Source organism: Chenopodium quinoa, unplaced genomic scaffold (genome assembly GCF_001683475.1).
Source record: "Chenopodium quinoa cultivar QQ74 unplaced genomic scaffold, ASM168347v1, whole genome shotgun sequence".
NCBI lineage: Eukaryota > Viridiplantae > Streptophyta > Magnoliopsida > Caryophyllales > Amaranthaceae > Chenopodium > Chenopodium quinoa.
The window spans coordinates 212,189-351,106 of NW_018744137.1; the positions used below are offsets into that span (position 1 = coordinate 212,189).

General features: G+C 35.2%; 19 protein-coding genes and 1 pseudogene across 27 annotated transcripts; 9 read left to right on the forward strand and 11 right to left on the reverse strand.

Moving 5' to 3' along the window:
- Positions 1-2,680: 2,680 nt before the first annotated feature.
- Positions 2,681-7,100, reverse strand: LOC110692917 (protein TRANSPARENT TESTA GLABRA 1-like). The gene is made up of 2 exons (XM_021869994.1): positions 5,794-7,100; positions 2,681-3,109 (listed from the first exon to the last, which is right to left on the reverse strand). Exon 1 carries the CDS (start codon positions 6,818-6,820, stop codon positions 5,795-5,797), a length of 1,026 nt encoding a protein of 341 aa, XP_021725686.1. The 5' UTR covers positions 6,821-7,100; the 3' UTR covers positions 2,681-3,109; position 5,794.
- A 9,651-nt stretch (positions 7,101-16,751) lies between these two features.
- LOC110692918 (protein DOWNY MILDEW RESISTANCE 6) lies at positions 16,752-25,136 on the forward strand. Of its 2 annotated transcripts, none has more exons than XM_021869995.1 (4): positions 16,752-17,168; positions 17,281-17,528; positions 23,659-23,983; positions 24,653-25,136. In XM_021869995.1, exons 1-4 carry the CDS (start codon positions 16,971-16,973, stop codon positions 24,905-24,907), a joined length of 1,026 nt encoding a protein of 341 aa, XP_021725687.1. In that variant the 5' UTR covers positions 16,752-16,970; the 3' UTR covers positions 24,908-25,136. The 2 variants fall into 2 exon arrangements, with proteins under 2 accessions (XP_021725687.1, XP_021725688.1); XM_021869996.1 differs by having other exon boundaries at positions 16,756-17,168; positions 24,659-25,135.
- A 547-nt stretch (positions 25,137-25,683) lies between these two features.
- LOC110692920 lies at positions 25,684-28,996 on the reverse strand (annotated as a pseudogene).
- Positions 28,997-30,774: 1,778 nt separating this feature from the next.
- LOC110692919 (caffeic acid 3-O-methyltransferase-like) lies at positions 30,775-33,403 on the reverse strand. The gene is made up of 4 exons (XM_021869997.1): positions 32,662-33,403; positions 31,863-32,173; positions 31,664-31,728; positions 30,775-31,545 (listed from the first exon to the last, which is right to left on the reverse strand). The coding sequence occupies exons 1-4, from the start codon at positions 33,069-33,071 to the stop codon at positions 31,240-31,242; spliced, it is 1,092 nt and encodes a 363-aa protein (XP_021725689.1). The 5' UTR covers positions 33,072-33,403; the 3' UTR covers positions 30,775-31,239.
- A 941-nt stretch (positions 33,404-34,344) lies between these two features.
- LOC110692921 (caffeic acid 3-O-methyltransferase-like) lies at positions 34,345-37,747 on the reverse strand. The gene is made up of 4 exons (XM_021869998.1): positions 37,232-37,747; positions 35,262-35,572; positions 34,985-35,049; positions 34,345-34,851 (listed from the first exon to the last, which is right to left on the reverse strand). Exons 1-4 carry the CDS (start codon positions 37,639-37,641, stop codon positions 34,546-34,548), a joined length of 1,092 nt encoding a protein of 363 aa, XP_021725690.1. The 5' UTR covers positions 37,642-37,747; the 3' UTR covers positions 34,345-34,545.
- Positions 37,748-38,887: 1,140 nt separating this feature from the next.
- Positions 38,888-41,143, forward strand: LOC110693115. Its single transcript, XM_021870239.1, has 3 exons — positions 38,888-40,434; positions 40,548-40,634; positions 40,708-41,143. The coding sequence occupies exons 1-3, from the start codon at positions 40,189-40,191 to the stop codon at positions 40,834-40,836; spliced, it is 462 nt and encodes a 153-aa protein (XP_021725931.1). The 5' UTR covers positions 38,888-40,188; the 3' UTR covers positions 40,837-41,143.
- Positions 41,144-41,712: 569 nt separating this feature from the next.
- LOC110692922 lies at positions 41,713-45,419 on the forward strand. 4 transcript variants are annotated; one of them, XM_021870001.1, is made up of 5 exons: positions 41,713-42,862; positions 43,172-43,258; positions 43,386-44,668; positions 44,852-44,971; positions 45,091-45,419. In XM_021870001.1, exons 1-3 carry the CDS (start codon positions 42,089-42,091, stop codon positions 43,572-43,574), a joined length of 1,050 nt encoding a protein of 349 aa, XP_021725693.1. In that variant the 5' UTR covers positions 41,713-42,088; the 3' UTR covers positions 43,575-44,668; positions 44,852-44,971; positions 45,091-45,419. The 4 variants fall into 4 exon arrangements, with proteins under 4 accessions (XP_021725693.1, XP_021725691.1, XP_021725692.1 ...); XM_021870002.1 differs by having other exon boundaries at positions 41,715-42,862; positions 43,386-43,536; positions 43,973-44,971; XM_021869999.1 differs by having other exon boundaries at positions 43,386-44,971.
- Positions 45,420-46,147: 728 nt separating this feature from the next.
- On the forward strand, positions 46,148-47,374 carry LOC110693116. The gene is made up of 2 exons (XM_021870240.1): positions 46,148-47,035; positions 47,294-47,374. Exon 1 carries the CDS (start codon positions 46,260-46,262, stop codon positions 46,959-46,961), a length of 702 nt encoding a protein of 233 aa, XP_021725932.1. The 5' UTR covers positions 46,148-46,259; the 3' UTR covers positions 46,962-47,035; positions 47,294-47,374.
- Positions 47,375-52,436: 5,062 nt separating this feature from the next.
- LOC110693088 lies at positions 52,437-54,255 on the forward strand. Its single transcript, XM_021870214.1, has 2 exons — positions 52,437-52,682; positions 54,100-54,255. The coding sequence occupies exons 1-2, from the start codon at positions 52,437-52,439 to the stop codon at positions 54,253-54,255; spliced, it is 402 nt and encodes a 133-aa protein (XP_021725906.1).
- A 2,787-nt stretch (positions 54,256-57,042) lies between these two features.
- Positions 57,043-60,180, forward strand: LOC110693117 (vesicle-associated protein 3-1-like). Its single transcript, XM_021870241.1, has 6 exons — positions 57,043-58,757; positions 58,904-58,971; positions 59,083-59,170; positions 59,368-59,483; positions 59,612-59,698; positions 59,823-60,180. The coding sequence occupies exons 1-6, from the start codon at positions 58,673-58,675 to the stop codon at positions 59,967-59,969; spliced, it is 591 nt and encodes a 196-aa protein (XP_021725933.1). The 5' UTR covers positions 57,043-58,672; the 3' UTR covers positions 59,970-60,180.
- Positions 60,181-61,292: 1,112 nt separating this feature from the next.
- Positions 61,293-63,271, forward strand: LOC110692925 (nascent polypeptide-associated complex subunit alpha-like protein 2). Its single transcript, XM_021870005.1, has 4 exons — positions 61,293-61,503; positions 61,600-61,699; positions 62,524-62,642; positions 62,728-63,271. Exons 1-4 carry the CDS (start codon positions 61,447-61,449, stop codon positions 63,070-63,072), a joined length of 621 nt encoding a protein of 206 aa, XP_021725697.1. The 5' UTR covers positions 61,293-61,446; the 3' UTR covers positions 63,073-63,271.
- A 117-nt stretch (positions 63,272-63,388) lies between these two features.
- On the reverse strand, positions 63,389-65,384 carry LOC110692924 (peroxidase 5-like). The gene is made up of 4 exons (XM_021870003.1): positions 64,932-65,384; positions 64,662-64,853; positions 64,422-64,587; positions 63,389-63,921 (listed from the first exon to the last, which is right to left on the reverse strand). Exons 1-4 carry the CDS (start codon positions 65,157-65,159, stop codon positions 63,542-63,544), a joined length of 966 nt encoding a protein of 321 aa, XP_021725695.1. The 5' UTR covers positions 65,160-65,384; the 3' UTR covers positions 63,389-63,541.
- Positions 65,385-67,142: 1,758 nt separating this feature from the next.
- LOC110692927 (peroxidase 5-like) lies at positions 67,143-69,288 on the reverse strand. Its single transcript, XM_021870007.1, has 4 exons — positions 68,985-69,288; positions 68,702-68,893; positions 68,434-68,599; positions 67,143-67,761 (listed from the first exon to the last, which is right to left on the reverse strand). The coding sequence occupies exons 1-4, from the start codon at positions 69,210-69,212 to the stop codon at positions 67,352-67,354; spliced, it is 996 nt and encodes a 331-aa protein (XP_021725699.1). The 5' UTR covers positions 69,213-69,288; the 3' UTR covers positions 67,143-67,351.
- A 2,195-nt stretch (positions 69,289-71,483) lies between these two features.
- Positions 71,484-73,389, reverse strand: LOC110692926 (peroxidase 5-like). The gene is made up of 4 exons (XM_021870006.1): positions 73,159-73,389; positions 72,509-72,700; positions 72,186-72,351; positions 71,484-72,067 (listed from the first exon to the last, which is right to left on the reverse strand). The coding sequence occupies exons 1-4, from the start codon at positions 73,387-73,389 to the stop codon at positions 71,658-71,660; spliced, it is 999 nt and encodes a 332-aa protein (XP_021725698.1). The 3' UTR covers positions 71,484-71,657.
- Positions 73,390-74,576: 1,187 nt separating this feature from the next.
- LOC110693118 (peroxidase 5-like) lies at positions 74,577-76,361 on the reverse strand. Its single transcript, XM_021870242.1, has 4 exons — positions 75,884-76,361; positions 75,571-75,762; positions 75,295-75,457; positions 74,577-75,162 (listed from the first exon to the last, which is right to left on the reverse strand). Exons 1-4 carry the CDS (start codon positions 76,088-76,090, stop codon positions 74,744-74,746), a joined length of 981 nt encoding a protein of 326 aa, XP_021725934.1. The 5' UTR covers positions 76,091-76,361; the 3' UTR covers positions 74,577-74,743.
- A 756-nt stretch (positions 76,362-77,117) lies between these two features.
- Positions 77,118-78,903, reverse strand: LOC110693119 (peroxidase 5-like). The gene is made up of 4 exons (XM_021870243.1): positions 78,649-78,903; positions 78,339-78,527; positions 78,066-78,228; positions 77,118-77,735 (listed from the first exon to the last, which is right to left on the reverse strand). The coding sequence occupies exons 1-4, from the start codon at positions 78,901-78,903 to the stop codon at positions 77,317-77,319; spliced, it is 1,026 nt and encodes a 341-aa protein (XP_021725935.1). The 3' UTR covers positions 77,118-77,316.
- Positions 78,904-80,309: 1,406 nt separating this feature from the next.
- Positions 80,310-86,706, reverse strand: LOC110692928. 2 transcript variants are annotated; one of them, XM_021870009.1, is made up of 6 exons: positions 86,424-86,706; positions 85,015-85,891; positions 82,202-83,736; positions 81,901-82,020; positions 81,640-81,811; positions 80,310-81,524 (listed from the first exon to the last, which is right to left on the reverse strand). In XM_021870009.1, exons 2-6 carry the CDS (start codon positions 85,832-85,834, stop codon positions 80,563-80,565), a joined length of 3,609 nt encoding a protein of 1,202 aa, XP_021725701.1. In that variant the 5' UTR covers positions 85,835-85,891; positions 86,424-86,706; the 3' UTR covers positions 80,310-80,562. The 2 variants fall into 2 exon arrangements, with proteins under 2 accessions (XP_021725701.1, XP_021725700.1); XM_021870008.1 differs by having other exon boundaries at positions 85,015-85,895.
- A 2,192-nt stretch (positions 86,707-88,898) lies between these two features.
- Positions 88,899-92,934, forward strand: LOC110692929 (ABC transporter F family member 4-like). Its single transcript, XM_021870010.1, has 2 exons — positions 88,899-89,055; positions 90,449-92,934. The coding sequence occupies exon 2, from the start codon at positions 90,460-90,462 to the stop codon at positions 92,605-92,607; it is 2,148 nt and encodes a 715-aa protein (XP_021725702.1). The 5' UTR covers positions 88,899-89,055; positions 90,449-90,459; the 3' UTR covers positions 92,608-92,934.
- A 6,827-nt stretch (positions 92,935-99,761) lies between these two features.
- On the forward strand, positions 99,762-115,138 carry LOC110692930 (protein FAM135B-like). 4 transcript variants are annotated; one of them, XM_021870012.1, is made up of 16 exons: positions 99,764-100,267; positions 101,561-101,766; positions 101,952-102,037; positions 104,239-104,393; positions 106,517-106,581; positions 106,718-106,912; positions 107,003-107,057; positions 107,784-108,023; positions 108,302-108,435; positions 109,223-109,415; positions 109,575-109,634; positions 109,720-109,950; positions 110,998-111,256; positions 111,340-111,545; positions 113,664-113,714; positions 114,361-115,138. In XM_021870012.1, the coding sequence occupies exons 2-16, from the start codon at positions 101,600-101,602 to the stop codon at positions 114,649-114,651; spliced, it is 2,388 nt and encodes a 795-aa protein (XP_021725704.1). In that variant the 5' UTR covers positions 99,764-100,267; positions 101,561-101,599; the 3' UTR covers positions 114,652-115,138. The 4 variants fall into 4 exon arrangements, with proteins under 4 accessions (XP_021725706.1, XP_021725704.1, XP_021725705.1 ...); XM_021870013.1 differs by having other exon boundaries at positions 101,639-101,766; XM_021870011.1 differs by having other exon boundaries at positions 99,765-100,267; positions 101,557-101,766.
- A 165-nt stretch (positions 115,139-115,303) lies between these two features.
- LOC110692932 (protein SODIUM POTASSIUM ROOT DEFECTIVE 1-like) lies at positions 115,304-116,921 on the reverse strand. The gene is made up of 2 exons (XM_021870015.1): positions 116,690-116,921; positions 115,304-116,224 (listed from the first exon to the last, which is right to left on the reverse strand). Exons 1-2 carry the CDS (start codon positions 116,811-116,813, stop codon positions 115,962-115,964), a joined length of 387 nt encoding a protein of 128 aa, XP_021725707.1. The 5' UTR covers positions 116,814-116,921; the 3' UTR covers positions 115,304-115,961.
- Positions 116,922-138,918: the final 21,997 nt, after the last annotated feature.

Sequence of the window (138,918 nt, forward strand, 5' to 3'; positions counted from 1 at the left end):
TCCGTCTATTGTGCATATGATGATCAAATCCCACTATTCAAAAAGCAGTTCTTTCTTAGTTTCTTACACTTTTTTCTTTTGATCTACTTACTTCAACTTTCAAAAAAATATCTCATGGAGAATTTTTTTTAATTACATATCTACAGCATGGTAGTACAAAAGAAACCCATAATTTGGTATATTAACACAGAGTTTCTCCTGTATGATACTATGATCATGTTTGGTGTGACTTGTTTTAAATTGATATAAAAATTAAGCATTAATTACTTAATGCTCCCAAGTCCCAAATACAATGGATTCACAACTACCCTTCTACTTCCAGGGAATAACCTGGATTTGAAAGCACCAAATATAAGTAACTTAGAACATTCTGAATAATATTCCTTTTAAAAATAAAAAAATAAACAAATCTGGGACCACACAAGAAGATATAAAAACCAAACCTATCAAAACACAACAGGGTTAAACTGAAACATCAACAAAAAGTTTAATTTTAGTTAAACCGAAGCATCATCAAAACATACTTATGGATTTTTTGCTTCCAAGTATCCATGAAGCAGATTTATATTATAATTGTAAATATAATTTAATTCAAGAAATTAGATGAGATTTGAAGTTATTCTTGCAGTAATATGTTCAGCTGAGCTTTAGATTAGGATGAACCTCCATGATCAATCCTTAGATTAGTTTGCGCTAGATCTCTTCTTAAAATTACTCTTTTTTTTTTTTCAATTTAATGATAAAAAATAAAAAATAAATAAAGTAAAAAGGAAAAGATTGGAAACTTTTTCATAATAACCTAGTACCCCTAAAGCAGAACATTTGCAAAGTGATCCTCTTTAAGATGCCAAGGCAAATCTCACCCTCAAAAAAGTAGAGAACAAGTTGGGATATCTTCCATCCCTAACCTTCAGCCAAGGCATAGGGGTAACAACAAGCCAAGATTAAATTTGGGGTTGCTCGGGTTGACTTAATACAATTACATCTAAGATTTAGCCAAATTTCAAGCAATTTCAAACTCCAAAATTTCAAGTTCCAAAATGATAACCCAAGTAGATAATTTGGTTTATTATAAGGAGTAACGTTCATAATACCAGCTAAGTTGATTTAGCCATTGCTACTCCTAGCATAAATATGAGAAGTTGAATGTGAAGGTCTTCATGTATGAATGGTTGAAGGCCAATTACATAGAGATCAGAGATGTACAGCTTTGCTTCTGAAAGTAAGAAGCATTTGATTACTTAACAAGCTTTCTGAATTTCAGTACTAGAACAATTTTAGCAGCCGAGTGTAATAGACTAGCCTGGGAAAGGGGTATTCTTGGTAATAAAAAATTACTCTGTTCTTCTTAGCTTGGAGATGAAGAAAGCAAGTTGGCTACAAGTCAAAGTGGGAAAGAAAGTGAGAAGTCTATGAAAAGAGAGATCAATTAAAGAGGAAATTGAGTAACATAAACAAGCAAATATCAAGAATTTTACTTTTGTTATCAATTTATCATGGGAGGTGTTGTGGGTGCGGATATGATGCGTTGATGTGGACTGTGTCACAATTATCATGATGCGAATTTGATTTTTAAGTTTTAAATTGAATTTTAGAGTAGAATGCTATTAAAAATGTTAAGAGTAGATTAGTAAAGAATTAAGTCACTAGTTAGGGACATAGGATAACTTTCACTATTTTTGTGAACAAAGTAACCTTTGAGTGATTTCCTAAAAAAATAACCTTTAAGTGAAACATTGGATGTAAGTATGAAACAGTCATTGCGGGATGATTTGGGGTTTTCAAGTTTGTTTTGAACGAGATTTCGGGTTTTTGAAGCACCCCCTTGTTGGTACAGACAATTTCAGTTCGTTTGATTGAATATCCTTCACAATACAGCTCAACTGAAACAATGTGGACTTTTTGTTACACCAAAGTAACAAATACAAGAATTGACAAAAAAAAAAAAAAAAAAAAAAGGTAACAAATACAAGAAATACTAACAAAGAACGAGAACACATAGATTTACGTGGTTCACTAACGATGTATAAACGGTATCCAAGGGCAAGCGAAATCACAAAACAGGAATTAAAACGCAAGGAATACAGTACTCCTAAAACATAATCACCCCCAAAAAAATAGAAAATCATAGCCCAATCTAACCATAAGAGGAAAACAAATTCAAGGCATAATTAACCGTAGTTGAATTTTGGCTGAAGTCAATGAATAAGGTAGCGAGTTGTGACTGTAACTAATCTCATACTAACAAATTAAGAAACTATGGTCCAGCCACTCAAAAGACTGAAATTGTAAACCCTTGATGTTTGAATAGCATCAAATCAAAATCTACCGTCGAAACCCCCAAATTATCTTCTTCCTCATTTCTACATCTCTGAATTTCCCAACTATAACACCGAGGTTGCTGATTTCCCTCTGAACAATAATTTTTTCTAGTTATCCCCCAAATTATCTTCTTCCTCATTTCTACATCTCTGAATTTCCCAACTATAACACCGAGGTTGCTGTTTTCCCTTTGAACAATCATTTTTTCTGGTTATCCATAACTAAATCCTATCTAAAGACTAAAGATGGAATACACTAACTGGATATCCTTGTATATCCAGATAATCAAATCCAAGCGCATAGTAGCAGCCTGCCGATTATCCACAAAAATCTTAAAAAGAAAAAATAGCTTCCAACATGTTAAATTTTGCTCCCTTGATAATACATTTAAAACAACCGTCAAGTTCTAGTACAAATTTAATTCTGGCAGCCAAAGTTGCCACTGCCCCGAGGGCAAATAATAAATACAAAAAAAATGCAAAATTATTACTCTGTATATATTTCTTCAAAACTACAGCTTATTTAAATAACAGCAATTCTACATCCTAATCTAATCACACAGCATCCAGTCTGTGAAACAGCATTCACGTTATCCACAAAAATCTTATAACAGCAATTTTGCTTCCAAGAAATATACGCGAAGTCAGGAACAAACTAACCCAGCAAAAGAGAGTTTCAGCACTTGTCACAGCAATTGAAAGTTTGTGAACACTGAACAGCTACAATAGAAAAGCAATTCCCAGTGAAGTTTTTAGCTATACAAAGTTGTAGGCTTGAGCACAAAATTCTGCAAAAAAGAACATAATCCATTAATACTGGCAACAGTCCGACATCATTTTAACCACAATGGAGAACAGAAGCTAACAGCGACATTAATACTAAGCCAAAAAGTAAAAATAATAATAATTTTAAAAAAAATATATATATAGCACCAAACTCGAAAAAACATCTAATCTCTCAGCAACACAAAAGGTGTAGCAGCATTTTGACTCTTCAAATTCTCGTAGCCAACTCAATGTTGTGACAATTGCACGAGAATCAAAGATGCAGGTGTAATTATGCAGCCTCAACTCAGGAATGCAATTGAAGCAAATTAGACATCATTTTACATTTCTAGTATTCTAGTTTCTGGTTATCACATATGCAGCTTTAAAAGTAGGTTATGATGCCGTCGACCTCAGATAATGGTCACTTATATCACCCCTTTGAAATGTAGCAGCCAATATCAAAAATAAAAAATTGTTCCAAAAATGTGATAATAAATTACTCGAAGTCAAAAGCTTAAAAAGTAGCCATAATCATTGTATTGTATAATCAAATATCCCCAGAAGCAACATCTAGTTTCTTTTCAATCATAGTACAAACTTGTCCACCAATGGGGATGTATCCACAATCAATAGCCTTCTTCTCAATAATATGTAAGCATGGACTAGCTAGGAAAAATGCCAGTTGCTATTGAAAAAGGAAATTTAACTAAAAAAAGATTTGCAACTCTTAGCTATACACAGGTATATTGAGGAAATTGTGCCCACCAGCCTTGACTTTTGTTTTTCCCCCCTTGCAAAACCGATCTATGTTATGTTAAACTCATAAGATCACTTTAGTCCACGTGGAAATTGCTCCTGACTGCTTACTACCAAGCTAATGTGGGATTATTTCCAATGCAGGTGAAGGCCATCAAAGAAATTAAGCCTTTCAAGACATTTTGCCTCCTTCCAGCTTTTGACACACAATGAAGGATCTCTTGATGATCCATGATTACAAAGTTAAATCAAGCCTCTGAAACCAAACTCTTTCTTCCCTCTTAATTTATATCTATATCTTAAAATAAAACTTGAAATATGAATGAAATGATTTTATCAAGCGACTATCAAAGTAGCATTGTTATATCGGTCTGAATGTTGAGCATTTGAGAAGGACCAAATTAGGAAGATGTGATTAGCACAGATGTGTATGTTGAGATAGAACAGTGGGAACACCCTAAAGGATAAAATTAGAGATGAACATCTGAGCAAGAAAGATGGAGTTGCGGACATAAAGGATAAAATAAGGGGAAACAGGTTGTGTTGGTTTGGGCATGTCAGGCAGAGACCAGAAAGCGCACCAGTAAGGAAAGTAAAGGGTTAGGATCAAGGGGATCTCAAAAGAGAAAAGGAAGGGAAGACCAAAGGTGACTTGGATGAAAGGAGTTAAGGACACATAGAAAGTGAGTTTGGGGGAGCATAATGGAATGGAAGGAAGGATCATGGTAATCTAAGAGAGTATTTTTCATGTAAACCCCCACCTTTGGGATTAAGGTTGCGGTTTTGTTGTTAGAATTCTTTTCCTGTTTTTCAAAGTAAATACACAGAAACCATTTACCTTAGAATGGGAAAGTGCTTTCTAAGCATTTATAATGTGAGGCTTTACTAAAATTTTACTTATCCAAAACATTCACCAGATACCTAGAAGGCTATAATAAAGATGGTCTGAAGTTTTTCACTTGGGCTCATCACAAATGGATAATGGCTTAACCTTTTTTTTTTTTTTTTTTTTTGTTAGCAACAAGTAGCTCACTATATAAGTTATTTTTCACTGAAACTTAAGAGGGACAACATGAAAATATGAATTTGGAGTCTGACCTGCAATAAGAAATCTTGCTAGATTTTTAGCGCTTGTAGTGCATTAGTTGGTGTATATAAAGACCCAAACCCCACTATTAAGTCTTTCACGCTGCTTTCTACTCCATCTTCTACTTCACTCTCTTCTATAGTTCTATTCCATCTACTTATCTTACTTCTACATCTCCTCCTCTTTCTCTCTCCTCTACTATATCTCCTCCTCTTTATAATTTTTTTGCGCACACATGGAGCCTGAAACTATATGAACTTATGGAGTTACAGGATCTATTATTTTTTAAAAAGGTAATCAAGCCTTGAAGGAACACTTATAGAGTGTCTTCAATTGATGGTTATCAAGAGTTCATACATAAATCAACAATAAAATCTTCATCGATGAATTTAAGTGCGCAGCATGTACTCTACATTTCTCACCGTGTTCCTCAGCCTAAATTCGACAAATCAATTACTAGTATACCATCTATAACTAATAATTAGCATCTCCAGTTGAAGTATACAAAGAATCTCAAAAGACCCCAATTCTCTCCTTACTATATATCTTTATTAAAAAAAATGTATATGGCCAATTGGCCATCAAATCTTAGCTTGTCCTACACTGCTTCATTTTTCTTCATCAATGACTCATCCAACCTAATATCTATCTAATCACCCCTGCATTACCCTATATGATAACATAATTGTTATACAACAACAATTGAACAAAATTCCACACAAATACCAAGCTTACTCACAAAGCAAAATCAGATGAAAACAGTGCAAAAGTGTCAAGCAAAGATAACAAAGCTACAAAGCAAAAGCACATACAGTACAAAGCAAATACAAATATAACCAGAATAAAGCGATCCAAACACACCTCAAACTCTCAGCAGCTGCAACTTATTCGAGAAAGCGATACTAATCCACTCCGGCTGAGCAGCAGACCACTGCAACTGGTTTATTTCCGAGCCAGCATTGTACATTGACAAAGGATCAATCCCATTGGGGGCAGCAACGGTGGGAAGCTCCCATATAAGCGCCTGAGCATCATCACCAACAGAGCATATATGCCTGCCACTATGAGGCGCCCACGCCACAGCATTAACACTAGCCTGGTGCCTCTCGAATTCTGCCACCGGCATCGTAGGAGACCGTATATCCAATATCACAACCTTATTACTATCCATCAAAGTGGTGGCCATATACCTCAAATCCTGCTTATTCCAAGCTAGCCTTAACAACGGAGTATCCGGCTCCGGGGACTCGTAAACAATCGTAGAATGTTCCTTATCTCTCAAATCAAAAATCCTAACACTTCCATCAGCCGAAACCGATGCAAAAACTCCAGCTTCTCCCCAAGCAATGTCGTAAACCTCCTTATCATGAGCAATCAACTGAGTTTCAACCACACATTTCTCAATATCCCAAATCGTACAAGTTGTATCAATACTAGAAGTTCCAATTCGTTGAGGAACGACGTCGTTCCAATCAAACGACGTCAATGGCGCACAGAAATCGCTCGATTTCGAGTTATTGAGGTTAGACACCAACTCAATTGAATCATTCTTGAACGAATACAACCTGAGAAAATCGGCCGACGATGCCAGAATCGGCGGTGATGAAGCTGAAGGTTGAAACATCAATTTTGTCGGAGGATAAGGATGAGGAAATGAGAGATTTGGGGATAGGGTTAGGGTTAGGGTTTCTTCATCGAAGGTTAAGATATCGATGCGATTGTTGTATTCTTCGATGAAACTTCCGACGGCAATGATTTGGTCGGAGCTCCGGCGAGAAATTCCGGCGGAGGAGAGAGAAAACGACATGGCGTAAAGCGGGTAAGGTGAATCGTACGTTACGAGGGTGTTGTTAGGAAGGAGGTGAGATTCTTGAGTTAAATTCTCCATTTTTTGGGGAAAATTGAATTAGGGATTTGATAATTTTAGGGTTTGTGATCTTGTTCAGGAGAATTGGGGATTTTTAGAGGTTGAAGAAGGAGACTGGTAATTCTAGCGCCGGTCAACGGAGAGAGTTGTTGAGTTTTGACTTTTTGGAGGGAAGGATTACCTACTAGTCAACGGCCTACTTTTTTCTCAGTATTTGCTATTGGGCTTCATAATGGGCCTAGCCCAATTAAAAGAAAAAATAAGGCCTCTAACTCACGAGTCATAGTTTTTTTTTTTTTTTTTTTTTTTTTTTTTCTCTTCTTGGTGTTTAGAAAGCCACAAGGACGGGGTGAGAATCGATACCAAAATCTCTTGGAACTGGAAAAAAAACTTTAACCACTTGAGTTATCCCTCACTCTCATATAATAGTCTCATATAATAGTCTGTTAAGTGTAACTAGTCTTAGTGATTAGGAGCTAGAGTAGTTGCTACTAGCCAATATGAGCTTTGGAAGAGTACTAGATATTGACTCGGGCAATACACCATGCAGTTGTGATCCTACTTTTGATAGTTTTAAAGCTACAGTAGTTACATGACTTGCTAGTTGATAGCCAATATGAGCATTGGAAGAGCACTAGATAATGACTCAAGCGCCATATAGTTGTGATCCATACTTTTGTGACAAATAGTGATGACATGAAAAGTTTATTAGTCACTTGATATGTGTTTTGCATATTAAATGGTGATTCTCCTCTATTATATTTGTTTATTTCCTTTTTTGTAATAATATGAAGGTGATTTGAGAATTTTATTCATCAAACTTGTATCCTTTATTGAAAAAAAAAAAACTCATAGATGTGTAAGGTTGTTGGGAGGAGGATCACAGGGTATATACGACCATTACTATTTAAACCTTTGTTAATAATAAGTAAGTTATTGTCAATAGATTTCGAACAATTAAATTGAGAGGTAGTTTGAACAACTAAATACTCCAAAGTAATATAAAGAGATGAATAGACAATTGACTATTACAGAGTAAAAACTAATTCGACATAGGTGGCATTGTTTCAAGCTAAGCGTTAAAAAATATTGGCGTTTGAAAGTGGCGAGAAGCATTTGACAAATTTTGCATACATTTTAATATTCCCTCCGTCCCTTAATACAATGCTTCTTTTGAGCATTTATTCCTCACATAATAAAGAGAAAGAGGCATTGTATTAAGAGACGGAGGGAATAATTATGTATATCTTTTTATATTATACTTCGTATTAATATTTATCCGTCTTTTTTTGTCAAACTCCATAAACACTATCAACTTATATTGACAACTAATCCCTCTACTCACTACTAATTAGCAATTACTTGTTATTCGACCGCTAAAAGTTAAATTGGTACTAGGGGTACTACTAGTTTTGCCAAATAGGGTCTTATACATGGGTGATCAACATCTAAAGAGGGAAGTGAATGTCGGAATCCGAAATAATTTACTAAATTAGTTGTCTTCTTAGATTTTGTTATTGGTGATTTTCTACAAAGTAGATCCAATTCAATGCACAATAAGAAGTATGTAGGGCACTCTTCTAAATGGAAACAATTACAATGTAAAAGAATTGAAGAGATGTTACATTAATGGCTAATTTTTGTCTTTTTTAAAAAAAAAATTGTCTTTTTTAAAAAAAAATCGTAAGGACCAAAAAAATAAAGGATGATGACTTTTCTACTGACTTAGATGCTGGCAACAATATTTGAGAGGCATATAAAATTCGAAAAGTGAGATATGTAACATCATCTGAGCAATTCGCATTTTTCATGAATGATATGTTTATAAAATGATCAATATCTACTAGTATTTCGGGAGTTTGATTAGTTTGAATTGGTCAGGAAGTAAAGCGATGGTACTTGCATTTAGAATTATTGTTTTCACTAGTTATTTTATAGTCAATACCAACTTATTATAACTTTTTATTTTAAAGGAAGTCGAATTTTACTTAAATGGAACGTGAATCAAAGTGTTACCAATCATGGTCAAATCAAAACCACTTAAATTAAACTTGGACATCTTTTTAATCAAATCTTCTACTATCTATAACAAGCCTTGAAATTCCATAGCTAAAAGCCACCATTTTTCATTCTTATCTTCTTTTTATATATATACAATCCATATTTCACACGCAAATCGATCAATTCCAACACTACAACACATCATCTAGTTGGTTTTTTTTGCTAAATTACTATCATTAGTACTTTATGTCTATATGCATAATACATATATATCGATCAAAGTCATCAAACACAAAATGGACATTTCACCAAAAATCTAGAAGAAAAAAGACAACACGATATTTTGGCTATTTGATCATATTTCATCATCAACAGTTATTACCAATTAGATATAAATACAAGTATACAACATTTCGTGTCAATAAGAAGCATGAAAATTGCATGTACCGTTTTTTCCAACCCTAAACCCAAGCTCACGCCATTAAAACATGATAGATGTCGTTATACGTTGACTGACTTTATATTTTGTACACTTCAAATAAACTGGGTCATTTTTTTTATCCCTTTGTTTTTTTTTTTCTAGATATTTTCTCACATTTATGTCATAAGTTAGACCTTTACCCCAAGGATACGTTTGGATATATATAATAATGATTACACCAATATGAAAATAGTTTTTTTTTGGTAGGACATTTTTTTTATTTATTCATTTTTTTATTTTATTTTTTTTGAAAGAAGGACAAATTTGTTTATAATATGGAACAAATATGCATTTCATGAAACTCCTTTTTTTTGAAAAAAAAAAAAGAAAATGTACTATAGATCTCGAAATAGACATTTTATTGGGTTGTAATTAAAAGATTCTCATGTTATTGTGGCCGGTGCCCGACCAAGTAGAAATTCATGTGCACTTTGTCTTCATGAAATTTGTCTTCATGAAAGATATATATACTAATACTAACGTTACATTTACTTAATTAAGCAACTATTCTATGAAGATCTCCACGTTTAAAAATGTAACACATTTTTTTTTTTTTTTGAAAGCTAACACAATACTTTACTAATCAAATAATTAATTGAAATTTTTTGGAAGAATGAAATTTATATGACAATACTGTTGGAAATTATAATGCTTTGTTATTATATAATCATTGATTGGTCGATCGAGCTCATTAATGGTAACAATGTTTCTAGTTGTGACTTTTAAAAGTTAGAGTTGTGTTATATATATATATATATATATATATATATATATATATATATATATATATATATATATATATATATATATATATAGAACTGACATCATACATCGGAAACAAAGCAATAGGGATGAATTTAGTAAGCGATATGATAGAGAAGGTTAGGATATGGGTGGTTGTAACTTGTGAGAGTAATATATGTGATCAATAAAAGAGTAGTAGTTGTATGTACATGCTTAGTTGCTTACGTGATTTCTCTATTTATCCTTGTACATTACAAGAAATACTTATCAAAAAAGGAGGTGATTAGAGTTTCGTGTACTCCGTAAGTGTCAGGGTTGAATTTAGTATGGTAAAAACATATCCAATGGATGACCCAAAAATATTGGTCATGTACTATTATATAATTTCTCTTTCTTTCCACTCATCTATTATCAAGTCACATGACCAACAATAACCAAAGACTCCCAGTGGTTGTCCAAATAACTTTGGTCATGATAGGAAATAGTAAATAATAGTTTCTCTCTCTTTCCCATTTCCTTCCAATAGTATGAAGCCACTTGTCAATTATTATATTCATGACCAAAGTCTTATATCTTGGTCATTTCAATGACCTGGTCATCCCCTTCTCTCCTCCCTAAAGTCCTTTCTCTCTCCTCATGACTTAGATCATTGGTCATCCAATGGCCTATCTCTAAGGGATGATAGAGAAGGTTAGGACATGGCATATGGGTGGTTAATTGTAACTTGTGAGAGTAATATATGTGGTCAATAAAAGTGTGGTTGTCGTAAGTATATGCTTAATTGTGTTACGTGATTTATCTATTTATCCTTGTACATTATACGAAATTCATATAAAAAAAAAGGAGGTGATTAGAGTTTCGTGTCACGTACTCTGTAAGTGTCAGGCCGAATGAATTTAGTAAGGGATGATAGAGAATGTTAGGATATGGGTGGTTAATTGTAACTTGTGAGAGTAATATATGTGGTCAATAAAAGAGTGGTTGTCGTAAGTATATGCTTAGTTACTTTCGTGATTTCTCTACTTATCCTTTTGTACATTATAAGAAATACTTATAAAAAAGGAGGTGATTAGAGTTTCGTGTCACGCACTCCGTAAGTGTCAACTACTCGATTGTCAAGTACATGGTGTCAACATAAGAAATTGAGAACCCTATTATGGGGTGATGACTTATACAAAGCCTTTAAATTGTTCATTAATGGAATCAAATTTCTTTATTCCTATCTTAAATTATATTTATAATAAGATGGGGAGAGTGAGGGCAGCTCAGGTGGTTACAATTTCCCTTCCGATTCCGGAAATTGGAATCGATTCTCATCACTCGCCCTTATGGCTCTCTAATCACCAGAAAAAAAAGGTGTCGATTGAACATTTGAACTATTGACCATGTCTAATTTGAAAATTTTACTAACAATAGTTTTTCTTTAGTGGGATAAGAGATTTATCCACATCCATAACACCCATAGCAAACAATAGACTTCTCTTATCTCAGTCTTTTCTCTTTATCTAGTCAAAATAAATATCAATTAGGTATATTGATCTTATTATTTTGACTTAGCTCGTGCATGGTAAGATTAATTTAGATAAGGGTTATTTAATAATGTTTCTTCAAAGGGTTTGGATGTCAAATTTTTCGTCTTGTATTTCGTCTCTTTTGATTTCTGATTCCCCCATGAATGAAATTTAGTTTCCCCGGTGGGATTTGTTTTTTAAAAAATAATGTTCCTCCAAGATCAATTCATCATCAAAATAAAGTTTAACAAGTTCCGATTATTTCGGATGAAAATAGAAAAGTTCAAATAAGTTTAGATGATAAAAATGCGCACCATTAATGTTTAATCTCATCAAATCATCTTTTTCAAACTTCACTAATTTATTCTTCAAATTGTAATGTTGTAACGATATATTATGAGTTTGCCTAAAAAAAGATATATTATGTGAGGTTGTTATATACACCGGATGTACCGTACACCCATAGTTTTTGTTCTCATTTTGATGATTGTTTTTCATTTAATCATCAAATAAAAAGCAAAATTTAACCTTATGTTAATTCGGTCTACAATACATCCGACTATATATGTAACTAATTCAAATATATTTCGTATTATGCATTGTATGGCTCACAGAATTAGTTTTTTTCAAGCAAAAATATAATAATGAAATGGATAAGAAAACTCTTGTACAACTTAAGAGGAAAAAGACTTTTAAAGAAAAAGAGAAAAAAAAGACTCGACTCAAAATCATATGAAGTGGTTGAAAGATTCAAAAAGAATGAGAAAAAGAGGGAACAACTTTAAATGGGCCGACAGTTAAATTAGTACCACAAAGGCACAAATTGATTGTGCTAGCAGGCCGACCCTTGTTTACCCCGACTTGTGGGTTAGTGCAGTGTGTGTTTTGCGGCTATCAACCAAACGTTTTTGTGGTGCAACAATGTTTGAAAGTGGTTTGTTAGGGCCACAACTCACAAGACATGTTCAATGTTCTAAAATTAAATTGGATTGAAAATGTGACATTTTAAAATTTGTGATAGGAAGATTAGATAGATCAAATCAAATCAAATTGAAATGGATCGATTTTAATTTCATCCCGTGTATCGATTTTTTAACATTCAGGTGTGTGTGAGATATATAAGTGGTAAAACATGTAATGGTTGTATTATTGCAAACAATGAAATATTAAATACATATTTTTTTTTAGCATTAGGCCGTGTATATTATCCCGTTCAATCCAATAATTTGAGTTTGTTTGACATCATTTTTTGTTTTCAATTTTCTGTTTATTTTTTAAAATAAGATAAAGGTGTTTCCACTTTTTTATAATCTGTTTCAAAATTATCATGATTTTAATAAGTTTGACTAATTTTTTATTCATTACTTCCTCCGTTTCTATTAAGTTGACACGTTTCTTTATTCACGTTTGCCAATGCACAACTTCAACTATTCATATATTTAATTACCGATAAGTAAATAATTATGAAAAGTTGATATTTTGAAAATATAAATCGTGACAAATCTAACAATATCTCACATGACTATATTTTTCATTATATATAAAGCACAAAACACGGTCAAAAGAGTGTGTATGAATAGTGCTAAAGTCAAAACGTGTCAACTAAAAAAAACGGAGGTAGTATATGATATCATATGATTTTGAAAAACAAAAAACAGAAAATACAACGATGTCAAACGAATCCTTATTTGAACAAATGTTTTAATTAGTGGAACTTTATGCCAAATAGTTATGCATTTCTGATTTTTTTAGTTCAATTACTTACAGATTGTCTGGATAAAGAAAAGGGAAGGAAAAGAAGGGGCGGGGGGAGAAGAGGAGAGGAGGGGAGGGAAAGGGAGGGGAGGGAAAAAGGATGAGTTCTCCTTCCAAATCTATCAATTGTTGGAGGGATCAATTTTCTACAATTTAATCCTTCCATTTCTCTCCCCTCCAATTCCCTCCCCTCCAATTCTCTCCCTTCCTCGTTTGCCATCCAAATAAAAGATACTCCATCTCTCCATTTCTCTTCCCTTCCTTTCCCTCCATTTCCTTCAATCCAAACACAAATTTAATTTCGACATTTGTTTTACATCGTTTGCTTTTTATATTGGGTTCAAAATGTATGGAATGTTACCATTACAAACATAAATTGTGCGAAAAAATGTCAAAAATAAAAATAAAAATGATAGACTAACCGTCAGATCCAAATCGAACCACACGTACTGTCCTCAATCCACCAAAATTTAGGAATTTGGTCTTCCTATAAGATTCGTTGGTCCGATATTAATCTTGTGCATAACGCTATTATACCTTGAATACAAACTAAAATACATTTAGGGCCTGTTCTCTTACGTTGAAATTCAGTTTAGTTTAGTTCAGTTCAGCTGAGTTCAGTTCAGTTCAGTTCAGCTCAGCTCCTAATTTTCTTCTCTTATAAAATATTCATTTCAGTTCAGTTCAGCTCAATTCAGTCAATGAGAACATACCCTTGGTGTTCTGAACTTGATTTACTATTTGTATAAAAAAAAAAGAAAAAAAAAACTTGATTTACTAAAAAAAGGGCAGACATTTATAATGGGAACTGGTCTTTACACAACACAAGAAGTTTGAATATAGTAGGAGAGTAGGATGAATTATATGAACTTCAATTGGAAAAAAAAAAGGAGCTGAGAAAAATGGAGTTTATATGTACTTGTATACAAATACTTTTCTAAGTGTATCCAATCCTTAATTGTCATACTACTAATTAGGAGGTTAAATTTTTTTATGTGATATTACAACATTACCCTTACTTTTTTTTTTCTAAACACCCTAATTAAACTACTAATCTTATTAACTTAAACCCTAACATTGATTTAATCACCTCCCATCTAAATTCATCATCACCTTCATTGACCACCACCAGCACCACCATCACCTTCATTTGCAACAACCACCACCACCACCGATCGCTACTATCGCCGGAAATCACCGCCGTTTTCTTCTTCCTTGTCGAGGCCTTCGTTTTCTCTATCTTCTTTTTCTAGATCTGACTTTTTCTGGGTTCGTTGTGTGTTTGGTGAATCGATGGTGGTGCTTGGTGGGTCGAATTTCTGGGTTCGAATTTCAGGATGTGGTGGTGCTGGGTTTGAATTTTGTGGGTTCGGAATTCTGGAGGATTATGGGTTGTGGGTTTCGGGGTGGGTGGTGGTAGGTTGTAGTGGGTTTGAATTTCTAGGATTGTGGTTGTGGGTTTTGGGGTGGGTGGTGGTGGGTTGTAGTGGGTTCGACGGTTGTGGGTCTGGCTTCGTGGGTAATGGGTTTCGGGTGGGTGGTGGTGGGTTGTAGTGGGTTCGGTGATTGTGGGTCTGGGTTCGTGGTGGTGGGTTTCGGGGTTATGGGTCTGGGTTCGTGGGATTTGGGTTTCGGGGTGGGTGGTGCTGGGTTGTAGTGGGTTCGGCGGCTTCGCGAAGGGTTCTGGGATCGTTGGTGGTGGTGGTGCTGGGGTCGTTGGTGGTGCGCTGGGTGTGGTGGTGTTTTCGTGGTTGTGGTTTTGCTAGGTGGTGGTGTTGCTAAGTGGTGGTGGTTTCGTGGTTGTGGTGCTTGGTGTTTAGTTTTTGTTTTTTTTTTTCATTGATTGGATTAATACTAAGCACATCCCTTATATTCCAATAATTACACTTAAGAAATTTTGCCTAGGAGTCCGCAAACTCCCTATTTGTTGCGAGTAAAAAGTTACGGAGGGAGTATTTAAATCCCTTGGCCATTTTGAATGGCACTTACCTAGTTACCTTCATGCATGAATCATGATTCTGATATGACTCTAAATCTCTGCTTGTTTCTACGTTTTCCTTTTTTTTTTTTCTTTTTTTAAAAAAACGTTAGACATGAGTGTTCTAAATCAGAAACCGCTAAGATACAAGACTTATTTTTGTTAGCTTTTCATATCCTAAACAAAAGTGATACAAATAGAGGCACATGAGTATAATAAACATAAAACAATGATTCAAAAGCTATTTACATAACTAAGGGTCTGTTTTCTTCAAATTATTTTCAATTCAGTTCAGCTCTAATAAGTTCATTTTTGTTTAACTCAACTTAGCTCAGCTCAGCTCAGCTCAGTCAATCAGAACAAGCCCTAATTTAAAGAAAAAAGTTATAAAAGTACATTTATCTAGGGGGACTTATATACTGTACACTAGCTTTAAACAAAACCTTTTGCAACTTTCAAGCATACTTTCTCAATAATGATATGCTTCTAAATTTACTCAATTCACAAAATATACAATCTCTGCTTTTAATTTTAGTAAGTAAATACACTCTCTCTTCCCAAAGTATAAGGCTAATTTCCAATATTATGGTTCAAATTTAAAATGCTGACAAAAAAAATAAAATATGCAAAATACATAGTTATGTGAAATATTATTAGATTTGCCTTAAGATGTAGTTTTATGTTGAGCTTATGAGCAAACCTACATGTGAGTCGAAGTGTTATTCCATATTAATTAAGTGTAAAAAATAAAAGAGAGTATTAAAATGTGTATCCCACATTGAAAAAAAAAAAAAGAGAGAGAGAAAATTGTGTCCCATTATATATGGCTAAGGTGCTACTCTCTCATTGGCATAAGATTTGAGATGAAACCTCCTTGAACTTGTGAGATAGATTATCTCTTTTTGGTAACGAGTCCAAATACATTTTATTTGAAGGAATGGACCCTAATTTCAGGCTGCCACCTTACTGAATTGTTAATACGGAGTATTATGTTCACAAAATTATATATTCCCTTTTTTAGAATAGGTTTTTTTTTTAATTATTTTGAGCTTTTATCTATTTTGGAACCTGTCAATGAGGTTATTTGCACTTGCTAATCTACAATCCTATTAACATGGTATCAAAACTCAGATTGAAATGAGTTGTAATATAGACCAATATAGACTACTCATATGAGAGTGAGGGATAATTCAAGTGGTTAGAGCTTCCCTCCCGATTCCAAGAGATCTTGGAATCGATTCTCACCCCGCCCTCGTGACTCTCTAAACACCAAAAAAAAAAAATATAGACTACTCACATGCAAGAGAGAGTATTAAGTCCAAGAGCAAACTCATGATGCTTTTTAACCAACATGAAAATAAGTGTTTAATCTAAAAAAAAAAAAAAAAAAAGTAGAACATACTTGTTCAACCCTTTTTTTGACGTAAATCTTAATGATTGTTGATGGAAGACTTAAGTCAACTTTTATAATTTTACTTTTATTTTACAAGAAATAAAATACTCTATTATCGCCTATAAATTCGTTTATAAGAGAGTGAGATGCCTCACTTCTTCACTACTGGTAGCATTCTCCCCCCAACACCTTCCTTCTTCCTCGAAGCTACTTAAGGGCCCACAATCTCTTTCGCTTTTGTTCACTTTTCACTTTTTTTTTAAAAAAAATAAAATTATTTTACATTTTTTATAAAGCCTAATTCAAAAATGGCACATAAAATCCTATCCACCGGAATTCCTCACAAAAACCTCCCCGATAACTATGTCCGACCCGAATCACAAAGACCCAACTTATCCCAAGTCTCCGAATGTGAGGACGTACCCGTTATCGACTTGGGTTCTAAGGATCTTTCACAAATCCTCGAACAAGTCTCGTATGCTTGTAAGTATTACGGGTTTTTTCAGGTAAGGTTACGTACATCTAAACCTCTTTTTCTATACCACAACTTCACGTATGCATGTACTCTATATGACAAGTCTAATATTGATGCCGAATTTGATTTTATTGATTGGGTAGGTAATCAATCATGGGGTGTCTAAGGAATTTGCTGAGGAGATGCAAAAGGTGGCTAAAGATTTCTTTAATTTGCCAGTTGAGGAAAAACTCAAGTTATATAGTGATGATCCAACAAAAACAATGAGATTGTCAACAAGTTTTAATGTTAAAAAAGAGGAAGTTCATAATTGGAGGGACTATCTTAGGCTCCATTGTTGGCCTCTTGAGCAATATGCGCCCGAGTGGCCTTCTAACCCTCCATCATTCAAGTAAGTACCAACTTCTATTTAATTTCTCACTTAATAAACAAGTTATAATACAAGTTTTTTTTTTGTTCTACGACGAGGAATAAGAATACTGATGTTGACGAAATTTGAAATAAGCTATCAAGACTACATATATTTAATTCGTATCCCGTGTCACTTATTTATGTATTACACATCAACCTCGTAATCTCAATCCGCTTATTCATTTTCTAATCTGTAACTGCTAACTGACACATACTGATTATTTTATATTACCCCGTAGAATATTCAGGATACTTTAGAACCTATAAATAATTGTTATAATTATTAACTGTATTTCTATGGTCTAGTATTTTTAAGCATGTTTTAATGAGATATGTAGTACTCGTATTTTTTTTGGCATTTGCCACATGGGTAGGTTTGTCTTTTAATTCCATAAGAAATAAAAAAATTGTCTTTTAAATGATGTCAATGAGATATTCTTGCCACGCACCTAATATGCGTTAATCAAATAATGCTTTGCATAATTAATTAGTTTTCGGTGATAAAATATACTAGCGGTACGTAGAGTATGACAAAGAGATCCAATATCTACGTCAATCGTCATGTTAGTGAGAAAGCATTACGTTTACATTTTGTTCTTTCTTTTAAAATAACATAGATTATGAATAAAATATTGACCAAATTGATCTTTTAAAGACAAACGCCATTATGAAATAAAGGCAACATAACTCTACTACTTCAACTTCGTCTTCTCTTTGTTTTTCTTACCTTAAATTTTTCATCTTGCAAACAACTTTAAACAGAAATTAGAACTAGCTTAAGCATTTAAAATTGTATTCTTTGACAAGTGTTCCTTTATCCCCTCAATAAACATTGAAAATGGCTTCAAATAACAAATAAAAATAAATAAATAAATAAAAATTAAACATTGAAATTTCTATGCAGATGCTACTACAATCTCACAATTTTATAAAAAATCGAAGTAATGTTGTTAACCTATTTGTAGTTTTAATTCTAATACTCTATGTAATGTAAGGGTCTGTTCTGTTCAGCTTAATTTCAGTTCAACTCAGTTTAGCTCCAATCAATTCAATCCAGTTCACTTTTTTATTTTCTTCTCTCATAAACAATTCATTTCAGCTTCAATCAATTCAGTTGTTTTTCAGTTCATAGAAACAGACCCTTAGAAATATATCTTTATTTATGTTCGCTCTACCATAATGTCTGTTTACCGTGGTTATATGTAGGAATTACGAATGTGGAAAAGTAGTTCGATTAGTAAGGGCTGGATGTGGCCAGTGCCCAACCCATGTGATATTTTTTTGCAAGATAGTAGACAGCCTTTCAAAATTGTTAAGAGTCATAAGCAAGCCCTTACTAATTCACAAGAATAGGCCAAAAGTTCATAAGAAATTGGGAAAAATTAAATGTCTATTTTGCAGCTTTTAAAATTATTACTGTGACTCTTGTGAACTACACTAGTTGCGTAGAAGTTCTCATTCTAGCTTGTCATCATATTTTGTTCTTTATCAAAATCAGGAAAAATGTTAAAATTGTACGTTTTTAATATTGTGGAGTAAAAATGACAATTTTTTTTTTTTAAATTTTTTTTTGTTTGTGGTGTTTAGAAAACCACAAAAATGGGGGTGACCATCAATTATAGAATCAAAAGAGAAACTCTAACCACTTGAGTCATAGCATAGTATACTTATATATATATGCTTGTATTTTAGATGCAAATAACAATCTTTTCCTCAAAAAGTTATAACAAACATAATTTTTTAATTTTTTTAGTGAGTTCATTCATATAATAAAGATAATAAAGATGTACTATTAATTTTTGTGTCAAACTCAAAATAATCATCTTATGAGGTATGATTTTATTAATTGGTTGTTAAACTTACAAGCTAGATTTTATGTTTAAGATAGTCACTTTAACATACAAATATACAATACTCCGTAATACATAGGCTAGCCTTAGAGAATAAACTCTGAGAAAACTATCATAAGTCCCACCAATGCCAAAATTAGATTATAGAGTGATTAGTTTAACATATTTCTAACAACTACCAAATCAAACATTACTAGATGATTATTTTAATTTGATGAAACAGATATGTTTATACTTAAATCTTAAATCACACATCCACCTGTAAAACGCACACAATTAAACATACTATATAATATAAAGTAATCGTTAATAATTATTTACATATAATTGCTCCCAATATCATATAATATCTTACCTACTTCAAAGTTTCATTGTTTTAATTCATAATCAAGATCAAATACATTAAAGACGGAGCAATTGGTGGGATTATTATATAAATTCATTTAATCGGTTCAATCATACTTTTAGTTGCATAGTAAGTCTAAAATTTCGGTTGCCAGTACACATGTCTTGCCCCCCACCTACTCGAAAAACATAATATACCTAGATCTATTTCTAGCCGTTGATCTTAATTTTCAGATCGAATCTATATGATAAGTATCTAACCAATTAATTGTAATCGATGACATAACCTCTATACGTATGCTTACATAACACCTCATGACGCAATATATATGACGTAACCTCTTAAATAATACTCACAAATTACTAATCACTTTAATTTTCAACATTATTTATGCCAACTCTACGTACTCCAACATCTCGAGGTTAGTAATTAGTACGGAGTAATAGAAGTACTAGTTATAAATTTATAATTAACTATAAAGTGTGTAGTTAAAAATTTGACTTAAATTAAGCTATGAACATGATTAATTAATCAAACCTTCTAATGCACTTTATTTTTCAAATTTGATGGTTGAAAAGTTGTAAACCTTACTAGATGGTTAAGACTTTTCTTTGATACTTAAAAGGCTTTTTTTAATCTTTATTTTCAACCATATGATCTCATTTTACAATAAATATGCAATCAAGGCTTCACTATATTGTCCTTTCCCTCATGAACATATTTGGTGGTGATAATTTTAGGTGTCTTATAACCTTTCACAAGCATAGTATTCACATGTTTATTTAAATGCATGTGAATATGCAAATAAGAATTTTTTTACTAGAGGACCACATACCAAGGTTTACTGATAAAGCGCACTCCTGACACACTATTTAACCTGACACGAATCATTATCTCATCAGTTTATTAATGTTCAATAAAAATATGCAGGTCCCACAATATATGTATAGAAGTACTCTGTATAATTTTAAAGCTTTAAGGCAATTAAAATTGTCATTTAATTCTTTTGTCAATTTTATACACCGTCTTCTAGAATGCAAAACTACATCTAGAATGTGGGGCAAAAGTCGTATTATGCATGAACTTGCATGAGCTTTAAGTTAGTTGGACATTATTGAAAGAATTATACTTTGATAGTAAGATGCATTGGTTAAAAGGAGAATGCGAGAAACGTCAAACCCCTGCTAGTTGTTGGAAGATTCAACAAAGGAATGTCTTTATCCGATAAGATTTGCCGGTTGATTTTTTACACTCTATAGATAAGACTAAGAGATAAGAGTCATCCCCTCCTACTTCAATGGTTGATAATTGACATAGTAGAGTAAAAGATGTTGGTCTCGTGTGTGACCGGTCACATCGTGTGACCACTTATTAAACAACAAACTAATTCATATAAATTGATCAAGTAACCCTGTAATACTAACCAAGTAACCCCTATAACACTAATCGAGTAACCCTATAGTACTGACGAAGTAATCCCTTTAACACTGATCAAGTAAACCCTATTGCACTAACGAAGTAAACCCTGTCACACGGTGTGACTAGCCACATATAAGATTTTGTGAAAGAACAAAAATAATATCACTCAATAACTATTTGAACATAATAAAAAATATATATTCATAAAATTATCAATGTATATCATTAGTTCTTCACAAAGTTTTATATGTGGCTAACTATACCGTACCGTCGGAGATTCGAGGTTACTTAATTATGGGTTACTTGGTCAATGTATACCATTAGTTCTTCGCAAAGAAACTAAAAATATACGTACTTGTATGTAAATTAGGAAAATGCTATGCATAATCCTTAAAGCTACATATAAGCGTTAAATTTACATTAGAAAATCCTAACAAGTTAGAAAATCATAAAAATTAAATAGTAATTACACTGATTCACACATGTTTTTGTCATGAATTTCTAATTTTATACAATTTTATAAAGTATATTTAATGATATAACCCTTAAGATTACATATAGCATTAACCCGTAAATACTTTATTTATGGCATTAAATTTCTAACTCCAAAGAGCTCTCTGTAATGTCACTACAAAAAAAAACAGAAGAAAAGTTAAATTTTGGGAAACCTTTATCCCTAGAACTAGAAGGACAAGATTGGATATTTGTGAGATTTGACTAGGTCCTTTTTCGTTGTGGGCCACAAGGCACTGATGTCAAAATAAACTTATGTGGCCCATTAAACGTGGTTTATTATCTACTCCACGTCTCCACTACATCTTTTAGAAGTACACACTACTACTATCTACAGTAAACCCAAGTTATATTGCTTACTTCCGGGTCAGATATGCTTGTGAGAGGCTCCAATTCGATAGAGTCTTCTACTTACTTAAAAAAAAAGTATTCCCCCCGTCCCTTAATAAAATGCCTATTTCTCTTTATTATGTGAGGAACAAATGCTCAAAAAAGACATTATATTAAGGGACGGAGAGAATAGTATATTGCGTACTGTTCCGTATAAGGCCATTGTTATTTGTTAGTCGACAAATTGTGTCGGCCTATTTTCCATATGCATGAACGCATGATTAATTCATCTACTCATATAGTGATATAGTCATATGTGATATGTCTATGCGTCTGGCCTTTAAATCTATATCTATGGTCCACTAATCAATTTTGATTAATTATTAAAGCTTTACATCTAACTTTTGTAATGCTCGACTATATTAAAAAAAAGATAAAAATAAAATAAAATTATATGATGATACGTTTTGTAATGTTTTATTACTCCGTATGTTAATAGCATTTAGATTTAGGTGATAAATTCAATAAATAGTACACGTGGTATGATATGATTATCGGTTGTTATTTTACTCGGTAACTAAAATTGATACGATTATAGATAAGAAAATACTCACACTTTTATTAAAGGGTTGTTCTGATTTATTGAATTGATGAATTGAATTGTTATGAGAGAAAAAATAATTAGAGAACTGAACTAAAATGAACTTAAGTGAACTGAACTGAAATTCAGTTGAAGAGAACAAGTCCTAAGTGTGCCATTTGCACTTTACCCTTGTGAAATATACGGGATACCAAAATGTTACTTGAAATCAATCAACCAATTGGTCATATTGGCATTAAGAAAAAACCCCACGGGTTTATGTCATTTTGAAAATGTATAGTTGGTAATTTTTGGGTATAAAAAGCTTAAAATTTTCAAGCCATTCATATATACAGTGAAGAATAAAGCAAAGTTTGGTGGAGTTGGTGGGGAACTCATTATGTAATTTTGAGGTCATGAGTTCGAGCCTCACCAATTATACAATGCCCAGCTGACTAAACCTGTGAGAGATAACAGTTCTGTAAGACTCTTCATCTTACTTTTAAAAAAAAAAATATACGGAGTAAAGCACCAATAAATGTGTCCATTTCAACGCAAAGACTCAGTCTTCACATACGGAGTACTAATCATGAATTCATGATAGTCCCACATCTAGCTAGTACTGTGGTGGCTTGGATTCTAATAGGAATAAGAGGCTGTGAGGTTGTGTAGTGTCTACCACTAGTATAGTTTCCGGTTGTTAATGAGACCAGGTCTTTTCTTTGTTTGCAGATTTGATGTTTACACCAAGTTCATCCAAACAAATTATTTTAATGAACTTGTTTCTTACTCCATACATAACATGGTTGCGTGGAAGCTGCTCTTCTACTCGAATTTACTGACCAATTGAGTTGACAAAGACGCTTGAACAATGTCCGGTTGTTCTACTACATAACTAATAGTGGCATAATTAATTAATTTAAGAATGTTGGAAAAAAGTTGTCACGTTTTGATAGAGATCGTGGTTTAAGATTTAATTTTTACTTATATACGCACCTCACTATTAAATGTACAACTTGGTACGGAGTATGTTTTTACGTGCAAATTCTCACTTTGTGTAAAATTTTGGCAGGGAAATAGTAAGCAAGTACATAAAAGAAGTTCGAGAACTAGGATTCAGAATACAGGAACTAATATCAGAGAGCTTAGGATTGGAGAAGGATTACATAAAGAATGTCCTAGGAGATCAAGGACAACACATGGCTCTTAACTATTACCCCGAGTGTCCGGAGCCGGAGTTGACGTACGGGTTGCCGGGTCATACGGATCCGAATGCCCTTACCATCCTTCTACAAGACTTGCAAGTATCTGGCCTACAAATCTTCAAGGATGGTAAATGGGTTGCTGTCAAACCTCAACCTGACGCATTTGTCATTAACATTGGTGATCAATTGCAGGTAATTTAATTTACATACACTTATTGATACACATAAAAATATACTAGTACTATTAGAAAACGTGACAAAAAAATAAAAAATAATAAAAAATCTTAATGATTATTATTTTGATTTGATCAATTATTTTCTACGGAGTACGTTGCAACATGTGATAAAGTTTGAACGGTGCCTAGTAATTCAAGCTGACATGAATCATGGTATGCTAGTTGATTTTCTGAACTATGACTAGTTGATATGACTAGTACCGTTTATAAACCACATGTAACAACTATAAAAAGTGAAGAATAATTGATCTTATATTCACGAGCTGTAGACAATTTTGTAGTACGGACAATTGATCATATAGTACATCCATGTGTTTCAAAATACGGAGTAATCGTGTTTCAGCCGTTTCTATCTACTACCTTCATTAATTATTATGTGCATGAGAAAAGAGTAAAAATAAATATAATAGTTCGTGTTATAAGTTTAGTAGTAGTCGTGTACTTGACGGGTTCAAGTTATAAGAATCTGCCGAATCTATTTTATGAGTACACATATTGGGCCTTCAGGTAACCAGGCCCAACCAATAAGTACAAGATAATATAAGGGCTGGACCCTTTCTTTTTTGCTTGAATTGTGTATATACATATATATATAGACTACATAATTTGATTAATAAGGGACTAGTTTCAGGCATTGAGTAACGGTATATACAAGAGTGTATGGCACAGAGCAGTTGTGAACACAGATAAGCCAAGATTATCAGTAGCTTCATTCCTCTGCCCTTCCAATGATGCATTGATCAGCGCGCCACCACCTCTCACCGCCAACGGATCACCAGCCATGTACCGGGACTTCACATATCCTGAGTACTACAAGACTTTCTGGAGTAGGAACTTAGACCAAGAGCATTGTTTGGAGCTTTTTAAGAACCAAACCTAGCTAATTTATGTACTATGTACTATGTTATATGTATCATCCAGAGTTAGGTTGAAGCATATCTTTGTATGTCTTGAGTGTTCTCTGTATTGTTCTCAGTAAACTTTTTTTTTTTACTGTCGCTTAATTATGTTTAATTTGGTTTGTGAAAATTGTAACGAAGCTAGTAGTAGCTAGACAAATAATATATGTTCAATAAAATTTGGATTAGTTATTCTACATATAAATCTATACAATTAAAAAAAAACTCTGTGTACATTCTTAATATCATCCATGGTAAGATTAAACTAAAGTATTTAAGGTAAATTAGTAAAAGTAGTTTACATGTTTACCAAAAAAAAAAAAAAAAAAAAGGCTAAAAAAGGCTTAGTTGAAAACAAATGATCAATCATAATCTTGAGTGCACATTTGAGAAACTAGCTCTATTGGAAATTAATGGAGTTATATTGACATTGGTAATAATTTTACAATAGCAAATAAATACGATAGCTTTTTTTTTATAAGACAATAAATACGTAGTATGATAGCTTATGTGCACTTAAATGTATACGATGATGAAATACTTCACGCGAATGACTAGATTGTCATCTCTACCTCTGATCACGTCAAATAGAGTTAAGGACATGTTCTCTTCAGCTTATTTTCAGTTCAGTTTAGTTTAGCTCCAATAAGTTCATTTCAGTTTAGCTCCAAACAGTTCAATTCAGTAAATCAGAATAGATTCTTAATAACCAAGTTAAGGAAAAGGCACAGTACATAATTTTAACAGTGAAGAGAAAACCTGAATGCCAACACATATAATTGTTTGATTGGCCAACCTAGCCTTATTATTCTTAATGGTGATTGTATTCTAGTTACATGAAGTTAGCCTAGCTAGTTTTTCTTGAACAACTCCACGACCTTAGCATTGTAGGCAGAGCATACAACTTGGAAGCCTTGAAACCCGGCTGCCAACGCTAACGCCTCGAACTCCTTCTCAGTCCTTTCTTTGCCCCCAGTTGTAGCCATCATGACCATATCGAGTTGAAGGATTGAATTGGCTTCTACGCTAGTCGTGGTTTCTTGTGGATCTAGATGAACGCCTTCGCAAATTATAACCTTGCCGTGGTCCTCCGGAAGGGCATCGTAGCAATTCTTCAGGATCATAATGCATGCCTCATCTTTAAAACAATGACAAATCCACTACAAATAAACTCTTTATTAGCTCACCAAACTAACGGTAAGTTGGAGTAATACATGTACATTAGATTTGTACATGAATTTGCACTGTGTTTAGATAATTACTGTTTCCTCTGTTTCATATTATTTTTCCCACTTTAACTAATTTTGTCTATGTAAAAGTGAGAAGAACAATGTGAATCGAAGAAAGTACTATTATATCATGGAAAATCATCTTTAGTATCACCACTTAATGTTCGACGACAAATCTGATGAAAGCCTCACACAGATATGTGGTTCTAAATAAGTAAATATAATTGATTTGGCACAAGTTAAATTCAGAATTAAAGGTTCAAAGGTTATATATCATACCTTTAGGAATATGGCGTCGCCTTTGGGGATGTTGCCAAATATGTTTCCTCCAACATGTTTCACACCTAAGTATATATTAGAGGAAGGAATTATTCACTCCTGATCAAGTCCAATATGGCCGGAAATGGAAATCTTTAGCTATTGATTTAAGACATATTCTAACAACAGCCATTATGTACGAATTACAATACATAAACAAATGCACACTAACATAATAATTTGGTTGACAACATAAATTAGAAATACTTGTATGATGTAATTATGCAACTTCAATTCATTCATAGGCTAGAAGTACACTTTTTCATACGAGTTATACTTTTTGTCTTCTCATACTTTTATCGGTCAAACATGTGTCTTTACACATAATATCTACTTTTCGTAGAAAAATCAATTGAGTATAGAAAGAAGATGGAGTATAATTACCAGGATATGATGGAGCATTAGCGACAACAGGAGGTTGATCAAAGTTGATGCCCTTAATATTAGGGTATTGAGAAAGGATCATAGAGAGGGTAGCTCCATTACCACCACCAACATCAACCAACGTAGAAATACCCTCAAATCCTTTATAAGTCCTCAAGATTTTGCGCATGATAAGGATAGAGTGGCTTGCCATTCCTTCATGAAACTCCTCACGACGCTCCGCCTTCTCCCCAAAATACTCGTAATAGCTCATCCCATGAGCTTTGCTGAATGGTTCTACGCCTTCAACCACCGCATCCTTTAAGAACAGCCTACATACAACACACACAAAAAAAAAAAAAAAAAAAAAAAAAAAAAAAGAAAAAAGCGAAGAATCAATTAATCAACTTTAGGGTGGTTTAACATCAAAAGTATACAGCATACGAAGTATGTCATTTGTTTACAAACAAGTTTAACATACATACGTACTACCCTGTCAATAATAGAGTAGTGTGTCTATGTATTAGCGTATACACAACTATATATCAATCAGATTTTAGAAATTAAACTCGAAAGTTGGAAAACAAGAAAGCAATTTTTTGTGGGAAAGGAAATCAGAAAAAAAAAACGAGATGAAGTAAACCAAGATCCAACAATTCGCTAGAAATAAGAATGTTAGGGTTTAGAATTTTTTTTAGAGTGTTATTGGCTCTGATACCATGTCAATAATAGAGAGATTAGAGAGAATAGAATAGTGTGTCTATGTATTAGCGTATACACAAGTACATGTATATACAACCTATGAGGTTAGGGCTCGAAACATAACAACGACCCATTAGCTATACATATTATATGGCCTAACATACTCCTCTAGATATTTATTACTCGTATATAATACTTTCTCTCATCTTTAATTCTTTTTAATTCTATGTTGGACAATAATACACGTGATTTAGGGACATTAATAGGTTTCAACAGCTTGGAGCATTTTCTGGTATCATATGATACATTAATGGCAAATTGACAATGAATGTTGGCGTCGTTTTATACAATAAGAGTTATTTTTGTTGCTAGAGGTGACATCAAATTGTGAAACATAGCAGAAATTAGGCAGTCAACATTAATGGACTTTTCAATGATAATTAAATAATGATGCCCATTTCCCAAGCAATTTATGCAGAATTAGCATCAATGAAATTAAAATGCGTGCCTTATATACTTAAACTCTTATTTTATTCAGATAGTAAATATAAATCTCGTTTCTACTACTCGTACTTCTTTTTAATCCCTCCATATCATATAATGGATTAATCAATTTGCCAACATATACTATAAAATGTAAAATATCTTTAATTACGTATAAGTAAAAATTATAAAAAATTAATTAGTTAAAAAATAGACTTTTGAGACAAATCTAACCGAGCTCACATGACTATATATTTTTCTTACACTGCATAATCACAAAGATACCTCAAAGTAAGTTATGTGAATTGAATAATGCATAAATTAAAATAAAATAAATGTCCCCCAAAAAGGAAGGAAATATGTTCTTTTGATTAAGCTAACATTTAAAAAAGCTACAACAAAAATGTGAGTGGTTTTGTTTTTGTTTTTTTTTTTAATTTTTTTTTATTTAAGTTTAGTAAACATAAGTAGGTTTAGCACACATAATAAATAAATCTTGTTGAAAAATACTTGTACTTCATAATAAGTTTACTTACGAGCTCTCGATCATAGCCTTGTACATAGAAACTTTAGGAGCCAATGAAATGCCATCCTCATCAGGAGTCAAGAATTTGCAAGCAGGTGCAAGTCCATAACGCCTTTGGCCTGTACCATCAGGGAGGGTCACAAAAGTGGCAGTGAGCACAGATTGGCCTACTAACAAGTCGAGCATGCGGCCGAGGGCAGCAGCCGTTGCCCCCGGGTTCACGGTAGGCAGCTTGGCTGCTATCTCGGCTGCTGTTAAAGGTGCATTAGGCCCACTTTTTGTATGACCTCAAAAACTTTGAGATCTTTTACAGCTTTGAATACACCAAAGGTGATACTTGCAGTAACTAGGGACGCAGCTAAGCAAAATCCTTCGGTTTCTTCTGCTGCTCCCAAGTTCCAATATGGGTTGGTTATTGGCTCCACATTGTTGTTTGTGTTTGAGGCCATTTGTTTTTTACTTTTTCAATTTAGAATTAGGAGCTTAGAGTTATAAATGTAATATGGTTTTTATACTCTATCACTTGCGTATCATAGATGAAACCTTTATAATGGTCGATGCACAAATATTTTGTAAATTTATTAAATGAAACATATGTATTGAAATGAATCCATCCATATAAATATAATAAAAGTGGAGGTATGTAGACAGGGTACTCGGTGTGTGACAGTGGCGGATCCAGGAATTGTACCTAGGGGGTTCGAATTTTATCAAACACCCAATGTCCGAATGCACGGATATAAATCGGGTATTCAAGTATAAAATAAAGTGTTTAAATAAATACCAATACACAAGTACACAACACTACAATAATTAAAAAAAATTGATGATTTTTTACATTTATTCCAAAAATGCTCCAAACTTTTTAGGTGGTCACAGACTACAATAATTAAAAATAAATAAAATTCAGGAGTACTAAACTGCCCAATTAAAGTTAACAATATAACAAAACAACAAACAAAAACTCACAAATAGCATATTCAGTATTAAATTAACATTATACAATTGAAAAACAATATATAATTGACAATAATTCAATTCATTAATCAAACAACTACAACAAATAACAAATTTACACTTAAAAGAAAAAGATTAAAATTGAGAAATTCGAAGAGCTATGCTGCCATGGCGGATTTTCGATTAAAAAAAAAAACAAAGAAAACAGGGAAGATGAAAATTGAGAAATTCGAAGAAAATTTCGAGCAATTAAGACATGGGTCTTCTTTCAGAAATCAATGAAAACACAGATTATTTTAGGAGAGAGAAAAGAAAGAGAAACTGAGGAGTAGGATAAAAAAAAGGAGAAAATTGAAAAGAAAAAAAAAAAACTTAGAATGCATCTAATGTCTATACTAAGTCTCGAACACAAGACCTTTTGTCCAAAACTAACTACTCTATCCAACTGAGCTGCGCGGTTAACGTGTTGTATGATTGTTTTGAATATTATTTATATAGTGTTTCTGTTAGTTTTTTTTAAAACCCCATTTTTTCCCGGATCTAACGGGGTTCAGTTGAACCCCCGCTAGATCCGCCACTGGTGTGTGAGGAGTGAAGAAGACTAAGGAAAGATATATACTACGTAATAAAGAAAGTGATGCTCTTAAAAATAAAGGGCGATATAAGAAAGTGACATTTCGTGCCTTCTCTCTCAATCTCCTCATCTTAAATTTCGTGCCTTGCTCCCCTGTAGCTCAAATATGGCGATCTTGATGAAGACAACCCTTGTACGGTTGTACCTTATCTTTTGGGTCTGGGTTGATAGATCACAATTCTGCATCCTTGGAATAAATGTTTATTGACAAATCACGTCATTGTTATTATATTACGAGGATATTTTGTATCATTATGACTTTTTGAGTATTATTTTTATTGTTTTTGGGTAACCAATAATAAGATGTACTCTTTTTTTTTTTTTGAATAGTAATAAGATGTGCTCTTTATAACAATTTTTTCTTGAAATTTTCATCATACACCATGGTGTACTATGCTCATGGTACACCCTCTTAGAATACAAGAGTTATATAAACGCAGAAAGAACACATCGTGTGCAAATACAAAGTACACGAGTAAGAAAAAATGATTATTTCCTTGATTTAAGGTATTAATTTGTTATTTATATTCCTTGATTTATGAAATTGATTTATTATTTATACTCTATATTACTTTTGGAATATAGAATATCATTTATTTGTTAAGAGAGAGAAATGGAGTTTTTATAGAGAGAGAAGCCATGATAAATTTTGGATTTCGAAGTGATTTAATGTTATTACGGAGTTGATTGTCCCATGATTCTTTTAATTGAAAGGTGTAATTGACGAATTTGTTGTTGAAGAGAAACATTTTTCAATTTTTTTAATCTATTTTTCTGTTTTGGTAATATTTTCAAAGGTTGAAGATGATGTTCTTCTGATGAATGTTCTTTTATCATTTTTTTAAACGGAATCTTAGAAGTAGGTTTTTTTTTTTTTTTCCTTTTCTATTTTTATGGAAAGAGAACTATATTAAACATATATATCACTCAACTCAAACATCTTACAAGTATTTCTTGAAACAAACTTTACAAACCAAAATTTATAACAATCAAAGTGAACGAAATTTCAAACAATATATAGTATTTCTTAGTAACCTCAACCAATAAATGTGACAATGTAGTTTAATTATCATAATGACCATGTAATAATAAGACCGTGACCTAAATTGTCTTGAGCAACTCAATGATCTGAACATTATAGGCTGAGCAAATAACTTGGAAGCCTTGAAATCCAGCAGCAAACGCTAACTCCTTGAACTCATTCTCAGTCCTTTCTTTCCCTCCAGGCAAAACCATCATCACTATGTCGAATTGAACGACGGAATTGGCAGCTATGTCGTTCGATGCTTCATCTGGATTAGGAAGGATGTATTCGCAAACAATAACCTTGCCATGGTTTGGAAGGGCATTGTAACAATTCTTTAGGATCTTCATACATGCTTCGTCACCAAAACAATGCAATATCCACTGAAAATTAAACAAACTCAATTAAACTTTTGATCAATAAGGTTATTGATAGACTATATAATACATGTTAATTTAAAGGACCAACCCAACTAAAAACTTGACGACTTTTGTAACGTACCTTGAGAAAGATGGCATCACCTTTGGGAATATCCACAAACATATCTCCTCCAACGTGTTTCACATCTGTTTGAAATCAAGCATTAATATATATAAATATATAATAGGATTAAGGCTTTGATTGATTGATTGTCGAACTGTATGTACAGAGCAACACGAAAGTAGTGGTTAATCATTGTAATTACGTAGTAAAAATTTACCAGGATTAGATAATGCATCTGCTATGACATGAGGTTGATCGAAGTTAATCCCTTTGATAGATGGATACCGCGAAAGGATCATGTTGAGTGTAGCTCCATTACCCCCACCAACATCGACCAACGATGATAGACCCTCGAAACCCTTGTATGTCCTTATAATTTTGCGCATAACAAGGGTTGAATGATCAGACATTGCCTTATGGAACCCTGCGCGATACTCGGGGTTTTTGCCAATGTACTCATACATACTCATTCCATGCGCCTTTGTGAATGGCTCTTCTCCTTCAAGAATTGCATCTTTTAAGGATAGGCTGCAAAGTTAAAAAATTACACAATTATTATTAAATGCATATTACAAAGTTTTTTTTTTTTTTTTTTTTTTTTTTTTTTTTGGTAAGCTAGTAGAAGGGTTGTACCCGCCTATCAGGTCGGAATTTTTTATAGGTCAACCCAACTTGAATTAGCGTGCTAGGTTATTTAACAGTGTTTTTTTTATTTTTTTATTTTTTTTTTGGGGGGGGGGGGGTGGTTTCTCTAGTGAAGTTTAATCGATATGCAAACTTTCTCGCTAGCAAGGCTTGGTGACATGACTCTTGACCAGGATTTTTATTGAACATTTTGTTTCTATAAAAATTCCTTAAAACTTTTTAAAATTACAATTTCTATGGTTAAGACTCGAGAGTAAGGTGAAACGAATGAGCTATCTATTCTACTACTATGTAGTACGATCGACAAGCTTTCGAGGCATGGCTAGGAGATCGAGTAGGAGTAATCAAAACACATAAAATTAACAACTTACCAGCTCGTTTTCAAAGCTTTATATAGCAACGTATTTGTAAAAGGACTCAAAGAAACACCATCCTCATTCGACGTAAAAAATTTACAAACAGGTGCAAGACCATACCGTCTCTCTACCCTCCCATTCGGGAGGGTAATAGGAGAGACGGTAATGATGGAGTGACTAACCAAGTAGTCAAGCAAGCGACCAAGGTTAACCGCTGCAACCTCAGGGTCCTTGGCAGGCAACTTAGCCACAATCTCAGCCGCTGATAGGTGTGCTCGAGGACCACACTTCTTGATGGTCTCGAACACATCAAGGTCATTCACGACTTTTAATACCTCAAACTTAACATTATCACCAAGTAAAGAAAAGGCAACAAATGATGCTTCTTCCTCTTCTTTTTCACTAAGATCCCAATAAGTGTTCATTTTTGTGAACTTTTGTATGTTTTAGGAAAGAAGTATGATGCAGTATTCTAACAGGTTATAGTGTAAAATAAAAAAGAGTATGTAAAATGTATGATGCAAAATTGTAACAGATTATGTAGCCATATATATTGATTTAATGCGGCGCTTTTTTATTTGACTTCTTCAAAGCAAAATTTTCCAGAGGAGAAAATTTGGAAATTGTTTTTTTTTTTTTGGAAAATTTGGAAATTGAATGTCAAAAAAGCCATATTTGATTGACTTGTGACTTTGTGAGCTACTCTAAGCTTATCTTCAAGTGATATAAGTACAGATATTATTTGGTCCGAGTTCTAGAATTAGGACTTCTAAAAGAGGACATATTAGTCCTACAAGGTGTACAGTATACTAAGATAATTGACTGACTTTTGAGTTTTGAGGTTGGAGTTATTTATGAAATAACGATTGATTACATTTCTATCTCTTAAAAGTATTCCATTTGACTTTTATTGTCTATAAAACAAATTTAAAACAATTTACTTGTAGTTTCAGTTTTTTTATGCCTCTTCGTCATTGTATAATTATTGATACTCCACAATTTGGTCTTTAAAAATACAATGGTCAGTCTTTTAAGAATGGAAGGAGTACGTCTCAAACGATACGTTTGTCACATAAAACATAAATTTTGCGAATTTAACCTATTAAAGCATGTAATTTGTACTCCTTTCGTCTCCGAAAGAACGACTCATTTGGGTTGATTTTGTGAGATGGCACAAAGATCTTGGGATCTACTATGCATAATAATAGGCCCTAATAATATGGGTCATTCTTTTAGAGACGGAGGGAGTATTAAATTTCAAGACAATATGAAATGGGCATGGGCTACGACCCTAACAAGGAGGAGGCGAGTTCGGTCCACAAACAAGGCTTAGAAGATTCCATACTAAAACCAATTGACAATAGTAGGACTTACTCCTCTACCTTATAAAGTGAAACCATCTCTCCTCTTTCTCCAATATTGGACACTCACAAGTGAACTATATTGGGTTTAATTTCAACAATTTGTGGTGATCAACCTTCTTGTATACTTGTTGATTGATCACTTGACTTGTTGTTTACATGACGTTTCCCATAATAACTAAACTTTTCTTTGTAATTGCATTGTGTAATGAGATGAATGCAAGATATTTTTTTTCCTAAACAATCATAATCTTATTTTCAATTAAGTAATTTTATTTTAAGCCACAAATGATAATATATAATTGATGTACAAGTATTGACTATTAAAACTTTTTAGTTGAAATTCGGTAAAAAGATTGATCATTTTATTACTTATATAGGGAAGCACCTTTGATGAGGTGACCACATGATTATAACTCACAAGTATACAACATCTTATAAAAATCATAACCCCATACACAAAATCAGACCCATAAAATTCTTAGTATGCATGTAATTAAGCTGAATTAAAATCCAATGTGCTTGATTGATTGATTAATTAAGCTGCCTTTTTCAAAAATTCCATGACCTTAGTGTCATAAGCAGAGCAAGCCACTCTAAATCCTTCAAATCCTGCTCCTTTAGCCAACGATTCAAACTCTTGTTCGGTCCTTTCTTTCCCACCCGGGTTGTGTGCCAACATGATCGCGTCAACATGGAAGACTGTCCTAGCCGCGTGGCTAGTTTCTGGTGCCACTGGGAGGATGTACTCACAGACAATCACCTTGCCATGGTCTGGCAAGGAAGCATAGCAATTCTTCAAGAACTTTAGGCAATGCTCGTCGCTCCAATCGTGGCAAATCCACTACAAATCAAGGAATTAAATCTCACAAGCTATTAAAACTAATGGTCTTACTATTGAAAAAATTATAGCTACTATTACTTGTACTATACACTAATTAGCAAACAATGTTAATTTAAATTAAGTAGAAATCTACCTTCATGAACATAGCATCTCCTTTTGGTACACTTGCGAACATGTCTCCTCCAACGTGCTCCACTCCTAAATATTGTACAAATGTTATTGTGATTCATATATAGAATATACTACCTCCGTTAACATTTACTTGCAACTTTGGGGTATTATTTGAGAGACATAAAATATTCCAAAGTTACAGGTAAATGTTAACGGAGGTAGTAGATACAATTATATAAAAAGTTGATAGTTTTGATGCTCTTAGTAGTAGGGTGTATAGAGAGAATGTTGTTTAGTACCGTTATATGTGGGTGCATCTTCGATAACATGAGGCAAATCGAAGTTGATACCCTTAATAGTAGAGTGTTTAGAGAGGATCATGTTAAGAGTAGCACCAGTGCCACCTCCAACATCAACCAAGGTTGAGAGACCCTCGAAACCTTTGTAAGTATCGAGGATTCGTTTCATAGTAATGGTAGAGTGGTTCGACATTCCATTGTTGAAGACTTTGTTGAATCTAGGATCTGTTCCATGGTAGTCAAATGCTGTCATTCCATAAGCTTTGTTAAATGGAATGCCACCATCAAGAACTGCATCCTTTAGGTGGTACCTAAAAACAAAAGGAAATGAGATTCAGATTTATGTTCTAAAAGAAATTTGATAAATTTGGATGTTGCACAAATAAATTTTTGAGTACACATTATTTTTGGTCCATACTATTGGGCTTTGTGAGATGTGTCCAGGTTTCTTAGATCAACCCACTTACTATTTTTTTTTTTTTTTTTAATCTCACAACATTTAGTTTTATTCATATATACAAAAAAAGGTTTTTTTTTAATAAAAAAATGATAAATTTGTAAACTCTGTCTCTATTTGTTTCCCCATATTCTATATATGGATGTCCCTTAAAGGTTGCTCTATTTTCTTCCCCGCCATCAACCTCACCTGCAAACACTCATAAAACTGTAAAGGACAACGATACCTCAATCCACTTGCAAACTTTGATTCAATTGTTAATAAAATATATTTTGCCTATGGAGCAAACAAATAGAGACAAAGGGAGTATTAGATAAATTGTAATACATCCTTCTGTATAACTATGAAACTATTTAAGTTCTATGTAATGAAATAAGCATAGATAAAATAATTCATTGTGTCACACAAATTATTTGAATCAAACCGAACAATAGAGATACTTAAGTTATTGTGTGTGAACAAGCAACAATTTGAGTGGCAACCTTGATCGATTGCCCATCCACCTAATACTGGTCCCATTTTTAATCCACATTATCTCGCATTATACTTTTGACTTATGACTCATATTTTAATTATCATCTTCCTAATCTTTTGCACTTTAAAGTTCGCTTCATATTTTTCAGTAGCACCCATTTTGTCAAAGTCAAACTTTGTATTATAATTCCTAATTCAACTTTTCCAAATTCATACCAACCTCCCTAGAAAAATTTATCACATGAGGAATAATTAATAAATTATTGATACAAAAAAGAAAAGAATTATATGGTGAAAAGGTATATTTAATTGAAAGAAAAGAGGAATATTTAAAATAAATTCTTAGAATTTAAAGGTATTTCAATAATTTAAAATATTAATGTGTCGTCTATATTCCTTTTAATTGAAAGTTAGATAGATACTATCAATCTATCACTATTATGTAGAGAGCATCCTAAATCCCTTTTATATAAGATGAAAGTAACTAAACCTTGTACTACACTAAGAACTAGATAGTATATGTTATTAATTCTTTAATGTCACAAAAACATGAAGCTAGTGAGTTTAGAATTGCTATCTATAATTGTGTTGAAGCAATACTAACAAATTTCAAACTACTTAATTTATTTTAATCCTTTTATAGAGCTAAAAATCAAGTTAGTTAAAATGAGTTGTCACATTATCTCAATTCTTATTTTCGAACATTCACCATAATTTCAATAAAAACAAAAAAGTTATACATTAAAATAATCGCGGTCTTCTCATCCTGTATTAGTTAATTAGGTCGGTTTGAATTCATAATTATAATCTAAATCTATTTAAGAAAATGCAATTTCTTGTTCAAAGTTCTAACAAAGAAATCGTGAAAGTTATTACATGAGAGAATATTAAGAATCGGTACCAAGTATATTTCGTTTGTGACAAAAAAATTTCACTCGAGCTGATATAGACACAAAACTAAGTGTCCTCAATTTGGAAATATTAAGGTTGTTTTTTTCTTAAAAAAAATATATGATTGGTTGGAGTAAAAGGAAATTACCAACTTTCCATGAGAACCTTATCTTGGTTCATAAGAGACAGAGTACCCAAAGTGACACCATCTTCATTCTTGGTCAAGAATTGGCAAACCGGGGCAAGCCCATATAGCCTTTCAACCCGTCCATCGGGCCGGGTTTGAAGGGTGTAAGATAGGATTGAATAGCTAGCTAGAAGCCTGAGCATCCTATCCAACATGTTGACAGCATCCGGGTTCTTAGAAGGTAATTGGGCCGTAATCTCGGCCGGTGAAAGATGGGCACCCGGCCCGGCCCGTTTGATGATCTCAAGTACATCAAGCTCAATCACTGCCTTAAGAACCATGGGCGGGACCGACCCGCTTGTGACCGTCATGGCGAATGAGCACGCCTCGTCTTCCCCCATTTGGGTGTTTTGTGTTGAGGTTGATCCCATTTTTTGGTCTTGGTTTGTGAGGATATATAAAAATTAAACAAAAACAGAGGGAAAAAAACAGGGGAAAACAGGGGAAATGAGAGGGTAGTGAAGTGAGAAGTGGGGAGAGGGGTGTATTGTGTATATATTGGGTGATCAAGTCTCACCCACCAACAACCACTACTACAAAGTTGGTTATGCTCAAAGCACAATTGGTTACTTTTTGTAGTGTGGGGGCCAATATTGAGTAGTTTATCTTTCTTGCCAAACATATGAGTTTGTATAATATTGTCTAGCTTATTTGAGATAGATAGTTATGATTATGATGGTGAAAATGATGATTTCTTCCCACTTCAATTACCTCTAGAAAGTAGGAACTCATCAATTTATGTCATAATTTGCAAAAGATTCAACTTCCTTAGCACTTACCCATATTCAAATCTATAAATAAACCATTATGGAATGGATAATTTCATAAATGTTTTTTACTCTAGATTTTTTTTCAAAGTTAATTTTCAAGATGAAACAAATAATAATAATAATAATAATTAATTTTATTATTATTATTATTTTTAAGAAAATAATAAAAAAATTATGCTTTACAAAATCTAGATGACTTATTTCAATACCGTGCCTAATGCGCTTTGAAACGGAAATATGCTCATTATTTATGTGGCAATATTGAACGTGTTGTGATTTTGCGAATTGTCACACTAAAGCAAAAATGATCATATTATATAAATATGATGGGTTTGATTTTGTAATTGTATTGTCTAACCTTAATTCTTGAAATTTTAAATTAATTGGAGCGCATAATTATGAATTTATGATATATATGTGTTTCTATATGATGTTACGAATTGGATTAAACATAGGACCATGCATGAAGTACATCAAAAAAAAAAAAGTTGTAACTGAAGAATCCAAGTTTGGAGTAAATGTTACCCTTGATCGTTTGTCACTGAAAAATAAGTTGGGCATATATTTGAATAGTGTATCTGTGACTCGGCAACTCCCTCACCAACCCTTCACCAACTCCTGTGGGACTAAAGGAATGTAGAAAGGAAAACAAAATCATACTACTACTTTGTATTGATTTTCGTCTCAATCATTACTGTTGATATTTTAATTTTTTCTATAGTTTGATTACTTGAAGTGTGAAACTATTGATGAGCTTTTGTTTCAAAGACCTTTTTCTACCAATGTTTGGTAAATGAAACTGGATGGAATTCTCTTGTGCATAGCAAATTTTTGTTTCTAGGCATCACGTTGTTTATACTCCCTTTGTCTGTTTATGAGTACTTTTCAATTATTTTTCTTACTCCAATTTTTTTTATAATTAATTTTTGAAAATATTAAAGTATATGGGTAATGATACATGCAACTCTTAGGGTTACATATAAGCATAAAAATGCATTTTCTTAAATGTTACTAATATTTGAACATTTACTACAAATCACGCATTGATTGATGTAATTAATGTTTAATAATTTTTTATTAGTAGCTATTTAGGGCGATGTTTATAAATTTTTATTTATTTATTTTTATTATTACTACGTACATACAGAGTATTTTTCAATTATTATGGCATGACACATTTTGCTTGTGAAAAGTTTCACTAGTATCTTATCTTCTCAATTATACGATAGGCAAGAGCTTATATGGCATAATTTTTCTTAGTTGGTAGGATTTTGACTTATTTGACATTTTGACCTTTCCTTGAATTTTGGCTTGGCATTTTACTCTTGATTGACTACGTATGGAGTAATAGTAAATTCAATAACTGTACAATTTGAAGCGACTTTGTAACTAATTGACCTACCATTAAAAGATCAAGTTTTGTGCTTAATAAGCTAAGATATCGATGTACCAATCATATTGAGTTCATTGTAGCATATGAGCCTAACCCATGGAAGAGAGAAACTGCCATCATTTTTGTCTGTTTTGTGGATCACTATTGAAATCATGGTTAATGTGTAATAATTAACAAAAAAGGAAAGTACTAAAACCAAACATAGTAGAGGAGATAGTAAGTTTTGATTATTTGACCAACCATTTGAAGTACGTAGTATTAAAAATTTTCCAAGGGACAAACCAAAACCGTAATTGAAACAAATATCAACATAAAGAATATACTCATATAGTGATTAATTAAAGTTTTTCTCCCGATTTCAAGAAATTCTAATATCAATTTACCCATCTTTATGACTCTTAAAAAAAATAAATAAAAAAAAATAAAAATTGACCGAAAAAGTCAAATTTTAACTCGCACTATTCTTATGTAAACCCAAAAAATAAAAAATACAAATTTTGTTAAAAGGGCCTAAAATATGATGATCCATCAACCTTGTTTACTGACCCACGTCCAAGGCTCAAGCCCATCAATCAAATTTTGTAAGGAACACTCACAAACTCACTCCAACGGTCATATTTCATGTTCCCAATACCACGATTTCAAGAACCATCTTCAGATTCTTCACCAACTCATCAATTACATCACTCCGCTCCCTCAAATCTCAAAACTCAAAAATCCATCAAAATTCTATTTTTAAACTTAAATAATCTAAAATGGGTGTTAAAAAATTGAACAATTCAATCGAATTATCGCCATCTTTAGAAGATGATTCCCCAATTAGAGCAGTTTTCTGCCTGAAAAACAAAACAATTGATATGAAAAAGATTGAAGAACTTGAAGATTGCTTCATTTTGGATTTTGATCCTTCTGAACCTGCAGATTTTTCCACACTTTCTCTCTCTAAAAGTTCAGATCTTTGCGACGATAAAGATTTCTCCGTTCTTGCTGAAAATGGCCAGGTATTTTCCAATTCCATTTTATTTTTCTTCAAATTCTTAGTCATTTTCGTTAAATTAACAAGAAATTATGAAATATATTTGATTTAAATTAATGTAAATCAATTCAATTTCAGGTGGCTTGTAGAGATTTCCCACATCCAAGACATCTCTGTGTTAAATTCCCATTTGAGAAAACACCCCATGAATCACATTGCAAAATGGTATAATTTTTTTTCCCAAAAAATTTGATAATTTTGGGGGTTTTTAATTTGATTAATTTGAATATTTTGACAGTGTTATTGCTATGTATGTGAAATGGCGGCGCCTTGCAAAGAATGGACAAAAGGGTTGAAGCATTGTGATGCAACTAATGATGATGATGAAATCTGGAAGTTGCTAAAGGCTAAAAAAACCGAAGCTTAAAACCCCTAATTAATGGAGAATGCTACTAGTTAAATTTTTGGCTACTTTTTGTAAAGTTGAAAGATTTCAAGTCAAATTCATGCTTAGAATTGGCTTATGGTAGTGACTAGTAGCAATTAGAGTTGCATTTTGTTATAACTTAAAAGGATATGCAACTCTTAGTTGTAATGTTTTGCTAAGAAGTGTAGATATAAAGTTATGTTATGGTAATGGTAAATGATTATTTGTCACAAAGTATGAGATTTTGGTTCAATTTTCTACATTTTCTCTTCTTTATTTATTTATTATTTTTTTACTCTACCCCTAACCACAGTATTAAAAAAAAAAAAAAATTGATCTTTTATCTAAAATTGTTGGTGAAATGTTTTATCAGCTTAAAGCTTCTGCCTTATCCAACACTATACATAAATAATGAACACAAACTTTTAAATAAAACGGATGTTCAGTAAATTACTGAACATCCGTTATAAAATGACAATAAAATGTACAAAAGTTACACTAAAACGCACAAAAGTTATCGTGACATATATAAGAGTTATTTATGCTTTATTGATAAATTTGACAAAAGTGACACTAAATTTGACAAAAGTGACACTAAATTTGACAAAAGTGACACTAAATGTGACAAAAGTGTACCCGATGTACAGTAAATTACTGAAAACCGGGTGTATACAAAAGTTTTCCAATAATGAAAACTAAACTATTTTAGATCAAGGAAATAAATAACGGTACTTAAGTGATATTAATAAAAAGTCTACACCCGTTGACATTTACTCATGGTAAAATTTTAACCGATGGCTAAGCTTGTGTGGATGAACGAAAGAAAAACTAAATTATACGGAGTACATAAATTGATCTTTACTCAAAGGTTTTGTACTTGACATATCAAAACTTGGCTATATTAAAGGGTTAATTAGTGATTAAATGAAAATTTGTTAAAGGAGTCTAATTGGACTTCTAAAAATCAAATATTACAATAAAAAAATATAATAATGTAGACAAAATCCGATTTGATTGCGATGCACATGAGGCTGTATAGAAGTTACTCAGAGGTTAATTTCTCAAAATTCTCGCTACTTCAACATAAGTACATAACCATTACTCTATTTCTTTTCTATAAAAGCATTAATCATCACTCTTCTCTTCTACAGTTCTACACTTCTACTAGTCACTTGTTCACTTTACCCTTCTTGAGGCTTCTTCCATTAAAAAAAAAAACAAAAAAGCAACTTTCCCTTCTCTCTGTTCATCAATGGCGGACGACAACGATAAGAAGACGAAGACATACACAGGAACAATGAAGCGTATCGACAAACAAGGCAAAGGGTACATAGTTCCAGACATGGAGGTCATTGCTTCTCCATCTTCTCTCTCCTCGAACACCATCAAAGAAGGCGACCGAGTAAAATTCAGCATCAAATTTAGTGAATCAAACCCTCAATTTGAAGCAATTGACATTGTCCCAATAAAAACCCAGTGTTTCAAATGCAGAAAATTCGATCATACCACTAAAGAATGTCGTAAAGGGTTTCAAATTTCTAGGGTTAGATGTTATCGATGTGGGTTAATTGGGCATTTTGCTAGGAATTGTGATAAGAAGAGTTCTTCTCCTGGGTCCTCTAATGGCGGACTAGGGAGTAGAAGTTTGTCAGTGGAGTCCACTTCGAGTTCAGTGGTTTGTGTGAAGAAGAGAGAGGATGTGAAGAAGGTTGAAGAGGTTGAGGATTGCTTTATATTGGAGTTTGATCCTAATGAAGACAGCAATGGCCGAGGCGGGGCCGATACCGAAAGGAAGAAGAAGGAGAAGGAGAAGAAGAAGGAGAAGATGAAGGAGAAGAAGAAGGAGGATTGTGAGGTAATAAGGTCAATTGTATGTGTGAAGAATGCAGAAGATGTGAAGAAGGTTGAGGAAGTTGAGGATTGTTTTATATTGGAATTTGATCCTAATGAACCTCTTAACTTTTCTAACTTGTCTTTATCTGATAACAACTCTGAAGATGTGTCTATTTTGGCGGCAAAAGGGCAGGTATAATTGTGTTTTCTAATATGATCATTGTGATTATTGGTTATTATAATGTGTTTTTTGTAGCTAAATAGAAATGCTTTGTTTAATCTTTAGTAATATATGCATAATCTTGTAAAATGATCATGTTTGTTCTTTAAATATTCATATTATGATGTTGATTTGAGAATTAGCTTCCTCAATTTTAATTTATAACAGTAACATACTATCATAGGAATGATGAAATGATTGCTGTCTTTGTTTAGGATTATGGGTATGTTTAATTAAAGATTACCATTATAATTATGATGGTGAATGTAATTTGTTGGACAGGTGGCTTGTAAGGATTATCCACATCCAAGGCACCTGTGTGCCTCATACCCTATTAAGACAACTCTTCATGAGAATCATTGCAAAATGGTATCCTTCTGATTTTGGGCTTCATGTGCCTTATTTGTTAGTTATCGGTGGTTTAATTCAAATCCAGGTTTAGACGTTTAGTGTTAAAGGAATGCATAATCATTATGTGTTATCTTGTTAATTGCAGTGCTATTGCTATATATGTGAAGAACCTGCACCTTGCGATGTGTGGACTGGTACAAGCGTCAACCCTTTCTTCAGGCACTGTGCCGCTAAAACAACTGACTCTCCATTATGGGATAAATTAAAGGAGCAACGGAAGAAGCAGACTATGAAAGGTAAAACATCAAATAGAGACGAAACTGCTAGTGAATAACTTTTCTTATGTACCTTTTTTACAGTCAAACTCAGATGCTGAGTACCACATTGTTATAATGGTAATCTTTAATTTTGTTACATAAAAAATGATGTGCAATCACTATATTAATCAGCTTGCTTTTGCATAATTTGCTGATATGAGCTCTCCAATGCATATAGTTTGGTTAAAGGAGTTGTAATATACTTAGCCTGCTTTATATTGAGAAGCACATTTTAAATTAAGAGTACTCTGTCTCGTACATATGACTTAAAGTAATTGTCAAAGGTTTTCTTTCACATTCCAGTCCAGTGCACATGAATACCCGTTTTGTTTTTTTTAGCTAAAATGTTTACATAAAAGCAATAGTTTTTGTTGGTTAATTCAATTGCATTGCTACTGTTATATGTGTGATATAGCCTCGCCTCGTGGAAAAGACTGAAGGATTTAGAATCCTGGATCAAGCCATTGTTCTACTCATAAATTTCAAGTCTGGAGGACACATAGGGACCAAGAAGAGGCTGAAGTGCTGAACAAGGGGTGTATATATTACAGCAAGGGCTACATAGAAAGGTCATGAGTACAAGGGGTATGTATTATATCAAGGGCTTGTGAGAGGGGATTAAACCCTGACAAACTTCATAAGAATCGGTGGCTACAATATCATTGGGTATTTGACAGCAGTAAATGTGAAGAACAGGGCATTCTTTGGACATTGTTTCTACCAAAGGGGTAAGCCGGGTAACTGTGGTTTGGAAAACTGGTGGTTGATAATCTTGGTATAGTTAACACGCCAATTTTGAGTTATATACTGGAAATTTGTCTGTGCTAAGGGCAGGGCCGCAGGGGTGGGATATCTTTGGATGTGGTTTTGTACTTTATGGTGGCAATGTGACATTTAGAAGAGCCTGAAGGATGGGGCCCTTGTGAGTTGCTGTTGTGAGCCATTATGAGTAGATGCCTCAAAGGCCCTCAATAGATTTTGTGAAGGTAGATGTGAAAACGGCATAAATTGTTGATCTTTCATCCTGGTGTTGATCCCTACTATCCTTTCAAAATATTGGAGCTTTTCATTACTGAAAGTACCTTGTACGTATATCATCAAGATCTGCCAGGTAAATTTGTCATTGAACTCCTTTGAACCCAAAAAATCAACATAAAGCAATAACATGAAGTTTATTACTGGTGGATAGTTTTAGGCATCAGTTTCCGTAGGGCTTATCAACAGATCTATTGCTTCATCTTTGGAGTTAGAATTGAGTGGAGGCATAGCTTGACAAGCTGTGTTTCAATTGCAGTTCTGTTTGCTACGTCCATGACATACACACGGAAGCAGTTGTCGGGTGTAAAAATTGATGAATATGAACCTATTTATTGATAGAGAAACTAGGAGGAAACTCAAGCATAGAAGCAGAAAGGTAAAATAAGAATATATGATGCTGTTTAACAACCAACTATAATTCAGAAAGTTTCAAACTTTCTGTTGCAAATTGCTGCAATTTGGATGTTACTGATTTGAGTCTGCTCATTATTGCAGATAAGCCACTTTTTGCTGCTATGCCCAAATTTTTGTAAAGCTCTATTCTTGATCAATTTATCCCAGGGAAGAACCGAAGATCTGGGTTGATACAAATTTTTTTATATCAATATGTTCACTGTAATTAGTACTCTATAGATGCCAACTGAATGTTGCATTCTGTTTTAAGATTATTTGTCTTAGCAAGGTGTCTGTGCCTTTTGGATCGTGGCATTGACTTGTTTAGTTATGGGTTAATCAACATGATATCCAATTGTCAATTTATTATTAAGATCATATCTGTACTGTAAAGTTGGTCAATTATAATGGTAAATTTTGAATTTTTTTCATCATTGTTGTTGATTCCTATTTCAATGATTTGAGTAAATTAAGCAAATCCAAGTAATTTTTATCATATCCTCTTGTAAAATCTTCTAGTTAGGATCTTGAGGGTAGGTAATCTTATCATAGCTTGCTTAACTCTACGTCTCCTTGGTTGGTAATCTTATCATAGCATGGTCTAATGATAACTTACCAGGACCGAGGTTCGTACCTTTGAGGTTGGGGTTTAATCCGTAGTATGGACACTTTGAGAGGGTATGGATTTTCCTTGTTCTCCCCTCCCTTCTCTTTTCTCAATGTGTCTAGTCAATAAATTAATCTAGATTAAAGCTCCTTACATTATTGCCTTGACTCTACTATGTGCATTGTGTAATGCTTTATTCTACCTTCTTGCTTCTACTTATCCTAATTTTTGTAAAACAATATTACCTACTTCCTCTGTCCCTTCCCTCATAGTTTGCAGAGTACCCAAAAAAACTCTCATATACTTCCTTTTATTTTTTCAAATAGTTGCAACACTTTTTTTTTTTCACGCTGTCAATACATGTTTTGAATCGTTAATATTTTTGATTACCAATATATAAAAATCATAAATTTTAGATTTTAAAATTGTACAAATCGAGACGAATCTAACAAGATTACATATGACTATTTTTTATTTTTTATATATAAGTCATCAAAATCCGTAAAAGTGAAACACGTGAATAATTTAGATGGATTTTTACTTATTTTAAAAATAAAATTAAATATCCAAAACCCAAATTATTCTGTTAAATCGTCTTTTAGTGTCAAGTTTACTTCACTACTCTTAAAAATTCTCGTGTTAAAACCTTCAAACATCTTCAACAATGGCGGCCAATAACTATGGAACCAAAAACTCAGAAACTCGAAAGCTAACCGGGAAAATAAAGTGGATCGATTCACAGGGCATCGGCTGCATACTTCCTGACAACCCCTTCTTCCCAGAAGTATACATCAGCCCTCTTTCTCTCTCCTCAAACACCATCAAAGAAGGAGACCGCGTCAAACTCAACACTATTTTCAACGGCTCTAACCCCCCACATTCTCTGGAAGCCATTAATGTCGTCTCAATTCAGGGTAACTGCAGTTTCTGCAAAAAATTTGGTCATAATTCCAGTAATTGTCCAGAAACTAAGATTTCTGGGGTTATGTGTTTTCGTTGCGGAGTATTTGGTCATTATTCTAGGAATTGTGATCAGAAATATAATGGTTGGCTCCCTATTCGGATCCACAGAAAAAATAGTAGGCCCCACAATAGGGTTTTCAGTAATGGTGGTGGTGGGGTCAACAATGGTGGTAGTGGGGTCAACAATGGTGGAGTGTGGCCGAGTTTGAGTTCAGTGGTTAGTGTGAAGAAGGAAGATGTGAAGAAGGTTGAGGAGATAGAAGATTGCTTTATTCTGGAATTTGATCCTACTATTGGTAATGATGATGATGATGAGGTTAAAAGTATGGTATGTGTAAAGAAAGGAGATGATTTGAAGAAGTTGAGGATTGTTTTATATTGGAATATGATCCTTCTGAATTAGATAGATTTTCTAATTTGTCTATTTCTGAGAAATCTGATGTAGATGATGTTTTGATTTTGGCTGAAAAGGGGAAGGTATATACTATGTTTCAATGTCTTTTTTGGCTATTATTATATGGTTTCAATTTTAATAATGGGCATGTTTTGTTTGCTAATATGATCATATATATTAATGTGTTGTTATCTATGGCCTTGTTCGCTTCACTTGATATTTACTGAATTGGAATTATTTTTTCGGATTGAAAAAGATTTCCATTGATTTACTAATGATTAGGTTGAAATTGATTTTAGTGTCTTGATGATAGTGATGGTTGATTTATTATTAATGGGCAGGTGGCTTGTAGGGATTACCCACATCCAAGACATCTTTGTGCCACCCATCCTTTTAAGGAGGGTCCACATGATCTTCATTGCAAAATGGTAATTGTTTTATTGCCATGCTAAAGAATGTTAGATGTTTGTTCAGTTTTGAGATTATGTTGAAGTGTTAATGGAATGATGGGTAGTTATTGATGAATTTTTGGTTCAATTTGCAGTGCTATTGCTACATTTGTGATATACCTGCTCCTTGCAAGAGATGGGGTGAAAGTAGTAAATGTCCTGGTGTGAGACATTGTGATGCTACTGATGAATCTGCTCTTTGGAGGTTACATAAAACTCTGGAGAATAAAGCTTCAAGGGGTGGGTAGGTAAAATGGCGACGACTAACCATGCAGGAAGGTAGTGATTAAATGATCAATTTTGTATCATAATATGGGCTTGTTTTATGATCAGATTAAATCTGTCAAGTTTCAGGAAGTAATAAGTCAATAAATAGATTTGTACTTTTTAGGGGGGTTTATGAGTTAAAGTTAATTTTTGTATATTGGATTTATATGAGGTTTGTGGACTCAGTTCAGTTGGAAATCTAAAATCTGTTGCTCAACTTTTGCCTCAACTCTGATCTCTATAAAGTCTACTAATCGTCCCATTTAATATGAAGAAATTCCTGTCCGTCTGTAAATGTAAAGAACCTCAGGTTACTTGATTGCAGTAATTTAAAGAACAATGCAGTGGAATGCAATCTATGCTCGAAAAAAAAACAGGTCTTTGATCTTTTGAATCTAGCAACAGTTTTTGACCGAATTTGCATGGTTTGATGCCTTCGACCTCTATGATGATTATGAGGCATGATGAGTTATTTCAGTCTTTGTGCAGGTTGCTAATACGGATGGTTCACCTAAGTTCACAGAACTTGTGAGACTTGTTTGACTACAGTCTACAGGTGCAGAAGTACTGATACATTTAACAAGGAGTGGCTGGACTGCAGGACACGCGAATTCTTACAATGCTACTCTGGAGCTAAGTGATCTGGAGGAAGCTTGAGAATTAGAAGTAGAGAGGTAAAATATTTTTACTTTAGGAACAATGAATGTGTCATGTGTGTAAGATGTTCTTTTGATGACACCCGTATGATTAATTGAGTTTGTTTAGAAAATCATAGCTTTACAAGAGGGTGAATTTGCCTTGCATCTGAACAAATTGTTTCCCTTCTGCTTGGTTAGTTTGGTGTGTGACAATCAACTGAGAAAGTATGAAATTCTGAAGATTTTGTAAGTGATGGAATTGTGGATACTGCCAAGTTGAAGTTGCAGAAATCTGTGTAGATTTTCACCATTCCTTTATCTGTACAATATTGGCCATTACCCCCCTTGTTGAAAATGCATCATATTCAAACAAGCTGCATATAACCAGGATGGGAACGATTTTATAGGCTATCACCTTTATCGTCGGTACTCAATCCTTTAATAATTTAATTTATGCCATGAAGGAACTCTGTTTTCTTTAGTTTCCATTATCATTGATAAGATTGAGAAAAAGCTTTGTTTCACATGTGAACTTGAATCATTGTGAGTTCAGTAGAAGGACCATTATAGGAGCCATTATTTGAAGCCTGGAAATTACAGGGCTTAATGGTGGAAGTTTTTACAAAAAGGTTTCTTTCCTGTTTCCAGTTATTTAGGGGGTCTAAGTCTGTTGTCTGTGCTTGAACACGTTCATTGAGGGCATACGAGTTTGCTTCAAAGTTTTGGCTATAACAAATGTGTGTACATGGAGGTGAATGTGTGTGGTGTGTCACTTGCAGATTTAGACGGGACAAACAAGTTGTTTAGGTTGTATTTGGTTTGGGTGTATTGTACCGAGAATGTTTACCGAGACGGGACAAACAAGTTCTCTTTACACGGACTATACCATCCTCTCTCAAATACCTTATATGAAGATACTCCATACCTAGTTGTTAGGGGATAAATCAATTAGTCATACATAATACCAAACTAAGTGAGTATCAAGTATCAAATTATAGGTCTTTTATTCTCTAAATCCTATCATACTTATCATTGTAGGTTAAAAAGAAAATAGGTTTATAACTTTATATCCAATAATTTTTTTTTCTTTAAATATATAAAAAATATAAAGGTACACTAAAATACATAATCAACTTTTTATTAAATTTACTACCTTATAAAATTAACAAAAACATAATTAAAGATTTTATTCTCAAAGTTTCATAGTGATAAGCATTAAAAAAAAAAAAAAAAAAAAACCGAGATGATAACGCACAAGAAAAAAAAATAGTGTATCATAGGATTTATATGTTAAGAAATGAAATGGAAGCAAAAATAGAGCAAATTACTAGAAGGGCATAAAAGACAGAAAAATAAAACAATTTCTTAATTGTAAAATAGTTTGGCGCTTAAATTTTTTTAGCAAACAACATTTCTCCCGCCTTGTATTAATTAAAACGGAGTATATTCTTCCCTAGTACGGTTTTGTTCATCAGTTGGTTATTATTATTTTTTTTTTGAAGGAAAATCAGTTGGTTATTTCTCTCTTCAACAAAATGGCTCAAATATCATCTCAACCGTATGTCACTCCAACACAACTTCAACCATCCTCCATCCGCTGCTACGGCTGCCATCGGATCTTGGCCGTAATACCCCATTTGATGATTTTCCGTTGCCCGGCGTGTCGGTTGCAGCACCGGTTACTTCCACCTCAGGGCCCGTTACCGAGTAGCACGTCCCTTGAGGAAAGGCCAAGTGAATTGCAGGTGAGCTGTGCTAATTGCATGGCAATACTTGTTCCTCATTCTATTGACTTCATATTTTACAAGGTTTTCTCCTTTTCCTTTTTTTTGAAGCAAAAAAAAAAAAAAAAAAAAAAAAGTGCTTGAAAAAAAATGGCAAGTTACCCCTAAATTTTATAAGGTTTATATTCACCCGAGTGTAAGGTGTGTCCAAGTTTTTTTTTTTTTAAATAAATAAATGAGTAAAAATGGAAAAAGTATACTTTAGATACACCTGGGTGTATAGTGTACGACTGTACGGTCGTACGGAGTATATAAGAATGTCTCCCGAACTTTCCCTTTATAAGGTTAGAGTTAGAGAATAACTTACCCCTAGACAATTTTTGTTGGTAGTGATATTACTTCTCAATAATTATTTACCTTAATTATAAATACAATTTTGGAAAATTTTCAGGTAATATTTATTATATCAGAATGTCTTAATATTTTCATTTAAGTACTCCGTAATATTTTTTATTTGTGGTTGTCTAGAGGTTTGCTCATAAAATGTGCTATAGTGGGATGGAGACTGAAGCTGATGATGTAAAGCCTCCAAAACTAGAGCTCACTCCTAAAACATCAATAGTTTCATTGAAGGACAATAAACGCTTAAAAGAGATTGAGGAGGTTGAAGATTGCTTTATCCTTGATTTTAATCCTTATGAATCAGAGTTTTCGTCGCTTTCAACGCTGCTTGTTGATGATGAGGATGATCTCACCTTTGCAGGCGAACAAGGCGAGGTACTTCTTCCATTCTTATATGTGTAGATTGCTCTAACACACACCCCTTCATTCCTTCCATAGTTATTATAAACTTTAGATACTAACATGTTATATATTACTCCGTACTTGTCAATTTTAGATACCAATACATTATTTAACGTTTAGTGTCTTTAAAACTCGATATTGTTAAATATTAGTGCATTTGCTAGTAGATTGTTGATTTGAAGGTGATTTATGAATAATTGGTTGTGATTATGTATGTGTAGGTTGCGTGTAGGGACTATCCACATCCAAGGCATCTTTGTGTTACACATTCATTTAACGACACTCCTCACTACATTCATTGCAAAATGGTAATAATCTTTTGTTTCCTTCGTATAGTTTGAATCTATGTTGCTTGGACACGTGTATCTGTATCCATGCCTAACACAGCTATGTGCCAAGTGTCACACTTAGTTGTTATACGATTATACGAATCTCTCTCCTGATTCTTGTAAATATTAAAGAGGCAAATGTCTTATTATTCATATTATAATGCCAAGGATCCAATACGAGTAGTTGAGGTAAAATGAATATATATTGGACTATGATTGAACACTTGAATTTGCCGCAACTAGTTATCTAGTTATGTATTAACCTCTGTGTTATGGTCATAGCATTTTGTTGTGAATTTATGCTTGTGGTTTGATTATTGCAGTGCTATTGCTATGTTTGTGATGTACCAGCACCGTGCGAGCAATGGACTAAACAATCAACCTATTTCAGGCATTGTGAGGCCATTCCTGATAATAAGATTTGGACCGATCTTAGGATTTCGAAAAGGAGAAAAATCTATGCAAGTTTTGATGAATGTTTCTTGCAAGATACAAGTATATGTCATGAGGCCAATGAGTAGTTACTAATAACTCGCTACAATCAAACCAATTGAACTTGTAAATCCTACAATGTTAGTGCCCTAATGCTTTATTCCCCTGCATAGGATTAGAGGTGAAAAGTCAAAGCTTTTGTAACTATTATAGTTTATAAATTTCTTTTTTTGCTTATGATTTTATGAGAATGGTATTGGGTAAGTAAGTTGTGGTACTTTCACTTGATTTACTCCCTCAGTCTCCTTTATTTGTTTCATTTGATCAGATTAATTTTAATTTTGTGCTCCCTCCGTTTTTTTTTACATTCTTAATTGTAAAATTACACGAGAATTAAGGAGCTTGGAATAAAACAAAGTACAATGGGAATTACAAGACATTAATCGATGTATTTGAGTAAAACAAAAATAAGAATAATATATAATGCTGCACATGTCATCAATTCTTTGAAAAAAAAAAACCAATTATACTTTTTGGTGGAAAAAAAAGGATCAATCATATTCATCTAAATTGATGCACATGAAAGTAGGAATGTAAAAAAGGGGACGGAGGAGTATTATTTTTGTAAGCCAAAGTGAAGAAAGTAAAATAAGGTCAGGAGTATTTAAAATGACCCTTATCAAATGTATCATGCAATTAGAGAGAGAGTTAGAGGTATTATTAGTTTTTTATTCTCCCAAAAATGTTATGCATGCATTTAGATGTATTATTATTAATTAGAGTACTTAGTATTTACTGCTCTTTATGATCTTCTTGTACCTCCTCATTTTCTTTTAAAAAAATGGAAAATGGAAGGGTGAAGAATGCAACAGCTCCAACATCTCCGGATAAAGAACAACCACCTATCATACGATCAGTAATTTCTCTGAAGAATAAAAAGCGCATAAGAGAAATCGAAATGGTTGAAGACTGCTTCATCTTAGATTTTGATCCTTATGAATCATCATCGAAGCCTACTTCCCCTTCTCAGTTTGTCGATCAAGATGATGATGCTCCTGATTTTAAAGTAATTGCTCAACGTGGCAAGGTACTTCAACTTACCATTGTTATTATGCATCGTCGTTCATTTGAAAACTATTATCAGACTTATAAGGTTGCGTATATCTAGCCCTCTTAGACACCTAATTGAGTTCCTGGCCTCATTGACATTAAAATGATGTAAAAGTTGCAATATTGCTCTAACATGATCGTACATGAATAACATGATCATTTGGTACCAGTGCGCACAAAATCCATTCTCAAAGACACCCCATAAGACCCATTGCAAGCTGGTACATTTTCGCTTTTTAGATTATATACTCCTGTTAATCAAATAATTTATAATTTCCTCTTGACATGGGCAAGTTTGTATAATTAGATTTTACTAATCTGTGGTTTATACACACGGGTGTACAATGCTCATCATACACCCGGATAAATAAAAAAAAGGCGGAAAAAATATCCTGTGTTTCATAAAGAACATACATGTATTTGACAAAGAACATGGTTGTATTTGACAAAAACATGCATTACCAAAGAACATAAATATATAATAAAAAGAACGAGATAAAAGCTTGATAAAATTTTCTGAAAAATTACACATTATTAACGGGAAAAATTTAGAAGTGATAAATAATCGAGTAGGGCCGGGCCATATCATAATTTCTCGTGCTCAAACCCGTAGAAAAGTAGCGGGTTTTCGGGCTTTTTTCGAACCCGGATCGAGTTTTAACTAAAAATGCATTTTTAGGTTTGTCCAAACCCACCCTATTTCGGGCCGGATCGGGTCGGGATGTGAGTCATGCCAATGTTGATCACCTCTTAAAAAATCCTTACCAAAGATATCATTTCCCCAAAAAATAGTTTTCTATCTCTCCAAAAAAAAATTCAACTTCCCATAATAATTTAGTTTTTTTTACTCTAACATTATTTTCAATTAAAAATAATTTAAGATTTCAATATCAAATTTCAAAATACCAAATGTTAAAAAGAACATAATTTATATTGTAAAGTACATATAGTTAATACCTAAATAACACACTAATCAAACTCAAAGAATGTGCGATAATAAAAGTAATTTAAATATGACATGATAATAAAAAATAGAATTTGGGCGTCACTACGACCTTAAAGAACATACACGTCAAATTCAAAGAACATACTTTGTATTATTAAACCCAAAAAAAAATATGTTTATCAACATATGTTAAATAACATAAGTTATAATGTAAAGAACATATAATTTTACTCAAAGAACACACTGATCACACTCAAATAACATATTAAAGGTATGTTCTTTATCAAACACTATATGTTCTTTCCGCTTTTTTTGTTTACCCGGGTGCACCATGAGCATGGTGCACCCGGGTGTATTATCTAATTTTCAGATTTTACTTCATGAGACCATGACAAATGCCCATTGTTCGAATTGTAAGTGACTAATGGTCGATTATACATTGTTGCAGTGTCACTGTTATGTTTGTGATGTAGCTGCTCCTTGTGCTGAATGGTCCGACCACTGCGATGCAGATCATGTGCCTTATAGCGATTGGTGGTATCTTCGGAGAAAAAAGAGGGGGCAAGACTATGAGTCCGACTCAGACTCGGACTATTTCGAATGAACAAAAGCTAACTCATTGTAACTAATTTCATGATTTGATCTTTGAACAAGCTGTAGGAGAATGTGTAAAAAAAAAAAAACCTGTTGGCTAAACCTTTGCTCATTTGAATTGATGTTTTTATTTAAACTTTAGCTAATTTTGTTTTAATAACATGTTATTCAATTTGAATATGTCAATTATTTATTCAAAACAGAGATTAGAGTCAATTGAAAATTCAAGTCGTCTTTTATATTGGATCGTTATGTTTGTGTCAATGATGTCCTAGTCTAATACAAAGTAATACACAAGCTAATGTCAACAAAAACGCCAATATATCATTTTGGCCAAGTATCCACAACAAAGAAGAGTGTAATCACATAAAAATTCAATCAATATTACGATGTACATATCAAACTTGTATGTGGTCAGATTCTCTTTCAACCTGAGTATAATTTGGCCTATTACAATCACAATTAGCACTCCATACTTTGTGTATATACTACGTAGTTTAATGTGGTCTAAAGTTATGACTTATGACTATTATGAATGTTTTGGAAAAGCATTACTCTTAACCTAGGAAAACGATGTTAACTTAAAACTTTAAAAGGCCTCTAGGCTCTAGTTTGTTTCTGAATTTGCTTTACATTTTCATATCCTTGTACTATGGCAACCTTTATTTTGCAGCTACTGGCATTTGTTCCCTTCGGTATAAGCAAGGTTTATCTTGATACTGTAATACAAGGAGAATGTTGAATTGTGATAATACCATATTTAATTTGATGAGAAAATTGCAAGGAAAGGATGGGGTTAATTATGTTAAGATACTCGAGATTAGTTCTAACAGATTGATCAGGTAATATAAAGGATCCTAATCAACTGATACAGTGATACACAGATCAAAAACACTACTAGATCATAAGCAACAGACCAAAAAGAGAGTTTCATCTGATCGAAATCACAAAGCTAGTCCAGCATAGATCTTCAAATCATCTTCGCAGTCAGGGTTTCCTTCATAATACTCAGGATGGCTCTCAACCATTTTAGCCACATCCTTAAACATTGCAGTAAGAGGGTGAGAAGGGAAGTCATAAACTTGCTTATGAGGTTTGATTTGAGACAGTGTTGCCATTGCTGTTGCACCTGATTCCTCTAGATGAGATGTAGTGTTTTTGACATTGATGAACCAATCTTGGTTAAAACACTTCTCAACCTCCTTAAGGATTTTCCAAACCCGATGCTCATTATCAGGAGAAGTTGCATCAGGAAGAAGATGATACTTCCCAGTTGCTGTAACCTTGTCAAAATCTTGCCAGAACCCATCATGGTATTGGAATTCCAATCGAACTTGAAGAAATCGCAACCCTTTTGCCCATGAAAGTTTCAGGCCTTCAATGAGAGTAAGCATTGGCAAAACCGAGGGATCAAGGGTGCCAATAACACTGTGAATGTGCCTTGAGAATCCAGCAACCCATTCTCCATTACTATCACAAATCAATCCACCAGCAAAACCATTAATTAGTTCAGGCTGATCAGGAGGATATTGCATAAAGCTAACAGTCAATATGTGACGAGCCTGCACTCGAAAAGCACCAAACATATGTTTAAGCAATTAAATCCACTGGAACATCTCTTAATCAAAAGTATGACATAAAATGAAATTACAAACCATAGTCATATTAGTAGCAGAATCTCTCTTCCTGCATTCTCTTTCTGATCTCCAGAGTTCAACTTCTTGGGTAGCATGACAATGCCCATTGCGAGTCTTAGTCCAGTGTTTGCAAGGGGCAACTTCTTCACAAACATAACAATAGCACTGCATAGCAGTCAAATCGAAGAGAGGTTTGAGTACTAAGCTAGCAAATGTTTGTAATTTACTAATTCATACTTCCTCTCCAAAGTTAACCAAAAGAACAATAGAAAAACAAAGAACAGAATTGAACAATATACAAAGTAACAATTTACAAGAGGCCAAGGATAAATGAAAAAAACAAGAACCTACACTAAGAAACAGCTAGCATAATACAGAATCCGGTTTATTCACCATTTCATTTCAAAGTTCAATGATCAAAACTCGAGTAGTCTGATGCACTTGTAAAACCCAAATCCTACAAAGCTTATAGCAAAAAAATATTCCTCAATGATGCAAATGTTTTAATAAGCAAAGCAATCCCTCATAAACCATAATAAGGCCCAATTTTGAGGGATTGTTTATCAACTGTGCATTTTTTATACAGCAGCAAACTAAGGGTTTCCCAGTTTATTTCCTTGGTACATGACTAACAATCAAAAGATGATAAGATTTGTGATGATTATTTGTCAATGGTGATTAAAATTTTAACAATTGTGGGTGCATATTATTTCAAATTAAATTTTATCAAGATTACAGACTTACAGTAGAAATATGTACATTTAAATCACACTTTTGTAGACTACATATCTTTCAAATATGAATTGTTACTACTCATTTTAAAGTTCAAACCCAAAAATGTTGTGAAAACTAATTTTCATAAAATTAAACCCACAATACAATCTTGGTGGAAATAACAAAGATCAAAACCCTAGTCACTACAAATGTAAGACAAAAAAATCAACCCCAAATACAAAGAGCTAATTAAAGCATTAAGTATGTAAATTAGTATAGTTTAGCATAAGAAACAAGTATTAATGAAGAATTTAATAAGGAATAAAAGAGGTAAAATTTAAAACCTTAATGCAGTGAAGATGATGAGAAGTAAGGGTAAAGGGACCAATTGGATGTGATTATAGTCATTATACCCAATGTTTTTATGCAAAAGAAGGAACACATTGAAAGATAATAAGTAAATAACCTTCCATAATAGATTATTTTTGTCTAGTCTCACTTGAATACATTATTTTTGTCTACTCTCATCTTGCCTTATGTCTTGACATGGCCTAATCCTGGCCTCGGGGTTTTGATGTCGTTGTTGTACAATTTCCTAGTTTTATTAGCTTTTCCATTGCTTATGTTATTCTTGCTGAAGTTGTTTACATGATCAAGTTCTCTTCTTTATGTAAGGCAAATTTGATTGACTTCATTGTATTGTGGTATATGTGATGGTTGAATTGCAGTGCTACTGCTATGTTTGTGATATACCTGCCCCATGCAAGCACTGGTCGGTTCACTGCAGTGCTACACCCCAAAATCCGCATTGGAAATCATTACGCAGGCTCAATCACTCCTCAAAGCGAAGAGTGCTGCGCGCCTAAGCTAGAAATCCCTTAGCTTGTACTACATTTCCCAGTGTAGGAGGAATGAATGTTGTTTTTTGAAACCTTGTGGAGCAGTCTGGGACTCTGAGTTGAAAAAATGGTGTATGAAGTAAAATTAACTTGGCCTTAAAGACACATCTAGCTGCCTGTTTTGATGACTTGTGAATAGTTTATGTATGTAAGCGATGTGTTGATATCTCTGATGCTACTACTTATAAGTAATCCAGCCCCCTCAGGTGACCTTGTGAATTGTCGTCGTAATTATTTGCATTTGGTACTAACCATCTCAGCAGGAGACTTTGTCATCAACCCACTTGATAGGAAACTCTGCTCTGAAATGCACCATCTGAGAGTAGAATGGTTCTAAACTCTGTTCTGAATCCACTTGGGGTTCAATGCAGATTCTGGAATTTGAATATTGAAGGCATTTGTCAATTAATAGCCAAGATTATGCTATCTTTCTTTTATTAGGAATATACTGGTATAATATCACTTTAATCTACCAAATCATAATAGACCTAAATGGTTCACACTGGACCTTTTATAACTTGCTTAATGCTGTATTTGTTAAAAACATACGAAGTACAAGTTACGAAAGTAGTCACTTGGAAAATACAAGTACAAACAATAAAACTGAAAAAATTCAGACCAAACCAAGGTAGACATGAATATCCGGAGTAGATTAAAACACGTTTCAGGTGGAGAGAGCATAGGATAAGAGCATGTGTAGATGGTGTAGCCGTGTAGTGGTTGTTATTTATGTTGCGGAGTGGAGATTTTGTGATTCATTGCACAAAGTTAATCGATTCATGTACCTTTAAGTCTATAAGCAGTTTATTGTAATAAACCATTCATGCTGTGTTTAGGTTAATTATTCTAGAGAAACTTGATAAATTATGAGATCTATTTTGAACGTTTTCTAACTGTTTGACCACTTGTTTTCCACCCAAAACTCCCACAAACACAAAGAAGAAAGAATGTGAAAAGGATAACATTACTCTACTTTACTACTCCTTGCAATATAGGAATTTGTAACGATTTTTGAGCCTTTTCATATCATTGATTAGTCAAAGTCATTTAACAAACTTCAGTTACAGTTTTTCATGCTAATCCTTTTTTGATAATATAACAATGTATCGAGTCATTTGATGAGTCTCCTTATAATTTCAGTCTTGCAGGAAAATATTTTATCAGGAAAACACAGAGGATGCAGCGACAAATGTCAGGAAAACAGGTCCCTTCTATTCTAGCTATTGCCCCGGCTGAGCTTGAGTTCCCTAGTTGTAACACTTGTAAGTGCTGGGTTATCATGTTTTTGTGTTAACTTTGATTATTTCTCTGTACTCCTGTAGTCGTGCACTCGTGCATCTTTAAGGTATTCAAACTCGGCTTTTCCTGTTAACCTCTTTGTTGTTTTCCTATGAACTTACATATGCAGCTGAATTGGGGAAGATCTCTCGTTCTATGCATCTGACCAACAAAACAGACAACCTGATTGTATTCAAGGTAGTTTTATAAGTTGATGTTATAGGAATTACAGATTTACAGTATTATTTATGTTTAGAAATAAGTCCTGGTCAATTGATTAAGAGATATTTTCTGTATTTGTGGAGCAAGATCAAAGCAACGCCAACAAATTCTGTCAAGTATTCTGCACTCCCCCTAGTCGGGTATGTGCTTCCTAAAGCAACACGTGACGTCGCAGGTTTGTTTATTCCTCTATTGTGAAGCGAATTGTACTGTATCATCAGAACTTTTTGCATCAGAATTGTATAATATATAGGGAGTTATGTATATGTATTTCTGGTGTACGTTGTAGATCTTGTATATGAATATATACTTGTACTTCATATTACAGTAATTTAAAGAAATTAATTATTTGTGATTTCCTATTACATGTAGTTTGGATGCGAACCCCAATAGAAGCACCACTCAGTTTGCAGCACAGGGACGAAATCATAGTTCAGAGTGCTCGTGTGCCTAAGAGCATCACTGCAAGTGACTTAACTACTGAGTTGGTATGACTTAACTACACGAGCACTCTGAACTACTGACTTTACATATATAGTTGTGAACATTTCCTACAAAGTTTGTATGTTTGGTTAATTGGTTTTCTGTACTAATTTCCTTTTTAAACAATTGGCAGGTGGCTTGTAGGGATTATCCACATCCAAGGCACCTCTGTGTCGTCCACCCTTTTAACAAAACTCGCCACGAAACTCACTGCAATATGGTACTCTTTGCTAATGTTATCTGTCTCTTATTGCTAAAATCATTACCTCTTTGTCAGATGGTAGACAATTGTATCTTTGATTAAGCATTGGATATGTCTGATTGGCTTCTTGGTATAATTGCAGTGCTATTGCTGTGTTTGTGATAGCCCAGCACCTTGCAAGAAATGGGCCAAAAAGTCTTCAAATATTGCTGCGAAGCATTGTGATGCTACTGGTAACAAGGTTTACGAAGGACGTGTAAACCGTATATGGCATTATGGCGTCCAGTGAGTGATTGGATGCTTAGGATCTGAAGATTGAAGATTGGTTTTTGTATGCTCGAAGACACTAACAAGATTAAGCAAGGAAGATGTATGGAATGTTGTTCTAACAAAGGAGCTAGGAAGACTATTAAGTAATTTTAGGGTCCAACTCTGTTTCACAAAAGCTTTGAGGATTTTGGTGGTAGGAAAAAAAAAAAAAAAAAATCAATTTTATATTTCTACTTGGATACAATATGTTAGCATGGTTTAAATTCAAAATAAACTTGACCCAATTTCATGGAACCCGATCCAAACATCCGAATTGACACCACTATTCATTTCCTTATCTTACTTTTTTATTCAAGAAAAATGGACTTGTTTCAACTATATGCAAATTTTGTGATGATTCAACACTAGCTTTTATATCAAAAAAAAAAAAAAAAAAGGTGATGACTTAGGCTTTGTTCTATTCACCTTAAAGAAATAATATTAGGTAAAAATAATTTTAGTTCAGTAAAAATAAGTTCAGTTCAGTGAAATTCAGTTTTCATAAAGAAGAATTTTAATTGAAAATTAGTAAAAATAATTTCAGTTCAGCAAAAATAATTTCAGTTTAGTAAAATTAATTTAATTTCTATAAAAATAATTTAAGTTTAGCAAAAATAATTTCAGTTCAGTAAAAATAATTTCAGTTCAGCAAAATTAAGGTGAACAGAACAAGGCCTTACCCGTAACATTGGTTTCAATTATAAAGCTTTAAATGCATGTGATGCATGCTTTACCTTTCGAAAAACATATAGTATTTTGTATAACAATTCATATTAATATATTATAATAATATAAAGTATTCCATTCGTCCCTTATTACTTTCCACATTTTTTTATAGAGTTCGAAAAATATTTCCCATTTCCATTTATAGCTATAATTATACTCTCAAATAAAAATATATAAACCATTTTAGTTGTAATTTGAATTTGAACAACCCTTATCTTAAGTTATTTTTTCCGAACTAAACTTATCTAAACTTATTAAACTTAAAATAAGTGAAAATAAGGCGAATAAAACAATCTTGTAAAGTCATGACTAAAACTCAGATCAGAAAAAATAAGTTCAAATAATTAAGAAAATCACATATTATTATCAATCTAAGAAGATCCTACTTCAAATATTTTTCCATATACATTATCATATATTTAAGGTCAATGTATTGTCAAATATGATATTCAAATCAAATCAAATCAAATAAGCTCTTGTAAGCAAAAATAAAATGAACTAAACTAAACAAACCCTAACAATTGACTACTTTATAAGGCTAAAAGCCCAACAATTGAAATAGACATAAAATACCCAATTACCCAGACGTCTTTTTCTGTCACAAACCAAGTTTATCTTCATTCTTCAAAACCCCATTATTAAAACTAAAAAACCAAAAAAGCTCACTCCTTCCCTCTGCCACTCATCATCTTCTACCAGAGGAGAGAGAAAATCACACATACCCCACCACCATGACTGTTCCAGTTGTTGAAGAAGAACAAATCCCTATTCCCGTTAAAGAAGAAGAGGTATATTTCATTCTCAATTACCAATTTTCTGGGGTTTTTGGGTTTAATCTTATTGGGTATTGATTCTATTTGCATTTATTTATCTGAATTTTGCAGAAAGATGAAGTAATTGTTGAAGATGTTAAGGAGGATGAACATGAGGATGACGATGAAGATGATGACGACGATGATGAGGAGGATGATGAAACTACCTTAAGTAATTTTCTTTTTTGTTCTTTATCTTTTATAAATTTTATGTCTTTCGATTTTAAATTTTGTTTTTGTTTGTTCAATATTCTTTTTTAGGGTTTATGGCTCTTATTTTTTCGTAAAGTTTCTTATTTGGTTCATATTTGATGTTATATGTGACGCTGAACTTTTTGTGTGTTATTTCAAACATTTGTGTTTAATTGGGTTGTGTTTTTTGTTGGAAGGGGTTATTTATAATAGGATAAGGGTTATTGAATTGAAATTCTGATGAAATTTGAACGTGAAAATTGCAAAATTGTGTTATCTTGAGTGATAAGCTAGGAATTTTAATTTGTTAGAATGTTTGATTTTTTTGGGTATGGGATTGAGTGAAATTGAAGATATGTGTTGGACTGGAACTTGGGATTTTGTTCGATTTTTGCGGTTTTGGTGACCTTTATGTTTATTTGTTTTTTGCTGTGTGGTGTATGAAGAATTGGGAAGCTTGGTGGTTTAGGATTTCTGAATTTTGGATAGAAATTGGACCTGATATCTTGAAATTCTTGTAGCTTGATTGGTTAGCTGTTAGGATTATTGTTGTGCATTTTGCTTGATTGTTGTTCACTTGTTCGTGTACGTTTTGTTGTATAAGCTTGAGCAACATTTGTTGTATCAGTTAGGCTGGGAATCTGGGTTTTATTTGTTTGATTATATTGAATAGCTCTTACTTTATGTTATATACTGATGTGAATGATTTGTTTCTATTTCTATGGTTGAGGGTTGATGGGTTTTACGTGCTCTTAATGCTTGAGTGCTAATTATTTTATCCTGTGCTTTGTTGTATCCATTTAGCCTCAGCTGAGGGTATCAAGCAGAGCAGGAGTGAGAAGAAGAGTCGTAAAGCAATGTTGAAACTAGGATTGAAACCTATCCCAGGTGTAACCCGGGTCACCATAAAGAAAGCCAAAAATGTAAGAATTTTTCCTTATGAAACGTTATTGATAACAGGTGTTTTTGAACATATAAGGGTCTGACATTAGTGTGTTGGGATTGCAGATATTGTTTTTCATTTCAAAGCCTGACGTGTTCAAGAGCCCTTACTCTGAAACCTATGTCATATTTGGTGAGGCCAAGATCGAAGACTTTAGCTCTCAGCTGCAAACTCAAGCTGCCCAACAGTTCAGACTCCCTGATATGTCATCAATGATGGCCAACTCAGAAGCTTCTGCTGCCACTGCTGCTGCCCAAGAAGAGGAAGAAGAGATCGATGAAACAGGGGTAGAGCCTCGAGACATTGAGTTGGTTATGACTCAAGCTGGGGTTTCGAAGGGCAAGGCTGTCAATGCACTCAAGGCTCATGATGGTGACATCGTTGGTGCTATCATGGAGCTTACTGCTTAGGTCGGGCAATCTTACCTGCTCATTGATTCCACTCCTCGGGAGTTTAATTGCCCATTCTAGCTTTATTATTCTTCTTTGGGCCCTAAACATTCTAGTGATGAGGTTATGCATTTTTGAACTGCTGCCAATTCTATTTATTTTGGATTTGCCTTTTGATAATATAATGGTTTTGTTGCCTCAAATTTGCAGTGGCTTTCTATTTATTTGATTGTGGTTTATACAATCTTTAGATGTTTTACTTGTTGATTGACCAGTTTTTCAAGGTGTAACCTTATATTTGGAACAAGAAATATGAACAAGTGAATAACACTTTAAATTGACGGATTTGGATTAATGTGTCCACATTTTATTGAGTAATTGCTAAACCGTATAATTTACTGATACTATCAAACCAGTAAGTTTCCTGATTACAAAGAATAAAAATATAAAATAATCTTTTCTAATTAATTACCCTACAGTTTGTCCGGATTTAACCAGACATGCCAATAAGAACATCTATCTGACCCATCTTAACCATTACTGCTGCAAACTTTCTCATCCACAATGACTGATTCATTGCATTCTGACTCAACTCACTAGCTGTGTTGGAGTTTGTCAAGAGGGTCTGATCAGATGTAAACAAGCTGCGGTTGGATAAGATGTCCTGGTAGTAGCCTACATCTGTGACTAATTGGCTACCAGGGTTCATTGGAACGACTAGGCTAGAATCCTTGCTTCCTTGCGGGCACTGTTGCTGCAATTGTCCTGCATATTTAGAATCCAGAGTAGGATCTGCCCCATTTGTGCCATTGAATTTGTATAGCCTATTGATGATGGATGTGCAATGAGACTGGCCAATTGTATGAGCGCCTGTGTTCAAGAGTGGGTTTATGAAATTTGATGTCAGATTAAGGTCCTCAATAGATTAGGGACTTAGATTCAAGTGTCCAAGCTCAACTGTTCAAGATTTACTCAGGCAAATGAACTTTGGTATAAATTGGATGATTTTTAAACCTAGAACCCAGTTCGACCTTTGTTATTGTTGATAGCTATTCAAAACCTGTCATGACTAGCTAAAATGAATTTGGATTTTATTAGCTAGTTTATTACTGGATAGCTAACATTGAAGAGTTAAAAAGATTACTATCTAATTGTTGCTTCTGCTTGAAAGCTAAAACCTGTTTATTAGGACCTTTAGATGGAAAACATCATTTGACTACTTTGTGTCGGGACTCCTGACTCGTAACTGAATAGTACATTATTCTGTGACTGAGTTTCGGAAAATTCTGCAAGTGGAAGGCCAAGCATATTTCTGTGTGAAAGTCTAACCTTAGTTAAAGAAAAATTCATCCTCTCTATGATATTGATACCTGATAGGGTGACCATTTCTTCCTGTGTCAGATTTCTGTTCGCGAAGCTCTGTGTAAGTTGGTCGACATTTAGTGAAGGTCCAGGGATGTCTCGTAGCACCTCTGAAGCTAAAGAGACTCTTCCATCCCTTCTCCCAGCCGGAACATCATAAACTGGCCCTTTTGTCTGTGAAACCGATCAAAGTTATGCAGCAGACTACAAAATTAACTGTTCTCTGGTAAATAAATAAATCATCTTACTATTACTACGCTGTCTCTGGCTGCAAAAGCTAAAATGTCTGCACATGATACGACCCCTTTGCATTCGGTTTCAAGTCTAGTCTTTGCATTGTCAATGATTTCAAATCCTCGAAGGCTAGGATTGTTTACAAATGAATCCTTCTCGGCTGTGTTTGAGGAATTGGAGTCAATGAGAATGGATCCATCACAACCCTGGTATCAGAAGAGAAGGAACTTAGGGAAACTGCAATTAATCAAATTGATAATACAGTAAAAGTTAAACCAACTTACTCTAACAAAGCAGTCATGAAAGTGCATTCTGACTAGACCGGGAGCAATTCCTTTGTCTTTCATAAACCCTTTCGTAACTTCTTCATTCACAATGCGCTCTGCTGATTCACATGATTCACTATAAAACCCGACTTTAAGTTGTGCTTCTGTCTGAGCACTTAGACAAGAAAGAGCCAAAAACAGAACACGAAAGATGATTGAAGAGTGAAGGGGCATCTTTAGCATCATTCTTTACTTTGCTTCAATCTTGGAAAACCTAAACACACAGTTGTCCCATTTTATAAGTGGATAAAAAAAACATATTAGTGTGTTGTTAGACAGCACATTTGCTTTGTTTAGTTTGAGCACATGACACTTTTAGTTGGAAAAAAACAATTACAATGATTCTGAAAGTAATTATTCTGTCTATTAATTTTTGTTATGGATTAAGTGATATGCTTATTGAGTGAGCTCCCTGAAGTAAGCATGCCTTGATTCTATTGACTTCAGTGCGCAAGATGCCAATGATAGCTGTTGAACTGGGTATACTATGGGACCAATAGCTTTGATATTCTGGTATAATTAACCTGTCATTGTACCATTTTAACATGCTTTGCTCTCATTAGTATTCTGACTATTATGCTGAGAATACTAGAGTTAAAAGTAAGTGTCTGTACAAAGGATGCTTCGTTTTGGTTAGATTCTAGGGAAGTTGGGTAAGACTCCATTTTTATTTGGGGGCCGGGGTAGGGGGGGATTATGGTCCTACAGAAACTGGGAAGGGGAAGGGTACGATTTTTTTTTCTAGGGGGGGATTATGGTCCTATAGAAAATGGTAAGATTGCATTATTGGGGGGTTCGAAACAGTGATAAAGACAATGCTCCTAGCAACTCTATGAAGGCATGGAAGCACATAACTGATTTTTTACTTGGAAGTAGCTATAATTATCCTCTCAAAGGGGCGTATTAGTAAAAATATGAACAGAATTAAAAAAAGAAGGTCTAGCTTGTATCACACCAGCAGTGTCCTGTGTACTGGATTATAAACCAATTTGTGGGCTGTGTTTGAATTTGAATGTTTATCTCTCTAGACATAGTGCCTTAGATCGGATCCCATTTACGAGTATTTCCTGAGTCAGTACTTGTCTACTCTTTTGAATACACGTATGATTTTAACAGAATACAGTACTGTACTGATGAAATACTTGCTGAAGTGTTAATCATTAGACAAAACATTATCTGACTAAATTCTTACTTCTAAGTACTTTGTAATAGTTATGGTTGCGGTCTTTTTAAGCATATGAATGTATATTAATAGTATAAGGTGGGAAATTCAATGTCCTGTTTAACCTCTTTGTAGTTGGCTTTTGTTTAACATGACATTTTGATACGGATACATTTCTGACAATGAGTAGCAAATAAGATACTTAACCTTACTTGAGATTTGAGATATACGGAATATATGCTATTGAGGATTTAGATCTATAAAAGCATATCATGTGACATTATTTAGTTTATGGCTGTAAAGCCATATGATATGATATCAGTAATTTTAGTGCTGTAAAGCCATTTTTGCAATCATTAAAATCTGTCTTTTTAAAGTCATATCATATTCTTCATTTTGTTGCTTTCAGCTCAGATTAGTGCAACTTTCATATCTTTATTTAGTTAACCACCCTACAGTTTCTTCGGATTTCTCCTTCATTGCCTGTAAGAATATCAGTCTATCCCATCCTCACCATAGCATCATCAAACTTCATTTCCCGAGGGTAAGAATAAGAATTTTGGGCATACTGGTTTACTAGGTCTGTTTTAGCAGTCTCTGACAAGAGAGTCTGATCTGTTGTGAACAAGCCATGGTTATTGAGGACATCCAGAATTCATGAGTCAGAATTTACAGGCTTATTAGGATCCAATAAACCATAATATTAGTATTAACATCCCCTGATCGGCACTACTGCTGCAGTTGAGCTGCAAATGCAGAGTTCATGCTGGGATCCTGTGCATACAGCCTTTTGCTGAAGGAAGTGCATTGAGCATGACCTATGTTATTAACTCCTGCACTACGGAGTACTTACGCAGCTTTGTTATTAGTTTATCCAGTGTTTTAATGCGAGTTTCTTGCTCCATCAGCTATAAGAAACCATTTCTGTAAAATTACTCTGATGCCTCTTAAAAAGCTTCCACCAAGGTTAGAGTAAAGGACAAGGGAAGCCATCATAACATCAATCGTGCAATAAGTCAATAATCCTCAGTACTTCAGGTTTATGGTAGTCTTCCACTATTTGCATCTAAAAACAGACTTGCAAGTATATAATTCATCAAATTACATATGTTTAAGACTGAAAATTATCCTTCCAGTAACACAAACAAACATGAGTTAATTCTACTTAAGACTCAGTAAGTCTGATCTCTTGACAAGGGGAATGAACCCATATTTCTTAATTGATTACCCTACAGTTTGCCCGGATTTCTCCATTAGTACCAGTAAGAACTTCAATTTGACCCATGTTTACCATTGCTGCTGCAAACTTTCTCATCCACAAGAACTGATTCCTTGCATTCTGGTTCACCTCATTAGCTGTGTTGGAGTCGGTCAACAACGTCTGATCAGATGTGAACAGGCCTTTGTTGGCTAAGACATCCTGGTAGTAATTTACATCTGAAATAAATGGGCTACGAGGGTCCATTGGAACCACCATGCTAGAATTTGTGCTTCCTTGTGGGCACTGTTGCTGCAACTGTCCTGCATATTTGGAATCCAGAGTGGGATCTGGCCCATTTGTTCCACTGAAATTGAATAGCCTGTTGTTGAAGGATGTGCAATGAGACCGTCCGATTGTATGAGCACCTGTGATCAATATTAGACTTATGTGAGGGGATTTAGGCTCTCAATAGAGTTAATAACACTAGATACATTTAGCCGAGATAGGTATTAAGTCTCATCAAAGCAAACAAACTTGGGTATGGAATAATGAATTTGAAAGCCTAGCAGGATATATGCCAATTTGACCTTTGTGATGGTGTAAAATCCTGATATGATTTGCCAAAATGGGTTTGTCTTTTTAGTTTTTACCAGTTATTCTAATTGTCAAACTAACCATTTACAGCTAAGGTCCTGTCACCTGAATAATTGTTTGTTACTGTAAAAATGGTTTTTGCTTACTTGAATTGCTGATGTTTTTGATTCAGTAGTGTTTGTTATATGCTGTTAAATCTGATTTTGACTTTTCAAAACTTATTTTTTTACTGAATAAATCTAATATGTAATGAACCATAATCTTATAAGTTGAAGCAAACATTGCCTAATTTCTCAATTAAAAATTGGCTGGTTAGTAGTTGATGAAACTGATGACAACCACTTGAACAGCTGATTGCTGTTTGTAGACCCTTATATGGAAACATGACTTATCCTCGTAGCGCTATGTATAGTCTGTCATATACTTGCATTCATCCTTGAAAGTTAAGTTTGATAATTTGAAGATTAATGCTACAAATATAGTATATGCTAAAAAGCTGATACCTGATAGGGTGACCATTTCTTCCTGTGTCAAATTTTTGTTTGCGAAACTCTGTGTAAGTTGAGTAACATTGAATGTGAATCCTGGGACATTTTGCAACACTTCTGAAGCTAAAGAGACCCTGCCATCCCTTCTTCCAGATGGAACATCGTATCTTTGTCCTCTGGTCTGCGAAACAAGTTATGCAGTAGCAGCAGGTAACAGAGTTAAATTTGTTCTACCCAAGCTTATATACTACTACTTCTTATCAGTAAAAAAAATTCTACTTACTATTGCTACACTGTCTCTAGCTGCGAAAGCTAATATATCTGCACATGACACGACCCCTTTGCATTCAGCTTCAAGTCTAGTCTTTATATTGTCGATGACCTCAAACCCTCGAAGACTAGGATTGTTTGCTGGTGAATCCTTCTCAGCAGTGTTTGCAGAAGTGGAGTCGATGAGGACGGATCCATCACAGCCCTGAAAAGAGAAGAAAGAAAACTTGTTTAGTGAGACTTAGTTCTGTAGTTCACTGAATTATAGATAACATTTGCTAATATATTTAACTTACTCTAACAAAACAGTCATGAAAGTGCATTCTGACAAGACCAGGGGCAATCCCTTTGTCATTTATAAATCCTTTCATAACTTCTTCATTGACAATTCGCTCAGCTGATGGGCATGTGTCGCAGTAAAATCCAACTCGAAGCTGTGCTTCTAGCTGAATACTTAGACAAGAGAAAGCCAAAAACAGAACAAGAAATCTTGTTAAAGAATGAATGTTCATTTTTAGGTTCATTCTGTGTTATTGTACTTTGTTTTCTTCTTGAAGAACCTAAACATGCAGTAATAACCATTTTATAGAAGAAAACAAGGAATATAAAATGATGTACATCCTAATTAGTGTGTCGTGATACAATATGTTGGGTTTATTTAAATCTGCAACATGGCATTTTTAGATAGAAGAAAACACAAACTAGAATTTTCTGATAGTTACTGACCTGTCTAATTCAATTTGGTTATGGAATACGCGATGATAAGCACTATTTAGCCACCCCTAAAGCGGTTATTCCTACTTCTATTGACTTCGGATGCATAAGAAGCCAACAAGATTAGTTGAATAGAGGTATATTTTAGGACTAATAGTGCTAATTTTTGGGCATTATTAAGTTGTCACTGTCACTGCATATTATTCAAAGTATGCATTTCATTGTTAACTCTCATATTTTATGGCATATTCTAAGGATGATTAGACAGTAAGCAACGAGTGTCAATACAAGGTATTGTGTCATAGGATGTCTCTTGTTGATTTAAACAACTTAGTGGAGATGGATGAGGCTCCATATATAGTTTTTTTCCTGGAAATTTTGGTCCTATAGGATGGAAATGGCGGAATTATTTTTCTGTTAATGGTGTTTACTGCATTATTGGGTGATTTGGAGCACTGTGAAATATTATATTTCCTTCTACTTTACTGCTGTGGTGATTAGAGACTAAGTGCATTGAAAACGGAAGGCTCTGAAGAGTGTCATTCATAAGAAAAAACGTAATCCTGAGTTCATGGTTGTCTTCTTCACGACTATACCTGTTTGTTTAACCTGTCAAAAACTTGTTAGGAAGTCCTTATCCTTTCAAAAACTATAATGGATTAGTTGATCATCCGAAAGTTTATGAAGTATCAGATAATTTAGGATCACTATGTGTTTACGTCGTTCATGGTATTAGACAATCAATACAAGCTACTGCACAGTTATAATCTTTTAGTTATGACATTTATTTATGTCTAACAAGATTGTATTTTTAGATCATGTTACTTATTCCTCACGAGCAAAGCCGGTTGAATCTCCACCGTGACAACTTAGTATTCGTTGGGAAAACTGATGCACCAAATAAGGACCATGCTTCATCATAGGTTCATAGAGTTTGATATTATGTACTTTGATGATGAAATGTTCACCTTTCTGTAAGATGTACTTACAACAGACCAAACTTTCATGCTTGCACTTTAGATGGGAGTTTCCTTAGTGATAATCTACTCATACTACTATATTAATAAACTTCAAAAAATGGACAGAATTCTATAATAATGATAATGAAACATGTGCAATTAGTACAATTAGTGGTAGGTTTTGTCATTTACTTAGAGTGGGGGTATGAACTACCTAATGCAGTATAATACTTAATTAGTATACATACTTCGTATTAGATAACGTGACCTGAATTAATACGTAATTAATTATATAGTTGTTAGTGGAAGCATTGATCTCATAAACTGTAGTCATATTTTTCAACTGGTTGTTGTATGTTTGAACACTTTTTCAACAGTTGCCTTAGTTTAAGGTGGAAGCTCTGGCCGCCACTTGATTAGAGGCGTCGTAGTTGCCTTTGTTTAACTTAACTTTGGAAAGGGTGTTATTATATGAAGGGAGGTGTGGTGACCTTGTTCAATTCATTAGCTAGCTAACAATATTATCTTTTCATTTGAAATAAGGTGTTCAACAGTTTTTATTGAGGATGCCCCAGTTTCTCAATTTTGTTTCTCACATGGCATTTCGTAAATAAACCAACAACTTTATTCAATTTTATTTAATTGTGGAGCCCACAATAATGAAAAAGTTGTTGATTTATTCATGAAAATGCCATTATGAGAAACAGGGAATTTCCCGTTTTTATTTGAACTTTCTTAAAATCAAACTGGATCTTGTTAGAACTTTTCTATTTATCAGAAAGTACCTAATTTTCATATTTTTACCACTACCAAAATACGAAATTAAAGTTACAAGAAAATGACCTACTAATGATAACATAATTAGTGAAAAACCAAATTAGCGCCATTTCACAGTATTTTTAGAGGATTGATTATGTACATACTTCACACAAATAAGGCAGTTTTTTTTCATAAGAAAAAAACTATGGGTGAGGGGAAGTAGGGGATTTTTATTGACTTTTCTAAAGTTCAGGCTTTTTTTTTAACTCTTGATTTAGCAACTATGTTTTGGAATGGATGCTTAATTAATACTCAGAAAGTCAGCAGAAAATAGAATATTCAGTAGTAGTAGTTGAGAAAATCTAGTAGTAGTTAAGATAGTGTCACTAATTTCAAATAAAAATAGCTTTGAGGTACTAGATCAAACATATACAACCATTACAATTTTATTGCTGTAAGCCTGTAATCTACAAAGCCATATATTACTTCCATTTTATTGATTTCAGCACCTAGCATAATTAAGACATCTGCATTTGATTAATTAACAACTCTACAATTGATTCGGATTTCCCCTTCAACACCAGTCAGGACGTCGATTTGACCCATGGCAACCATTGCATCAGCAAACTTCCTTCCCCAAAGCCCAGGATTTCTTGCATATTGGGTAACTAGATCTTTAGTAACAGCGTCTGATGCTAGTGTTTGATCTGATGCAAACAGGCCGCGGTTATTCAGGATGTTTCTGTAGTAAGCAGTATCTGCTGTGAAGGGGCTAATTGGATCCATTGGAACCACAGTACTGGTATCTGAGTTCACTGATGGGCACTGCCTCTGCAGTTGCGCTGCATAAGCGGCATTTATACTGGGATCCTGTCCTGATGCTGAGTTGAAATTGTATAGCCTATCAGTGAAGGAGTTGCAGTGAGCGCGACCTATGGTATGAGCCCCTGCACCCCGTAAATTTATCAAGTAATTGATTAGTTACAAATCCTTGAGGCTTATCTTCCTGTTTCAATTTCTTTTGCACAAGATATGGAGTAAAATTAAAATTTGTTAATTGATTACCAGATAGGATAACCATCTCTTCTTGTGTTAATCCTTTGCTGGCAAATATTTTAGTGAGTAGATCAACGTCGCCAAATGCTGGAGGCAAGTTCTTCTTGATGTCTGATTCTAGGGAGATTCTACCATCTCTTCTTCCGGCATAAACATCATAGCCAAATCCTCCTGCCTACATAAATGATCAAACATACTAGTTAATTACTACTACTTGCTGCAACATCAAACTTACAGCCAAACTTGGCAGAACTTTCTATGTATTATACTATGTTTAAATATATTAAGACGAAATAATTTAAGAAGTCTTTCTTGTTCTTTAGTTTAGTTACCATTTCAACAGCATCTCTAGCAGCATAGGCTACTATATCAGCACAGGACACAACTCCTGGACACATATTTTCAATTTTAGCCTTGGCATTATCGATGACATCAAACCCTCGCAGGCTAGGATTATTAGCTGGTGCATCTTTCTCGGCTGTGTTTCCTGGAGTTGAATCTAGGAGCACTGATCCATCACATCCCTACAAGTAACATAACAAATTTTGTTAGATTATTATCGTGTATACTATACCTATGAGAGTATAAATCTCATTATCTACTAGAACATTAGCTTTAAGTGGAAACATTAAGAGTTACTGATACAATATAGGCCTGCATTCAGTCATGCACCAAACTATCCTTTAAAGATGGCACTTTTTCTTGCAAGTTTCTGGAAGAAATGCATTCAATCAGTGGAAGTTGGTTTAGCTTTAGACTTTAGTCCTTTCGATAATTAAATATATAATTGCATATACCAACTTAATGATTGTTTCCTTGGAATTTAGCTAGGAAGGTTACTGAAAAGACACCCAGGTTAAGGAATAAAATCCCACTAATTTTCGGTTATAATAACTTGGCTTTGTAATAACTGGCTGCTGAACAAAACTAGGAAGGTGCAAAAAAATGCAAAAGTTGTATAGTCAGATTATTAGTAACTTACTCTAACGAAACAGTCATGGAAATGCAGCCTTACAAGGCCAGCAGCATATCCCCTGTCACTGAAAAATGCTTCGCGGACCTCATTTTTTATGATGAACTCAGCCATAGGGCATGACTGCATATAAAACCCTCGTTGAAGTTGTGCTTCTAAGAAACCAGTAAGACTTAATATGACCAAGATTGAAAAGGCTATAGTAGTTGAAATTTGAAGACATTTCCTAATTTGACTCATCTTTCTTTTTCTGTACTGATACTTCTGACAATGTCTGTTTACTTACTCCGAAGATCTTGTGCACCTCTGAAGGGAATTTTATAGTCAAAGGGAGGCAATATAAAATTATATATTCGCGCCACAATTTTAACAATCTTAGTTTATTTTAATGTTCCATGATCTTAATTCTTAGTGCGTTATACAGAAGTAGTATACTGTCATGAGTCATTAGTGTTTTGATGTTTACAGACAATTGGGAAGATAAGACAAAGAGGATTGGTTAGGCCTACAATTATTTATTTGATTGTTGTCATTTACAGGCACTCCTTGCTTAGTAAGTGCTAATTAATGTTATTGACCCGTAAAAAGTGGCTTCGCTTATGGATCAATCAGAAAGTGTCCACTGTGTATTGATTTGAGTGGTGGAAAACTGAGGACTGTGGAGCATTGCAGTTGAAGATTGATATGGAATACTTAACAAGATTAATACTAAGTTTGATTGTGCTCTAGAGTTACGCCGCCTTTGTCTTCTATCTAAACTTAAACCTGTAAACTTACCACTAATATTTGACTAATTGTATATTTTACTTCTGCAGCAAATAAAAGTTCAGATTGATGGACTGTGATGCTAGGCAGCTTATATTTCACTAGGGAAGATAATTAGGATATAATAAGATAAATGACTGATCAAGGTCAAAACTTGAGAAATCCCTTTCAGAACGCAACAGAAATGCATGACAGTATTCCCATTGATGTAGTGGGGGCTTGCTAAGGGGTATCTAATGTACCCTTCAATTGTATGTGTCATGTATATTTACTCGGACTTGATAACCCACAGGTATGTCGATTGTCCCAGTGTTAGGCTCGACTATCTAATGATTTGGTTCAAATCAAACAAGTGTTGAAATGCTCATTCCCATATTGGGTTGGTTAGTATCCAACATGGGTCCTTCAGGTATAATGAAGAGTCCGCGTAACATAGTATGTAACTTTTAACTTGTTCTTCAGAGAAGGGGTTTTGTCACACTTGAACTTGAGACCTTCAAGTCACCTTGGAACAATTTTCCTTTAGGTGAAAAGGTATAAATAAGGTCTCATTGAAAATTTGGGATCAGGTTTAACTAGTAAGGTACATGTAAATTTTTCATTTGGTTTCATTTTAACATGACTAACATATAATTCACCAAGAAAATTAATAAACTCTGACATTTCTGAAACTCTATCCTTGTTATATAGTCTGACAATTCAGGAAACATTGTGAGAATGGTAGCCCAAGATTTAAATTGGCTTAAAGAGGCCTTTACCAGTAAAGTAGTAAACAGAATTACAGTAACAGCAGGAAATGCAGCAAATTCTGCTCTGTTGTCTATTCCTTTTATGAGTTAATCACCCTGCAATTAGCTCGAATCTCTCCTTGATCACCAGTCAGAACTTGAATCTGGCTCATCTTGATCATAGCTTGAGCAAAATCTCTGCGCCAAGCAAAACCGTTTGCTGCATAATCTGCTGCATCTTGAGCAGTTTTCTGACTGTCTAGGAGCGCCTGATCAGAAGTAAATAGACCGCCATGTTGGAAAAGATTTCTATAGTAGCTCGATTCCATAAGAAATGGACTTTGGTTCATGAAAACAACCGAGTTTTGATCAGCATTTCCTTGAGAATCTCTGGGGCACTGTTGCTTCAAAGACTCTGCATAGGATGGATTTAGGTTCGGGTCCTGCATCGTCGTGGTGCTAAAGTTGTAGAGTCTATTAGTGAATGGGGAACAGTGTGAGCGCCCAATTGTATGTGCTCCTGTAAACATATAGATAAAACATATTAATATAGTTTATTCTGCTTTAATTTTTCTTTTGTAACTGTTTTTCTGTTGTATTTTCTTAGGAAAGGTCACATTGAACTTATTAAATGGAAAAGAAACAGACTTACCAGAAAGAATAACCATCTCATCCTGTGTTAAGCCCTTTTTTGCAAAAGATTGAGTGAGTTGATCAAGGTTAAACGTCGGAGCAGGGATTTCTATTGTTTCTGATGCTCTCGAAATCTTGCCATCTTTACGTCCTGCTGGTACATTCCAGTATTGTCCACCAGTCTACATGCTCAATAAGGCCAAAACAATATCAGAAGACTCAAGTAATTGACTGTCCAAAATTTAGCTATTAACAAAAGATTTTACAGAAAATTGAGGTTGGTTGATGGTCTTACAAATAATACTGAGTCCCTTGCAGCAAATGAAAGGATATCAGCACACGACACAACCCCTTTACAAGCAGCTTCGAGTCTAGCCTTAGCATTATCGATCACTTCAAGTCCTCGTAAAGTAATTCCATTGGGTGGACCATCCTTCTCAGCTTGATTTGTTGAGGTTGAATCTATAAGGATTGATGCATCACAACCCTGTAACAAAAACAATAGTTTAATTCGCGCACAAACATTTATGTTGAAGTACATAATCATGTATGTATGATAATATGAGGAAGAGCAAGATTAACAAATATAATGTGTGTAATTTTATTACCCTGACAAAGCAGTCATGGAAATGCAGCCTAACAATGCCAGGAGCAATCCCGGTGTCTCTAAGAAAAGATTTAAAAACCTCGTTCCTAACAATAACTTCAACAAAGGGACATGTATCGAGATAGAATCCTACTTGCAGTGCTGCTTCAATGCGCGAGCTTAAGAAACATGCAACTACAATCATTGCCAAAGCTAGCTTCATTTTCATGGCTAAATTAGCTGCTCTGATCTCTATCTATTATGTTCCTAATATTTGATACAAGTGATGTGTTGTAATTACAATTGTTAGTAGTTCTGAGTTTGTTATACAGAAAAATCCCAAGGATTTATTTATAGCAGGGAAAAATAATGCACACATTTGGAAATATAATGTTGCCCCCATAATTTCTATCCACTAGATACTTTCTTTGTATTCTACTATAACCATAAATTCACATGCTATTACATACTTGTGTCATTTGCAATTGTTTATAATAGAGAATATACTTTATATTATATTATTAAAGCCTTATTTTCCTTATGTTTGCACTTAATAGTAAAAACTTAACAATGTATTTTGTATATATAAATTTTAATAAAATACTTATATAATTACGGATATTAATAGTCAAAATTGTGTATTTATAAAAGTCAAAGTATATTGCAACTCAATAAATAGAGGAAGTAGACACTCGAATTAATTAAGTTAGTTGTTCTGCATTAGATTTTATGATTAGTCACTTAATTGTAATTAAGCCATATTTCACCAAATTGCACATGATTGCCCTTCCAATGTTTGCACTTAATAGTAAAAACTTGTAATTAAGCCATTTTTCACTAAATTACACATGATTGAGACACTAGACCAACCTTCTTCCAATGAGGCAAGTAGGCAACCCCTTATTTAGGCAATTGTAATTGAATGAAAGGTATGAAAAATTCCATTGCTTTAGTCAGTCTCTTTGATTAAGCCTTGATATTAATAAAATCAAAGCGATGGATTTTGTTACGCCGCTGATGAGCTAACAGATGGCCAATAATTGGATGATGAAAGCCAAATACAAGAGTAGCAGTATGGAGAAAATTGTGTAACAGAATGCAAGTTGATGTAATACAATATCACCAATAACTATGCTTTTTATCATTGTAGTTTATTTAGTAAGATTTATGTGTGTTGTTTTGTTATTTTTAACATTTTCACATACATGATTTACCAAGAAAGTGTGTCTTATTTGACAATTCTGAAACTCTTCATCTTTAAGACTTTAAACTCTAGTCTGACCATTCCAAAAGACAGAAACGCGACATTAACAAACATTACACATCTCAAGATCTACAATTTGATATTGTTAGTCTAAATCTCTGGCTTATTAAGAATTACTAATGACTGCAGCATTACAGTAACATCAGGAAAACCAGCAAATTTTGCTATGTAACCCAATAGTCTAATCTTTTTTATGGATTAATCACCCTACAATTAGCTCGAATTTCTCCTTGAGTTTCAGTCAGGACTTGAACCTGGCTCAACTTGATCATAGCTCGAGCAAAATCCACCTTCCAAGCTAAATTATTCGTTGCATAAACTGCCGCCTGTTCTGCAGTCGTCTGGCTGTCCAGGAGTGACTGATCAGAATTAAATAGACCAGCATGTTTGAAAAGATTTCCATAGTAGCTTGAGTCCATGAAAAATGGACTTTGGTTCATAGCAACAACCAAAGTTTGGTTGAGAATTCCTTGCAAAAATCTTGGACACTCTATCTTCAAGAACTTTGCATAATGTGGATCTAGGTTCGGGTCCTGCATCGTTTTGGTGTTATAGTTGTAGAGTCTGTCTGTGAACGAGAAACAATGTGAGCGACCAATTGTGTGTGAACCTGCATATATACATATAAATAATGTTATGAATATTAGCTGGTTTAAATTAAACTTTTGATCATGTTTTTTTTTTAAGTAGGCCTTTTTCTTTTCTTTTTGCCTTAACTCTGCTGTGTGATACTGTAATGTACTATGTTTTCATGTACTGGTGTGACTGTGCACATGCGCGCCTTGAAGTGTTAGAACATTAGATGATTAGAAGAGTCAAGAACAAGGTACTTCTTCAAGGCGCATAATTCAACACATTCAACCAAAACATGAATGTTGTTGAAGAATTATCAGGTATTTAGATCACACATAATTGATCATAGGAAAAAATGGAGACATACCGGAAAGAGCAACCATATCACCCTGTGTCAAACCCTTCTTTGCAAAAGATTCGATGAGTTGATCGAGGTTAAAAGTGGGTTTAGGGATATCTTCAGTTTCTGATGCTCTTGAAATCCTGCCATCCCTCCTTCCTGCTGGTACATCCCAGTACAGTCCTCCTGACTACATACATTCCCCAAACAATATTTGTACATCAGACTAATTAATGCCTCAGATAGTACTAACAGACAGCGAGTCAGACATTTAGTAATGAGATTGATAGATGTGCTTACAATTACATTGGAGTCCCTAGCAGCATATGCTATAATATCAGCACAGGACACAACACCCATACACACAGCTTCGAGTCTAGCCTTAGCATTGTCGATCACCTCAAGACCTCGTATTGCTACATTGGGTGAACTGTCCTTCTCAGCTTGATTTTCTGGGGTTGAATCTATCAGTAGCGATCCATCACAACCCTGTCACAGAAAAATAGTTAATGCATACATTTATTATTAAGTACTTACTGACTTATTGTCATGTAATACGAAGTATATATGAAGAGCAAGAGTAGTAGCATGGATAATGAATGTACATTACCCTGACAAAGCAATCATGAAATTGCAGCCTGATAATGCCAGCAGCAATCCCTTTGTCTGCAAGAAAGGATTTTTTTACCTCGTCTTTGATTATAGCTTCAGCAAAGGGACATTTATCGCGATAAAATCCTACTTGCAGTCCTGCTACAATATGATCAGAACTTAAGAAACATGCTACTAAAATTACTAAAGCTAGCTTCATTTTCATGAGTATATTAGCTCTCTGTATTCTTATATTTTGATGCAAAAATCTCATTATGATTGATGTTAATATGAGTTTGTTACTCAGAAAACTCATTGGTATTTATAGGGGGTCAGGCAAGTGTACTTACTCTAGTTATTCCTTTCGAATTACCCTTTACGTATATGCACATATAACACTACTCATGTACAATATACATGAGCTATGTGATATTTAGGCTTTAGCGCCTCTACTCCTCTAGTTAACCTGTCGCCAAAAAAATTCACTAATGTAACCATGATCCAAATCAATTATAACACGCGAGATAGCTAGTCATTTTTCTATTAAGGTTGATTTTCAAGATGTTAATATAGATTAGTCATATTAAGCGAAATTTAACTTGAAATTATATGATTGGTCGGAACCACAAATGACAGGTTGAATACTTTAATCATAGACTTTAGCCTATATTTCATAATTTTACAACAACAAAGAATATGATCACTATTGGAATCCATATACATTTTGAAATGAACAAATTAATAATGATCCATTATTCCACTGCCAAAAGTTTTGGTAAAATTATTACTCAAGAAGCATATAAACCATAAAAAACAGCTAATAATTCCACTAATGATAATTAGTTCCTACTATAATTACTTTCCATAGCATTCTGTTATTGGTTAGCTAGCTAGTTCTCTACCCTCATTTATATAGCCTCATCCCCTTTCATTTTTTCATTACTTGATTTTTTTTTTTCTTCTTGTTTTTTGGCTGAATACAAACTTGGTAAGCTATTTCTACACTAGATTTTAAGTACATTTGGTTCATAATTAAATATGTAGTAACCCTACCACAGTTAGCACCTTTTAGTAAACTTGAAATTAAGACAAATTTCTTTATAATGAACATGATTGTGACCAAAGAACTAACCCTCTTATGAGGCAAACACACATTAAGTAATTTTAGTTGAAAAGACATACCGCTATTTTTAGCAAGTTAGATTTTTTTTATCTTTTAATGTTTAGGGGTTTCCAATGAAAAACAAAAGAAAAAAAAAAAAGAATACTACTCTGTACTAGTTAATTACGGAGTAAATGGAGGCTATGGAGCTATAGAATATCTGAAAATGTTCGAATTTCTCCCTCCAACCAGAATTAATACTCTGTGATTGATATTAATAATCTTTATTAATATGTATTCTTCTTCTATACGTAATATATACTCCGTATAAAGGAAACATTTTTTAGAAGTCATTAGAAGTCATTCGGTGCATCACACAAGCAAAGACCTTATTTTGACCGATGAAAAAAAAAACATTATATTTTATTTTAGAATTAAAAAAAAAAAATCAAAGACATTATGGTTGATAATAATTTGTACAAGGGTTACCCGCGAAACCCTTATACCCTTATACAAATTATCAACCATGGCAAAGTCATAACTAGAGTACCTTTCTGAAACCCTTTTTGCAGAGTATATATTCAAACAAGCCTAATCCATGCAGTAGAAAGTTTGATAATTGGATACAAAATGTACGAACAATTAGACATTAAAGTTAGTATATATCCAAACAAGCATAATCCACGCAATAGAAAGTTTGATAATCCAAGACGTGCAATCACTTATTACAAACTTAAAAGAAAAGAAAAAAAGGTTCTGGAGGTAACTAATTATTATGTACAAGCGGCTTTAAAACGTGCGAGGGAGGACATCACGGCATCAATCCTGTTTTCAGACATCACGGCTAGAGACATGTTCCCAGTCTGCTGATGAAGAGCAGTCGTTATCATACCAGCCCTCGAAAATCACACTGTTCTTGACAATTGGAGCTAATGCCTGATCACTGACACCATTCACACCAATTTTGAGTATATTTACATCTTCATCCTCAGTCAATTCAGGATATGGCCCAAAAGAGGTTATCTTGATGTTCAAGTCCTGCTGCGAACCACCCATTTTTTCAGTTCCATCCTCAGCAACTGCTGTACTTGGAGTTGAATCATTGATCATGGAGTTTGAATGATTCATACGACTTTGTATGATCCGGAACCTAGCCATAACAGAGGCCTCATTTTCATCAGTAACACCCAATGAGTTAGACAGTTGGGAATCCGTTAAAGCCTTATCTGGGATGGAGAAACTATTGCCAGGCAGATAGTTTTCATCTCCTGGTGACTGTTCGCCATCGTAGTTTGTGTAATCTGAGTTGCCATCCCGACACTTCAAAATTTGATACCCACCAAAAACAGTATCAAGATCACTTTCTTTGGTAGTCATGCCTGAAGCATTTATACCATTGCCTGAATCATACAAACTCGAATGACACTTGTATTCACTAGAAGATTGTTTGCTCTCATTATTCAGAGAGTCTAAGCAACCAACACGATTCCTAAGGATTTGATATCTGGCCATAACACCAGTGTCAACATCATTGGCATGGCTGGCAGTGAGTGAATCATCGGACTCGTCTCCAGGGGCACCTGGTTTAGAAAGACAAGGCGATGGAAAATTGGTTTCCTTTTTGGTTGATCCTGACCTTTCATGTTCAGAGACATGTGAGCCCACTACCTGTAGATTTGTAGTATGGAAGAACCCTGTGTGATTATGATAGCTGGTTGTAGTAGACTTTGGGCATTCACTAATTAGCGGGGGTTTTTTATCCTCATTTGCTAATTCATCAGCCCTACGTAAATCTGCAAAAACATCAGAGCTCATAGGGATATTTCTATCTGCAACATACTTCCAATCACTTTGAGCAACAATATTAAACTAGATTACCAAACACAATGAACTCAAGATAAAACTTACCTTTTGTTACATCATGGATCCTCTTCATCTCGGTCTTCATACGAAGAAAGCGAGCTTTAGCAGTCATGACACAGAGTGAAGCTTCCGCTTCAAGCCACAGATTTCTATATAAAAGTTTTTGCTGGTCTATATCCTCCTCTTCAAGATTCTCAGAAAGAAGCTTCTTTACAGCCTGTAACCAGAAATTGCTGTTTGTTAAAACTAACAAAATCTCCTCAATTATATTCTCTTTATTTCCTCTTCCATTCTAAAGAAGCATACCTCCGTCATATTAGCATCCCCGAATGGAATTCTATCATCCTTTACAGAAACATTATCCAAAATCTCCGCAGTTGTCCCACCAAACCTCACAGAAGCAGCAAATGCTTCAGCATCATTCACCTGAGACCCACACTAAGCAGCATAAGCAACTCAGTTATAGAATACTAAACAGCATTATTGAACTTCAGGATAATAGATTATCCAAGAGAAAGAGCATAGTAGGGATATCCTAGTCCTCATGCATAGGGATTCTTCCAGATCATGGAAAATATAACTAAAACAGAATGCAAAAGCAACATACCATCTGACCAGCAGGAAAATCTTTCTGGAGATAAGAGTCTGGTGAAGAAAGCACATTAGTATGTCCAGTCATTGTTAACATGGAAGCATTAAGATTGTTGATGATCTGCTTAATGGCTACAGATTGTATCCCTGCAACTTCAACTTGATTATTCAGGATGTAGCACCGAAGTATTTCTGATAGATTCATCATTGTTCTCAGCAGAACATTAACATCAATTCTTGAATCAGGACCTTCACTGGCTGACTTTACACTGGCTTCATTTTCAGGAAGTGAATTAGAGCGATTAATGTCAATATTTGATGGCAAACCAGAAAGACTCTTTGCAGCAGCAGGAGTACCCTTCCCACTTTTTTCAGAAGAAGGATTTGCTGAAACATTTCTTGCAGATGACAAGTCTCCTTTAAGATTGAGTTGTGCAGTCAGAGAATGTTTTAGGTCTGACACTGCTTTTGATTTGTTCATCATACCACATTCCATGACAGAAGCATGGCAATCATCAGCAGATTGAAGGCCATCTCCAGTATTAAGATCAAAGCAATAGGATTTTGGGTTCTTCACAATACCAATATCTTCATTGCCATTTGATGAGCAATCCAGGGCTGAAGGCCTCTCTAAGGAAGTTGCCTCATTTACTTTTCCAGAGTAAAAATCTTTAGAAGCAGAAGCATTATAAAAAAAGCTCTTATTCTGGAGATCCTGAGAACTCAAACTTCTGCATCTATCTATTTTCTTTGCAAAAACATCAGAAGCCACACTTTCAGAGCGCCCAAATGGTGAAAATTGGGATGAAGCTCCTTTCCAGCATGGTGAATCTTCAGCAGGGTTATGGCCATCAGACCCCCCAGAATGTTTCTCTATAGAATACACAGCTTCAGCATCACTAGCGTCCATGTTTAAACCATCTAAATTTAATTCATGAGGTAGTTCAGGTGAAAATTTCCTTTTCTCAGAAACAACTTTGTCATCAAATCTATTATCTGCAGTTTCTCTTATTTGGCAAGAGGATGCTGCTGTTGAGGAGGGGACAGGTCTTCTAATTCTAATGCTCGAATGGCTTTTTGAGCCAACTGGCATCTGAGGCTCCATTTGATAAGAGTTATACCCTGCAGCAGAGTTACTTTGGTTGGCTGCATCAATACCCATAGAATCCACATTAGCACCTGATAGAGTACTTTGCACTAAAGAGCTGCTCCCACCATACGGTAATTTAGACACAGTCATGGGGAAAGTGTTGTTGGTTGATGGACGACCAAACATATAATAGCCTGTTTGGCTGAAGTGGTCCTCGGGTGAAGAACTAATCGCCTTTTGAGGGCCACAGAAACTTATAATTGATTCCAGGACTGGTTCCTGAAGATGAGAGCTTTCTTTAGTGACGGATGCAAAAGCAGAGGTTCGTGCTCTTGAGCAATCAGATGATAACTTACAATCTAGCTGATTTATCCCAAGACTTCCCAGACTATATCCTCCCCCAAAGATATCGAAGCAGTTATCTTTAGCAGTAGAGACTTGCCCATGTAAACCACAAGCCCCTGAATATAAGAACAGCAAATATCACCGATCACAAAGATATCAAGGATTTAGCATTATACATACCAAGAAGATATAATGTTGAAAGATAATCAAAAGACTTATCATGACTGTTTGGTTTCTCATGGCCAAAAGAAAACTATAACCAACAAGCTTTCACATTTAAATGGTACACTAAAAAGCATTCATGTGTTTCTGAGAAACATGCTTCCCGTTGCTATGATAGATTCATAGATACCAAAATTAGCATGGTTTCATAAGCTAACAACATGTAAAGTGATTTGGGAAAGGAAATAAAAACCCTTGATGGTCAATTTTTAAAAATAAACCAATTTTGTCCACCTCAGTGATCACTAGCATGAAAAAACGGTAGAATACTTTGATCAACATCATCATCACTACCCTAATCCCCAGTGCTAACAAAGCTCCCTCTCTAAACTGGGTAAAAGGGGTATAATGTTGGACACTCATATACATATATTCTTACCCCATGAGAACAATAGATTGTTTCCAGTTGACACTGCTGAAATACAGCAGCTGTCTTGTACTCCACAATGACTTATTTTAATTAGTCCATTTAAATCCAAAACTCAAAAAATATAGGATTTTAACTCCTAGAACAGAATCTTAACAGCTGCTGTTTAAAAAAACACACTAATCCCACCATAACACAGATACAAAGCTAAAACTATCAGGGCTGAATCAGAAGATCTCAGCCACAATAATAGCTCGAAAAATGTAAAGTATGGAAATACACTGGCCCCAGCATTCCACCAACATCAGTACTGAGATTTAGCAAGGTGCCTAGACTATGTCAAAGCAAGCTATACAATTTACTAAATACCTTGCCAACATCACAACTAGTACGAAAATTCAGAGACATTAAGAGAGCAAGAGAAAAGGTAATATTGATCACTTAAAAGCCAAACAACATCAAATTTGGTAAGAGCTCATGTTATATAAAAGTTACAGGACAAAAGGCCGGGAATAACATAAACATAACACCATATGTATAAAGCAACAGTAAACTTTCTCATTCATATCCAATCACAATTGACCCATTCCCCAGTAAATTTAAAAAATTTCCTGATTATACCCTTTCTACTTGTTCGGTCATTCAACTTCACTAGCAACAATTAATAAGCCATAAACAACAAAGAACAAGCCAACGAAAAAAAGAAGTCGACTCTCACTAGCATTAAAAATGCTAATCCTAGAACAGAACACCATGGCATTGAAATGGTCTACAAGAACATGCAAAGAAAAATGGAGTAAAATACCTTGATTTGAAGTCTTGTTGCTCACATCACCAAACAGATTATTGCTGTTGCTTCCACTAGCAAAAGAATGAACGTTGATGTCAACAGAAGGTTGACTCTTGTTATTCCCATCAACAAGAGGACTCTTGTTGTTGGATAGCTTTGAACTATTTAAGTCCTTCGAGACAAATCCCTGGGTATAATCAGTCAATTTGCCATGATCATTCTCATTCAATCCACTCCAGGAAACCCCCCACTTTGATTTATATCTTCCATCACCAGACATAGCTTGTGTGTGATCAACTTGAGCAGAACCACGTCCGCTCAAATGAGCAGACAGCAAGTCATAACTTGGCCCATTACCAACCCCCAAACCCAAGTATTCATCTTTCTGGGGTGGAGGAGAAACATATGGAGGATAAAAAGGCTTTGCAGCCTCATCAGTCTTTGTGGTTGGAAAAGGTTCATACGGAAAGGGGTCATATGCAGGCACAGAATTAGTGTTACCATAATAAACACTGGCAGACGAACTGCTGGATTGGGGGTCTCGGTACCCATACATGTGAGCTGAAGATGAGCAATTGGTATTAGTAACCACAGACTCAGTTGCTACAGAGTTTGGTCCAGAGTTAGACGACGAAGACGAGTTCCAGAAGTGGCCAGGGGTGGGATCAAAGCAAGTACCATACACAGGCACATCAGGATAATTCACCGACGTGTTCGTTGAATTCGGCTTCAAAAGGAATTTATCAACCTTAAACGGGGGAGCTAAGGGTGAAAGATTAGATGATGATAAAGATCCTCCAACCCTATATGCCCCTGACCCAGAAGAAGTCATCATATCTTATAGCAATCTTCAAAATTCACACTTATTTCTTAGTCTTCCAGCATATGATTCCTTCCTTCATCCAACCAAATGCCCAGCAAAATTAAATACCCAGAATCAGGAAATAAATAATCAACAATCAAAAACAAAATAATTAAGCAGAACACTATCTACAAACTGAATTAGAAACCCCAAAAAAGAAAAAAGCAAAATCTTTTAGAATCAAAGAGATTAACATGATTACACTATAATCTGATAAATTTGAGAAAACCCCATCAATAATCAATCTAATATTAGGGTTTAGCAGACAATTAATTCCAAAGAAAAAGGCAAAATCTTTTAGAATCAAAGAGATTAACATGATTACACTATAATCTGATAAATTTGAGAAAACCCCATCAATAATCAACCTAAGATTAGGGTTTAGCAGACAATTAATTCCATAATATAACAAAACCTAAAAATCTCACAACACCTAAAATCCATATTAAATCAGATATTTAAAACGCACAAAAATATCAAGAACAATGAAACTAATCAAAATCATTCAAAATCAAAACTTGAAAAATAAAATCAACAATTCATACAATAAATTAGGGATAACCTGAAGATTGATCGATGAACCCACAAAACTACGTCGTTGGATGCTCTCTTTTTCTTCTTCTTTCTCTTTAACCCAGTCACTCTGTTTATGCAATTGGCATCAATTTTTCTTTTTGTTTGGGTTTTTTTGACTCCATTTTTTTTTTATTATTTTTATTTATTTGTTTTACGCCACAGTCTATGGACCTCTATTTGTCAATTCAGATTCTCAACCACGTGTCGGTGGTTGAAATTTTTATTAATTTTTTTTTTTCTTATAATTTTTTTTTTTCTGATCTTTTATTTGAGAACAAGATAAAGTGATAAACCCGTAGAAGTAATACAAGTATACAAAGTAGTTGGTGATCAATCAATTGTACATTTGTACAAGTACAATTTTGAAATTCCACATTTTTTGTATTGGAAAATAATTGCACGTTTGACAATAATGAGATTTTGCTTGAGTTTGATTAGACAGTTAGAAAGAAAAATGATATGTAAAGAGTATATAAGAAATTTATTAAGGAGAGTTAAAAAGGATTATTAGGCATTAATAACATTAATGTATGCATAATTTGTTATAAATTCAATACATTTTAGGATTGAATATATACTAATATATATGCATAATCTATAAGTTAATCTATGCATGATTTGTTAAATTCTATACATTTTTAGGAAATATATTTGGTAATTATGCAATGTCCAGCGTTATATGCATAGCCATTAATAGAATAAGGAAATGATGTACATTTTTGGTAGTTATAACCATCATATAATATAATCATATAATAATAACTAATATATAAAGCTAAACTTTTAGTCAGGTGACGAGACAGCGATAATTGGCGTTTCAACTTTTTGCCAAGTGTCGTACTTTTTGCCAAGTGTCGTGCCACGTAGGATAGAGTTATATAAAATTCAATTTGTAGGATAAAAAAGTTAGTTTAAAATTTTATTTTCAATCAACTTTGGATATAATTTTAGGATAAAATTGTTAATTTAGAGTTTTATTTTTGATAAAGTACCAATATTTCATATGTACAAATTGAATTATAATTTTATTCAAAAAATAATTAGATTATAACTCTCATAAATTATCATATAAATTTATTTTTTGTATCATTATATTTTTTAGAGCGAAGGAGTTAGTTCAAAATGTACCACATCCATGGGTTATAATATATTCTAATCAATTAAAATAATATACTTCACAATCTAATATAATTTTATTATTGTCTGTAGACCTGTTAATCAGGCCGGGTTACGAGTCATTTCAGACAGGGTCAAGAAATGTTTTTCACCAATATTATTATTATTAGTCATTACATGTCTACAAGTTTAAATCGTTACAAAAATACGTCAATTGCTAACTAATTTTGTATCAATGATATATTTTAAAATTTGACGTATAGATTAAAATATATCTTAAAATTTAATAACAACCCGGGCATCGCACGGGCACAAAACTAGTTAATATATAAAGCTAAACTTTAAGAGTTTAAGTCATGTCACGAGATAACAACCCTTGATTTTCCAGTTTTTCGACAAGTGTCGTGCCCACATAGGCGATAATTATTTATTAATATGACACCTAGGATTTATTTGATTTTTTTTTTTTTTGTAGAATAGGATTAAAAAAAAGGTTGGTTTTTGAAATCTATTTTCATTAAAATTTGGATAGATACAAATCCATACAATGGTAAAGACTAGAATAGACCCGGTCTACAATAACTTATTGTAGATCCAACCTTCTAGTATACCTTACGAATTATACGAAATGCGATTATATTACTACAAAAGTGATTCCAACTGTTATGTAAATGTTTCACTAAAAAAGTGAATTTATCATTATAAAAAAATATCAAATAGTAAATTACATCAGATAAAATATGATTTTTAAATATTATCATCCTAAAGATAATTATATAATCTCATTAAATGATTTACTATGAGATTATATAATTCAAAATATGACTCATAAAAAGATAATTATATAATCAAAAAATGTGATTATATCATCCAAAATGTGATTTATTATTTGAAAGTGTCAAATTTTGAGTCTACAATAATTTATTGTAGATACAAGACCAACTAAGATACAATAGGATATGTTTCAAAAAAAAAAAAGATACAATAGGATAAAAAAATTATTTTAAGTTTTATTTTCAATAAAACTTTTGGTTTAGAATTTTATTTTCAATAAAATACTAATATTTCTATACAAAGAAGGGAAGTGAAATTTCTTAGAAATTTTGAGTTCCCACAAAATTTAGGAATCCATGAATTTAACTATACCAATTCTCATAATTTTACTATTCATAAGAAGTTCTAATTACCATGTGAACTAAACTTCATCTCATCACTTAAAATCTTATCCTAACCCCAAAAATATTACGGAGTAGCAAAAATACTTGGAAAACAAAAAACCCCTCTTTTTAGAGCCCAAAACTAAAGTTGAATGCAAATTCAACTTAAACTGAATGCAAATTCCTTGGGCCCAACGGAACAATAGCTATTACAAAAGTCTAAATCCAATATGAAATCTCTATCACTTGTATAAAACGCACCAGAGAATAAAACACACTTTTGTTCTCAACTTCATCTGCTCTCATTGCTATCCATTTTGTCTTCCTAAAACTGCCGACTTTCTGGTAACTTTTTCTCTTCTTTCGTTTCTTTCTCGTTAATTTCATTTTACCCTTCTTGAATCTCTGCTGATTTGGATTTGTTCAAGCTATTATTATACGAATTTATGTTTGTTATCAAATTTAATTGGGTTTTTTTTTTTTTTCCTTGTGATTTGTGGATTCAAATTCAATTGGGAATTTTCTGATTATTTTGAGATTTTTTTTGTTGTAACCAATATTGATTATGTGATGTGATTTAGATGCTTCCTTGTCTGCAACTTATACTTCGTCTGTTCGTAATATAGTCCTATGGGATCTTGTTATAATTCTATAATTGACTCGGTGTATGTTTCCAAAATATCAACTTTTTATACTCGTAGTTTTTGATTGTTGAGATTTAAAGATATTTCGCTGTTGAAATTATGGATTGGCAAGTGTAAAATTAGAAGTGTAGCAAGTGTAAAATTAGAAGTGTAGCAAGTATTAAGAAACGGAGGAAGTATGCCATAGCTCACGGTTTATATCGGTTTTCACTGATCTCCATTGTTAGGAAGGCTAGCTCAGTGCAATTTAGAGTTGATTTAGAATATTTGAAGAATTGGTTATGTAGCAGTGTAGGTGCTGAATTTGCACTTACTTGGATTAGGATTTGTAGTGCCCTATAGGTTTGTCTTTTGAGAGTTTGAGACTGTAAGTCTTTAAACTAAGGGTTGGTATCTCAAATAAATTTGTTCTCGTATTTTTATGATGTTTCGAGGATTGTAGGCTTGTAGCAATGATGAAATCTTAATTACAGCAAATGGGATTGTGTGTTTCTATAGCCTTTGTTTTCTTTGTTGGTAGAGAACAAGAAATCATTTGTACATATAGTGAATGACTATCCATTTGTCTTGTTGGAGTTATCGTTTCAATGGAAAAGAAAAAATGTGATAATTCAGTCAAGTGGGGTCTTGTTATAGTTGATTCGGCAAATATTATTAAATACTTCCTCTGTCCCCCATTTTTGCACCCACTTTATGACACATGGTACAAAAAAAGGGACAGAGGGAGTATCAACTTTTTAAAGCTTTTAATTGCTGAAAATTAGAGATATTCATAGTTGAAATTACGAATTGGTAATTGTGAAAATGAAAGTTTTGCAAGTAATAAGTAACGGAGGAAGTATGCCTTGACTCACGAGCTATATCGATTTTTGACATGGTTGAGGAAGATTAGCTCAGTGCAGTATAATTGTATACAGTTAAGATTTAAAATATTTAGATAGTTGGTGATGTAGCAGTGTAGCTGCTGAATTTGCAATCACTAGGATCTGAAGTGCCCTTTAGCCCTTTAGGTTTGTATGTTATGATTGCAAGTCTTCAAACTAAGGGTTGGTATCATACAAATAGTGAATGACTGGCCCATTTTTTTGTTGCAGTTATCGTTTCAATGGGAAAGAAAAAATCTGATGATGCCGGAACCACTTCGAAAGGTCAATCCAAAGAGGGGAAGAAAGAGAAGTTTTCTGTTTCAGCCATGCTTGCTAGCATGGATGAAAAGCCGGACAAAACAAAAAAGGCATCTGTGTCTAGTAAGCCCAAGTCAAAAGCCCCTCCAAAAGTCTCATCTTATACTGATGATATAGATCTTCCTCCATCAGATGACGATGATGACTATAACTCAGAAGAAGAGAAGCAAAGCTCTTTATTGCAGAAGCCAGAACCCAAGTTGGTTGAAGCTTCTATAACTGATAAAGAGCTGAAGAAACGAGAGAAAAAAGAAATGATGGCTGCTCAAGCTGCTGAGCTGGCAAAAAGAGAGGCCTTGAGGGATGATCGTGATGCATTCACTGTTGTCATTGGAAGCCGGGCTTCTGTCCTTGAGGGCGGAGATGATGCTGATGCTAATATCAAAGATATTACAATAGAGAACTTTTCCGTCTCTGCTCGAGGAAAAGAACTCCTAAAGAATACATCAATAAAAATTTCTCATGGAAAGAGGTATGGTTTGATTGGACCAAATGGGATGGGGAAATCTACCCTTTTGAAGCTTTTGGCGTGGAGAAAAGTTCCAGTACCTAAAAATATAGATGTTTTACTGGTAGAACAAGAGATAATCGGTGATGATAGATCAGCACTTGAAGCAGTTGTTTCAGCCAATGAAGAATTGGTGAGACTCAGGAAAGAGGCTGCAGCTTTGCAGAATGCTTCTTCTGCAGAGGATGGTGCCAATGATGATGATGGTGGGGATGATGCAGGAGAGAGACTTGCTGAATTGTATGAGCAGCTGAATTTGTTGGATGCAGATGCTGCTGAGGCTCAGGCATCTAAAATTTTAGCTGGTTTAGGGTTCACAAAGGATATGCAGGAGCGTCCTACCAAGTCATTCAGCGGAGGATGGAGAATGAGAATCTCACTAGCTAGGGCACTATTTATGCAACCTACTCTTTTGTTGCTTGATGAACCAACCAACCATCTTGACCTTAGAGCAGTTCTTTGGTTAGAAGAGTATTTATGCCGATGGAAAAAAACTCTTATTGTTGTTTCTCATGATCGCGATTTCCTCAACACTGTCTGTAATGAGATTATACATCTTCATGATATGAAGCTTCAATTATACAGGGGTAATTTTGATGATTTTGAGAGTGGATATGAACAGCGTCGAAAAGAGATGAATAAAAAGTATGAAGTATATGAAAAGCAATTGAAAGCTGCTAAAAGATCAGGAAACCAGGCTCAGCAGCAGAAAGTGAAGGAGAGAGCAAAGTTTGCAGTAGCAAAAGAAGTATCCAAGAAAAAATCAAAAGGAAAAGTGGATGAAGATGAAGCAGTGCAAGAAGCTCCAAGCAAATGGAGAGATTACACAGTGGAGTTTCACTTCCCAGAACCCACTGAGCTCACTCCTCCACTCCTTCAGCTCATTGAAGTCAGTTTTAGCTACCCTAATCGACCTGATTTTAGGCTTTCAGATGTTGACGTTGGTATTGATATGGGTACCCGTGTTGCTATTGTGGGGCCCAATGGTGCTGGCAAATCTACCCTGCTCAATCTTTTGGCAGGCGATTTGAGCCCAACTGAAGGCGAGGCCAGGAGGAGCCAGAAACTGAGGATAGGAAGGTATTCGCAGCACTTCGTTGATCTTTTAACAATGGATGAAAACCCTGTTCAATATCTCCTCCGTTTACACCCCGATCAAGAAGGGATGAGCAAGCAAGAAGCTGTCCGAGCTAAGCTTGGGAAATTCGGGCTTCCTAGTCATAATCACCTTACCCCAATTGCAAAATTATCTGGAGGCCAAAAATCCCGGGTGGTTTTTACTTCCATTTCAATGTCAAAGCCCCATATACTGCTGTTAGATGAACCCACAAATCACTTGGACATGCAGAGTATTGATGCACTTGCAGATGCACTAGATAAGTTCACCGGGGGTGTTGTGTTGGTTAGTCATGATTCACGGCTGATTTCACGTGTTTGTGAGGATGAAGAAAAGAGCCAGATCTGGATCGTCGATAATGGGACAGTGAGAACGTTTCCTGGAACATTTGAGGAGTATAAGGAGGACCTCCAGAAGGAGATCAAGGCTGAAGTTGATGACTGAAGAACGCTTCCTGTACATTGTACTATATATCCTGTTTTAGCTCCTCATTACACCCAAGTCAGAGGCTTCAATATGATGATCTGTATGAATATTATCTCTCATATCTGCTTCTAGTTTCATTTGAAGCAGATAATTTTTCTTTTTTGGTTTTCCATCTTATGATTTTCTTTGTTTACCTCTTTTCTACGGAAGTTACTCTTTTTTTGAACGAGTGTGATTGTATAAGACGCAAGATGTTACTGAATAATCAATTGAACTTATGGAGTTATATTTTTTGTAAACAAGCAATCGTGTAATAAGACGCGCAAAGCTAGTACTGTATCATCATCATCTCAACTTCTTATTTGCTTTTAAAGCTCTGTCAACGTATAATCTTATTTGAATCTAACCTGTTTTATTGAAAGGCAAGCACTGGTTTACGGCAAATCTAGGCCAGAGGCAGCGCGATAGTTAGTACTTGTAACTGCTAGTTATGTGAAACAATGTAGCAAGTTATGCATCGGTTGAAGAATCAGAAGCAAAGGCATATGAAGGCACAAATGATAAGCCGATTATGGGGACAGTGACAAACAGGGCTTGGCCCTGCTTGTCGTCCTCGCCGTTAGATGTATGTCATGCAACATTAATGTAGAGTTGGCCAAGAGGAGAATGAAGATGTTCATTACCACAATATTTTGAAAAACAGCAATGTCACATGGACTGCCTTGTTACCACACATTGTATCTACATTAAAGTGCACTTCAAATCCAAGGAAAATTATTGTCATGTCTAACATATTGGGCTAATGATTTCTAATATCACTAAAAGTTAATGGGATTGAGTACATCATAAGGATATTCAATGAGTTAATAATAATGTTTTGGCTACTTCTAAAAAGAGTAAACTTACCCGTTTACTAATGAATTAATGATAATGAATCGATTTGTCATTTTCTAGGTTTAATTATTAAAGAATGTTTATCTACTCCAATTAGGCAATTACTCGAATTATTGAAAGGGAGGTGTGTAAATTTGGCTTCCCAAAAAACAAGTTAGTCACCCAAACCATTTTTTACCAAGAGCAAATAAATGAACAACTTAAATCCTTAAAATCGTGAGAGTGAGGGATAGCTCAAGTGGTTAGAGATTCCCTCTCGATTCCAAGTGATTTTGGGATCGATTCTCATCACTCGCCCTTATGCCTTATTTAGGAACCGAACGATTACTTGATCAAAATAATGTGGTCTTAAGACTCTTAACACATCTTCAATTCTAAGATACATGCACTCTTCAATTTGGAACTATCAACCATACCTCCATACTTGGCTTCAATTCTAAGATACATGCACTCTTCAATTTGGAACTATCAACCATACCTCCATACTTGGCTTCCATCCAAAGCTATGGTTTAAGGAGTAACGTTTAACTAACTTGTCAGTTTGTAGGGATGTAGAATTCACTTTTTTGCCATAAGAGTAAGTGAAGAATTGGCAAGGGAAAAAAAAATAATAAAAATAAGATTAATTACAAAGTGATGCTAATCAAAACGAAGAACCAGTAATTTACAATTTGTAAGAGAGTTTAATCACGTACAAGATCGAGAAGATTACATTCCAATCAAAAACACCTTAGCTATTCTTAGCATCAAAACTATGTACTACGTAAACTCATAATTACTGTGTTAATACTGATCTTCATGAGATATCCATAACCTTATTTTAAAGTAAAGTAAATGGTATCATAAATCATCCCAATAAAAAAGAATTTGAACAAGTATACCTCTAAATTTTTGATGGATAATATGATCAACTACAATACTTATTGTATCATATTAAGAAATAAATGAAATAATAATTCAAACAATAAAAAATGAACCAACAACTAAATAAACATAACCTTAAGAGATGAAAAAAAAAAAACACCATTCTTGGCTTTTTCATCATCAAAAATAAACAATGAAAGAAGGTGAGCCTTCAGAAATGGGAGACCATGATGAAGAAGACGGAGAAGAAGAAGACGACGAAGGCGACGACCGCCTTCTAGCATCCAACTCAAGCCTCATCCTTGCAAGAACAGCCCTGTATTGTTCAAGGAGCTCAGCAACAACACCCAACTGCATCATCTTTCAAATTTTTTCTTGTTTTTCTTTCTTCCTTGCAATATGTAATAAGAAGCAATAGAGGGTAGCTTGCCAAAAATCAATGTGAGTTTGGTGGAGCAATTTGTGGGGCTTTTTTTTCTCGTGGCAAAATGTCATACACACATGAATTTATATACACTTCATAAGGTATGGTCAAATTTTGGAAAAACAACTTTCATTTTCGTTGTTACCCTTTTTTTATTTTAATTTTGATAAATTGACGCGTAACATATTAGTATAATTAAATATAATATTGTAAAGTACTCTAACTCTCTTTAACAACTTCTATTTTTAATAATAAATTGATATAATCAATACAACATAGATTGTCAAGATCTTCAATCTAGAGAAAGTCACATAATCAACATAATTTTGTTGATTAAATTAAAACTACGCGTATAAATTTAGAGATATACACGAGTGTGATATTCATTAGTTAAATTGCGGAGAATATGGACATATTTAATCAACATAAGTTGTTGTATGTCCCTTGGTCTAATTCATCATGTACATCAAGTACTCCACTACATCCAAATAATTAAGTTTTCTAATGATATTTTCTGTTTCAAAATAATAAATGTCACTTTCAATGTATAGAATTATTTTATTTTATTTTATTTTATTTATTTTATTTTATTTTATTTTTTTTTTTGTTGATCAAAGACTTTTTTATTTTGCTTTATCCTTCTTCAATATTTTAAGTAAATCAAACCTAACATCTATGAATTTAAGCTAAGGCAAAAAAGAAAAAATGAAGAATATAGTAGAAGTCTTAGAATGACTTATTTAGAATTAGCTAAAGTGGATAGAATATTTGATTGAGTATTAAGTTGATTAATTAGATATACATCATACATCTATCACAAAATTCACAAAAAAAGCCACCTTTTAAAAAAGCTTTATCATAATGTCGTTGATGGTTTGATAAACTGCCAAATGTATTGACTTTTTTTTCTTTTTGATAATTTTAGCCGTCGGCATTGCTAATCATCGATTTATTATGCTTATGGATTTGTAAATAATAAAAGGGTCCATCATAACTTACTAAAAAAATATTTGATTATTTGCTCATTTATGGATTAAATGAGCAAATAACTTCGGGTGTACGGTAGACCCAAGTGTATATAAAAAATTCTAAAAATATATTCTCGTTTTATTTTGATGTTCTTAATTAGAATCTTTTAATTATAGATAATTTAAGAATTCTTTTTTTAACGTTTAAAAAATATACTTTCAATTTTTATTGTTAACATTTTAAAATAATTTTTAATTTAATACACCCTCTCAATAATCATTTTTTTTAAGTAAAAAATAAATCTCGTGCACAACTGCACAAGTAAACACTTGTATTAGTCGTGGATAGTTTGCAGTTTACTTACGCGTTACGACGTTAGGGGTTAGGTCATTATCAATTCTTCAATTCACGTTTTTCTTTTGTTTCTACAAAAGTCTCTTCTCATCTTTATTGGAGTACGTGGCATTTTGATATTAGTATACACTTGTAAAGCGTCAAAATTTTATCAAGTATATCTTTTTGCATTTCACACCAAGATTTGGATTAAGCCGATTAACTAATCATGCTTTAGTTCATTGGTCAAACATATACATGTGACAATATTTTAAATTCCTTTCATAAAGGTTAAGCCATTAAGTTTATTACAATGTAAATTGAAAGTTGATTAAGGTTTATCAAGAGAAATCTAGAAGGTAATTGATGATTTACGCCAAACTTAGCTTACTAGTAGCACTTCGCAATGTTAAGTAACTAGCTAACGTTTTCCCCACAATTTCACGTCATTTTAACTTTATTTCATGAAATCATCTTTAACTTTAAAGTAAATAAGGGTATAGTACGGAAAAATACAAGTAAATCTGCCAGATAAACGAATTTTTGTTAATCTAGTGTCATTTTTGTAAATATATTGAAAAAGCAGGGTCATTTATTCAGTACTTCTGACGAGTTGTCCAATTACTGTTTGCTTTTTGCTTTTACTGTTTGGTGAGAAAATTACACATGTACCCCTCAACTAGTACATGAAAAGACTCATATACCCCTTCACTGGCACTTGAAAAGACAATTATATAACAAATTTTGTTTATCTAGGGAATTGACTGGGTATCCCTCGTATACTACTACTCTATTAGTTAATAAGGCCTATTCTCTTCAGCTTATTTATAGTTCAGTTCGACTCCAATAAGTTCAGTTCAGTTCCTAATTTCCTTCTCTCGTAATATATTCAGTTCAGTTCCTAATTTCCTTCTCGCATAAAATATTTAGTTCAGTTCAACTCCAATCACCTTAGTTCAGTTCATTTCAACTCAACTCAATTCAGTTCATCACTTCAGTTGAGTTCAGTTCAACTCCAATCAATTTAGTTCAGTTCACTTCAGTTCAGTAAATCAGAACATACCCTAAGATCTTACTTGATGATGTTTTAATTTATCTTATATTATTGACTTATATTAGACTTCAGTTGATGATATTTGGTTTACAAATACAATCAAAGATTAATGAAAGGTGAAGACTTTAAATAAAATACAATAAATTCTAATAATAATTTTAGATCAAATCACATTGGACCATAAAAAATAACATTATTTCATGTGAGAAAAGTCAGAGATCATAAATTAAGTTAAAATATGATACTGATAGTTTGTTAAAAAGATAAATATTACTCCTTAAACTTGATAAAAATTAAGGGGTCGTTTGGTTCGTCCAAGGGAATCGAAATGGAATGAAGAAAGGTAATTAAAGAGAATGGAATGAAACCCATTCTTTTTAACATGTTGTTTGTTTTAAAAAAAAACACCCAAGAATCACACCACCACAGCACAACCGCAACACCTCCAATTTCAACACAACCGCAACCCACAGCCTAGAAGCTAGGGATTCGAGGGTGGGGGTAACGGCGGCCGATGGTTTTGAGGGGAGAGGGAGGGTTTTTTTTAGGGTTTTTGCGTGATGGGAGATTGGGAGGGGTGGTTTTTCGAGGACGGGAGGGGCGGCGAGGGTCAAGGCAAAGGAGGAGTGGAGAAGGAGCGACGATGTCCGGCGACCATGGGGGGAGGAGCGACGATCTCCAGTGACGATCTACGTGCGACCAAAGGCGGTGACTGATGAGAAAAGAGCAAGGTGGTCGAGGGAGATCGGTCATTCGGCGACGACGACGGCAACCGGTGGGGCAGCGATGAATAGGGAGAGGCGACAAGGTGGCTGGACAGTGGGGTAGGGCAGCAAGGTGGTGGTTGGTGTGAGGTTGGTGGTGTAGTGGTGATGAGGGGAATTGGAATGCAAAAGGGGAGGGGGGGTGGGGAATGGGTGTGGAGGGAAAATGGGTGAACCCAAAAATAAAAAGGGGTAAAGGGAATGGGGAAATGTGGCAAACAAACAATAACAAAGGGAATGAAACCCTCTCATTCCCATTCCCTTTGTTTATTACCCCCCAACCAAACGCCCCCTAAGTGAAAAATGTTGAAGTAAACTAAAAATTTTGAATGTCACCCTTAATGGTGCAAGCTAAGCTATATATTTTTAAAATCAATACAAGTATTTTTTGTTAAACTTAGTTCACAAATAATGTCCTCTTACACTCTTGGAATGATCAATAATAAGGTGACAGTAATAGAGTATATAAACCAATTTTAAGTTTCATCCATTAACTAAAGATTCCACTTAAGTTGATCTTGTGACATATTTTAAGTTTTTAAAAGTAAGATTTAAGTTAGGAACGTCTTCTCGTAAAACCGTGTTTGTAATTTTGGCTATTCATAAACGAGTTAATGATTTGTATACCCTTATTTGTATTTATTTATTTATTTATTTATTTATTTCCTTTTTCCTTTTTCTTATTTTAGACTTGAAGAGAAGAATACACTCCAACCAAAAAAAAAACACACACTTTGTATGAGATGGGCTAGGCAAATTATAAACAACTTAATGGAAGAGCACATAACATGGCACAGAGCCCCGGCCCAATATTGCATTATCGTTGTATGAACACATTATCAAGTCCAAAAGTTTGGTTGTAAGCCCAAATATTGCATTATTGTTGTATTAACACTTTTGTGTGTTTGTGTTTGTTAAGCTGATTCAATTTGTTCTATTAAATAAAATTAAATTACAAAACTGAAATAATTGTTTCACTAAGGTAAGTTAATTTTCTTTTCCTGTTCATAATTTACAATCTATGTTTTTAATTTTTTAATTTAAGTGTTCATACTTGTCAATTGCATCAAAAATGAAACACTACTTGAAATTAATTAATACTTTCATCTTACAAAAATCACTTGAATACCCACTTTAATTTTGTTTTCAATTTCTCATCTTATTTCTCTTACTATCTATGAAAACACAAATATTTCTCATTTTATTGCTTTTTTTTTTTTTTTTTTTTTTTTTTTTTGTAGATACATTTATGGTATCATAGTTTGCAATGGTATTATTATTTACAAGTTCAAAAAATTGCAATGTCTTAAATTGTCATTTCATGTGTTCAACTAACAAAAAGTACAACTAATAAGCTAATTTTACAAAACATTTTACGGAGTATATAATAAGCTCTTATCAATCAACTAGTCAACCCAGGTCATGCAACTAGTTAGGGTCTGTTCTTTTCAGCTTAATTTCAGTTCAGTTCAGATCCTAATTTCTTTCTCTCACAAACAGTTTAGTTCAGTAAATCAGAACATGTCCATAGTCAAACCAGTTAATACAACTAGCTATTACCAATTTTAACTAATCGCTATTTTACAAACAAGACTGATATCAATTAAACTTTGTGCCATCATCAAGTATTTCCCCTACATACTTAATTTTAATTTATTGCTTAAACACCAAGCTAGTTACTTAATCATCATCCAAACTTTATTTAAAAAAGTACATCTAGCAATAACACCAAGCCATTCATTTTGTTCTAAACCACCCATCATAAAAGTATCCAAGAATATGATCCTACCCCACAATTAATCAAACATACATTTGTACCATAAATCTAACTATACATTCATTAATATTTCCTAAAAACTTTATAACATAAACTTTCCATAAATTAAATATTTGTTGGTTGGTCCAACTTGGTAGTTCTATTTATGGATTCCTCCAGGTGAAACAAAGTTGAGAGACATACAAAGGTGGTTTAAAGCTGTGTTTGGCTGTGTTACATTAAACAAACAATTTTTCTACATAAAATAATTTCTATTACTACTTCAACTAGTACTAATTTTCCATTTTTCCAAACAAACATTAATTTCTCTTTACCCTAAATTTTTCACCGCCCCCAAATTCCGGAGATCGAGGAGAGAGAATATTCGCTGGCGACCGGATCCTTCTTCCGGCGGTGTTGCCGGCCATTTTTTATCTCCCGATCTCATTCTCCGTCGTCTGATCATCATTCAGCTTCGCAATTTTCCGGCGATCTCTGGAAATTGATTTTTTTAAAAAATATTAGGGTTTTCTAGGTTTCAATTTTTGTGTGGTTTTATTGTCAGTTAGGTATTGATTCTGCAAAAAGAGAGAGAAATTTAGTCGAAGGAGTTCATCTATGTAAGCTCTTTTCCTCATTTTTACAATTAATTCAATGCATTTTTTATTTTTATAATATTATTGTTACATTATGATTGTTTGTATTTTGTGAATTTTTTTTTGCTGTATTTGTAATTCAAATGCTGAATAAGGTGAAAATAGCAGAAAAAAGAAAAAAGTTGTAATTTTTTTAGTATAAATTAGATGTAGTCAATTGGATGCATAATATGGAAATGTTTAGTGGATGACGTTGGATTTTTGACGATTGAGCTGATTAAATTGGACAAAATAGTCAATTGATCAATATACTGTCACTTTTACTTCTCCTTTTTAAGAAAGGGTGGTGTTTTAGAGGAAGCAAACCTTTTAATGGCAATGTATGGTATAGATATTGGTGACAAAGTGATAGTAATGGGATTGCATCACTTAATGATTTGTTTCTTAGCCGAACATTTCCGGTTCTAGGTAGTTTTGATGATTACTGAAAAGGAAGTTTTAAATGGTTTATGTATCTTTCCTTGATTTGGATATGTAGGACTAACCGATATCTAATGAAATTGGAAGGGTTCAGTATTATCCTTTTATAGAGGAGCGAAGTTTTAGGATACTTCATCGAACTACCTTGACTAAAACATAAAAAGGTATTCTTGAGTGAAGTAATAAGTCACTACTATATTAGAAAAAGTGAAGGTTGTCTCTCATTGAAGTGGAATGAGCAAGTCTCATTGCCTTCACCCATTCATCAATTTTTCTGGACCAACTTGCTTTTTTTAGAATTTGGATGAGGTGTGGGAGGGGCTGTGTGTGTGTGTGTGTGCTGGACTGCTAGTATGTTGACTCTATAGCTACAGCAACGACAGCAAGAACAACAACAACAACAACAACTGAGCCTTAGTCCTAAAATGAATTCGGGCTTCGGCTGGCTAATGTTGACTCTATAGGTATATATAGAAAATTGTGGTATATTGAGATATGTGTAAGAATCTGTAAATTAGAAGGATAGCTCACTATATACGTTGAACTGGAGTACATGCAATATCACTTACCTTAAGAAGTTCCTTTCAGTAAAATCTAGCAAGTGCTCTCTGATATTGGAAGTGTCATTTATGTGCTTGTTGCAGAAGCCTTCAGCTTTTTCTAGATGGCTTTTTGGCTTTTTGCTGGTGTGCCTGTAGAACAAGCTAAGACAATGAGCTCATTTTCCAATCTGTAGTTTTTAGTTCTCTCTTATTCTTCAGATTTCATTTGGCTCTTTTGATTCTGCATATGAGCATGACATTAAAGACTTTTGATTTAATTTGTTTTGGAAGGGAGGGATGCAAGTTTGTGTAAGTTGTCTCTGGGAAGTAGGTTATGCTTCGTCGTCTCAGATGGTTAATTGATTTGACTCAGAGAAATTTAACGGCGAAGAGATTGACCGATGCGGAGGTTAAACCATTTAGACCAGCTATGTTGGATACTTTTCACGAGGTTGCTATTTACCTTCACAGATTTCACAATCTTGATCTTTTCCAGCAAGGGTAAGTTTCCATGATCTTATTTATTTGCTTCCTCTACACATTGATTCTGCTGAAAATAATCGTAGGATCCCTAAGTAACAGAAATAGCCTTTTTTGAATTAGTTTTGTTTGTTTAGATTAGTTGCTGTTTTTATCTCAGCCATGCTGGCATTGCTTTTTAGTGTAATCATTGCTTCTTTGTGTAGATGGTACCAAATCAAGATTTCTTTGAAGTGGGAGGATGGGGATGGTACCTATGTTGGTATCCCCTCAAGAGTTGTGCAATATGAAGGTACCTTTTTATTTTATTTTATTTTTTTATAACATGCTTCATTTTTGCTTTATGCTCATTGGAGAAATAGGAGAATTTCTGTTGTCATTTGTGATGGTTGAATGAAGCTAGGATAGATAACGTTTGTTTATTGTAAAACCATTTTTGTAATTGGTACGTGCTCTCATACTAAATCAAGTAATGAACAAATACAAAAATTCCAACATGGTTTTATTGTTTTTCTCTTATCTTCATTGCTCCAGGTAGCAATGTTTTTCTCTCTTTTCACTTCTCTGTTTTCACTGTTTCCACTCTCCCTTCTTCTCCAAACAAATTCAATATAAAACCATGGCTTGGAAGTAAATCAAAGTAAAAATGTTGACTAGAGGGTCAGGAAAGCCTTTCATATAGGCTTTAAGTGAAAAGAGTTGAGCTCTTAAATTTGTTTGAAGAAGACTCAGGAACTCAGGGGGCTTCAGCTGCCTGTTGAAGCCTTGAAATACCATTTTGGAATTGAAGGTTTTGCAGATATTAGCCTTGCTTTCTTTTCATCCTGCTCATCCATTTGCTGCCGGCATCGTCAGTTGCTTATCATTCTTATTTCCATTTTCTTCCTTGAGTAAGAGATTGAGTTTTTCCACCCGTCATGTGTGATGGAAGGTGGACTAAGCTTATCTTAGATTACCTTGGTTAAGGTGTAATATAATAAATACCTGTAAATGTAGCGGCAAAGGATAAAAAGGATTCTGGCTTGCATAATTTAATTGACATACTTGAAAGAATTAGAATATCAGGGTGATAAAAAAAAGTTAGATTTATTGTTTTACTGTTGCATGTTAGAGTTGTTTGTTAAGAGTTCATAAAAATAGGGTATGGTCCCCTTAAACTAATTAAATTTTCCTAGAGGAACCCTTTTGAATTCTGTTGACTAAATAGTAAAAAAAGTATTTTAGTAATACGAAAAACTGGAAAAGGAAACATATTCTAAATTTCTAATATCTTAAGAAAACTATAGTAATTCTTTTTGCCCCCTCCTCCCTAAATAGATTGCATTTTCCTAATAAAGAAAAAAAATATGAGTTTATATCTTCAATGAATCATAATATAGCATACAAATATAAATTAATGATGTTAAATTCCTAAAATCCAGAATTGAAGAGTATAAGACTCACAACCTTTTATCTTTTAGGTCCTTCATTTCTGTTTTAGAAGAAGCAGAGTGCTAGAGAAAGATTGGCAGGAAGGGAGTTTGCCTACGATCAATAGCGTAGCGGTATAATGCTAATGTCTTATTTTCTGATATGAATACTCAGTTCAATCCAATCAACCATACACTTGTAACTTATCTAGAATTGTAGATAACTGAAGGGATGGTAGGAAGACTTATTTTTAGTACACTGACACCATAATAAGCTTATACAAAGTATAGGAGCTTGCTTTTGAGTGAACTATAAGAGTAGGGCTAAATATTACATGAATTTTTGACCTGTGCTACCAATGATTACTTGCCATGTGACAATGTTGTTATTTTAACTGCTGACCATAGTAGTACCAAATTATAACTCACCTCTATTGTTTGATTAGTAAGTAAACACAGAGTTTTTTTATTTTTAATTTTTATTTATTTATTTATTTATTTTTTTTTTTTTTACTAAAGATCAGCAATTTTTTTTACATAAAATGAAATGACTTGTTGAGGTTCTAACTTCTTATTTGGAATTTCCTTGATTCTGACCTTAACTTAGAAGTGTGAGCATTTTGATATATGTGCTAAATATCTTCTTTTGAAGATGCTCAGCATAATCGGCTGCTTTCTGATCTTTTATTCTTTGTAGCATTCTTTTAGTAGATTTTTTTTATTCAATACAAGCTTAGGCATGTTATAGATAACTTTTCAGTATAGTTATTCATATTTTTCATATAGGCCACAATGGTTTTTGTGCAATTCTTAAACTGGGCTTGTTTATGAAGCATTTCTGTGTTCTTGAATTAAATTGAAGTATAAGTGTCAAGTTTCCATTAAATGTTGGAGTTTGAGGATCCTACCTGGGTATAAAGGTGAAATAAACAATATGAGTTACACAGGCTCTCTTGTCTTGGGCCCTCTATTTCACGTTCCTAATTATTTGGTCTCCATCGCTGTTGCTGTTTTGATGATCCAAACAGATATAACCAATACAACATGTATGCTTATTCTTGCTTGTCTTTCTGCTGTGCTGCAGCTCCTAGCATGGGTTCTGATGATAGCTATGGAGTTTGGAGAATTGATGATTCTGATAATAGTTTCTCAACTCAACCTTTTAAGATTAGATATGCGAGACAAGATGTTCCTCTCTCGGTCATGGTTGCTTTTAATCTCTCTCTTTCAAATCGTGAGGTATATTTTAGCTCTTCCTTGTGGTGTTTGTGAAGGTCTTTTTATTTTATGGAAGTTCTATATGATCACTCTCAGTTTTGTCGTAACTTTTTGGTAACCCAATACAAAATTATCATGCAAAACTATAAGAGCTTTACATAAGTTGACTGTGTCATTATTGACTAAAAACTGTTTAAAGACGATCCAATGAACATTAAAATAAACTCTCTTCCTTTTGCTTATTTCCCTTCCCCGGCTTATCTCTCTCCTCAATCCTCATGAAGATACTCATGCTTTTTCACTGGCCATTGGTATTTCAATCAACGACGTTGCCAGCAGTCCATTGGTGACAGAAGTGCTTCCATTGTGTTCATCCCTTTTCGCTGGTCAAAGGCCCCTGGCTCTATTTTCCTCGATCTTTTTTTTTTTTTAAAAAAAATAAAATTATAAAAGACTTTTTTTTTTGCTTAACTTGTGCCTTTTGTTATGGGTTCTGTTGACCTTATTTATTTATTTTTTTGAAATGAACCAAGGAGAAAAAACCTCACTTCTAAATTTTGTGTCAAAATTTGATGTATCTTAAATTTGTGTCAATCTCTTGATGCATCTTTAATTTGGGCAATTAATTGATGCATCTTTTGATAAACCCTTGTGTTAGAATAAATGTAAATATTTTCGTCAATTGCAAATAGAAGTTGAAAATGGTTTTTGATAGGAAAACGCAAGCATCCAAGAAGAATTCAGAACTCTGTTTCCATTGATTTTGAGTTTGAAAGCAAGCAAGAAAATTTAAGTGTCTCATTTGGGAGTCATTTTCATCTTTCTCAAGTTTACAGAAATGCACCCATGACCCTATTTGATCATCCATGGGAACATTTCTACTGTTAAAAGTGTTACTAAACAGTGGGTTCAACTCTTTATTTTTTATTTTTTTATTTTTTTTATTTTTTTATTTTTATCACTTTTGTCATGACTAGATCTTGTACAGTACCACAAGGTCAGTTTGCATAATAGCTTTTTTTGTGGCTACCAAACTTAAACATACATAACAAAGAGTTACCTTAAAGGGTTTAGGGTTATATTAGCTGAGTACCTAAACTGTTAACTTGTTGAATTATAGCTGATTTATTTTTTTTTTCTTAATGTATGATGACAAGATCTTGAGCTATAAGCCTCGTGAAGTTATCTATCTCTTAGAATTAAATATCCCTCCATTTTTCAATACTTTAGAGGTAGTCATGTAATATGCATAGAGGAAATTATGATGTACTCTCGCCATACCATTATCCTAGCATTTTAGTAACATCTATTCCCTACACCCCCCCCCCCCTTTTTCCTTTTTTTGAAGGGATCTACTGCCTCCGTATTTAAATAAGTGAAACATTTCTCTTGTGCACGTATTCCAATGCAAAACTTTGACTGCTATTATTTAATTATCAATAAATAATGATTTTAACAATTGAATATTGATAAAATGTTCATTGAGACGATTCCAACAAGTACCCACAAGACTATATTTAATCTTATGTATAAATAACAAATATTAGTCAAATTGTATTAGGTGAATAGTGCAAAAAGTTAAAATGTTTCACTTATATAAATACAGACGGAGTATATGCTATTTCCCTATTACTTGTCAGTTTTGAATACCAATGCGTTCGCTAACATTTTCTAAAAAATTGTGCATAACCTGCAACAGATAATTTATAACTAGTAACTTCTAATCTGTATGCAAAATTTCAATATTCACTTATAATGTAAATAGGGAATGGTGGGACTTGGGAGTAGTATAAATGATGACATTGTTGTGGAACAATTGGACCAGGTGGCAAGGCTGAGTTTCTGTTTTCCACTGTGTTAAGTTAGTTCCTCTTTGGATAAAGCAAATGACCACAATAGTGTTGGTTTTTTTTTTATTTTTTTTATTTTTATTTTATTTTAATTTTAAATTTATTTTTTTTATTTTTATCCCATATAATCTTATACATAAATGTTTCGCAGTACAGCAGAATTGCAAGAAGATTGTATTCTTAATGCCTAATTCATTGTTCATTTTGTTTTGTGTTGATTTAGTACTATTATAAATTCTATTCCTTTGGAAGGATTATCACTATATCAGTTTCTTACTCTATCTCTTTATGTAGATTCCTGCCAAGTCTGGTGTTATCATCAAATTTGAACTTATCTATTCTGCTTTATTGGAGAAAGGGTAAGTTAACAAAAATTATGTTTCTTTGCTTGTAGCTCATAAGATTTGATTGACCTTCCTTTATGTCATTAATTAACTTTAACATTCTTCTGTTTACATTGATCATAATATTACAAATATTGTATGTTTTGAGCAGGTCAGAGTTGCAGGCTTCCTTAAGTACCTCCGCTGCTGCTGTCCATGAATTCAGGATTCCTCCGAAAGCTCTTTTGGGTCTACATTCCTATTGTCCTGTCCTTTTTGATGCCTTCCACTCTGTGCTTGTAGATGTTAGTATACATATCAGTCTCTTGAAGACGGTAGCACAGAGTCTCCAAAAGAAGGTACCCAGGTTTGTCACTCCTTCCAGCTCTCTTTTGATTCTTCTGATAAATGTTTTACATCAACATCAAAGTCACTGACACAGATTGAAATTTTGCAGAACGTCTTTCAAATTTGAGAATATTGATGGAAAAGTTCCTGACAAATCAAGTAAAGTATGTGTTCTTATACTCTAATAGTTTATGGATTTGAACTTGATTTTGTTTTTATTTATTTTGTGTGTTTTTTTTTAACTCTCCTCTGAAGCTGTAGTTGTGGTTTTGCTACTTCATCCACCACATGTTCTTTTGCTTTTCTTCTGAATTTAACTTTTGATTTTTGCATGTGGTTTGCTGCTGTTTTTAAGATGATGCCAAAGCTGCTTGTTGCTACAAATTTCCTTGCAAATGGCAGATAAATAAGTAAATGAGTGTGTATAGCCAATAGAATTTTCAGCTATTATTCAACTAAGAAAACCTTTTACTGTTTTTATTTTTTATTTTATAAATTTTCATTCTTTGGCGGTATGAAAATTGGCCAATTAGATATCCATATTATTCAATTGTGATTTTGCACTTTTGTTGCTTGACTTTTGGTTTGTAAAGTTTTAGACTTTCATGTTTTAGTCCATAATTGTTTCTTTTATACTGATAATTTGTGGGATGGAAAAGCTGCTGTTTTTTTTTTTTTAGTTTGCTGTTATTTTTTTTTTATGGTTTTGTGTGAGTAGTATGTATGATTAATGGCCAATTGTGGAAGACAAAGCGTGCTAATTTTGTGCTAGACTTTATCCCAAATTATCATCATTGTATTTTAATCTCCATTAGATATGTATAGCAAGTAGGCAAGTAGCTACTAAATAATGTTGTTCATTTATTTCTTTTCAACCTTTTCTTGGTCAGGGTTTGGGTAAAGTGGTAAAAGAGGTGCTGCTTGTCAAATCATTGCTAACTGCACGTGATATTCTTCTAGAAGAGGCCCAAAAGCTTGGGAAAGCAATTGATCAGACCATTGATTTCACTGAATTTATCTCCCAGATGGATGATACAAAGTTGTTTGATTCTTTATTGGAAGCAGATGTATCTTCAGTTACTTCTGATGTTAAAAATCTAGAAGGATCCAATTCTCAAAAGAGTAGTGAGGTTTGTGCTTTCTAAATGACCTAAGATACATAAATTCCAATAATTAAGGGGATTGATATTTGCATGTTCAGAGCTAGCCTCTCTCTATCCACTAGTGTCATCTCACAACTAGTTAAGAGATACAACTCCACATATTTTTCCCCTTCCTGACCTCTTCGTCGGGAATTATGTTGGATGGTGGTATTAATGGGAGTTCAAAAAAGAGTTTAGAGTGAGATGTTCCTGTGCAAATAATTATTCTTGCTAAAAGTAACAAAGTTTTTTGTACTCTTGAACAGAAGGCAAGCCTTTTTCTTGATTTTCGAAGTAATGGAGCTCTCCAGTCCCTGTCTAGGGACAGTCTTCTCTATTTTGCTCATACAATTGGAAACCAAATTCACTACTTATGGAATACTTTTCTAAATTTCCACAGGTCAGTTTTGTTTTCTTTATCAATAAGATTTAACTTTTAATGTCATATTCTGTTAAGAGTGTTAAATTTCCATTTAATAATTTGCGTGTATATTTGTGATTTTACCAACTGGCTTCCCGGAAAGTTTCAATGGTATCATAAGAGCAGACTTGATTTATTATGCAGTCTCTCTAGATCCTTGATGGATTTGGTGAAGAGTCTGCCATTCTATCATTTATTATGTGCTTTTGTTTGTTTGTATGCATTGACTTGCACTTGAAGGAAATGTCTATATATTAGCCCATTATGAAACTTAAAAGAAAAAATTTGCCCAAGATCTAAGCTATAATAAATCAAACACGTTAAATAATAACAGTGCAACCTTGTCCTGAGGGTGATATTCTTATAAGGTTGTGGCCCCTACATGTTTGCTAATGTATGTAAGGAGTATGTTACCGGTGAAGGCATATTGCTGTATTCTGCCTGACGGGTGGGGGCCACTGACATTTCTCTTGGTCACTATGTTACCATTGTGTACTTTTGAGTTTATTGGTGGGACATGGGTAACTAAGGCATATCCTTTATGCCTCCAACACCCCGAGCTTATTGTAGTTGTAGGTGTGAGAGACTGCACTTATCATGAGGTATGATTAAACTTTTAATTTATTGAGAGTACATCATCCTTGCTATGGATCAAAATAATAGTTTTGAATTATGTTTTTGCTTTTAGAGGTCTCTGTTCTCTAACCAAAACTTGTTAATGCTAATTATGTACCTTGCAATACATTGATATTTCATTTGATTCCAGGGCTAACAAAACCAAGGTCATGGAATATCTGCGGGATTCATGGGCCAATGATCGAAGAACGGAGTGGTCAATATGGATGGTGCATTCAAAGGTTGAGATGCCGCACCATTTTATTAGCAGCAGAAGTGATGAGGCTTCTCTCCATGGTGGACTGCGTGGCAAAGTAGCAGTGTTACGGAAACTGGCTGATGATGTAAACAGATCTGAGAGCCTATGACTGTTGCTTTTTTTTTTTTTCCTTTTTTTGGCACATAATATGCCACTTATGCATGTTTTGTGGATCTTTTTATTATTCTGTAAGCAAGTCTAAAGTAGAATTTAAGACGGTGTTTTTATTTTCTTTTTCTTCCAGCCTGCTCAAACTGCAGCTACTCGTGCTGAGCTTCATCGACGAAGTATTGCACAAATGAAAGTGAGTTGTTTCTGTAAAACGTTATTATGCTTCTGCAATTTCTTCGCTTTTGTGAAAATTGTTCACATCTTGCATTGTGTTGCAGATCAACAGTCGTTCAATTCAAGACTTGCATATGTTTGGAGATCCTTCAAGTGTGCCTGTGGTGATAGTAGAACGTGTTATCAATGCTCCAAGGCGTTCATCTAGTGGAAATTCTTTCTTTGAGTTGGCCCCATCTACCTTGCTTTCTGAACTTCCGAACAAGATATCTGGTGGCAATCACTTGTCGAATGGTCGTTCTTTGAAACTTGTTGTTTTTGTGCACGGATTTCAGGTATACTTCCTTTTGACGCAAATTAGTTGTCTTAAATGGAAATGACATAACTTTTTTTCAGCACTTAGCTATCTTCAATTTTTGCTGTTTTCTTTTTTAATTTATTTTTATCCTTCAAGTGTGTGTGTGTGTGTGTGTGTGTGTGTGTGTGTTGGGGGTGAGGGGTGAGGCCGTGGGAGAGGGTCCCGCCTTTCAGCTGTGGTGGGTGGTTGTTAGTTGAGTGCTACTCATCTAATTTATTGATAAAAAAGTGATTTATTTGTTCATTTTGGAAAGACAGGGATTCAAAAACTTTTCTTGTGCTATTATAGTATTATGCGCTACCCCTATGGCAGGCAACTTGATATACTTTTATCCTATCGACATTTCAGTCATATAGGATTTAGGATTTGATCTTCCACTCGAAGAAGGATGAACTTCAATGCAGCTAAGTACATATTCACAGTTGTGTAAAAGAAATTCAGGGAGAACATCAGCATGTTAATATACCTTGTGTGTTTCTATTAGCCTGTTCATTTTTGGGAGAATATTGTATTATTGTATTTTGTTTACGATGGCTGTCTGACTATTTATCGTGTTGGTGGCCTACATCTTCATCTCCACTTATTCTTCAGCTAGCTCTGAACTGGGTGTGCCTGTGATTGTTGTTGTTTTTTATTTGTGATCGCCTTTTCTTAGGATCTTTGGCTATTGTTAGGTCATCCTTTTTTTTTTTTTTTACATTTAACTTGGTATAGGAATTTTGCTAGCTCTGTTGGCTATATTAGCAATCTTGGGAAAAGGAAAAACCAAATGGGTATGGAGTTGACTTGATCCTTTGCCAGTGAATAAGGTGTGGGTAGTTTGGGTTTGAGTGAAATAATTGGGTAAACATGGCCTGGGAATCTGGGATCAGTCAAATGGTTACTTGAGGTGAATTATGCCTCTAACACTTCTTTCAAAATTGTTACAGAATTTTATAAAAGTAACTGCTTGTCGATCAGTTTATAAAGTTGGATGCACAAATTAATTTTCACCTCATGATCTGTGTACTCTGGACCCATGCAGGGACACCATTTAGATTTGCGACTTGTTCGTAATCAATGGCTTCTATTAGATCCGAAAATAGAGTTTCTTATGTCTGAAGCAAATGAAGATAAAACATCTGGAGATTTCAGAGAAATGGGAAAGAGGCTAGCAAAAGAGGTTTCCTCTTTTGTTTCGAAGAAAAGGGACAAAGCCTTTAGATCTGGGGGCGTATCAGAAATCAAACTTAGTTTTGTTGGGCATTCCATTGGAAATGTCATCATAAGGGCTGCATTGGCTGGTACGAACTTGTAGCTTAGGCTGATTTCTTCTGAATTCTGATGCTTATTGCTTAACCCTAATTATTTACTTTTAGTATTGCAGATAATAAAATGGAGTCCTGTCTCAAATATTTGCACACCTATGTCTCTGTATCTGGTCCACATTTAGGATATCTGTACAGTTCAAATTCTCTATTTAATTCTGGGCTGTGGCTTCTGAAGAAACTCAAAAGCACACAGTGTATCCATCAACTTACATTGACCGATGATCCAGATCTCCAGAACACCTTCTTCTTCAAGCTATGCCAGGTATACCCTTATAGTCTTGTTAGAAAAATTGCCTCCATCCCCTTTCAAGTTTCAATAAAAGTTCACATAATTGACGCTTACTTGGGTTGATACTTTTCTTTTAATTGCAATGTTTTGACTTTTGCACTATTTACATGCCTTACTTTGGCTATTTTTTTTTGTACTAATATATACAACATATGTTATTATGTACTTGTATAAGATTTTTGTGTACTTAATGTCGATGTATATTTTCAAAATCTTAATTGTTCATAATTATTACTAACACGTAATTAAAAATATTAACGGTCAAAGCTATGTATTGACATGCATGAATATCAAAATGTTGCAATTTAAAAGAAAATGGAGGAAGTATATGCTTGACCCTCGAACCTAAAATACTTGTAATACTGATAGTGTTGTGCTTGAAAAACAACTTATAAAATTGGCATCCTTGTATTTGAAAATATGACATCAATACTTGTAAAAAATTCATTGGAAGTTAGTCCACTTCATGTGGATCACATGTGAATGGTGAACCTCACCCTTCATATAAATACGAGAGAATATGCCAATAATTGACACTTCCTCTATTTTTATTTAGTTGCAACATTTTAACTTTTCATGCATGCCAAATTGCCAATACATAGCTTTAACCATGACTTTTTTCCAATATATACCTAACGAACAAAAATTATAAGAAGTTGATATTTTGAAACTATACATTAAGATGAATCCAACAAAATTCCATATAACTATGTTTGTTCTTGGATTTTAACACCCCCGCCCGCCCAAAAAAAAAAAAAAAAAAGAAAAAAAAAAAGCTATCCAAAGTAAAATTTGTGAATAATGCAAAAATTAGAAGTGTTAAGTGTACAACCTATATTACCTTACAGACATATTCATGTACAACCTCTGTTTCGAAAAAAAATTCTATATTATCATTTTTGCACAATTCTCTACATGTTTATACTAAAATAAAAAGTTATATGTTAAGTGTTTTTATGTAAGATGTTGGATTCATTTCTGCAGCTTTATAATATTTATAAATATATATTTAAAGATACTATATGATTAAAGTTGTGTTCAGGCAATTATGTTGGTTAAACTGATGCAATTTATTTGGAAAAAGAGAGAATTATATGACAATGCATAATTGGGGTCACCAGCAATGTAATTATGGTGTTACTAATATACACCTTAGTAGGGTTGTTAGTTGTCCATCTATAATGTAGTTATGCCTAATGCATTTTTGGGTTTATTGGTAAAGCTTTAAGGGGGTTACGAATTATTTGTTAATGGGGATATTTTAATTATGTTGCATCACCATTGGACGGGGGTGATGACGAGTCACACTTGGGATGAACTGTTTACAAATGCAAATGTTAGTGCATATAGTTTATTAAAGTTGGAAGGATAAGAATTTGTGGACACTTATTTGCAAACTTCCTTTTTGGCTCCTTGCCCTTTAATTTTATTTTCTTTTTACTCCCTAAAGTTTTGGAAATCAATGTGGAAAGAAAAGTAATAGTTGTCGTCTATGTTAACTACAACTTTCATTTCACCTCAAGCACCCTTGTTAACTACTTGACATTGACATTAGTAAGATACTTGGACACTTTTTTTTTTTTTGGTTAATATCATGCAAAAAAATATAGTCAAACGCCTTGTTTGCCACTTGGACAGGTATCTGTATCTAACTCTTTTAGCTGAGTCCAAGTATTTTGATCCATTATCACAAGTAATTGAATTTTTTATCTTATTGATGAATATAATTTCAAATTGACAAAAACAAAGCTGGGTATTGCCTCTGCACCAAATTATACTGTAATATACAGTCTCTCCATCCTTAAATGTGTGCTACATTTTCCTTTTGGGTGTCCGTAAGAGAGTTCTACTTTTTCTTAAAAAGCATGTGGTCTTATTACTTTACTCTCTCATCAACAAAGAGTGGTCACTCTATTTTACCTTTTCATCAATTATAAGTATGAATATATACAGCAAAAAGCAAATGATTGTTGGTTATAGCTCTGTTGTTCTGGGATTGTGTCTTGGGTGTTGTCAATTAGTCTGGAATGTAATTTGATATTCATATGTATGTAGTTTCACCTTCACCTTTTTTCTTCTTCTTTTTTTCAGCAAAAAACATTGGAGAAGTTTAAGAATATCATCTTACTGTCTTCACCACAGGTTAGTACTCATCTATTCTATCTGTTATGAACGGAAGAGCTTGCTGGATTATATTCTATGTCCTTTTGGCATTTGGATTGTTAACTTTGATATTTGACTTACATTTTGGCCTTAGCTTTCTATCTGGGATGTGTTTGCGATTTGCTCTGTTAATTAGAATGGTTACAGATATAGTTTTTTTTAAAAAGATACTCCGTATCATATAAAATATAGAAGTCGTAAAAGAAATTCCTGTTGGTTGACTGAATGTATACATTTGGAATATTTGCATACGTGAAAAAATAGTTTATTCGTTTCGACACTGTACTTTTTATATTGGCAGGACATAAATTCTACAATTCCACTGTGAGTTGTGGTGGCCAGTTGGTCAAAATGTCTATCTTGGTGAAAATAAATTGCATGGGTGAGGCGTGAGATACCCATATGCGCATACAAAGTCCTCTATAATGCTTGTGTAGTTGACGTAGTGTAGTTACTAAGAGTTCATCTCCATTTTTTCTCCTACCTTGAGTTTTCAACCGTAATGTTGCATTATGTATAATTAGGGTTTCTAGTGCTTTGTTAAATATAGATAATTTTGTTTTTTTGTTTTTTGGTTTTTATGCTCCAATGTAGTGCTACTTTCCATTAACTGGTTCTATTTCAGGATGGTTATGTACCGTATCATTCTGCAAGAATTGAATTGTGTCCTGCATCTTCATCTGACTTCTCCAAAAGGGGACAAGTTTTTGTGGAAATGTTAAATAATTGCTTGGACCAAATACGATCTCCCTCCATGGAACATCGAGTTTTTATGCGATGCGATGTCAATTTCAACATGTCTTCTCATGGCAAAAACCTAAATACTTTCATAGGACGAGCTGCTCATATAGAGTTCTTGGAGACCGATATCTTTGCAAAGCTCATAATGTGGTCATTTCCAGAATTTTTTCGTTAATTATGCTGTGTATGGTAGCAGCCTTGTGTTCATTAAGATGCTTTGACATCAAAGAATCCATTTGCATAATTGGTTGGGGTTTCGTGCAATTTCTTTTTCCATCGCGGTCAGATCTCCAGTTTTGCACATTGTGGACATGGATTTTGAAGCAAGAAATGTTTTCGTCAGTCAGGAGAAATGTATACTGTTCTAGGTAAGCTAGATTCTGTATTTGTATTTGCAATCTTATCAGTTTTCCAGTTAGGATTATAGGCAGGAGATCCTTGAATTTAGGAATCCAGAGGATTACTCATTGTACAGTAAACATGATATAAATAGTTTTTAAGCGTCAAAGGTAGTTTAGTTCCATAGTGCTGTTTTTTGTTTCTCTTAGTTACCTGTTCCCTTTTGTATCTAAGCTACCATGTTTTATAGCGCCGTAAGATGTTTCAAAATGAATTGCAGCTTATTATTTTGTGGTAAATGTACGCCCTTTTATATTCCTGTACTCGGCAGGCTATTGCATTCTGCTTTGCAACTCTTAATTCTTATACTATTTTACCTATCTATAATAAATTAGGACTCATTTAGCATCTGTATCATTGGCTGAAAATTTTCTATGGAGTTTTTGTTGTATAGTTTTACGCTTATGGCTTGATACTAGTGGTGTTATGGATGTATGGTTTAATCTGTTTACTGACTTTAGCGACATTGAAGAATGAATATTGGGTATGTGATTTGGGTTATTGTCACGTCTTTATGCTCAAATAAATCTTGTATGGCTACTTCTAACTTACTTATTAGGGGTTATTTTTTAATTTTTTTTTGGTGTTAAGAGAGCCACAAGGGCGAGTAATGAGAATTGATCTGATGATCACCTAGAACCGGAAAAGAAACTCTAACTATTTGAGCTATTCTTCACTCTCATTAGGGGTTAATTTTTAACCTCCCATAATACTTTATTCTTGTACACAAGGTTGATATCCAAATGGTAAACGAATAAGTCGCATTTGTCCTTAAGTCCTAACCCAATTTGAGTCAATTCAAGACATGTGAGACATTGATAGTAAAATTTACCAATAAATTAAAGGAAAAAAAAAAAAGTAATTCTATTGCAAACAAGAATATTACATTTTTTCTGACATGAGATAAATTTTTGGCTCTACATTATTTATTTACATACCACAGTATAGATGTTAATGTCATAAATCCATAACAGGTGAGGTGAAATTTAGATAGTGGCAAGAGATTGAGAAATACAGTTCATAAATTTTCGAAGGAAATGATCAATCAAATTGCTCAATCTATCTAAATACAATACCTATCATTGTTTAGAAAGATTGAGATCTGTTAAATACTTTTCTCAAAGCTCTATAACTAAAAGACTTGGCTTTAGTTAAAATGGCATTACTATTAATATTACTACTAATCCTGTAATTATCCTCAGTTTCTTCCAATTTAATGTTGTCTTCAGGATTCCAAAACTGAGCATCTTTTCTCTTATTCTTGATAGTTGCTAGCACATCATATTTGTTGCATATTCCCCATACTGTCACCTTCTGTTGCTCATAATCAACATTTACTGAGTATATTCCTGTTCATATATCATACTTATGTTAATATCTATAAATACATATATAATTGAGGAAGAATAAAGGATTGAATTGGTTATTAAGGGAAAATTATAGGCCCGTCTACCCTATATGTAGGATGACAACTTTTGCTTTATTTGTATGCAGATGCCAACTAGTTTAGATAATGTTAATTTTGAGATGATACAAATTCAAACGAATGCGTTTATTGTATACAATTATATAGTGAGTTAGTGACTCTCTAATAAGGATTGTTGTATCTGTGAAAAATTCTATGTATGAGAATAAAGAAATAATAAAAATAATAACAAAAATTTAACGTTAATGAATCAAAAATCATACGAGCGAGACACATGTTTTTTTCCAATGTGTTTAGGTACATGATGATAGAAACATGGGAATACGATGCATGCAGTTGATATCATAAATTAGTAATAGAAACTACAAAGTAAAGTTCAATTTTTTACCTCTTAAATTACTCAAAGCCTTCTTCACTTTCCTTTCACAGCCAAAAGAATATAGAGGAACCTTCATCTCCACATATTGAGGCTCAACACTCTTGTAAGCCGGAACAATTTGTAAATCTGCCATTTCAATTGAATTAACTAGCTTAAGACTTTATGTTACACACTTGTAATTATACTAATCCTTACAAATTAACCGCGATTTTCCAAACCAAATGGTGTATTTCAAAATGCCTTATCCAATGTTCATGCTAATAGGTAGCTATATATATATATATATATATATATATATATATATATATACACGATTAAGATAACTTAATGAGGTCACGTAATCTAATCTGAAATCCAAAGACGAAAAAGTCGAAACGACACAAAACAATGATTCCTAGTTTATATTATGTCAAACATAACTTTAATTAGCTTTTCTTCTCATGTATTAGTTTCTTATTAGCTTTCTTTTGCATTTTCTTCAGTTGTTTAGGTACATGATGACAAGGAACTTTAGGCTAAAAGATGTTTGTTCTTAGATTCTTTGTTATGATTAGTGATATAACTTGGAGAAATTGCATGAATTCTGAGTCAGATTTGTTATTTAAAAGAAAAGATTATACTCTTTAATTAGTTTGGACGCTCTTTATTTGCATGGCAGTTGAACGTTCTAGCATGGCTACCATGTGCTTATTGCTTTGCCTTGTGCAGAAAGTTGCCTCTTAAAGTAGATTATTAAGGTTTAATTTCATTAACAAGAAAAGTAGAGGTCACATTCAGCATATTCTTAATTAGATAGGTTATAGCTAAGGGTAAGCAAAAATTTTGGGTACCCGGAATTGGAATTGGAACCGGTTAGGAACCGGATCTGGAATTGGACCCGGTGGTTCCAATTCCAGGTAATAAATTTAGGAACCGGTTGCAACTGGTTCCAATTCCAATTCCCAATTTTTTAGACCCGGAATCGGTTGGGCACCCGGGAACCCAATATATATTAAACTAAATATATTTTTTTAAGAAAAAAAATGTTAAATGTATCTAGTTAGTAAAATAAAAAATATATATTATTAATATCTAACCTAAATAAAATAGCTCATGCAATCATTCATATATAAATATTAGTATTAAACGCTGAAATTGAAACTGGATCAAAATAAGTACACCGTATTAAATTTGTATTAAAATTTAATAATTATGTACATAAGTGGGTACCCGGAACCGGACCTGAACCCGGTACTCGGCGGTTCTAATTCCAATACCTAAAGTTTAGGACCCGGTTGAAGTGGTTCCAATTCCAATTCCGAATTTTAGGACCCGGTACCGACCAATTTCGGGTCCGGATCCTAAAAATTTGACCGGGTACCCGGTTTGCTCACCCCTAGTTATAGCGTTATATTAAAAGATTAGTGAATATATGTACATGTACACGCTGCCAAAAAAATATGTACATGTTAGAGCTGTCAATTCGGATAAACAGGTCGGGTTTGGGTCGGGTAAGAGTGGGTCGCGTCAATTCAAATTAATTCCATAAACTATGCAGGTCGGTTTGGGTTGGGTCACGCTTGAGTCAGGTCACGTCGGGTCATACTTCTTATCGGGTTTGAGTCGAGTTTAGATCGGGTTAATAACAGGTCGGGTTACATTCGAGTCGGGTGAACAATAGGCCGGGTTTAATTTGGGTTTTCACGGATTAAAATGGGTTAGGGTAATTCTCGGGTTCGAGTTGGGTATGGTTCAATTCAATAATTTGCGGGTTAGAATCAGGTCGGGTCATTCTCGGGTTTGAGTTGGGTTCGATTCAAGACAATAATTTGCGGATTATAATCAGGTCGGGTCATTTTCAAGTCAGGTCAGTATCGGGTTCAAGTCGGGTTCGGTTCAAGTCAATAATTTGCGGGTTCTAATCAGGTTGGGTCATTTCCAAGTCGGGTCATTCTCGCATTCAAGTCGGATTGTGTTCAAGTCAATAATTTGCAGGTTATAATCAGGTCGGGTCATTTCTAAGTAAGGTCATATTCGGTTCAACTAACTATAAATAGATAATTATCATTTTTAACAAGCTAATTATTTCCTTTGACTATAATATATATATGAAAATATACTAGGGAGCTATAGTCTATAATTTAGGAAGATAATTATCTCCTTTGACCATACAACAAATATATACTATATTTAACTCTTAAATTTGAGGATGATGCTCCTTTCTTTTGTTGGCCTGTACCGACTCGGTCTCCCTAGACAAAATGCTTTGATTAACAATAATAAGGTGGTCTAAATTGCATTTAAGGTGATTTGAAATCGGGTCAGGAACAATTTGGGTTGAATTTAGGTCGGGTCACTAACAAGTTGTGTTAATTTCGAGTCGGGTTAGTAACAAATCGAGTTTAATTTTTGAGTCGGGTAATTAATAGGTCTGGTAAAACTCGGGTCGAGTCAATAACAAGTCGGTTGAATTTGGGTTAGGTCAATAACAAGTCTAGTTGATTTTAGGTCAGGTTTGTAACAGGTTGGGTTAAATTCGGGTCGGGTTGAATTCAGATCAGGTTAGTAACAAGTTGAGTGAAATTCGGATTTTGAGGGGTTAAAACGGATTAGGGTCAATTTCGGTTCAAGTCGGGTTTGGTACAAATTAATTAAATTGGCCGTTGTAAACCGGTAAATTGGCCATTTAACAGCAAATTGGATGGTTCCACACGCCTAATTGGACTCTCGTAAGGTATTAAGGACCATGGTAAATATTTTAGCAATTTTTATTCACGGGCAAAAAAAAGTCTAAAAATTCCAAAATTGAAGGCTAATATCTAGGGCTGAGCAAAACTACCCAAAAAACCGAAAACCCGTTCCGTTACCGTTTCGAAAATTAGGGTACCTGATCCGATAACCATAACGGTTCGGGTACCCGTTCCGATAATTTGTTATCGGGTATGGTTTTTGGGTATCATTTTAAAATTAACGGGTACCCGTTCCGTTCCGATAAGCAATTATTTTGTTTTATTTCCTACTTAAATCTATCTTTTCAATATTTAAACTCTTACATTACTTCATAATCACTATAAATATCAATAATTAGTAATGTTATTAATAATTTGGTCAAGATAATGTGGTATTGTTGTTAATTAGTGTTAAAAAATATCATAATAACTAATTTTTTAAGTTTAACTATCACTATTGGATACTTTATAGCTAGGGTACCCGATAACCGTTTCGAAAATTCGGGTACCCGAAGTCCGGGTACCCGAACTTGTCGGTTCGGGTTATGGATATCACTTTTAGTGATATTGGTTATCGGGTACCCGAACCGTTAGTACTAACGGTACGGGTACCCGTCCTATGCTCACCCCTACTAATATCCACGCTTTTTGAGAAAATTTGGAGTTTTCAGGGCTCGGTGTCGAAAAGTCTTGAAATTCTAGGGGATACATCTCGGGGTCACATAATGCAGTTTGGAGCCATTTATGATCATTATATGTTGTCATAAATGTTCGTGGTAGGCTTGATTTAATGAAATTGGTACAAGTTGTAAACCAGTTAATTGGTTGTTTAAAGGCAAATTGGATAGTTCAACCCACCAAATTAGACTCCTGAAGGGTAGTAGGGATCATGGTAAAAATTTCGGTAATTTTTATTTCCAGGCGATAAAAAGTTAAAAAATTCCAAAATTGAAGGCTTATATCCACGTTTTTTGAGAAATTTTGGAGGTTTCGGGGCACGGTGTCGAAAAACCTTGAGATTTTAAACAATACATCTCGGGCTCATATGATGACGTTTGGAACTTATATGATCATTATATATTGATCATCTCGGGCTCATATGATGACGTTCGGTAAATAGGCCGTTTAAAGGTAAATTGGATGGTTGCACCCACCCAATTGGACTCCCGGAATGTATTAGGGACCATGGTTAATATTTCGGCAATTTCTATTTCCGGACGAAAAAAAAGTCAAAAAATTCCAAAATTAAAGGCTAATATCCATGTTTTTTGAAAATTTTTGGATGTTTTAGGGACCAGTGTAGAAAAGTCTTAATTATTTAGGGGATACATCTTGGGGTCATATAATACGTTTGGAACCATATATGATCATTATATTTTGTCATAAATGTTCATAGTATGCTTGAGTTAATGAAATCCGTGCAAGTGAACCGGTAAATTGGTCGTTTAAAGGGAAATTGGATGGTTCCACCAACCCAATTGGACTCTCGGAGGATATTAGAGACCATGGTAAAAATTTCGGCAATTTTTATTTTCGAGCGAAAAAAAGTCAAAAAATTCCAAAATTGAAGACTAACGTTTTTTGAGAAATTTTGGAGATTTCGGGGCCCGGTGTTGAAAAGTCTTTAAATTTTAGAGGATACATCTCGGGGTCATATAATGCCGTTTGGAATCATATATGATCAATATTTGTTGTCATAAATGTTCGTGTTAGGTTTGAGTTAATGAAATCGGTGCAAGTTGTAAACCGATAAATTCGTCGTTTAAAGGCAAATTGGATGGTTCCACCCAGCCGATGGGACTCCTGGACAGTATTAGGGGTCATGGTAAACATTTTGGCAATTTTTATTTCCGAGCGAAAAAGTCAAAAATTACAAAATTGAAGTAAATATCCACGCTTTTTGAGAAATTTTGGAGGATTCAGGGCCCGGTGTCGAAATGTCTTGAAATTCTATGGGGTATATCTCGGGGTCATATAATGCCGTTTGGAGCCATTTATGATCATTATATGTTGTCATAAATGTTCGTGGTAGGCTTGATTTAATGAAATTGGTGCAAGTTGTAAACCAGTAAATTGGTCGTTTAAAGGCAAATTGGATAGTTCAACCACCCAATTAGACTCCTGGAGGGTAGTAGGGGCCATGGTAAAAATTTCGGCAATTTTTATTTCCGGGCGAAAAAAAGTCAAAAAATTCCAAAATTGAAGGCTTATATCCACGCTTTTTGAGAAATTTTGGAGGTTTCGGAGCACGGTTTTGAAAAACCTTGAGATTTTAAATAATACATCTCGGGGTCATATAATGACGTTTGGAACCATATATGATCATTATATATTGTCATAAATGTTCGTGTTAGGCTTGATTTAATGAAATCGGTGCAAGTTATAAACCGGTAAATAGGCCGTTAAAAGGTTAATTGGATGGTTGCACCCACCCAATTGGACTCCCGTAATGTATTAGGGACCATGGTAAACATTTCGGCAATTTCTATTATTTCTGGACGAAAAAAAAAGTCAAAAAATTCCAAAATTGAAGGTTAAAATCCACGTTTTTTGAAATTTTTTTGAGGTTTTAGGGACCAGTGTAGAAAAGTCTTGATATTTTAGGGGATACATCTCGAGGTCATATAATGCCGTTTGGAACCATAAATGATCATTATATATGTTGTCATAAATGTTCATAGTATGCTTGAGTTAATGAAATCCGTGCAAGTTGTGAACTGGTAAATTGGTCGTTTAAAGGGAAATTGGATGGTTCCACCAACCCAATTGGACTCTCGGAGGATATTAGGGACCATGATAAACATTTCGGAAATTTTTAATTTCGGGCGAGGAAATGTCAAAAAATATCCACGCTTTTTGAGAAATTTTGGAGATTTCGGGGCCCGGTGTCGAAAAGTCTTGATATTTAAGGGGATACATCTCGGGGTTATATAATGCCGTTTGGAACCATATATGATAATTATTTGTTGTCATAAATGTTAGTGGTAGGTTTGAATTAATAAAATTGGTGCAAGTTGTAAACTAGTAAATTGGTCGTTTAAAGGCAAATAGGATAGTTCAACCCACCCAATTAGACTCCTGGAAGGTAGTAGAGACTTTGGTAAAAAATTTAGTAAATTTTATTTCCAGGCGAAAAAAAGTCAATGTCGAAAAGCCCTGAGATTTTAAACAATACATCTCGGGGTCATATAATGACTTTTGGAACCATATATGATCATTATATATTGTCATAAATGTTCGTGTTAGGCTTGATTTAATGAAATCAATGCAAGTTATATACCGGTAAATAGGCCGTTTAAAGGTAAATTGGATGGTTGCACCCACCTAATTGGACTCCCGGAATGTATTAGGGAGCATGGTAAATATTTCAGCAATTTCTATTTCCGGACGAAAAAAAGTCAAAAAATTCCAAAATTGAAGGCTAATATCCACGGTTTTTTGAAAATTTTTGGAGGTTTTAGGGACCAGTGTAGAAAAGTCTTAATATTTTAGGGGATACATCTCGGGGTCATATAATGCCGTTTGGAACCATATATGATCATTATATGTTGTGTTGTCATAAATGTTTAGGGTAATTTTACCCCGCCACGTGGTCCAATCAGAGGACGACACGTGTCAGCCTCAGGATGGCCCAAAGTGGACCAATCTCTGCTTGACACGTGTCACTCCAGAAAATAAGGGAAAAAAGGGCGGCCTTCAGGCCCAAATCCCGAGAAAGCCGCAAAGCGGCGCAGCCCACCACTGATTAGGGTACAGTGACCTAATCAGGGGCACAAATCCCAAAGACCCTATAAATAGGGAGATGACCCTCTTTTTGGGGGCACGTTTGATCATTTATTACACTTTTACTCTTTGATAGAGACATCCTGAGCTTGGAATCCGAGCAGATCCCTACCTAAATTTTCGCACCTTTTTCTCCCTTCAAGTTTCTAACTTGTGCGTCGGAGGTGGAGCACCACCCATCTGGTGTCTCCGTTTGTTTTGCAGGTACAGCTCACCCCGGATCAGTCTTCGTGTTGTAACTCTCACGAGGGACAAAAACACCCAAAACATTTGGCGCCGTCTGTAGGGAGAGTACCTCGAAGATGGTTCAAGGGTCTGTACCACCCCCTAACCGTCTGGGTGAAGACCCAGAAGTCTTTACAGACTATGAGGATGAAGATCCTCAAGTCGAAACCTTTACAGCCGAAGACGGCTCTCTCAGAATCAAGCCCATACGGCCCAGAGAGACTCTGGAGCGGGGTGCCTCCCAGGCGAGTGCAAGTAGACCCCCTGGGCAGCCGGAAGGGGAAACCCAAACGGCAGATGGATCAGCGCCTGTCACCCGGGACGAGCTCATGAGATTCATGACAAGTTTCAAGGGTGAAATTAAAGAGCTGATCACCCAGAGCCGGGCTGGCCCAAGTAGAGGTCAGTCGGCCAAGAAGACTCCTCTGGAAAAGGGGAAGTCAGTCAAAGATCGGCAGCCCACTCCTCATCCCAAGGGGAATAACAATAACTCCCGCCGGACTCAACAGTCGGTGAGAAGTAAAAAATCAACTCTTGATGCCCGGTAGATCATTAACCGGAAGAGAAACCAGTCGCTGTCTGAGTCGGCTTCAACGTCGAACTTTCCAGACAGCTTCAACAATACCTCTACCGGGAATGCATCTTCCTTGCATGAGATTCAGACAGGCGGTAATACCGTCCATTCTGGCCCTCATATGATTGGATCTGTAACGTATGTGCCAACTCAGGTCTACGGCCAGTATCCCCCTCATTTCATGCAGCCGGCCCTCTTTGGAGGTCAGGCGGCATATCCAAATGTCCAGCCATTGGACTGGCAGCTTCGTCTGCTACGCCTTGGTGAACAGCCTTCTGCGTTCACCCGGGAGATAACCAAGGCGGCTCAGCCGTCCAAGGTTAAGAATGTGTTGGTTGGTACCTATGACGGTACCACCAATCCGGAAGACCACCACATGGCTTACACCAACCTCATGTATCTGCAGGGGTTGGATGATGTCACTTGGTGTCGGTGCTTCCCGGCTACATTGAAGGGCACTGCCCAACAATGGTTTGGCAACTTGCCGGCCGGGTCCATCGATAGTTTCAGGAAGCTCGCCTTCCTGTTTGCTTCCAACTTCTCAATGAACATCCCTGCTAAGAAAACAAGCCTTGATTTGAGCACTGTTAAGCAGGGAGAGAGAGAAGGGCTGCGCTCCTATGTTAGGCGGTTCAATCTGATCAGAATTCAGATCCAAGGACTGTCTGACGAGGTAGCTTTTACAGACTTCTTCAAGGGTCTGAGAGACGGGTCGACTTTTAAGTTCGACCTAGTCAGAAAAGGGGCTTTCACCTTACAGGCGGCCCTGAGGGAGGCGGAAAGTTACATTCAAGCTACCGACCTCTGCTCGCCTGGTAATCAGTCGGACTCCAAGAAGTCCGACAAATCGAAAGACAGCCGGTCTGCTCAGCCGTCCAAAAATAAAGAAGAGAGCAAGAAAAGAAAAGAAATCTGGGCGGTTAATGATTCTGACCAGCCGTCTCAGAAGAAAAAGAAAGAGTTTAAACCGTACGTCCCCAAGTACGAGTTTAACAAAGACTGCAACTCCATCCTCATGGAGGTAAAGGACCGGCTGTCCATTGAAAAGCCGAATCCTATGAAGAGTTCTGTCCAGTCACGGAACAAAAATAAATTCTGTCAGTTCCATGAGGAGGTCGGCCATGATACCAACGACTGCTTCAGTCTTCAGCGGGCGTTGGACCGTCTGGATGACAAAGGGCTGTTGAAGTCCTACATTTCTAAGTCCCCAGCCGGGGCAAAAAAGAAAAGCAAGGGTCAGTCCTCCAAGACTACCCCCATCCTGCTAGCAGCTCGGATACCGACAAGGAGTCGGTCTACACAATAGCAGGCGGGTTCTCCTGTGGTGGCCCTACCATCCGGGGCACCAAAATCCATCTTCGAAAGATGGACAAGGATGAGGATGAGCAGGCGTCTGCAAGCACCTCCTTCCCAGACGTCTTGATTACTGGAAAGGATAGGGGCAGCGTCCGTCGTCCGCATGATGACCTGGTTATCATTGAATGTAAGGTTGCCAACCAGCTGGTTAAACGGATCCTTATTGACACCGGCAGCTCATCTGACATCATCAGCCTCTAGTGCCTGCAAAAGCTGAAATACAATGTCAGCAGCATGCATCCGGTCACCCACCCCTTGGTTGGTTTTGGGGGTGGGATGGTCTACCCAGCCGGAAGAATTGACTTGCCCATCCGGCTGGGAGAGAAAGGCCAGGGACGACATATTGTCGTCAGATTCTTGGTTGTTGAGGAGTTGACCGCCTACAACATTATCCTTGGCCGGCCAACCCTCAACGTAGCCAAGGTAGTAATCATCCCGTCTCTGATGCTCATCAAATATGAGAGGGATGACGGCTCTGTTGGTTCCGTGAATGGGGATCAGAAGACGACCCGGGAGTGCTATCTCTCAGCCGTCAGGGACACTGTGGCCCCAGGCGGTCAAGAACCAATTGACCTTGACAATGTCAAGGATGCCGATCCAGCACTTGCCCCACCAGCAGCCAGAAAGAAAAGAAAGGCACCTCTGCTGGTGGAGGTGAAGAAGGAGAAAAAATAGCAATCACTGACCGGTGAACGGTCAGATGAGCTCCGTCCCCAACCGGCTGGTGAAAGCATTGATCTCGTTCCAGATGACAGCCGTCCGGAACGTACTGTAAAGGTTGGGACGGTCGCTCATGCTACTTTGGGTGCAAACTTGCACCTTCTGCTGAAGGAATTCAAAGACATTTTTGCCTTTGAAGTGGAAGAGATGCCAAGCGTCAGCCCGTATCTTGCTGTCCACAAGCTCGCCGTGGATCCTAAAAAGAAGCCCATCTGGCAAAAGAAAAGAAACCACGGTGAGGAAAGAAGTCAGGCGGCAGCCGCAGAAGTCAAAAAGCTGCTAGACGCCAGGTTCATCCGGCCATGTAATTTTCCCGACTGGGTGGCCAATGTGGTCCTTGTTAAGAAACCGAATGGGACCTGGCCCATGTGTGTTGATTACACAGACCTCAACAAGGCGTCCAAAGGACAGTTACCTGCTTCCAAAGATCGACAGTCTGGTCGATTCTACAGCCGGTCACGCCTTGATGAGCTTCATGGATGCCTACTCCGGCTTCCATCAGATACCCCTGTGGAAGAAATATCAAGAGAAGATGGCCTTCGTCACTTATCAGGGGTTATTCTGTTATACTGTGATGCCGTTTGGCTTGAAAAATGCGCCTGCCACTTTCCAACGGATGATTAATACGGTCTTCATTAATCAGATTGGGAGGAATGTGGAGGCGTACATTGATGATATGATAGTCAAATCCAAGCTCCAGACGGATCACCTTGCTGATCTCCGAGAAACATTCACCACCCTTAGGCGGCATAAAGTTATGTTAAATCCTAAGAAATGCGTCTTTGGTGTTGAGTCTAGGAAGTTTCTCGGATTCCTGATTGATCAAAGGGGGATAGAGGCTAACCCTGAAAAGATATAGGCAGTGATAGACATGAAGTCACCCCGTTCTGTCAAGGAAGTGAAGAGACTCACCGACTGTGTGGCCGCTCTGGGGAGTTTCCTCAGCCGGTCAGGCGACAAGTGCCTCTACTTCTTCCAAGCAATCAGGAAGAAGACCAGATTTGAATGGGGGGATGATGCTGAGACAGCATTCCAGAGGTTGAAAGAGCACTTACATTCTCTACCTAGGTTGGTCAGTCCTTTACCTAGGGAGACGTTGTACATGTATTTAGCCGTCTCAGATCATGCCCTCAGTGCCGTTCTCCTTGCTTAGCGAGACGGCGTGCAGCTCCCGGTTTACTTCATTATCCATGTTCTTAAAAATGCTGAACTCCGGTATCCCATGGTTGAAAAATTTGGCCTTGCTCTGTATATGGCTTTCAAAAAATTGAAGCCCTACTTTCTGGCACATCCGGTAGTGATTTACACCGACCATCCACTCAAGCGGCCAATGTCTACCTTGGACTCATCCGGGAGAATGTTGAAATGGGCTATTGAAATGCAAAGTCTTGAAATCACTTATGAACCAAGAAAGGCAGTGAAAGGTCAGGCGTTTGTCGACTTCATTGTTGAAATGACCCGTCCGGTGGCTCCGGATAATCTTGATCAGGTTTGGAAAGTGTATGTAGACGGGAGCTCTACAAAGAACGGCTGTGGTGCAGGCGTAATCTACGAGTCTCCTGAAGAGGACAGATTTGAGTATGCACTACGCTTCAAATTTCAGGCCTCTAACAATGAGGCGGAATATGAAGCCCTGCTAGCCGTCATTCGCATGTGTAAGGCGGCAGGGGCCATGAAAATTGACGCCTACTCTGATTCTCAATTGGTTGTTAGCCAGTATGAGGGAAGCTACGAGGCTACTCATCCGGCTATGATTAAATATCTTCAGGCAGTCAAAGAAGAGACCAAGGCAATTGAGGAATTCCGGCTGAATCAGGTGCCAAGGTCGGAAAACAATCAAGCGGATGCATTGTCAAAACTGGCGTCTTCCGCCTGCCATGATACGCCTCGGTCAGTCTTCTGGGAAGTTCTTGAAAAGAGAAGCATCTATGAGGATCCCGTTGGAATTCTGGACCGAAGCTCTACCTGGATGGATGGCATCCGGGCCTATCTCTCAGACGACACACTTCCTGATTCGCCACAGGAAGCAGCCGTCCTGAAAAAGCGAGCTGCAAGATTCGAGTTGAAAAATGGAGAACTCTTCAAGGCGGGGTTTCTGAAGCCTTTGTTGAAGTGTGTCACCCCAGAAAAGGGGAAAGAAGTTCTCGAAGACTTGCACTCGGGATTAAGCGCCTCTCACATAGGCGGCAAGTCCCTAGTTGTCAGAGCCAGACGACACTATTTTTGGCCCACTCTTGAGGCAGACGCCAAGGAGTTGGTGAAGAAATGTGACAAGTGCCAAAAATTTGACGGCCATTCACAGCCCAATCCCGTTTGCAAAATGGGGCATGGAAATTCTAGGTCCTTACACGCCTGCTCCAGGCGGAAAGCGCTACATCTTGGTGGCTGTGGATTATTTCACCGAGTGGGTAGAAGCTGAGGCGGTTAAAAACATCAAAACCTCATACGTGATTTCCTTCATCTGGAAAAACATTATCACCCGGTATGGGGTACCTATGTCTATGGTGTTTGATAATGGTCCTCAGTTTGAGACGCCTCAGCTAAAAACTTGGTTGGGAGATCAAGGGATCTCAAGCTATTTTGCATCCGTTGGCCGGCCCCAAGAAAACGGCCAAGTTGAAGCCTTCAATAAACTCATCTCAGACGGCATTAAGAAGAAAATAGAAAGAGTCGGTGGCTTATGGGCAGAAGAGTTAATCCATGTCCTATGGGCCATCCGGACAACAGCAAAGGGGGCAACCGGTGAAACCCCATTTCTCATGGTTTACGGTGCTGAAGCCGTCTTGCCCATTGAACATTACGAGCCGACTCTCAGAGTCATGCTATATGATGAAGAGGCAAACTGAAAAGCAATGCGCCTGCCATTGGATTCACTCCCAGAACGCAGGGGCAATGCCGCCTTGCGTCATGAGATTTACCGTCTGAGAATGACGAGAGCCTACAACAAAAAAGTACACAAGCGTCCTTTGAAAGTTGATGACTTAGTGTTACGAAAAATGGAGGCAACCGGTAGGGCCAATGAGTTGGGGAAGCTAACCCCAAATTGGGAAGGCCCCTACCGGATCTATGAAGAAGTAAGGGATGACACCTATCGCCTGGAAACTCTAGACGGTAGGCGTCTGCCTAGAACTTGGAATGTAGACAATCTAAAAAAGTACTACTTCTGAGATTGTAAACTTTTTGTAAACAGTGAGTCAATTAATGAAGATTCAGACTTTGTTTGCAAAATTGAGTTATTGTTTGATTATCCATCCGGGTCATACCCAGGCGGATTCTTCTTTTACTAACTAAGTTTGACACTTAGTAAGGGTTACATTTGATGGACCGCCTGGGTAATACTCAGATCCCTTGTTTATTTGAGTTTGATACTTTGTTTATTCAACTGCTTGACTATCCGCCTAGGTAATAATCAGACGGATTCTCCATTTATCTAACTAAGTTTGATACTTAGTATGATCAAATATTTGCCTGTCCGTCTGGGTAATACCCAGACAGACTCATTTGTTTAAAAAACTGAGTTCGATACTTAGTGTAAATTCAATACTTTGACTAAAAACTAAGCACAAAAACGTTTAGTGGCTATACAACCGGTCTCAAACAAGACCAGAGGCTAAAATGGCCGGATGGTTGCTCATTTTATAAAATCGCCTGTCCCAACATGGACAAAGGCGTCCGGCGACACCCCTCCGGGTGCAATCGTCGCAGAGAACAAACTTTGTCGGTTCTACGTACCCATGCAGACGGCAAAAATTGAACAACCAAATTGGTCAACTCATAGTCGTCTGACCAAAATGACCGGTGAAGAATGATCAAGTTGCCGAATACCGAATGCCCTGGGGCATCAGTCGGTCACCGGCTGAAGATCTCACTTGGTTATTTATTCCAAAATTGCAATTCCTACCTCAATTCGGGCAAAGGAGTCGTGCAATGGCTATGAAATCTCTACCAAGATGGATAAGCACCGTCTGGGTAGTAACTGGAACGCCTGTTGGTGTACGGCTGTGCACTTGGTTTGGGGCAATCGTTATTGTGATTGATTGACTTGCAAACATATCATGCTCTTTACAGCATCAGACGTTTTGAAGTCAATCAACCAACTCCACTTGAAACCAACCACATAGCCGTCCAGGGGCAAGGACAGCCAGACAATTGATTAGTTAGGCAAAAATGAAAAATCGCCGCATGCTTTTGATAAGTTGGGCAAAAATGAAAAATGAAAAATTAAAAATTCAAATGCAAAATGATCAAAACCGACTCAGTCGGTGCATTTCATAAAGACCACCCAACCAAACGGTTGTGATGGATAAAATGTTAACCGGACCTCGTCCGGGAGAAAGAGAAATTGTTAATTAACCCGGCTCCTTAGCCGGTAAATACAAATATACTCGACACGCAGGCAAAAAAAAACAAGTTTTGGCATACTGCCGCTGAATAAAAGAAAGACAAAAAACAGAGATTGGCATACTACCGCTTAAAAGTCACTTCTGGCCTGCAGGCGGCTCCTCCTGGTCCTCCTCCTCATCATCTGAGGGTATCTCCTGCGCTTCACCCGGACTAGGTAGCTGAGGTACGAGGGGCTCATGGTTGGCATTAACCCAGGCATTGAAGGATTCAGGCTCTGGGTCACCCTTCTCTCTCAGGTACACCACGTCCTCGGCGTACCTGTGAGCCAATGCCCAGACGCCATAATCCGCGTCCGGGTACAGGGCAGCCCAGGCGATCTTCATCCGGGCGTCATTATCAGCGTCATTCTCAGCAACCAGATAATTTTGCTCCGCCTCCAAGGTTGCTGCAAAGTTTATCTGAGCCTGAGCAGCCTCCTTCTCCAATTTTTGAACCTTGGTCTTCAAATTGGTGTTCTCTTCAGAAACACCCTGAAGATTGCCAAGGTCCGTCTGGGCCTTCTTGAGCGCCTCATCAGCCTTTTTGGCACTCTCAGCGGCCTTCTTACGGGCCTCCTCCGCCTCCTTCCGGGCCTTCTCAGCATCAGTCGCCCGCTACTTGGCCGCCTCCAGATCTGACTCCAGCTGCTAGATTCTAGACGCATGTGTCATAATGATTGCTTTAGTTTCAAGTTCATTTACGATAGTTGAGTGCAAAGAAATATTGTCAGCGTCTATGACGGACTTCTTGGCCCTTTTTACCTTTTCCCGTTTGCGGGAATAAGGACGTTTGAGCCCGTCCACCCGCAGCATAGCCTGCAGAAAAGCAAGCGGTGTGAGTATTGCAGGCGGGATAGAATAAGGACGTTTGAACTAACAAGGTTCTTACCTCAGCCAGAAGGGATAGAATGCGTTCAAGATTGAACATCTCTATCCCAGGGATATTGTCTTTATCCCTCTTCCGGACGGCTTCCAGCATGGCCTTGGCGTGCTTCTGGACGATTGGCCAGCGGGGAGATTGATCTGCACCACAATCAATACGTGATGAGTGCGAAACTAAGGCAGCACCTATTTTTTGCCGGCCGTCTGAAGATGACGTCTGTTGAGAGTGGGATTTCACCCGCAAAGGCCACCCCAGCTCAAGCGGGGATTCAAAAGGGTTCTTACCTTCAGAGCCAGCCAAGCGGGAACCGCTTGTAGGCGTGGTAAATCCCGTGGCTGCTGATAAGGAGTTGACAAGATCAAGGCACACGCTGCCGCCTATCTTCTCGAGTCGCCCCGCTATCCGCATCTGCTGATGCCCGGCTGAGGCGCCAGGAGTTGATGCAGAGGTGGATTTTTTTATTTTGTTGAGAACGGCAGAGGTCTCCTCCCTAGCCCGTTTGAGTTGCTTCTCAAACGACTTTCCAACCTCTCCTCCCTGCAAAAATAACCAAAGTTACGGTTAGCATCCGGGAAAAATGATTTTAAAAGATCAACTTATGAAAGGGTCAGGCGTTTGTTACCTTGGCTTTGACCTCAGCCGCAGCCTTCTCCGCAAGCGCCTTGCGGATGACAGCAGAGGATCGCTTTAGGGTTTTCTCCGTCTGCAACATATTTAATGCTTCTTCTGCAAAAAGAAGGAGATTGGTCAATATCATAAAACAATTTCGATAGAAAAATACTACAGACGGATATAAACTCAGGCGCATACGTTTGGAAAACATGTGCCCTAGACCGCAGACGGCTAGGAAGCACTCGTCCCTGAACCAGGCGCTCTTGGGGATCCAGTTCTTGGGGACCTTTATTGTCTCCCCGGTTGACAAGGTCGCGTCTGAGAGGCCAAAAAAGTCTGCCTCAATGATCTTGTCAAAGTCTTCCTCTAGAACCCGGGGAAGAGCACACTTCCGTCCCAGCAAGTCGGGCTTCTTATTGTACAGACGGAATTCATAATTCTCCCGTCTGGTTGGAGCTGACATCAGGAAGAACCTGTCCTTCCAGCCGTCGAATTTCGAGACCTTGTCCAAGGTCATCATATATTGGGGCTGCGTGGTTAGAGTGTACCACGCCCTCCAGCCGCCTGGGCTTCTGCTAAGATAATGCATGCTAGCAAAAGCCTCCCAGCCGGGGTAAAGCCCTTGAAACTCGCAGGCGGCAACATACCCCAGAATGTTTGTCCAAGAGTTGGGGGTAAGTTGCCAGACCCCAAGGCCGTAGCCTCTCAAAATTGCCTTCACCGCCTGATGAAGGGGAAAGCGGAGACCAGCCTTGAACGCCGCCTCATAACAGCCAAAATAGCTGTTGGCGTTCTCCTGATCGTCCTCCCAGGTGACGGTGCCATTCTTAGGCGGCACCCGGATCCTGTACCCGTCTCCAAGCGGGTGCATTTTAGTAAAATTCTTCAAGTTTTCCTCCATTTGGATCCGGTCCTTGGAGGAGACGTGGATGTTGAAGGGATCATCCTTCTCGTTCCACTTTTTCCTTTCTTCCTCCTCGCTATCCGGAAGCGGGGGTAAATCGTCACTACTCTCAGAGGTAGAGGCGGAGCTGTCGCTCTCCGTCTCCTCCTCACTTTGACCTAAGGGGGCAGAGACGGCCTCGTCGCCGCCTTGGTCGCACTCTTCCAAGAAAGAGTCAGCAGGGGTTGAAGGGGCGCGCGGAGGGGATCTCTCTAGAGCCGTCTGGTCACCCTGACCGGACGTTTCTCCCTCAGGCGTTTGGCCGCCTGAGCCTTCGCTCTTGTAATTTGGATCAGTCACTGTATGCTTTATCCGAGCCATTGTGTCCTTCACAGACACGTAACTGGTCGGAATCTGAGGCAAAGGGTGGTCCCAACACCCCGAGACGACACTCCCAGTCCTAGACTCAGCCATACCTGGTGACCGGCTGGACTCTAACCTAGGCTGTGCCGTGTGTGTTGGTGATGCATCCATTTATTGCAAGAAATATGTACAAGCGGTGAAAAAAGAAAAAGAGCTGAGAGAGGCAGAGACGGTACCTTTTGAAGAGATATCTGAAACTAGGCGGGTCCGGCTGGGTCTCTGGAATACGAGCTTTCTTGCTTGTGCCTGACTCAAACGGATGACTTCTGCTCTCTCAAAGTTCTCTCTATAAATTTTTTTTGTAAACGTACCAAAATTATAAGGGTAAACGGCTATATATAGAGGGTAAAAACAGGGGCATTTTCGTAATTTACCCGGAAGGTGAACGGTTACTCTTTAATGGTAAAATTACCGCTAATCGGAGCGTGACACATGTCACAGATGCCACGTGGCGTGCCACGTCACATCTGTGAGGGGCAAATGTTTAGGGTAATTTTACCCCGCCACGTGGTCCAATCAGAGGACGACACGTGTCAGCCTCAGGATGGCCCAAAGTGGACCAATCTCTGCTTGACACGTTCACTCCAGAAAATAAGGGAAAAAGGGCGGCCTTCAGGCCCAAATCCCGAGAAAGCCGCAAAGCGGCGCAGCCCACCACTGATTAGGGTACAGTGACCTAATTAGGGGCACAAATCCCAAAGACCCTATAAATAAGGAGATGACCCTCTTTTTGGGGGCACGTTTGATCATTTATTACACTTTTACTCTTTGATAGAGACATCCTGAACTTGGAATCCGAGCAGATCCCTACCTAAATTTTCGCACCTTTTTCTCCCTTCAAGTTTCTAACTTGTGCGTCGGAGGCGGAGCACCACCTATCTGGTGTCTCCGTTTGTTTTGCAGGTACAGCTCACCCCGGATCAGTCTTCGTGTTGTAACTCTCCCGAGGGACAAAAACACCCAAAACAATAAATATTCATAGTATGCTTGAGTTAATGTAATCCGTGCAAGTTGTGAACCGGTAAATTGGTCGTTTAAAGGGAAATTGGATGATTCCACCAACTGAATTGGACTCCCGGAGGATATTAAAGACCATGGAAAAAATATCGGGAATTTTTTTTTTCGGGCGGAAAAAGTCAAAATAATTAAAAAATGGAAAGCTAAGATCCACGTTTTTGAGAAATTTTGCAGATTTCGAGGCCCGGTGTCGAAAAGCCTTTAAATTTTATGAGATACATCTTGGGTTCATATAATGTCGTTTGGAACCATTTATGATCATTATATGTTTTCATAAATGTTCGTTATAGGCTTGAGTTAATGAAATCGGTGTAAGTTGTATACCGGTAAATAGGTCGTTTAAAGGTAAATTGGATGGTTGCACCCACCCAATTGGACTCCTGGAATGTATTCGGGGCCATGGTAAACAATTCGGAAATTTTTATTTTCGGGTGAAAAAAAGTCAAAAGATTTCAAAATTGAAGGCTTATCCACACTTTTTGAGAAATTTGGAAGGTTTCGGGGCCCGGTGTCGAAAAGTTTTGAAATTCAAGGGGATATATCTCGGGTCATATAATACCGTTTGGAACAATATATGATCATTATTTTTTGTCATAAATGTTCGTGATAGGCTTGAGTTAATGAAATCGGTGCAAGTTGTAAACCGATAAATTGGTCGTTTAAAGGCAAATTGGATGGTTCCACCAACCCAATGGGACTCTCGGACGGTATTAGGGATCATGGTAAATGTAGGCACCCAAATATGTCTCCCCAAAACCAAATTTAGTGATGAATACCTTTCATGTCATTGATTATCGAATGAAGTAAAAGTGTGAAAAGTCTAGTGATGAGAATGTTTTTATTAAAATATCTTTTCTTTCTGTTTTTGAAAATATTTCTTTTCTTACTCTATTTATGAAAAATGTGCATTTCAGTTTAGTTTGGTCCATGATAAAGGTTCAATAATGGTGTAGTTGGATAAGGATTGAAAAGACCTTTACAACGATATATTATAAGCCCAATTCTGATGAATAATGAAGAAGTTATGGCCAAAATACTAAACTGTGCCCGATTTGGTATTTATATGCGGCCCAGAGGAGGGCCTATTATTAATTATCATTCCTGAAGCTATTAGGATTGATTATAGTCTTCTATAATATTCTAGAAGGTTCTTTTGAATCCTAATGGAGTTAGGATTGATAATTATGTTTCAAAGAGTTTGAAATTGAATAAAACTACTCCTTTTGAGAATCCTTGTTTTGTACGAAGTGGAATATATTCAGATTTTATTTTCGTACCTCATAATATTTATCCAAATTTTATATGGTTGGATATATTTTGAAATTATATTTCCAATGATATATTATAATATTAAATCCGAGGTATAACGAAAAAGATATGAATGAGATATGAAACTCTATCCAAAACTGACACCCTTCCACTATTTCGGCCATATCTTTTTATCTACAAAATATTTTAATCTGATTCTAATTGGGATGGAAATTATATTTCAAAATCTTTCCAACGACATATTATATGACTTATTTGGACTTCTAGATCAAAAGATATGATAAAAACAAAAGTCGCAAAAACTGTTTTGCAGCGCCGGACGCCAAGCCTAGCGTCTGGCGCCAGACTTAGCGTTTGGCGCTGCAATCAGCGTTTGGCGCCACGCGCGTGTTTGACGTTGCGGTTGTATTTTATTCTTTTTGAAACTCTGATTCTTTTTTATCATATCCGACTGATTTTCTCTATAAATAGCCTCCTAAAATTCTATTTTCAATGATCAATTATCTAATTCTCTCTTTCACCAACTCTCATCAAGAATTTCTTGATTCTCTCTCTCTTTCTAAACCAACCCTTTTACAAATACAATTCCTCATACATTAGCACTAGACACACCTAGCATAGTTCGAAGTTTCCTTCGCCCTAGACGTGAAAGGTTTAATTTCTGAAGGTTTGGTCCCAAATATCTCTTTCAATTCTTTAATTTAATTGTTTGTTTTATATTTTCCTTAAATTTACTAACTTGTGTATTTTGTTATTAGAAAGATGTACGAGGCATCCAAATAAGTGCTTTAATTGATTTATTGATATTATGATATAGAAATTATGTCTAGGTTATTATTATGATTCCTAGTGTCATGTTAGGGTGTTTTGATCTTCCTAGTATCATGTTTAGGGTAACAACTAAAATTTATAATATCAAATATGACAATTGTGATTCCTGCAATGCTTCCTATTTTCTTTCTAATATTCATGTTAGTATCATGCTAGGGCTAAAGCTTTGATTTTTATTGTTTAGTGACATGATAGGGTTTGTTATTAATCTTGTTAGTATCATGCCTAGGATCTTGCTATTATTATGCTTTAACATGAATATTATGATTATAATTGTTATGATGATGTTTCATGATTATTTTCATTATTATTATAATTATTATTATGTTGCTTGATATTTATATTTATATATTGTTATTGCTTGATCACGCCTTTTATGCATGTTTAAAGGGAATTTGTACTTGTAATAATGCTTAATAAGATAATTAATAATCTTGTTAGTTTAATGTGATTACAATTCAAGTGATCGCCAATAATAGTGTTATTTGTGCATTAATATTCAACCAACATAGATAAACAAGTTTAGGGTAAATCTATTGATTGCATGTTAGTCAGAAAGCGCACATGAATACGATCAGAATAAAGTAGAGGCCTATTATTAGGGCAGGTTCAATCTCTTTTAGGTTGGATTTGTACCTTCATCCCCGAACTACCAGTCATGGTTCCAGACCTATTGGAGTTAACGATTTCCTGGATCGTTAAGGGGTGTAACCTTCTCCTCGTGAACGGTTTACAAGTTCCTAAAACTTGTTGGCGACTCTTTTGCTCTAGCTTCCTTCCCTTTGGACGCTACCGTACTTTAGTGTATGATTACAGTTGGGTTCAAGTTTGGGGTAATGCTTGAAATATTCCCTATAGTAAACATTTCGGCAATTTTTATTTCGGAGCGAAAAAAGTCAAAAATTACAAAATTGAAGGCTAATATCCACGCTTTTTGAGAAATTTCGAATGTTTCGGGGCCCGGTGTCGAAAAGTCTTGAAATTATAGGGGATACATCTCGGGGGTCATATAATTCCGTTTGGAGCCATTTATGATCATTATATGTTGTCATAAATATTCGTGGTAGGCTTGAATTAATAAAATTGGTGCAAGTTGTAAATCGGTAAATTGGTCGTTTAATGGCAAATTGGTTGGTTCCACCTAACCAATTGGACTCCCGGAGGGTATTGGGGACCATGGTAAACATTTCGGCAATTTTTATTTTCAGGCAAAAAAAAGTCTAAATTCAAAATTGAAGGCTTGTATCCACGCTTTTTTAGAAAATTTGGAGTCATCTGGGCCGGTGTCTAAAAGTCTAGAAACTTTAGGGAATACATCTCGTGGTCATATAATGTCGTTTGGACCCATATATGATCATTACTTGTTGTCATAAATGTTCGTGGTAGGCTTGACTCGCTTGAGTTAATGAAATTGGTGCAACTTGTAAACCGGTAATTGGTCGTTTAAAGGAAAACTGGATGGTTCCACCCACCCAATTGGACTCCCGGCGGGTATTAGGGACCATGGTAAACATTTCAACAATTTTTAATTCCAAATTTGAAGGCTAATATCCATGCTTTTTATTCAAAGGTTTCGGGTCCCGGTGTCGAAAAGAAATAAGATTTTAGAGATGGATCTCGGTGTCATATAATGCCGCGTTTGGAACCATAAATGATCATTATATGTTGTCATAAATGTTCGTTGTAGGCTCTAGTGAATGAAATCGGTGCAAGTTGTAAACCAGTAAATTGGCCGTTTAAAGGCAATTGGATGATTCCACCCACCCAATTGGACTCCCGGAGGGTATTAGGGACCATGGTAAACGTTTCAGCAATTTTTAATTCCGGGCCAAAATAAGTCAAAATAATCATAAATTAAAGGCTATATCCATGCTTTTTGAGAAACTTTGGAGGTTTCGGGGCCCGGTGTCAAAAGGTCTTGAAAATCTTGGGTATATCTCTCGGGGTCATAATTAATGTCGTTTGGAACCATATATGTTCATTATTTGTTGTAATAAATGTTCTTGGTAGGCTTGAATTAATGAAATCGATGCAAGTTGTAAACCGGTAAATTGGTCGCGTTTAAAGGCAAATTGGATGGTCACCCATCCAATTGGACTCTCGGAGGGCATTAGGGAACTTGGTAAACATTTCGGCAATTTTTATATTCGGGCGAAAAAAAAGTCAAAAATTTCCAAAATCACTAGTAGAAAATAAGTAATGGGAAGCGGTTCTGAACCGCATGCCTTTAGGGGGCTTGCCAATTGGTCTTTAAAATGGCAAGCGGTTCAGAACCGCTTGCCAATTGTAGTGAAAGGGCAGCGGTTTTGGCGCCAAACCGCTGCCCATTTGGGGTATTAAAAATAAAAAAAAATAAAAAAATTTGGTTTTTTTCACTTAAATTAATACATAATAAAAATATATATATAAACATTAATATTTTTATTAATTAATTGTTGTAATATTACAATTTCTGATTTTAAACAGCAAAAAAAAATTAACAAAAAAAAATTACAATTTCTGATTTTCAACAATAAATTAACCACCCCACACCACCAGCCGCCAGCCACCACAACACTAGCCACCACCCTAC

Excerpts from the sequence above, each read along its gene's own strand:
- LOC110692930 (XM_021870012.1), top strand. The coding sequence starts at position 101,600 with ATGCTTCGTCGTCTCAGATGGTTAATTGATTTGACTCAGAGAAATTTA. Across the intron at positions 107,058-107,783 it reads TTCCTGACAAATCAAGTAAA|GGTTTGGGTAAAGTGGTAAA; the intron begins GTATGTGTTCTT and ends TTTCTTGGTCAG. Across the intron at positions 108,024-108,301 it reads ATTCTCAAAAGAGTAGTGAG|AAGGCAAGCCTTTTTCTTGA; the intron begins GTTTGTGCTTTC and ends ACTCTTGAACAG.
- LOC110692928 (XM_021870009.1), bottom strand. The coding sequence starts at position 85,834 with ATGATGACTTCTTCTGGGTCAGGGGCATATAGGGTTGGAGGATCTTTA. Across the intron at positions 83,737-85,014 it reads CAACAAGACTTCAAATCAAG|GGGCTTGTGGTTTACATGGG; the intron begins GTATTTTACTCC and ends TCTTATATTCAG. Across the intron at positions 82,021-82,201 it reads ATTTTCCTGCTGGTCAGATG|GTGAATGATGCTGAAGCATT; the intron begins GTATGTTGCTTT and ends TGTGGGTCTCAG.
- LOC110693119 (XM_021870243.1), bottom strand. The coding sequence starts at position 78,903 with ATGAGATTTTTGCATCAAAATATAAGAATACAGAGAGCTAATATACTC. Across the intron at positions 78,528-78,648 it reads TTCATGATTGCTTTGTCAGG|GGTTGTGATGGATCGCTACT; the intron begins GTAATGTACATT and ends TTTCTGTGACAG. Across the intron at positions 77,736-78,065 it reads TGATATGGTTGCTCTTTCCG|GTTCACACACAATTGGTCGC; the intron begins GTATGTCTCCAT and ends GTATATATGCAG.
- LOC110693118 (XM_021870242.1), bottom strand. The coding sequence starts at position 76,090 with ATGAAAATGAAGCTAGCTTTGGCAATGATTGTAGTTGCATGTTTCTTA. Across the intron at positions 75,763-75,883 it reads TCCATGACTGCTTTGTCAGG|GGTTGTGATGCATCAATCCT; the intron begins GTAATAAAATTA and ends TTTTTGTTACAG. Across the intron at positions 75,458-75,570 it reads CAAGGGACTCAGTATTATTT|ACTGGTGGACAATACTGGAA; the intron begins GTAAGACCATCA and ends TTGAGCATGTAG.
- LOC110692927 (XM_021870007.1), bottom strand. The coding sequence starts at position 69,212 with ATGAACCTAAAAATGAACATTCATTCTTTAACAAGATTTCTTGTTCTG. Across the intron at positions 68,894-68,984 it reads TTCATGACTGTTTTGTTAGA|GGCTGTGATGGATCCGTCCT; the intron begins GTAAGTTAAATA and ends TTCTCTTTTCAG. Across the intron at positions 68,600-68,701 it reads CTAGAGACAGTGTAGCAATA|ACCAGAGGACAAAGATACGA; the intron begins GTAAGTAGAATT and ends CTTGTTTCGCAG.
- LOC110693116 (XM_021870240.1), top strand. The coding sequence starts at position 46,260 with ATGGCGGCCAATAACTATGGAACCAAAAACTCAGAAACTCGAAAGCTA.
- LOC110693115 (XM_021870239.1), top strand. The coding sequence starts at position 40,189 with ATGGGTGTTAAAAAATTGAACAATTCAATCGAATTATCGCCATCTTTA. Across the intron at positions 40,435-40,547 it reads TTCTTGCTGAAAATGGCCAG|GTGGCTTGTAGAGATTTCCC; the intron begins GTATTTTCCAAT and ends ATTCAATTTCAG. Across the intron at positions 40,635-40,707 it reads ATGAATCACATTGCAAAATG|TGTTATTGCTATGTATGTGA; the intron begins GTATAATTTTTT and ends ATATTTTGACAG.
- LOC110692926 (XM_021870006.1), bottom strand. The coding sequence starts at position 73,389 with ATGAGTCAAATTAGGAAATGTCTTCAAATTTCAACTACTATAGCCTTT. Across the intron at positions 72,352-72,508 it reads CTAGAGATGCTGTTGAAATG|GCAGGAGGATTTGGCTATGA; the intron begins GTAACTAAACTA and ends TCATTTATGTAG. Across the intron at positions 72,068-72,185 it reads AGAGATGGTTATCCTATCTG|GGGCTCATACCATAGGTCGC; the intron begins GTAATCAATTAA and ends TACGGGGTGCAG.
- LOC110692919 (XM_021869997.1), bottom strand. The coding sequence starts at position 33,071 with ATGAACACTTATTGGGATCTTAGTGAAAAAGAAGAGGAAGAAGCATCA. Across the intron at positions 31,729-31,862 it reads AGATGCATTATCTAATCCTG|ATGTGAAACACGTTGGAGGA; the intron begins GTAAATTTTTAC and ends GATTTCAAACAG. Across the intron at positions 31,546-31,663 it reads GTGATGCCATCTTTCTCAAG|TGGATATTGCATTGTTTTGG; the intron begins GTACGTTACAAA and ends TTTAATTTTCAG.
- LOC110692924 (XM_021870003.1), bottom strand. The coding sequence starts at position 65,159 with ATGATGCTAAAGATGCCCCTTCACTCTTCAATCATCTTTCGTGTTCTG. Across the intron at positions 64,588-64,661 it reads CCAGAGACAGCGTAGTAATA|ACAAAAGGGCCAGTTTATGA; the intron begins GTAAGATGATTT and ends TCGGTTTCACAG. Across the intron at positions 63,922-64,421 it reads AGAAATGGTCACCCTATCAG|GCGCTCATACAATTGGCCAG; the intron begins GTATCAATATCA and ends TCTTGAACACAG.
- LOC110692917 (XM_021869994.1), bottom strand. The coding sequence starts at position 6,820 with ATGGAGAATTTAACTCAAGAATCTCACCTCCTTCCTAACAACACCCTC.
- LOC110692925 (XM_021870005.1), top strand. The coding sequence starts at position 61,447 with ATGACTGTTCCAGTTGTTGAAGAAGAACAAATCCCTATTCCCGTTAAA. Across the intron at positions 61,504-61,599 it reads TTCCCGTTAAAGAAGAAGAG|AAAGATGAAGTAATTGTTGA; the intron begins GTATATTTCATT and ends TGAATTTTGCAG. Across the intron at positions 62,643-62,727 it reads CCATAAAGAAAGCCAAAAAT|ATATTGTTTTTCATTTCAAA; the intron begins GTAAGAATTTTT and ends TTGGGATTGCAG.
- LOC110692932 (XM_021870015.1), bottom strand. The coding sequence starts at position 116,813 with ATGGCAGATTTACAAATTGTTCCGGCTTACAAGAGTGTTGAGCCTCAA. Across the intron at positions 116,225-116,689 it reads GGCTTTGAGTAATTTAAGAG|GAATATACTCAGTAAATGTT; the intron begins GTAAAAAATTGA and ends ATATATGAACAG.
- LOC110692921 (XM_021869998.1), bottom strand. The coding sequence starts at position 37,641 with ATGGGATCAACCTCAACACAAAACACCCAAATGGGGGAAGACGAGGCG. Across the intron at positions 35,573-37,231 it reads AAGGTTCTCATGGAAAGTTG|GTACCACCTAAAGGATGCAG; the intron begins GTAATTTCCTTT and ends TTTTGTTTTTAG. Across the intron at positions 34,852-34,984 it reads GAGATGCTATGTTCATGAAG|TGGATTTGCCACGATTGGAG; the intron begins GTAGATTTCTAC and ends CTTGATTTGTAG.
- LOC110692922 (XM_021870000.1), top strand. The coding sequence starts at position 42,089 with ATGGCGGACGACAACGATAAGAAGACGAAGACATACACAGGAACAATG. Across the intron at positions 42,863-43,171 it reads TTTTGGCGGCAAAAGGGCAG|GTGGCTTGTAAGGATTATCC; the intron begins GTATAATTGTGT and ends TTTGTTGGACAG. Across the intron at positions 43,259-43,385 it reads ATGAGAATCATTGCAAAATG|TGCTATTGCTATATATGTGA; the intron begins GTATCCTTCTGA and ends TGTTAATTGCAG.
- LOC110693088 (XM_021870214.1), top strand. The coding sequence starts at position 52,437 with ATGGAAAATGGAAGGGTGAAGAATGCAACAGCTCCAACATCTCCGGAT. Across the intron at positions 52,683-54,099 it reads TAATTGCTCAACGTGGCAAG|TGTCACTGTTATGTTTGTGA; the intron begins GTACTTCAACTT and ends ACATTGTTGCAG.
- LOC110692929 (XM_021870010.1), top strand. The coding sequence starts at position 90,460 with ATGGGAAAGAAAAAATCTGATGATGCCGGAACCACTTCGAAAGGTCAA.
- LOC110693117 (XM_021870241.1), top strand. The coding sequence starts at position 58,673 with ATGCAGCGACAAATGTCAGGAAAACAGGTCCCTTCTATTCTAGCTATT. Across the intron at positions 58,972-59,082 it reads ACAACCTGATTGTATTCAAG|ATCAAAGCAACGCCAACAAA; the intron begins GTAGTTTTATAA and ends TTGTGGAGCAAG. Across the intron at positions 59,484-59,611 it reads GTGACTTAACTACTGAGTTG|GTGGCTTGTAGGGATTATCC; the intron begins GTATGACTTAAC and ends AACAATTGGCAG.
- LOC110692918 (XM_021869995.1), top strand. The coding sequence starts at position 16,971 with ATGGCACATAAAATCCTATCCACCGGAATTCCTCACAAAAACCTCCCC. Across the intron at positions 17,169-17,280 it reads AGTATTACGGGTTTTTTCAG|GTAATCAATCATGGGGTGTC; the intron begins GTAAGGTTACGT and ends TTGATTGGGTAG. Across the intron at positions 23,984-24,652 it reads ACATTGGTGATCAATTGCAG|TTTCAGGCATTGAGTAACGG; the intron begins GTAATTTAATTT and ends ATAAGGGACTAG.